Source organism: Rattus norvegicus, chromosome 1, assembly GCF_036323735.1.
Source record: "Rattus norvegicus strain BN/NHsdMcwi chromosome 1, GRCr8, whole genome shotgun sequence".
NCBI lineage: Eukaryota > Metazoa > Chordata > Mammalia > Rodentia > Muridae > Rattus > Rattus norvegicus.
The window spans coordinates 184,805,612-184,933,676 of record NC_086019.1 but is presented as its reverse complement, the minus strand read 5'-3'; the positions used below and the strand labels follow the sequence as shown (position 1 = coordinate 184,933,676).

The following is a 128,065-nucleotide window of genomic DNA, read 5'->3' as shown; positions in this document are numbered from 1 at the left end:
AAGACCTGAGCATTCCACAGCACTCATGTGAAAGATAGGAGCATGGTGGGCATGTACATGCAACCTCACCACTGTGGAGGCAAACACCAGCAGATCCCAAGGTCTCACTGGCCTTAGCCAATCCATAAACTCCAAGCTCAGGGAGAAACTGTTCTTAAGAGTAAAGACTGGAGCAATGTCTCAAGCAATGGTTTATTGGTTAAGAGGACCTGAGTTTGGTTCCCAGCACCCACATTAGGCAACACACCACTGCCTGTAACTCCAGCTACAGGGGTTTGCAATGTTTCTGACTTTGAGCATGCGCAAGCACAGTTCTTTTTTTTTTTTTTTTTAAGAATAATGGGTAAAGGAAGACACTCCATGGGCCCACACATACATCGACACAAAATAACAATAGTTAAGTGTTAAGATGAGTATTGATTCTAAATTAGATGTGCTTTTGAATTGTTTTTTTAAACATTCTTTGGTTTTTTTCCTTTTTTAAAAAGTTTTATTTTATGTGAGTACACTGTCAGACACACCAGAAGATGGCATCAGATCCCATTACAGATGGTTGTGAGTCACTATGTGACTAGTGGGATTTGAACTCAGGACCTCTGGAAGAGCAGTCAGTGCTCTTAACCGCTGAGCCATCTCTCCAGCTCCCCCACTAGATGGATGCTCGGTTTCTCATAGCTATGTCAATGGATTTTTCTGAGAAAGGGTCTCATGCTGTTGCTGAGCCTATCCAGTTTACTATTGTTAAACCAATAGCAGGAAAACCTGATAGCTGATAGCTTAGACTTAATTTGTTTCACTAATAAAGTTATATATTCTTTGGCTTTACTTTTGGAGATGTATTTGCGCTTTTTGTTGGTAGTGGTGGTTTGTTGGTTTTAAAAACGGGTCCTCTTGTAGCGTTAGCTGGCCTGGAGCTTGGTCTTACGTACCTAAGGTCCTTCTTATGTAGCCTCTGCCTCCTAAGTGTGTGCAACTGCTGGACGAGTTGGTGTCCCTGTTGTTAGCCATTTGTATTTTCCTTTGTCTGTTAGAGAGCATTAGTGCTTAGGAAGTATACTTACACAGTTAAGATTGCAATAGCTCATTTTACTTTGAACTTGCCAAACAAATGTATAACCTTGTTTCTTGATTGGTCTCTTGATTTGTCTCTGTCTCCTGCATGCTAGAATTAAAGGTATGCATGCCACTGTGCCCAAATAAAAATTTATTTTACATATATGAGTGTTTGCATGCACAGTGTCCAGAGGACAGAAGAGGGCACTGAATCTCCTAAAACTTCTGTGACCCATTGTAGTGTCCCATCATGTGGGTGTTGTAAACAGAACCTGGGTCCTCTGCAAGAGCAATAAATGCCCTGACCATCTCTCCAGACCCTTGGAGGTCAGTTTTGTTCATTTTTATATTTTAAACTTTGTGTATGAGTGTTTGCCTGTATATGTCTGTACCTCTGGTGCCTAAGATCACGAGATGGTATGTGTCATCCCTAGACTAGAACTAGAATAACATAGTTGTGAGCCATCATATGATTGCTATGAATTGAGCACCAGTTCTCTGAAGAGCAGATGGTGCTTGTAATGGCTGAGCTATCTCTTCAGTCTAAGGTCAGGTGTTTGTTTGGCTTTTTGAAACAGGGCAGGGTTTCTCTGTGTACCCCCCCACTCTCCCCACCCCACCCCTGCGAAGCTGTCCTGGAACTTAACTCTGTAGATCAGGTTGGCCTCCCAAATGCAAGGACTAAAGGCGCATGCGCGTGTCTGTGCATGTGTGTGCGTGTGTGCGTGTGTGCGTGCACATTTGGAAAGGTTTCTCTGTTGGGCTTTGTGGCTGGTGCACATCAAGAAGCCAGTGATTCTGGCTCTGTTGTTGAATAAGTAGGATTAGCTTTTACTTGACAGTTCTGAAAATTTAACCCCCTTTTTAACCCTCTTCTAATTCTTGTCTCACTGGTTCATTTAGAATACCATAATTATAATGAGAGTAAGCATACTCATCTAAAAGGTGTATCTACTGTTCAATTGTGATGCCGAGTTTTTAGTCAATTTATTTGAAGAAATTATATTTATATATCATTTTATACCAAGTAAACCAGTATGTTTAACCAGGTAAAGATTTTTATTTTTCCCCTTTGTGTACATGTATATATCCTCTCCTCCAACTTTAGTCACAAAAGTAATGTACTTGGTGTTGCATACTGTTAATAACACCTAAAATGTCTCCTACCAAATTCTCAGCATACTATTCTTAGCAGCCCTAATGCTGTAAGTTATCTCATCATACTTAACTGCAACTTTGAACTAATTTACATCTACATATCTCTCTTATCCCTGGTAACCACCATTTTTATTATTTCCATGCATTTTTTACTTACTGCACCTGCAAATACCATCACATACTTTTACGCGTGCCAGACTTTTGAAAAACAATAAATAATAATCCCACGTACATGTGTGTTTATATAGCACAATTACCCATGTTGATGAATGCTTTGACGGTTCCATATATTGATACTATGGTAGTGCTTTAATGACTGAAGAAATGCAGGCACCTTTCAAGGCTGGCTTCTTTCTGTGGTATATAGCCAGAAGAGGGACTATTGGATCCTGCAGTAAGTCCATCTTTATTTAACGACCATAGTTTTCCATGGTGGTAGCACCAGTCTATTCCCACCGACTATGTATAAGGGTATAAATAACCTCTTTCCCCACACCTTCAATACTTTTTGATAAATACCATTTTAACAAGTGAGAGGACATCTCTCATTCATTGGGACTTTTGATTTGCATCTTAGTGGTGTCAGACACCTTTCATGTACCTGCAAGGCGTCTGATACCATTAGAGAAGGGTCTGTCCGACTCCTTTGCTTTAAAATCAGGTTCTTTGTGGGAGGTTCTTGGTTGCTGGCTTGCTTGACTTTGAGTTCGTTATATTTGGTAATAATCCTCTGCCCAGGGTATGTGTTCTCCAAGTATCTTCTCCCAGCCCACAGGTTCCCTTCTTGTTCTGTTTCCCTTGCTGTGAAGCTTTTTAGTAAGCAGTCCCACGTACTGTTTTGTTGCCTGTGCTGTGACCAATAATCCATTATCAAGACCAAGACCAAGGAGTGGTTTTTCCAGTTTTGTGTTTTAGAGTTACACAAGTCTTATGCTTTTGAGTTTTTAAATATTTAATGTGCATGGATGGTTCACACATCTCTACACAAGCACATGCAATGCCCATGGAGGCCACAGGAGGGTGTTGGATCCCCTGGGTTTCATATGGTTATGAGCTGCCACAGTACTGGGAATGGAACCCAGGTCCTTTGGCATTTAGCAGCAATTAAGTCCTCTCTCTCCAGGCCCTTGAGTTGACATGCACACACATATTAGATGAAGGTTCAATTCCATTCTCCATGTAGATGTTGCTGTAGTTTAGATCTGGAATATCCAAACCCACAAGTTAACAGCTTGGTCCCAACTTGGTGCTATGGGGGAAAGAGATGGCTGTAGTCATTAGGCACATGCCCTTGAAGGGAAGAAGGAAGTACCCCCTCTCTCCCCTTTTTGGGAGGTGGCAAGGGGGAGGGGTTCTGGTTCTGAAGTACGTGGTTTCATTCCACCAGGCACTTTCATATAATATACATCACTGGCCAAAAGCAGGGGTGCCAACGGTTCTTGGATTGAAATCTACAAGAGCTGTAATGTTGATAACGCCAAGTTGTTCCAGGTGTTACAGAGATAGCTGGTTACCACTTATTGAACATATAACCTCTCTCCATGCCACATGTTTTTATGCCAGCACCAAGGTGTTTAATTATTATCACATTACAAATTGTAAAACCAAGTACTATCATGCCTCAAGCTTTGGTATTTTTGTTCAGTGTTGCTTTGGCCATTCAGGGTCTTCTGTGAAAACTGCCACTGGAATTTTGGTGGTGTTGCTTTATGCCATGGACAGCTTTGAATTGTATGGGCTTTGAATAGTATCCAGCCCATGAACGTGGGTTACCCTCCACTCGTTTGAGTTATCTTGAACTCTTGCCAGTGACATTCACTTTCTTGGCTAAGTTTATTCCTAGACATTTATATATTCTGGTGCTGCTCTAAATGGAGTCTGGAGAAATGCTAGCAAACAGATCTGTGAACATGGAACCTTTACTGAATATACTAGACCCGGGCTCCTCCTTTTGTTGTATTCTTCAGGGAACCATGTCATCTGCAACCAAGACAACTTTAACTTCTTTCCATCCTGAATGCTTTTTATTTTCTTGTCTAATTGCTCTTGTCAACACTTCCAGTGCTATGTTGAATAAAGTGGTAAGTGGGCATGCATCACCATTCCTGAACTCAGGAAGCTTTCAGTTTCCATCACTGCATGCTGTACCTTCTGCTGCACAGCCTTTGTTATGTGAGCTGTCCTCCATCTCATGTGCCGAGGGGGAAATTTTAGTATGAAAATACCCTTAATTCTGTCCACTGCTTTTTCTGCATCTATTGAGATGGTCATTTTTGTCTTTCATTCTGCTAATATGTTATCATATTTGCTGATTTATGTACACTTACACATTCTTAAATTCCATAAACAAATCTCACTTGATAATGGCGAAGGATCCTCTCCATGTGTTGAATGGAGATCTTGATTGGAGATGCAATTTTCCTCACTTGACCTATTCATATAACATAAGCTGGATTAAACAGACGCCCTAAAAAATATTTCACCCTCTCTTTCCCTACGTTGTTCCTGGAATATCCAAACCCACAAGTTCCTGTCCTCCCTCCCTCCCAGGGTCCTGCTACACTGATCAAGCTAGTTTTTATTTCCTGATCTTAATTTCCTGATTTCCACGTGGTCCTTGTTTCACAGAATCTGTGCTAAAGTAGTGTTTACTGGTGTTTATCTTGTATTTTCAGTCACGGCTTGACAAGAATTGGGATGCTTACATTTAACCCTAGTGCTGTGTTTTAAGCATGGGATATAATTCTAATATCTATGCATTTTATTCATTAATAGTTGATCTGGTATAACTTCCTTTGTAACCAACTCTAAAAAAATCTTTTTAAATAAATTTTATTTATTTCGGGGTGGGAAGGAAGAGGACAACTTGGGAGGAGTTTGTTTTCTACCCCCAACCTCCCATGTGGGTCTGGGAGACTGAACCACATGATGTCAGATCAAGTGCTGTGTGTATGCATGTGTGTACGTGTATGTACACATACAAGCATACACCTGTAAGTGAAGTGCTGAAGCCAAGTCATTGGATCCTCCTCGATCTGGAGTTACAGGCAATTGTGAACCATCCAAAATGCAGAGTGGAAACAATTTACGTCCTTGGCAAGAGCGTCGCACACTCTTAACTGCTGAGCCAACTCTTTAGCCTCAGTGGCCCCTGAATTTTGACAGTTGGTGATAGGCCTTGATGTAATCTTGTTTCGACTGGGAACTTTGTAGCTAGGTACTTTTTTAGTAAACCCCATAAACTTGTCAGGCGGTGATGTCACACACCTTTAATCCCAGCACTTGGAAGGCAGAGGCAGGCCTTGGTCTAGAGCAAGTTCCAGGACGGCCAGGGCTACACACAGAAATCCTGTCTTAAAAACAAAACAATTAAGAAAACACCCCAATATACCAAAAAGCCAAAAATCCCCTAGGCTTTCTTCATTATCTTCCCCTTGCATGTTTTCATAGCCTCCCTTCAGTCTGCTGCTGGCTCAGGCTTCATTACCCACCGTGCCTTTCTTCTTCAGAACTGGCTTTTTTTTTTTTTTTTTTTTTTTAAAAGACGGGTTTCTCTGTGTAGCCTTGGCTGTTTTGGAATTCACTTGTAGACCAGGCTAACCTCAAATTCTGGGCCTCTGCCTTGAGTGCAGGGATTACAGATGTGCACAGTGACACCCAACTCTTCTATTTCTTTTTAAATTTTTCAAATTGGCCATTTAGTTTCCCTGACTTAGCAGAACTTGGTTATCTTGTTTTGCTGACTTTGAATTGATGTTTGCAGTCTGTTTCTGGTGCTTAGTCTGTGTTCCCCAAACTGTACTTGATCCTTGTTGATAATGTGTTAATGTATGTTTGAAGTAGAAACTTGTTCCACGTTTTTTAAACCATCTGGCAAAGGTCACCCACTCACCTATCCAGTTCTAAGGAAGCCATCTGTTTTGCAAGCTTGTTGGAGTCCTCAAAATGACTTTGTTCCAGGTCAATAGGTAGAAGCCTGGCACCTAAGTTTACTTTTGAAACCTGAGGATCTGCTGAGGTATACCAGTTGACTATGTATGTAGAGTTGGGCTGGAAACTGGGTTCCTAAGAGTGGACCTCCAGTTAACTAGGTAGATACCCTGGGATAGGCAAAGATCAGAGAGCTACCTGGGACAATCTAGATACTGGGCTCATAGGGCTAGCCTGGATTAACTAAGGTCAGACCAGTGCTAGGATTTACTGGAAACCTTGCTTAGGTCTGGAGCTGCAGAGGAATGAAAGGGAAGGCCACAGGGTCATGCATGGCATTGGATAGGCTTGGAACATCTTCCTTGGTACCCATGGCTAGCCATGTATCAGTGGGAGCCAAGTGATGCTGGAGATGGGCCTGAATCATATAGGATCAGCCTGATTCTGGCGTGAAGTCCTAAATCAGCACTGAATGAACAGTACCGAATGAGTGTTGGCTTTGGGGTCCAAAGCAAAGGCCAGTGCTTACTTCCTGGTTCTTTCTGTGAGTTTATTTTTCACACAGACTGGGGCTAAGGAAGGTGTGTTGTAATACTGTGTTCCTCTTTATTAAGTGTTGTATGTTGGGTTCTAAGATCTGTAGTGTCCTTAGCTCTTATGAAGTATTTTTGCTTGTGGATAGTTAACTGAGTTGATGTTTCTGTGGAAGGAAGGAGCTGAGAGGTGGAAAGTGCTGTTGTCGCTGTTGTTACTGCTTTTCTTCAGCATCCCATTCTTCCTCTCTTAAGTTCACTCAGCTTTTGGAATTCAGTGTTGTTTTTGTTTTTATCTAATGCATGGCCTTAGATGCACAGAGACTGAACTGAGTCAAGTTCTTCCTATATGGTCTGTTTCAGCTGTGCCAGCCCACATGAGGGCTTCCCCTTTCAAAGGGCAAAGGACCCTAGAATATGGTAAGGACATGTTCCTCATTGGTTTGGTAACTTTTTTTTTTATTTATTCATTTATTATATATAAGTACACTGTAGCTGTCTTCAGACACACCAGAAGAGGGCATCAGATCTCTTTACAGATGGTTGTGAGCCACCATGTGGTTGCTGGGAATTGAACTCATGACCTCTGGAAGAGCAGTCGGGTGCTCTTAACCGCTGAGCCATCTCTCCAGCCCGGTTTGGTAACTTTTAACTGAGTTAACAGCTCATATGTGTTAACAGTTACCAAGAGCCACCCTAGTAATCGATGTAATTAACAAATGTTCATTGGAGAGTACATCCCTGATTGACGCCTTACTAAATTATACTAAAGGGTCTGATATTTCTTCGAGAGAGGAGAGCACAGAGCATTATTTCAACCCTTGGCAATTAGTGACTGCGCTGCACAAGATGTGCTAGAGCAAGAAGTCTTAACTAGGTGGCAGACGTCATCTCACCCAGCCTACCTCACCTTTTCCCTGTCTTCTAGGACTATATGATCTGGCATGTTCACCACAGCTGAAGTTTGGCAATCCGGCATGTAAATCATGGCTCTGAGGGGTTTAGAAGTGTAAAATACCACATTCTGAAGACTTAGGTAAAAAAAAACCTTTATTACATTTTGATTTAAAATATTTGGGCCTGAAGTACATTAATATCTACTTTTAAAACTATTTTAATGTAAGTACTAAAACCTTCAAGGTTAGTCAGCTCTCACATTCCCACAGGAGGAGTACTAGCTCCCTTCCCTACTTAAGAAGCTGGTGTTCACTTTCCATCCTCCTTCCCTTCCGCTTGCAAGTCTGCAGCGAGCTAAGGCCACTCTGTGACTGTCCCTGTGTGTGTGGCGGCCTCAGCAGTGTGAGCAGACCAGTCTTCAGACCAACCTTGCAAGGTCAAAGTGAGTATCACCTGGTGTGATGGCGTCATGGTCTCCCTTCTCTCTCTGTACTGAATGCTTAGACAGCACAGAGGACATTTTCTTCCTGCAACTATTTGAGGACAGCAGCACCATGATGCCAGTTTAGTGTTAGCATTTATTTTAAAAATACACAAAATATAATTTTTTTTACATCAAAGTGATAACCTCGCTTACACACTGTTCCACACTTACCTGGTTCCATTTGCACCTTTATGCAAACAGTAGGAGACGATGGAGTTAATAGAATGTTTGCTATGGTCTGTGTAAACAGTTGAGACCGCTACAGAAAGCAGGCTGCTGTATAAGGTAAAGTGGCCTTAGAAACCCAACAGTAAAATGTTCAATTTGGTTTAATAAAATTGGCAGAAGTCTTAGCAGAGAGAAACTCTAAGACTAATTATTAGCTTCTAGGCATTTTAAATATTAAAAACCTTAAGGTTCTCTTCATCTTGTAAACATAACTTTAACTATGTTGGCATTCATTTAAAAGAGGAAAATATTAAACCATGATTTTCATAATCCTGCCCATGTCAGTGTACACTCTCTTTATTATGAGAATGAAACCCAATAAGCAAAATACATCAGGAATTTCAAATTGTACTGCAAAGAAGGCCCGGCTGGTCTCTGTTGGGAGCGATCTCACTTACGCTGACCCTGCCACTGGCTGAGTGTGAGCCCCTCTGTCCTCTGGGCCAGGCAGTGCCACAGGCCACCAGGTGGGCAGATCCTCTTCCTGTGTCTTGAGGCAAGTCGAGACTACGTGTGGCTCTGCCGTCCTTCCCTGGGCTTGGGTTCGTTGAGTTAGTGGTTTGCTACTATTGTCAGGATTGTACTGTCCCCTTAAGGTACCACATGCCACCACAGCTTACACAACAGTCCTAGAAATTAAGAAAACTGGGTAAGGGCAGGTTCCGGCAGGAGAGAGCTATTGCTGTCACAGCCTGACTCACGATTAGCGGACAGAGTGCAAACAGGACATCAAAACCTGCCTAAGTGTGCTGTTGGGTAGCCGCTTTGACCCTATCGGGTTTCCAGCCACCATACCTCAGGGACATTTTAAGATGTGTTACAGATTTTGCTGTATCAACAGAAAAAAACTTTTCAAGTTGACTACGACAAGGGACATATTAATAAGGCCTATTGTCTACATGACTAAAGGTAACAGGGAATGGGGCAGTGGCTTTCTGTGCCCACCTCTACAATGCACACAGTTCATGAGAGCATTCAAAGTGTTTTCACATTAAGCAAACAGAAACTCCTCTTTGTCGTTGTTGTTTGGAGGCACGGTTTCTCTCTGTAGCCCTGGCTGTCCTGCAACTCACTCTGTAGATCAGCCTGGCCTCAAACTCAGATCTGCCTGCCTCTGCCTCCTGAGTGCTGGGATTAAAGGTGTGCGCCACCAGTGCCAGGCAGTATCCCTTTTTTTTTTTTTTTCTTTTTTTTCGGAGCTGGGGACCAAACCCAGCCTAGCAAGCGCTCTACCACTGAGCTAAATCCCCAACCCCCAGTATTCCTTTTTTAATTAAAATTAAAAAAAAGATTGTACTGTCAATTATACAAGTGGGTGCAAGATGATGTACACCTCCTCATACCCAGTCCAACTCTGCGGCATGAAAAGGCTCACTTTCCTGCCAGGGTACCAGTGCTAGTCACTGCCAGTTGATGGCCATCAGACTGGTGGGCACTAGGGCTAAGCTGTTCTGATTTACTATATACACAGCGGGAACAAAGATACCAGACACAACCTTTCCACGTATGTGTGTCCTTAAAACAACAGGTCAAAGTCACAGCCTAGATGCTCTGCGTGACATCTTGTGCACAATGGACATACCTTTAGCACTTTATCCACCTCCTGCTTGCTTAGCTCTTCTCCACATTCTTGAGTCAGCCGAGACTGGATCATATTCCGACGTACTCGGTAATTTTTGGAAAATATTTCAAGCAAAACCTGTCGATGCTTTATTTAATTTAAAAAAAAAAAGTGTTAGTTCGATAGTGATAGTATCCCAAATGTGAACTATCCCCAAACAAAAGATCCAAAATGATGGCGCTGGCCCCACCTTGCAGTGTCTAGTGGCTTAGCACTCCTGGTTAAAGATTAGCAAGACCGACCTATTGGTCACTGTTGCAGACTTCAGTGAAGGAACTCAGGATGAGCAGTTTGGACATACAAGGAAGTGAGCAGAAGCATCTAGTTTAGACTGGGTGGGGGAAAGGTATCTAAATTGGTTCAAAGTCTAGACACAAGCATAACACTGAATCCAGGAAACTGGAAAATGCACCAAACTCCTAAAGAGACATTAAATAGCAGAGGACAAATAAGGCCATCCTCAAAACAGAAGGGAAGAATGAAAACTGACTGCAGAGGGTGATGACTCACACACACCTCACAATCCCTGTTGGGAAAGGGGCATCAGCATGAGTTCAAGGCCAGTCAGGGCTACAGTGAAAAATTCTGGTCTCAAAAAATGGGCAAAGACGACATCTAGTAGGTTTAATAGCTCAAATGTCTATAAGGATTCAAAAAGGTAAAGAAATTTATCAGCCTACAGGATTCTCTAAGAGCCCAACTGTCTAGTAAATAAAGAATTCAGAATACATCAAGGTCCTACCAGTGTAGGGAACAATATACGCCATGCAGTTTGCAGTTAAGGGAAGATCTCACGAGAAGAGTATCACTGAATTTCAACTTTGAAATGATTACGATACCCTCTTCCTAACGGGGGGAAATTATTTGCCCTGTAAAATTTTAGTTCTATTAGTACCAGCAGTACTTGAGGGCAGAAAGAAAGAACGCTGTCGATATCCCATCAGAGGCTAAGACTCTAGACACAGGAAGAGCCACACATGGAGAAGCAGTGTCCTCACATTCCACAGGAGTCGTGCTGCTGGTCTGCTGGGGTCAGAACAGCAGACTAGTGCACAGAGGAAGTGAGCGGTGAGATGGCTCAGCAGAGAAGGTGCCTGAAGGCCTGAGCTGGCTCTCTAGCCCCACATGTTGGAGAGGAAGCAGTAACTGCAGCATGAACATGTTCTGTGCACTAGCATGTGGTAACCACTGATCGGCTCACAGTCACAAACAATCGGTCACCTCTGAGGGCAGAGTCAGCTTCCCCACAGTTCTTTAGGCCCTGTTCAGTTTTAAATGAACTTACTACTTTTTTTCCCTTAGTGATCTGAGAAGCTAAGTAGGAAAGCCTCAAGCTACCTTTCTTGGCCAAAAACAGGGTCACTTCAGGACTCCTGTTAGAAGCGAGGCCTCATACCCACTCTTGCTCTCAGCCTTCCTGTCCCCCTGGCAAGTAAAAGGGAAACAGGCTTCAACAGGATTCACTCCTGTCTCAACCTGACTGGCATGTCTGCTAAAACCAAAACACTTTAATCTTTGGAATTCAGGCAAGTTCATGATTTAAAGGCATCTGGACCTCAGCTCTTTCCCAGAGCTGAACTACCCAAACACTGGAGACAGGATCGCAGAACAAAATAACCAAACTCCAGGTTTAAGACAGCTAATAAAAAAGCCACTGAGAACTCTCCTCTGCACGTGGTTTCCAAGCCTGCCTGCATCACTATCATAGAGCTCTAAAGCTCAGAGTGAGGCCACCATACTGCTGGAAACAGTCATCTTTTCAAAGGTGATACTGTTCTAATTCGACAGACATCCACCCAAGTTCAGGGGCAAACCACTGGCACACATGGCCTATCTTGGAGTGACTGGAAAACCTGACATGTCCAACTATACTCTAGTGTCAAGATTCTAATAGCCTCAACCTTCTAGGACTCCCGCTCTTAAAAAAGAAAGACGACAAAAAAAAAAAAAAAAAAAAAAAAAAAAAAAGGCACCTCACCTGGTCACTCATGTCTCCAGACTCCCAGAGGGCAAATACCTTCTGCTCATCAGGGGAAGCAGCAGTCTGTGGGGGAAACTGGCCCAAGCATGAGCTGGTCATTTCTCTGCCTTGTGATCTGCTGCCCTGCCCACTTCAACCCACCTAGCCTGCAACCCAGCCCTAGGCAAGAGCGGTCGAAGCCTAGTTCTCCCACTCACTGGCTCTGAGATGACAGTGCGACAACAGGTATTGGGATGGCATTAGTGTGTGTGATGCTGCTTTGAGGCATCTACCTGGACTTCTACTCTAAAGTCTCCTCTTCCCTAGCATTCCTCAGGGCTTCCGGTCAGCTGTTTCCCACAAGGGCAGCATAAGAAGTGTGGCTAAAACAGGATGTTGGCAGACTCCCAAGCCTTTTATACCACTTGCTTCAGGGGCAACCAGAGGATGACAGTCCTGGCACTTAAAAAGATCAGGGAAAATGCCAGCATTGTGCCTATAGCCTCCTTTCTGTAGTTGGTACTAGTGCTCACTAACACATAAAGACTGGCACAGGACTTGAGCAGCACTGAGGCGTCGCTTGCCCTGCCCATTCGCCATATCAAGTTCAGAGCTGTTCACTGTCTACAGGTACTTAGCTCAGAGTAGTAAATCACAAGTTAAACTCGGGTCTTTAACTTGCCTTTTCTTCTTGGACATGCTATGAATATGGCCCTTGGGGTCAAACTGCTCCACACAAGCCTGGGATGTTCTCTAGATGCCAGCACTTCTGAGAGGAAGGAGCATGGCCAAGGAAATTCTGAGGTGGGCAGGAAAGAGCACCACTTTCATAGAAGGTTCCTCATCCTCCATCCATGTGGGTAGCCTAGGCAATCCCACTTCTACCAGGCTAGTATCCTTTTCTTGCCCAGTACACAGAAAAGTAGGCCTGTAGAATACTGGCTGCACTTAGGGTAGCCAGGAACCCAATGCCAGCATCTTACAAAAGCAAACCTTGGCAAGGAAATTCCACCAACAGGGGGCCACAGAGCCTCTTGTCTTGTTCCTTACACACAGAGGCAGGGCCTTGGCCTAAGCATCGTCCTAGGCTAGGCACAGGTGCGTGTGAGCTTGGTGCTGCACACGGTATACTCCCTATCTATAAGACAGCATAGTCACCTCCCTTCTGTCCTAGCTGATTTGCTTCCTGGGCTGGCTAGAGCCTAGGAATGAGCCACGCAGCTTCCTTCACACTGTACCCAAACACTCCTTTCCATCAAAGGCAACAGTCTCTGGCCCCACTGTGGAGCCCACTCCATGGGACGGAAGGACCTGAAGTAGAGGAGGCTCATTCACCACCTCGATGCCTACTGCAGAGGCTGGAGCTTATATGGTCAAAGAGCCTAAAGGCCAGGGAAGCCATGGTTTCCCTATGTGGGGAAGTGCTAAGCTACCTTCTGTGAAAGCAAGCTTAGAGCCTCCAGACTGAGGTTCAAATTCTAGCTGTGTCACTCATGCCCTAGAGACTAACTAAATACCAATCAGGTAAAGGCTTATGTTTAATGAGGCCCTGATAGTGCCTGCGGAATCTCATATTCTTACCTTCCTATGGTAGAAAAACTAACACACCCACTTCAGATGAGGTCAGGAAGCCATCTGACAAACACAACATGTACCCTATCCACATGCAGCCTCAGAGCCACTGTCCCTAAGACAGACACACAGGTTTCTCCCCATGCTTCTTGATTCCTAAGAAGGTGAAGATTGCCCAGCTGCCCTCCTGAAGGCTCTGACTGACCCTGGCCTGGCAGACACAGGCTTTACTTACAGGCACCAGTATCTGCTTGCAGCCAGCGGCCAGCACCGTATCCTGTAGCATTCGGTCTGAGACACCACTGAAGAGTGTGTGGCCCGGGGGCAGGCCTGCCAGGTGCAGGTTGAAGAGGCGCTTGAGTTCGCTCAACGTGAGCACAAACTGTCTCTGAAAGGTGGCTTCCACAAAAGCCTTCAGTTCCCGGGCAACCGGGTTGCTGGCACAGCCTGGAATTGGGTGCCCATTTAGGCTGTCCCCACCCACTGCCCGCCCAGCAGGCAGCCCATTGGCCAACTTGGTGCTGAGGCAACTACTGGGTGCAGTGTCCATGGGTTCTTCTTCCTCAGCCTCCAGCTCATCCCCATCGGCTTCCTCCTCACTCAGGGGTTCCTCCTTGATCTGCACGCTGGGCAGGACTGTGGTTCCCCGAATCTGCTCCTTCCGTCGCTGCAGCTCACGCTCCAAGAAAGCATGGTTCTGCTGGGCCTTGGTTTTGGCTGTTTGGACCCGCTGTTCCCCAGAGACAACAGGCGCTGTGTAGACAGACAATATGGCTCAGAAGGGCACAGATCTCAGACAGACAAAGCATGAAGACAGAGAGCAGGGGACACCAGAAGACAGCTCCTGAAGGAAGAAATCATGTGCTGTCTTCCACCTTTCCTTGCTCAGGAGAAATTTTGCTATCTAAACTGAGGGGAGAAATCTAACTGGGCACAAAATTACAGAGCCCTGCTGTAATTCTAGCAGCTCCTATAAGACCACCCGCTGATCCAACAGGTCTCAGAATCCACTCTGCCCTGAAAGACACAGTACCCTCCTGGGGTAGGAGTGAGTAGACCACTGAGGCTGTCCTGCTGGACAAGCAATAGGCTAACTTGGTGGTAGGGTGGAGACAGAAGAAAGGTCAGCACAGAGAGGATGAACTTTGAAAACAACATGGCCCCTTCTGGGCCAGGGCCCAAGATGGAAGCCCACCCAGCCTTGAAGCACACACCTGATGGTCCATCCGGCTTCTTTGGCATGGTTTCTTTTACGAGATTATAGACTTTTTCTAATCTGAAAAAAAGAACAAACCCTTTAAACTCTAACCTGTACGTTGTACTGCCTCGTCAGAGGAACAAGCCCCAACCCAGGGCACTGGGCCATCAAAACACTGTGCACACAGGGTTCAGCCAGGCCTTCTCCTGTACAAGCCCTTTGTGCATGCAAGCCCCTAGCCAGAGCCCAGGGCCAGTGTAAGAAAATGATCATCCTGCTTTTCTTGCTAGACTATGAGCTTTCCTCCTCTCCAGCCCCTCAGAACAAAGCAGATGACAGGCAAGGGGTGTGGCTGTGGTGAGAAGACTTGGCTCGTTTAGTAATGATCATTTTTGTGGAAAGCAGTGCACACAGCCCTACCCCAAGTGTGTTACTCCTAGGAGGCAGGGCCAGGGCTACCTACTACACCCCTTCATGCTACCCCACAAGCCTTACTTGGCCTGGATGCCCGACCACAGCATGTGTTGCCGCTGGACCACATCTGGATGCTTCTTGATAAACTCCAGGTCGTAAGGCAGTAAGAACTCCCAGCCTCTGTTGATCCTCACTACAGCCATGTGTTCCAGAAAGTCCTTCACATCCTCAGCGCAGAGCTGAAGGGGAGGAGGAGTGTGAGGCATCGCCAGCCCCAAGCTCCCTCCTATGGCGAGCCCTGAGGTCATGAAGAACACCACTTACTTTGGTCACTGCTGCCACCTCCTTTCTTACCACCCATCGGCTCTGTGTGAACTTCCACATCTGAGGAAGAAAGGCATCATGTCTAGGCGGCAGCGACAGGCCTGTAAAAGGCCTGGGTAAAGATGCAGGGGAGGCTCAGAGCCTGGGCATCAGCCAAAAATGGTGCTCCTGATCCACTCTTCCTAGTATGTGCCTTGGGCAGCCTCTACACCTAAGCCATCTTCCACCTTACAGAGTTCTTTCCTCCAAGATGGCTGGGCTACCTCATTCCATCAAAAACAAAGTGTTCAGCGGATGAGACTTTGCCCATCTGGCTATTCTTGCATCCCCAGGGCTCCTAAGAGCGTTGTGAGAATTCAGCACCAAGGTGCTGCCCCATGCGTGGTGAAATGAAAGCTCCTGGTAGCTGGCATGGCTTCCCAGAGGCTCAGGTGTCTACAGCTCTCTCACTGCCTCATTAGCTGTCATGTCCCTGACCTGTCTCATGGGTAGACTCTCAAGAGGGGAAAGTGAATGAGGGCCAAGAGGAAAGGATGATTAGTCGTCTATAGCAACCCATCTTATACACTTGCGGGCTCCAACCCAATGGTATGTGCCCACTAGAGAAGCAGCCAAAGCCAAGGGCACTTGGCATGAGTGAGTGAGGCCGGGTGAGAGACTGCTGAGGCCCCTCAACACCAACTTCCCAAAAGCTAAGAGTATCTAGTCAAAAGAGCAAACAATCTAAGGGCTGCTTCCCTTCAGGACAAGCCCGTACAGAGCACAAGGGTCCTCATGAACAGCTCTAAGCAGCCACATCTCAGCAAATTCAATGTGTAAATGCCAAGGCTTAGAGAACAGTGCAGACTCCAGAGACTTGAGCTTAAGACCCTGGGAAGGACTTAAGTTCTGGATATAATAGGGCAGGATGAGAGAAAGGAAGAGTTAACTCAGAAGTCACAAACTCCAGAAAAGTAGCAAGGAATAAGTGCCAGACTATGGTAAAAGGGAACTATTGGTGCCATCCAAAGTAGGTGCTAGGCAGGGCTATGGACCCAATGCTACCAGACTATCAATCATTTATGACAACTTAAGTCTGCAACCAAGGTGAGCTTTGTCCTACACCACTCATCCACATGAACCCCACACAGGTTGAGCCCAGAATGCCCGGAGGAGGAAAAAGCCCCAAGTGGAGCTCCGCAGTGAGGCCTGCACACAATGACCTGTTGCAGCTCACTGCCTACTTTGGATGCTCTCCCTCCACCCCTGGACCCTGCAGCCAGAACATTGATACTTACGACAAAGTCTCGGCCCCTGCAGAGCACCTCAGCAGGCATACCACTATGAGGGCTGGAAGAATCCTTAGGATACAGGATGTCACTGGCAAACAAGCAGAGGTAACTAGTCAGTCCCCATTTGTGGTCCCACCACCACCACATCCTACTTTAGAAGCCCAGGGTTCAGTATGAGCCAGTCCAGGTCATATCCTTTCACAGGCAACAGAACTGAGTCTGCAGGCCCCTTCCCAACTCACCATATCATATGCTGGCCTAACCCCAAGGAGGAGTTAGGGGCTCAAAGACATATAAGTTTGAGACCTCAAGGAGCCCGGGACTCTTGAGAAGACTGATCCCACAGGTCAAATATTTGTGCTTTAAGATAAACTGGTGCTGAAGCAAGCTGAAAGGCCTTTCCTGCCTAAGTGGATATGTGCGAGCTGTTAGAGGCTGGACCTGACTCCCCCGGAACATGGAAGAATAAAGACTGTGCCCAGGGCCCAGAGGACCTCAGGGTAGAGGTCCCAGAGGCACACGAACAGACAGTCCCTACTATGTGACTCCCACACTTCCTCCAGCCATAGCTCCAGAGCCAGCTTTTATGGCTCCTACACTGGAGGTCTTCCCTTCATACCTTCCAGTCCTGAGGAACTCATGCTCCAAGGTTAAACTCCATGGGTATAGACCTGGCAAAGTATTCTTGGCTGCCACACAGAGAAAGAATCCACTGTCAACTAAACCTAGTCAAGCACATGTTGTGGGGCCCCTATGCTTTGAGGACAGAGTACATTGAATGGTGGCACACACAGCACAGAACACGTTTTATTTGAATCAAGGTGAGTTTAGACACAAAGATAGATCTGGCTGGAAAGATGATGACTCACACACATAGCCTCAATACCCAAGAGAAGACTTACAGAGACCCTTGCAGTATGTAGGACACCCAAGCTGATGACAAGCCATACTTCAACAGCTGGGTCTCCCAAAAGACACCAACAGTACCGGCAGAGGCCAGGCTGAGCCACAGAGATCAAACGCAGCTCTGCAGGTGCCTTTGAGATGGACACAAGTCCTGGGCCTCTTTTGGTCAGTGTCTTCAGGTGTATGTGTGATGTAATAGCCCCTCCTGTCTTCACAGTATAAGTACAAATAGTATTCACCCTCACATATAACAAGCCATGTGCCATGATAAATTCTTCCATAAAGAAAACTGGGTAATTCACCAGCAAGATATATTTATCAGTAAAGGGCACCACCATGTAAGAGGAATACACTTTACCATCAGGTTGGCAATCAAGTGAAGGGCTTAATAAAATGAAATATTTTGAATTTTAGACCTATTCACATTTTATACTGTTCACTCCACACTACATTGTTCAAAGCGTGAGATTAATGCATTTACTATAATACTATTTCATTATAATTAAAGTATACATTTACTAGGATTGGTTTAGTGTTCCAGGCATTGTACTACAAGTTAGGAACTTAGGGGATAGCAGGGCAGACTATCTCCACTCCCTCAGAACTGATGATCTGATGGAAAAACCAGAGGAGAAAGGAGGGAGGCTACTGAAAACTAAGCCACAAAGTCATGACCTGAACCTCAACAGGCAACGTAAAAAGCCAACCACACTTAGACACTTCATAATGCAGCAGTGGAAAGCCAGAACAAAGAGAAAGGCTTCAAAGCAACCAGAGGAATACAAAGATTACCATCAAAGCACAAGAATCAGGCTGACAGTGGGTTTTCAGTAACAACTGACGTCATAACACAGAAGTCAGGCTGGGGAGACAGGCTGGGGAGACAGCTCATAAGATGAAGCACTTGCTGCCCAAGGATGAGGATCAGATAAGATCCTCAGATCCCACATAAAAAGCCAGGCAGGGAGCCAGAAAGACGGCTCAGCAGTTAAGAGCACATACTGTTCTAGCAGAGGACCTGAGTTTGTTTCCTAGCACCCACATCACATGGCTGTCACTCCCAACTCCAGAGGGATCTGACTCCTCTGGCCTCAAGGGCACGTGCACTCACCTACAACTACCCGCATACATAAACTTAAAACTAAGCGCAGCCACCTATATTCCCTGCACCTGGGAGACAGACAAGAGAGCCCCACGGCAAGCTGGCTAGCTAAACTAAAGATGGGGCAAACTCCAGGTTCAGCAAGAAATCCTGTGACAGTGAAGTAGAGAACAATGGAGAAAGACTCTTGACATAACACTGGGCATACATTTATGCACACACAGAAAATGCATCAATGCTTTAAGAGAGATTTATCACTAACTTAGAAACTGAGGGAAGCTATTACTAGCAGGTCTGTATTAGACACTATGCACTGTTTGGGCAGATTGAAATGACTCCTGATGGGAATTCAGATGTACACTGGGATAAAAATACAATACAAAAGGCAGACATGTGGGTAAGCCTAAGAACACTGGCTGGATAAATTGTTGTGGGCCTGAAAATGTAGACACAGTTAACATATACATGTGGGAGGTAAAGAGCTAAAATATTCTAAGACTTTGAGCTGTCTTGGAAGAGAGTAAAAACCAACTGGCATGCAGCTGAGCTGTCACAGATGCGTGCCAAAACTGTAGGGAACCAAGAGTCCAGAGACCAACTCCCAAGAGTCCTGGAAAAAGTCAAGTGCAATTAGGCAGAACACCAACACCACCATTCAATTCATAGACTCCCAAGCAGCTTACCTTTTCACCACCCAGTTTCCTTGGACCAACATCGCCACCTTCTGGATGCCACGCAGAACAGCCACAGAGTCCACAGAGGGGCCCAGGAGGCTCATGAGGTTAGCAAAAGGCATGACTTTCACTGAAGTGCAAAGAGAAAGGTCACAACTTACTGGGTGAAGAGAGGCCTGACCCTTCGTCTCTCTATCCCACACCAAGTGTTTCTAGAGCACTAAGATCCCAACCCCTCAATAACTCCTAGTGACATAACAGCAATGGCACCAGCAGTAATCACAGCCATGGCAGACTGTACGTCAGCTCTCCTGTCTCTCACAGGACAAATGTCAGGATCTATGTGGAAAACTAAGGAGTACAGAAGATTCTGTCATTATTAGGCCCAGAAAGCGTTGAAAACTCCCCGACACTCAGCTGGTTGGAAAAAGCAGAGTCAGGATTTGAACCCAGGATTTGAATGCCTCTGGAACCCAGGGCAAAGCCTGGGAAAGGCCCAGAGTCCAGAGTCCTCTATAAAAGCCTGGAGAGGCAGGAAGCCCCTAGCTGTATTCAGGCTGAAAGACTTCTCAGAGGAGTCCAGAGCTTGGAACTCAGCACCCATAAGTTCTGCATCTCTGCCTAGGAAAAAAAGGAGCTAGTCCTTATTGTGTAGAGGCCTATAAGGCACCAAGATAAGAGTCCTACCTGACATCCCTTGTAAAACTGTACTCAGCCCCATCAGTGACCAGGAACCCACTCTAGACTTTTCAAGATAGATCAAAGCTCAAATTGACCTGCCCAGGCTCCTGCAGCAGGGAGCTGGGCAGAGAAGCTCAAAAGCCCATCTCAAAGACCAGTGCCCACTGGCTGACTTGAACAGTGGTGCCAAGCTGGGCAGACTCTGGGGAGCAGGGGCTTTGGCCCTGGAGGCAGAGAGCAGGACTCACCGTTCTTCATCAGGACTTTAATCTGATCAGCCAGGGGCAATGTACGCAGCTGGGCCATGGACAGGACATTGCTGGGAGCTACGGGCTTGTCCCTGTTAGAAACAGGGTTGAGTTAGAGGAGGCCAGTGGGAGATAGTGGGAGACAGTGGAGGGGGTGGGGTGGGGGTGGGGATGGGAACACAAGAGCCCCTTACTCACTTCTCCTCCTCCGGGCTGGGTGGCATGAGCATCATGAGGTATTCGCTGTAAGGGGAGAAGAGGTGTCAGAGGCTCTGTGGACTCTGCTGACTCCGCCTCACCCCGAATGTGAGCTCAGACCACAGCCAGGTTGAACCCTGGGGTGGTGTAAGCAAACACCCAGCCTCCCCATCCCCAGTAGTCCTAGTGGGTTCTGGAAAACAGCCTCATAGAACATGAGGATCACCTATGCCAGGCCACCCTCCTGCAACTTCTCCAGGAGCAGTGTCCCTCCTTCACCCTGCCTACAAGGAAAAGGGGCCACGGTCCCAACAGAGATTTTCCCAGAACCTGTAGCCAGCACCAGCCAGTCCCACCTGGGCGACTTGACGAGCTCCGTGTTCTCTACCCCGCTGGATCCCTGACACAGCAGGTACTGGCGCTCATGCTCTGAGCGGCTATCCTGTGAGGAAAAGGCAGGGCAGGTCACCTCCCACTCGGCCACTATCCTGCTCCATGGCTCTCCACATGCCCACACACAGCATCCTAAGTACAACACCCACAAAGGCTCTGCAATGTGCTCTCAACCATCCGCCTACCCTGGCTTTATGATCCAAGCCCTAGTACCCCATCACAGTGCAGAGATACCAGCATTCACCACACACCTGCCATGTGGGCTCTGTACCACTGCTCATTAACACAATACAAGGGCTCTTACTATCCCTGTCTCACAGACAAGGAAACTGAGACTAAGAAAGGAAAGGCATTTTCCCAAGGTCACCCAGGAAGAAACTATAAGGTATCTGCAAGTCTGACCCTGAATCTAAGGCTCTCCTGATGCTAATCTTCTCTGGAAGGTTTTGGCTGGTCCTTCCCGCAAAGATCAGGGAGTTCTAGTCCAGACAACCTGGGAGCCAATGTCCAATTGCTTCCTTTACTGAGTGTAGCATCAGATAATAAGCTGCAAAGCCCTGTAAACCAAATATATTCAAAACTCCCCCTGGATAGGTAGGCAGTAACCTGAGTATGTGACAGACAGATTCTCCAGTGGGACCCAGATGAAATGTCTAGCCTGCAGCCACCATCACGGTGCATGAAAAACTCTAAACAAATACCACCCCTACTGCATGCACAGCTTACGGGGCTAACCCTCTAAACTGAAACAGGAGCTGTCTGTTTCCCGCTTTATATGACACCTGCTAAGTGAGATACGGCTCACACAACTTGATGCGCTCTACGGCATGGCAAAGTGGCCATACACAAGGTGAGCTAAAGGTGAGACAAGCAGCTGTTGGGCATCAGGGCTCTTCCCCCAGATGCTGCACTGGCTCACCCTCATGCCATAGTAGTGTAGGTGGACCCAGGGTTCCTCTGCATGCTTCTTCTGCAAGAACTCATAGGACTGCACGCGACGCTGGCGAGCCTGCTCTGACTCTGGCCTGGAGAACCGTACCTGTGAAGAAGGGAAGGTCACACTCCCTGGTCTGTGGCCCCTAAAGATCTTGCCAAACCATAGACTCCCCCCACCTCCCACTTTGCTTTTGGAATTCAGTCTGGGGTACCAATGCAAACTGGGAGTGGTATTTTCTTGTTTCTGTCTGCCCTGGCTAAGGCTTTCCAGCTGGGCCACAGGGGCACCAAAATATATCTTTTCAGACGAGGGCATTCACCCACGAGGGAACAGGAGGTTTTAATGGCTAGCCAACAAGCTGCAGAGAACAGGACGAACCTCTGATGCCTAGCTCTCTGCCACATCTCTTCAGGAGAGGGTAGTCTACTAGGATATGCAAAGTCTACAGTCATTTCTGCGCCAGTCATGACATTACTGCAGCACTTTCTTTCAATGCTTAAACTACATATAAACAGGAGGGAAGGCTATATTCTAAATCTTCCAAAATCAAACTTACTGACATGGTAACCATTTGTCTATACCCATCAGGAGTCAGGCTGGGCAGGGGTAGGTTACTCTCTCCAGGCAGCAGACTAGGGGGCTCAACAATACTCTACATCTTGACTCCCATGGATGGGCAAGTCCTTTCTGCTCCAACCCTGCAGCTCCTGCTGTCTTTTCCATCCATGCTGCTCCCTCCTGCCCGGGGCCAGAGCTCACCGTGATCTGCTTAACATCTTCTTCTGCCTCGTCCTGAGAAGAATCCCCTGCTGTAAAGCAAGCTGTCAGTACAGCCTCTGTTGGGACTGCAACTTTTGCCCCAACACAACCCTCCCTCAGGAAGGCCAAGCAAGGGGGCCCTGGTCTCAACTGGGGCAGTTTAATCCTCTGGCCATCTGTGGGGACAGTTTTTTGGTTGTCCCAGATGTGGAGTTAGAGGCTACTGGCATTTAGTAGGCAGGGGCCTGGCATGTCAGTAAGAATTCCACCATCTGATCTTTTTCATGTGCTCACATCAGCCCATCCAGACCACAGGCTGTCAGCAGGCTCACCCTCATTGGCCGCCTCCCTCTCTCGGTGCTTGGCATCTGCCTTATCAAGGTAGGAGAAGCTGGGCCGAAGCTGTAGGATGCCATGTAAAGGCGTCAGGTGGAGCTCGCCTGGCAAAGGAAGAAGGATTTGAACATGCCTCTACAACCCAAAGCCAGCATACCCAGCTTGCTCAAAGGAATCAGAGTCCCCAGAAGGCCTACACTCACTGTTAAACCACCAGTCCAACACCAATTCCAATTTAGCCTCTTCAGGAACACCAGGACAGGAGCTATTTCCAACTAGGCGCAGTAAGCACACCCCAGAGCAGGAGCCTGACTCTGCTCAAGGACACTTCCTTGAGACTTCCTCTCTTACTCCCTGCCCAAGTCACTGTCTCCAGTCCTCACGCCTACTGCTCCATTTATCCACAATGCACCCCTCTGGGTCTCTGCCACACTGCTGATTCCAGACCCTACCAGAGTCCATTCAAGGACAGCATAGCCTCTTAACTATCATGTCTCTGGCTGCAAGAATTATAGCTTCCAGGGTTGGAGAGATGGCTCAAAGGTTAAGCGCACCAACTGCTCTTCCAGAGGTCCTGAGTTCAATTCCCAGCAACCACATGGTGGCTCACAACCATCTGTAATGGGATCCGATGCCCTTTTCTGGTGTGTCTGAAGACAGATATAGTGTACTCATATACATAAAATAAATAAATCAATCAAAAAAAAAAAAAAAAAGCACTTATTGCTCTTGAAGAGGACCCATGTCTGATTCCCAGCACTGACATGGCAGCTCATAAGCACTCCTAACTCCAATTCCAGGGGGTCTGATGCTGTCTTCTGGCCTCCTCAGAGGCATGCACACACACACACACACACACACACACACGCAGACAAAACAGTCATACCTATAAATTAATAACAGAAAAGCAGGTGGTGGTGGTGCACACTTTTAATCCCAGCACTCGGGAGACAGAGGCAGGTGGATCTCTGTGATTTGAGGCCACTCTAGTCTACTGAGTGAATTCCAGGACAGTCAGGACTACATGAAACCCATCTCGAAAAAAATGGGTGTGTGTGTGAGAGGTGTGGGTAGTGGTGCAGCATTGAGCTGTGGTTCAGAACAAGACATAGTAGCTACGAGACAACATGATTCTTGAGACAGAATCTCCCTACATAGCTTTAGAAGTCCTGGACCTTACCATGTAGACCAGACCAGTCTCAAACTCACACAGAGATCCACCTGCCTTTGCCTCCCGAGTGCTGGGACTAAAGGTGAGCACTTGTGATGCAACTTTTGAATGTTTCCTCTATTCTCAGAGCCATGCCATTCACTGCTTTGCCAAGTTCAAGTGCTGAATGAAGTGCATGCCTTGAGCACCCAACAGACCCGTGAGGTACCCTGACACACTAGACAACCCCATCTGAAGCACACAGCTTGATACACATTAATAGTCTCAGAATTGTGGTAACTATGCCACTCTCATTTTGGTACATCTTCAGCACCCCAAAAAGAACCTGTCCATGATCACCCTCCCTCTGCCCTTGTGGGTGTAGTAGGATGGTTAGTTCTATCAACCTGACATCTGGAAAGGAAGTCTCAGTGAGAGAGAGGCTGGACTGTTGGCCCAGGAGCAAGTCTGTGTGGCACTATGGTGATTAGTGAAACAGCACACTCACTGAGTGCGAATGTTACAAGGGGCGGGGGTCCTGGACAGGAGTGGGGAAAGCCAAGAGAGCACTAGCAGGCACACAACCATTCATTGCTCATCTTGACTGTGGCTGGCAAGGAATTACCTCCTGCTGGTCTGACCCCCCATGATGGTCTGCAAACTACAGGGTGAACTTTTTCTTCCCTCAACTGCTTTTGTCAGGTGTTTTACCACAGGAATAGGAAAGAAAATTACACGTGTAATATGCTATCATTTTTGGTTGGTGTTGTTTGTTTTGAGACAAGGTCTCCTCTCTCCATATCCCTGACTGTCCTGAAATTTATTGTGTAGACCAAGATGGTCTAGAACTCAGAGATCCACCTGCATCTGCCTCCCAAGCACTAGGATGAAGGGTGGGATAAGATTGTAAGTGTGGACCACCATGCCTGGTGCTATCATCCATGTGGACGCACCCATCTATTATGAACTCGCTCTCTCACACAGCCAGGTAAGGCTATTATCCTTAAGGATGTCCTGTGGCTATGGCACACTGTTTATGCAGGCATCCTGAGACTGTGATGGGTTTGGGGTTGTTTCCTTTCTTTGGCTCTCATGAATAAAGTCCTATGAACATCTGTGTCCAAGGTTGATAGAGACATATTTCCATTTGTCCTCAGTACCTGCTGCCCATGTATGAATAAGATTGCTTGGTTCTAAGTAGCATGAACTTAAAAGGACAAAATCCTGCCATCTGTCTCCAATACTATGCTATGTTGCATACATGTTCTCAGGAGTAAACTGACGTGAAGCTCCAACTCTACCAAGTGGGAGTGACCAGCAAAGTCCTCTTCACAGTGCTTTGACTCCATAGTTTCTCATTCCCACATTTCCCTGTTCCTTAATAGTTTGGTGTTCTGTAGCCAACAGCACACATAAGACTAGGTGAGGTCTTCCAGCCCAGCCCCCCTGCTCTCTCCCCAGGGTACAGCCAACCCTAGGTACCTTGCCTGTAGAGTGCAGCCGCGTAACGAGCCGTGTTGCTGGTGGTCTGGGAGGAGCAGAAGGTCTGCTTGTCCATCAGCTTTCTGGGAGCAAACAGAGAACTAATGTCAAGGGCTAGGATGCACCAGAGAAGCCGGCCAAACCTATTCCATCCCAACAGAGATCGACCTGCCTCTGCCTCCCAAGTGCTGGGATTAAAGGTGAGCACTCATGATACAACTTTTGAATGTTTCCTCTATTCTCAGAGCCATGTCATTCCAATGTATACTAGCAAGGGCTAAGGGATGAGGGAACCCAGAGCTTTGCAGGTCAAGGGATAAATGATTGGGCAGGGGCTCTAGAAGCCAGTTTCCCTTGCAGTCCAGAAGCACCTGCTGGGAGCCAACTTAGGAGAGAAGGCCAACAACACTCTTGGTTAAAGGCAGAGACCTGACATGACTGGGACCCCAGAGAAAGGGCAGAAGGCAATGCCTCTGAGGCCACTGGAGACTTCTCTTTAACCTTTACCTTCGGTGGGACCCTGGGGGTGGGAACTCACGAGGAATATGTGCTAGTCTCGTCAGTACAGGCACCATCCACGTTCAATGCAATCTGCTCCCCTTTGCTGCGGCAGTAGTTGGGATTCAGGGTGTCGATGGCCATCTCAAGCTCAACCTGAAGGTACAAAGTACCATCCAACTCGGAAAGTGCCATGGCACAACTCCCCAGGAGCACTCCCAGCCGGGTCCCTACCCAAGCAAGAGTGACCAGTGTCCTTCCCAATGGGCCCCACAAAAAGTCACCAATGAACTTTCTAACAAATATGTCTCAGTGTTGGTCTGGAGAGATGGCTCAGTGATTAAGAGCACTGACTTCTCTTCCAGAGGTCCTGAGTTCAAATCCCAGCACCCACACGGTGGCTCACGACCATCTGCAATGTGACTCAATGCCCTCTTCTGGTGTCTTTGAAGAGAGCAACAGTGTACTCACATACATAAAAAAAATAAACAAATCTTTAACAAAACAACCAGTCTTTCAGGGGTACACATTCTTGTCTCATATTATTCCATACCCCCAAAAATCAGAAAGAAAATCTGAAACTAAGATATTATCTCCAATATCAGCAAACCTGGGACAGCTGCCTCTCTCCTCCCCCAATGACTAGAAATTGAGAGTCACAACTACTACAAATGAGAAATTTTGAAAATTTATCTCAGCTTCTTCTATACCCTTAACCCATCCTGTATGGATACTGGATCTTTGTCTATTTTGTCTGTTTCAAACACCCATACCTGATAGCCCAGGCTTCCCCAAGCCTGCCTTCCAACCACCCCTGACCTGAGCCTGATTCTGCTGGGGCTACCTTTCCTTTCTAGAAATGCTTTCCTTCCTCTGCTTTCAAGACCTGCACACTGCTGTTTCTCTAATCCATCCACTGCTCCTTCTCTGGTGTTACAGTCTCCAAAGTATCTGTCTTCTTGCTTCCCTCAACCCCCATTTACCCTCAGTACCCCATTTCCATCTTGGAGGATAGCCCCACCTTCTGCTGTTTGGGCTTGATCTTGGCTGAGAGATGTGGAATGTCATCATAGGTCATCGAAGCAGGACGAACAGGATACTAGAGAGAAAAAGGCCCCAATCAGTCTATCCTGCACAAAACAAACTGGAGCAGGGCACTGATGGTTCCAAGGAAGAACTAACAAAGAACCAATCCTATTCAGACTGCTCCCACACCTACACCACCCAACACCAGAGTACCTAGGACCCCAATCTACTTTACCAATGGGATACGGTACCCGATAGCTTACATCTATAGTCTGATTCATAACTGGCCTTCTGAGCCTCCTGCTGCTGGACCACCTTAGGATGTCTTTGTCTTTCAAGGGGCATGGCTGAGCCCCCTGGTACACTGAAGCTCAAAAGCAGGGCTGTGGGAATTGAGAGTAGTAGGTGCCCAAGGACATACTGACACTCTGAAGCCCACCAGGATGAGACATGAGACAGGAGGAGGCCAAGAAGGAAAAAACAGGGCTGGCGAAAGACTGCTAGAGGCTAATGTGGACACTGGATACAGGGATTTATGACCCCATTCTCTCTACTTATCAATCCATCTAGACTTTCCACAGGTATCCTCTTGAGAGGGCTCAGGAAGGTGGGTTCCTCCCCTGTACGGCTACTATTATGTAAATGGCTTGCCTTCAGGCCTCCTCGGAAAGCCTAGTCTTGGCTCTTGAACATACAGCACCTTTCCATAGAGGCCTCACAGAAATACTTTTTCTTTCTCCTCTCCCATGGAAACTGCTGATGAATAAACCCCTAATTGGTCCCCCAAATTCTTAGTCCAAGACATCTCATCCAACAGCCTCTGCAGTACACTTGAGGATGTACAGCAGCTTGGGCTGAAGCTCAACTTTTGGGATGACTTCGGGTCAGCTACATTTAGCATAGGAAGTAAGCAGTCACTTACAAAAACTGCTCAGTAGCCACACCAGGGCTACTCCTTCAGTTTTCAGCTGAAGCAGGGATAAGCTTTGATGAGGGGCAGAGCCTGGGGCACAAGTGCTCTAGGCAGAGCCCTTGGGAGAGCCAACACTGGGTGAGATAAGCCCTCCCACAATAGCTCTCAAAGCCATGGGTGTGCTTGTGCTGAGGCCCAGAGCTCTAAATTCACTCAACTCTGGGCTTAGAAGGCTGGTAATGAGCTGAAGGTCTGGGCTACAGTACTGACTCTGCCACTGACTCCGTGTTCTCCATGAATGTGGACATGGAGTGGGCTCAGGCAGAGCCCAGCACAGTGGACACAAATGGAGCCACTGTCACAGAGGCTCTGCACTCAAAGATGCAGGTAATGCTGGGAAATGGACAGCCACTCTTCTGCACAGCTGCTGCTGCTGCCCCTGCCACTTGCCCTAGGCCTTCTCAGGAGAGCTCAGGATCCTTGATCTCATTCCCTCCTGTGCAACACAGACTCAAAGTGCTGCTGACAGCCGCCTTATATGGAGGATGTAAATGGTACAAACAGTCCATAAGGTCCTCCAGGTACATGCGGTATGACCTAACCATTCTACTCCTAGATGTGCTTTGAGAAGTGAAAACACAGGTTCATGCATAAACACACGCACAGATGTCCAGTGAGCATTACTCAAGACAGCAACCCAAGTGTAGACAACCCAAATGCCCACCACTGACAGAGAACAACTGTACATCATCCGCAATGGATACTCATGTATGCTTGGCTGCAGTATGTGTACCTGGAGGCCAGAGGACAGCCTCGGGTATTCCTCAGGAACCATCCACTTGGCTTTTTGAAACAGGGTCTCTCATTGGTCTGGAGCTCACGAAGTAGGTTAGGCTTGCTGGCCAGTAAGCCCCAGGTATCCCCATGTCTCTGCCGCTCCAGTATAACCACACACTACTACACTCAGCTTTTGAGGTGGGTTCTGGGGACCAAATTCAGGTCTTTGTACACTTGCACAGCACACACTTTACCAACTGAGCCACCTCCCCAGCCCCACAGAGAAAATCTTTAGCCATAAAAATAAAACACTGATCCAGGCCCCAACATAGATGGGCTCTATAGAAAAGAGGCTGGTACTATAGTCTGCATTTCTACGTGAGACCCCAAAGAGGCAAATTCATACAAACACAAGTAATGTGCCTCAGGCTCAAGGTAAGAATGGAGTTAGTGGGGCTGGAGAGATGGCTCAGTGGTTAAGAGCACCCGACTGCTCTTCCAGAGGTCATGAGTTCAATTCCCAGCAACCACATGGTGGCTCACAACCATCTGTAAAGAGATCCGATTCCCTCTTCTGGTGTATCTGAAGACAGCTACAGTGTACTTATATATAATAAATGAATAAATCTTTAAAAAAAAAAAAGAATGGAGTTAGTGCTGAGGATTGACCAAATACATGGGATTTCTTTCAGAGGGACAAAAATGTATTAAAACAGAGTGTGGTACTGGCTGCACAGCCCCCAAATAGGTTAAAATCTCGAACATGGTTCACTTACTTAAATGTGGAACAGTATAGTGACTCAACTGTATTCCAGTAAGGCTGATGTAAAAGCAGTCACTACCACCAGTGTCACTATGGGACTGAGGTAACTTAGGAAAGCACTGCTGAAACAGGAGGTACTCAACAGATGCCAGCCACAGCAGGGAAGGCCATGGCAGGCTAACAACTTGGTACACGTGGCCACCAGGATACTCTGGAAGCATCCTTGAGCTCTACCCAGGTAGTGGCCTAAGCATTTCTAGGGGGCTGCATTTGACCCTCACTGGATCTCCATGAGATAGGCAGTGTGTCTACTGAAAACTGAGGCACACAGATGAGGTACTTGCTCAGGGGCTGGAAGCTGAGTCTTGATGGAGCTGGAACTGGCTGGTCTGGAACCCCAGCTGCTCAATCTGCATCCCACATGTAGTCCTGCTTGCCCATCTGAGCAGGTGCGCTCTGCTAAGTCTCCTGCCCAGCACCCCCTCCCCCCCAACACTGGCTTTCCCCATTTACCTGCATGAAGTTCCATCCTTACCTGAAAGAGATACAGCTTCTCTGCCAGACTTTTGGCCAAGTACACATCGATCTGGGAACAAGGGAAGAAAACATTTAAACCAGACCAAGACACTGAGATAGGACCTGTGGCTCAAAGAGACCATTTAGGGAAGTGGAAAAAACTTGACTTATACTAAGAACAGAAGTAACCAGGCCAGGCCTAACCCAGGGACATCCAGGATTCCCTCTCAACAGCTACCAGAGAACCAAGATAAGAGCTTGCCTGGCCTCCACCCAAGGTCATGCTAACCTGGAAAGAGTGCACATGCCTGGGGCTTCAAGACTGGGTGCCTCCTAAAGCAAGGCAAGTCCTTCCTGGGAGATGGGTGGGCTCTACCTGTGCTTCTTCTCTGTGCCTCTCCCACCTCGATGCTCTAGTGCCCGCATGCCACCCTATTTTATGAAGGTCTACAGGCCCTGTGAGACCTGGCTCCTCCTTTCTTCACCTCACACTCCTGAGGCCAGGCTCTGCATACAAACTGTGTTCCCTCCTGCCATGGACTTTGCCCACAGGTATCCCTCTCCCTGGAATGTCCTTCACACCGGTTTCTGAAAGCTCACTCATCCACAGGGACTCAGTGAGAAAGGGAGCTCCCTCTGCTCTCTCGAGTTCCCTCTGTGGTTGCTTCATTTCTTCAGTGCAGCTATAGTGTAAGTGCATTTAAATAATTCAAATCTAAAAACTTAGTAAGTTGTATCCAACAAGAGGAACCACTGCTCTCTAGGGATGGCCTCCTGACCCCTGCCCTTCAAACTCAGTGTGGGTTCCAGAGCAAACACAGGGCCTCGGCTGGAAGGATTCTCAGGGACAAGAATGACAACAAACAACTTTGTCTTTCTGTGAGGAGTCTGGACCTGCCTGCCCAGAGTTTGTGTTCTGAGGCTCCTTATGTGTCTCATACATAGGCCAGAGGCTCCTAGAGACAAGGACACAGCCTGGTTGCTATTATGTCACTGTCCCTGGTACACAGTGAATGGAGTAAAGAACTACTCAATGACACCACCAATCTCTTTCTTTTTTTTTTGGTTCTTTTTTTTGGAGCTGGGGACCAAACCCAGGGCCTTGCGCTTCCTAGGTAAGCGCTCTACCACTGAGCTAAATCCCCAGCCCCACCAATCTCTTTCAATCACTAGTACCACCTGTTCAATGCCCAGTTCTGCAGCTGGCTTTGTAGAAAGTGGGACAGACAGACAGCAAGCAAGCTGAAGTCTAGGCATATTAGATGAGCTCTCAAAATCAGGGACTGCTGGATCATGGCAGGGACAAGAGTGGTAAGAGCAAGGTCTAGGGTCCCTAGACCACCAACAAGCCCTAGACTGACCTATGGACATACAGAAGGGACTTGGTCCTATAGCCTGTGGTCCAACAGAAAGTCGACAGTGGCAGTTACCTCCTGTATGACTGGGTCATCTTCTTCATTGGCCATACTAGGGAGAGCCCGCCACACAGTCCTCAACTCAATCTGCAAAGACAGCAAGAGACCTGGGCAATCAGTAAGCCGTTCAATCAGCCTTTCTTTCTTTCTTTTTTTTTTTTTTTTTTTTTTTGGTTCTTTTTTTTTCGGAGCTGGGGACCGAACCCAGGGCCTTGCGCTTCCTAGGTAAGCGCTCTACCACTGAGCTAAATCCCCAGCCCCTCAATCAGCCTTTCTGATGCACCTTTCTTCATTGGTGCTGTGCAGAGAAGGGAAGCCCAAGACCAAAACATGATCTCCTTTCTGTGTTTGTGGTGGAGGCAATAGTGAGGAGGAACAAGCCCACAAAGGGTGCAGGCAGGGAGACCCAAGCCAATACAGGTCAACTGTACCTCTAGGGAAAAATTAATAACCAGTTTTACAGGTTTCTTGCCCACTCAAAAACACTCCCAGCTGGGCCTGGGGAAACTGGCAGTCCATGGCTTTAGTTGAAACACTGGAGTCTTGAGGGTCCTGTGCTAATATGACAGTCAGCTGTCACATGGCCCACAGACTTCCCATCGTTTTAGACTGTCAGGCTGTAACCCCAGTGAGCCAATTTTCTGTACTTTGGGGTCAAAATGACCTCTTTTAATATTTTCTCTTGGGCTCATGAGGCAGTAAGGCTCTGAGTGGTGTGACTGTCTCCATCTTACAAAACAGACTGAATTCAGGGACAGGTATCAGGACCTCACTCAACGTCACACCACGCCAAGACTGCAAGTCCAGGCCTTGGACTTGGGTGACAGTTATAAATGGGGAAGTGAAGTGAAGTGAAGAGTGGAACCCTCCAGTTAAGGAGGGACATGTAGGTGGGCTTAAAGGATAGCAACCTGACGATGCCTGCAGGCTTCCAGCTCTCCTGCGCCCTAGGGCACAGGTGCTACTGGCTAAGAAAAGAACTGAGCATCCAAAGACTTCAGCTGTTGCCCCCCCTCTGTGCCTGGGTAAGACCACCCCAGTCCTATCCACGTCACATCTGAATGATTTAGGACTTAAAAGGGTACTAGTCGGGGTTGGGGATTTAGCTCAGTGGTAGAGCGCTTGCCTAGGAAGCACAAGGCCCTGGGTTAGGTCCCCAGCTCCGAAAAAAAGAACCAAAAAAAAAAAAAAAAAAAGGGTACTAGTCGTACCAGTGAATGGCTGTGATCCCAGCACTTGGCAGGTAGAGACAGAAGAATCATTAGTTCAAGGTCAGTCTTAGTTACATGGGGAATTGATACAAGTCTGGGCTATAACATACCTTGTCTCAAAAAAACCCCAAAAACTTAGCTGGGCATGGTGGTACCTCTAATCCTAGCACTTAGGAAGCAGAAGCAGGAGGATCTCCATGAGTTCAAGGCCAGCCTGGTCTACAGTCTGGGACCCACAGTGAAACTGTTTCAAAAACAAATAATAAATTTAAACAAACAAATCACAAAGACTTAAAAGTACAGGGTTCAATTCCAGCTAAGGCCCCATGTAAACTCACTAGCTGCAGCACTTGAACTGCTCAGGCAGAAACATCTGCCCCATCCTTGGATCTCCCCTCCTCTCACTTCACACCAGCTCATCCTGTGACGTCTGCCTTCAAAGGAGGCCAGAAGCTGGCCACACCTCAATCTAGCCAGCTCAGCTTCCTGGCTGATTTCCTGGCTCCTTTCTGCCCCACAATCACTGCTCAACCCTCAGGTAGCAGCACTGAGTGATGCCTCCCAGGGTCCCCCATCTTCTTCAGAGAGAATCTTGACCCTTCCAGTGAACCTCAACAAACCCCAACCCCTTGGCTTAGGCCCCACCCACCACCTCTGACTTCCTGCCTCTTCCCAATCCATCTAAGGGCCATACTAACTGTTCTACCCCAGCTTCAGGTTCCCTCCTGTGCCATTTTCAGGGTTTTATTCAAATGTCTCCTTTCTCTGGCCCCCTAAGCACATCACCACCATGGGATAATTTCCCCTGTATCTGTTCTTCCTACCATTAAGCTGTAAGCAACAAACTAAGTCAGTCTACTTTTGCCTTGCTGTATACCTGGTCCCTAGAACTCAGCAGGTACAGCACAGCTCTACCCGGTACCTGAAAAATGTGAACCTAAAGGCTGCCTGGGCTCCAGAGGGATTCTGAGCAAAGGATGATCTGGGACAGGGAAAGAGACAGGCTGGTGGGAAATGGGCCATCACAGCAGATCAAGATGTGGCGGGCAGGTCTCAACCATCTGAGCATAGTCCTATGTGGTTGCCACCGTGCATCTGCACTGGCTACCAAGTGTCACAGATATGTGTCAAGCACGTACCTTACTCTGCAGGCAGCTGCACTTAGTGGCCAATTGAGACAGGATTTCAGGGGGAATTAAGGAAACACAGCACATACAAAAAGAGACTATGGGTGGTTACGAGAGTCTTAAGTCTCAATTATTCTTTCAGGGCTGAAGTTCTGCCCAGCCCTGCCATCGGGCAGAATCAGGTCCCTCTTAGCATCTCCTCCCTCTGAACACTGCACCTGCTTGGGTTACCTGCAGAGGCCATCAGCTCCCTTTAGCCTCCCAGTATCCAATTCAGTGGCTTTTAAAGGTGGAGCCTAAGACCAACAATAATATTTTCCCACCAGTGATGCAGAAATGCCTCAGCTGAAGCAGTACCTTGTGTAGCATGGCTGTTACATCCACACAGTGTGGCTTTCCATCCTTGCCCTTGCAAAATAACAGTGCTGGAGCAAGACCCCTACCCAATTTTACAACACTCACTAATAAATCTTGACCTGAAATCTTTATAGCCAACAATTTGAGCTTCCAGAGCAAGCTGTGGTGATCTATGCTTGTAATACCAGCACTTGGGAGGCGGAGGGGGGGGGAAGATAACAAGTCTGAGGCCATCCTGGGTGAGTATATATCAAAGCCTCATGGGGGGGGGGCCACGGGGACGACAGACGGGGGACCTACAGACACAAAACAAACAAAAAGGCTTCCCTAGCTCCACTCCTCTATCTCCAATTCTCAAGAGAATGCCAGTCTTTGTGACTGGCAGTAGCCTCGCTACTATGGTATCGCTACCATGGTATCGCTACCTTGCTCCCAACCCTTCAACTGTCCCATAAAACAAATCCTTCCAGGAGCCCCTAAGCTCTTACATGATCCTGTCCCTGTCTTCACATAAGCATCTCCCCATGGCCTGGTGATCAATTACCGACTTCTAACAGGCCAAGTCCCAAGCATCCTTGAGGACCTCTGCACAACCCCAGGTCATTTTCAGGATGCAGTGGTAACAACTGCCACTCCCTCCAGGATTAGAGACGTTCCCTGACAGACCAACTGGAACAGCCGCTTCCAGCCCCTTCCATTACAAGCATAGTTCCTTACTCCTGACTGGTCCTAACCTGGAACTTCCTGATCTGCTTGCTGGTCAGGTGTTGGCTGTCCTCTGCGCTAGACTTTAAACTCCACGAAGGCTTCTCTACACTTTATATTCCTGGACCATTAAGTGGAGATAATAATTATACTTTGTTGTTATGGGACCATTACTTTTAAAATTAAAAAAAAAATCACAGTTCTTTCTCGCAAATGTTAATGATAACAGGTACCAATATAGTACCAAATATTTAATCTTCTCATTAGCTGTGCAAATCAAAATTTATAGTGCCCAGCTTAGAATTGATTTACCCAAGGTCACAGCCCCAAGAAAACGGGTAATCAAGAAATCCAAATCTAGCTGATGTCAAAGAGCCTTGATTTTATTCTTAACCAATATGCTGCACACATCTTTGGTAAAAGGCCGTATGGTATAGTGGTTAAGAGGTTGGACTCCCATGCGAAACTTTACAGGTTCAAATCCCACCTCTACAACATAGCAGCTGATTAATGTCATGGATTGTGTAACCCCGGATCTTTCCTATTTTCATCCTAAACCAGCAATAAACCACACACCGGCTTCAAAGGGATAAGTAGAACCTATAAGAAGGGCTGTTGCTACGTGGCAACATGTTTTCTTCCAATGTAAGACCGAGCAAGATAGCCACAAATGAAAGAAGCAGCACAGGAATCATATTATCCCCATTTTACAGATAAATGTAAGATCTTATCGTTTCGCTCCCAAACCCAGTAACTCTAAGAACAGGATTCCAGGATAACCTGCAATGTGCACCACTATCCCCAGTTACTGGAGGGTCCCCGGGTCCGCGCAGTCGCCACTCTGTTTAAACACAGATCAATGAATGAGGCGTCCCGGGCCCGCTAGGGCTGAGTTAACCCAGTTCAGCTAAGGCAACGACCCCCGCCCATGCAGGCAGCCCCGCGATCCAATGGCTTTCTCCTTGTCGCCGGTGCTCAGGCGCCCTTCCCACTCCTCCAAAAGCCGCCACGCCACCGGGCACTAGTGCCCTCGCAGGTGCGGTTCGTGAGCCAGGCCCGGGCGAGGCAGCGCGGCCGAGGCCTGAGTCAGCGCGGGCCGTACCGCCGTCACCTCCCCACCGTCCAGCCGTGCGGAGCGACCCAGGCCCAGGGCGGCCTGGAAAGTTGGGTGGCCGCCCTGCGCCCTGCCCCGGGAGGCCGCGGCCCCTCGGCACGCAGCGGCGCGGGCCTCTCTGGCCTAGTCAGCAGCGCGGCCAGGAGCCCAGAGCGAGTGCGACGGCTGGGGCCAGAATCCCGAGGCTGCTGAGTCGGGTCTCACCTCTCCGCCGGGGCCGCACGCGGGCGGCGGAACGGCCCAGGGACCCGTGGGCTGCAGAGACGGCGGCGGCCGGGTCTTCTATCAGGGAGCGGCCATGTTGCTGCTGGAGAAACTCCGGCGGACACGTGGGGGGAGCGGGGCCGGCCCTCGCGCTTCCTCTTACCCACAATGCCCCGCCCCGGCGAGCGCGGGACCGCCCCTTCGCGAGCCACTCGTGGTGCAGAGAGCACACATTGACGGCAGGGGTCGCCGCTGTGGCTGCAGAAGAAACTCAGAGCGCAGGAGGCAGAGACAAAACAAAAAAACTACCCTGGCAGCGGTGGGATTCGAACCCACGCCCCCGAAGAGACTGGAGCCTTAATCCAGCGCCTTAGACCGCTCGGCCACGCTACCCAGCTGTTAAAGCTGTTTCCTAAGAAGCTACTTACTGGATTGACACGTATATTTTCCTTAAATTCTTGAAGTTGTGTTTGTTTTATCTCCTGCTGATAGAAATTGTCATAAACAATATTATTATAATGCCACTTATTAAAATAAAAGTATCTAGATGCAAGCTTGTTCCAAATAAGTTTTAAAGAAAAAAAAGTTTAATTGCGTTCTGAGGCAGATGGTTAAGGTGTCAAGTTAAGCCACTCTGTCACTCACATAGCCCTAATTAGACGTCTGGTTCTGGAAGTAACTTTCACCGAACTCTGAAAGCTGAACTGTGACCCCAGGTCTGCACATTTCTATCTGAAAAATTACGTGTTTAAAATTGTCATATTGTGAATGGGTTGGGATATAAATATTAACGCAGAAACGTATAGAGATATACAGCTGGTTGGTTTTTCACCATATTTGGGGGGATTTTTGTTGTTATTGTTGTTGTTTTTGCTTTTGTTTTTAACCAGACTTCATTTTTAAGTATCTATTCATTTCAATGTACCCATACAGACTTTTACGTTTATCTTATTTATTTGTTTGGAAGTGGGGGAGGGGCGGGGAGCAGGCAGGACATGCTGTGGAGGTCAGAGGACAAGTTGCCTGAGTATGTTCTTTCTTTCTACCATGTGGGGGCAGTTAGGTTGTCAGGTTTGAGGCAAGTATGTTTACCTACTGAGCTATTTCACCAGCCCTAGATATTTTAAAAGACTGAAAAAGACACAGTGGAAAAAAAATAGTCACCCGTATTTCCACCACCTAGAATTAAACTTATTGCTGCATACATTTGAACACACACACACACATTTGTTGAGTTAAGGCTCACAATGCCCCAGGCTGGCTTTGAACTATGTGTGTAGCTAAAGGTGAGTTTGAACTTCTGATCCTCCTGCCTGCACTTCCCAAGTACTGGGAACTCCACGTTGGCCTGGAACTCAGTGAGATCCCACTATCTCTGCCTCCCAAATGCTGGCATTAAAGGTGTGTGTCACCGAAATCTTCAGGTTATTAATTCCTACTGAGTCAATTTTGCTATTCTGGAGTTTGGGACAAAGCAAGGCCGTTCTCTTCGTTTTTCACATTTATTGCTATGAAAATCTGAACTCTCCCTCACATCCACTGTGCCTTTTTTATTGTCTGGCGTGAGTCTCTCTCTTCAGTTTGCACCTCTTCCCTTCCCAGGGGTAACTCAGCTCAGCACACTAACCCAGCCAGGTACTCGGTACTCAGCCCTACTCACTGGGGTAATCCTGCAACAACTCCACTCAGCTCTCTAGTCATGCCCCTACCAAGTCACACATGTCATGTGGAACTGGCGCAATCCTGAAGTTTGAGCATTTCATACATTTCTTCCCCTAAATCCTCTTTAGTCTCCTGAGGTTGAATGTTTGCTCCGTCCTTCCACCCTCAGTAGCTGCACAGGATTTTGTGGATCTGGGAGAGTTTGTTGCTTTTAAAGCAGCCATCTAGTGAGGAAATAGGTCAGGCTTGGCAAGAGTCCAGGGCTGAATGGCGACTACTCAGTCCTGAGGTGATGCCTCCGTCTGCTCAGGGTGGTTCAGCAAGGAGTGTTCCTGTGCCATACACCTGGCTTTCAGAATGGAAATGTATCCCCAGGGCGGGATACCTGTGGGACTCTGTTCAGGCCTGCTCTTCTAGGCATTAGGAAGACCTCCGAAAGTGTCCTTGGTGGCACCTTTGTTCTAGATATCCTACCGACCCCACTCTCCCCATGTCCTTGTCCCTCAACTGACCAATGTGGTCCATGGTAGGCATAGGATTCAGGTTGCATAGCTCATTCTCTCACTAGAATCTGAATTAAGACACCACGAGCGGTTGATTTGTTCAAATGAGTTGAGCTAGACTTAGTCTCTGGAATTAGAAAGATGATTTGGGAATAGCTATTTTCTGTGACAGGATTATAAGAGCAGAGAAAGCCAGCACATTTTATAAAAGGGGGAGTAAGGGGGAGTGCACCGGGCGCTGTACTACCTCAGGGATGATGGCACACACCTTTAATCCCAGCACTCAGGGGAATCTCTGAGCTCGAGGCCAGCCCCGTCTACAGAGTGAGTTCTAGAAGAGCCAGGGCTACACATAGAAACCCTGACTCTGAAAAAAAAATGTGTGTGGATTGGAGGGGAGGTTGGGGGGACCTGAGCACAGGGCAGTGCCGAAACCCTGATGATTTTCCAGTTCCTACCTCTAGTCCTCTTGGAGATACACCTCTATCATCTAACACTTCCCTCTTCCGTTACGTCAGTCCTACGCAGTAGTTATACCCAATAACCTGGCTCTTGGTTAGTAGGGGCTCAAAAGAAACTAGAAATATTCCTTCCAGGGCCGTGATTGAAGCAACTCAGGTCTGATTCCACCAGCGCAAACTGAGCAGCAACGAACAAGGGTGTGGAACGCAGACAGCGGCGTTTTCCTACACCCCCGCAGCCCATCACACAGACATGACAATCAGGGGCAAAGCCAACAGTCAAGACAGCCAGATTTCAGTCCAGATCCCTGGACTCACATGGCTTGGACAGTGTAAAATGGCCTCTAATGAAGCACTGTTACCAGCGCCTAAAGAAATGGCTCAGTGGTTAAGAGAACTGGCTGCTGCTCTTTCAGAGAGAGGTCCTGAGCTCAACTCCCAGCAGTCACACGGTGGCTCACTATCGTATATAATCATGAAGACAGAGAACTCTATATTGAATAAGCAAATATTTTAGGAAAATTCCTTCCAACTTCATCTAACGATGGCTAGTCATATTCTCATCCTACAGATTGTCTCTTCCAAGCCAGCGGTTAGAAGAATGTCTGCCCAGCTTGAGCAGGGTGTTTTGCCTCGGAAGGACCTGCATCGGTTTACTCTTCTATTTCTGTGGCAGAACACCTGATCATCAAGTTAAAGAGAGGTGATTTCAGCTCAGTTAGAGGGTATAGTCCCTCAGGGCTTGAAGGCCTGGTGGTAGGAGAGACACGGCCACGTGTAAGAGGCAGAGAGACGAATGCTAGGTTCAATTTACTTCCTCCTTGTTCATCGGCCCCAGAGCCCAGCCCATGGGATGGTGCTGCCCACAGTCAGGAAGGATCTTCCCACCTGGATTAACCAACCATTTACAAGAACAAACCAAAGAAGAATTCCACCAAAGCTCACCCTGGGAGTCTAAGGTCATTGGGTATGCTGGGCAAACGACTGCTTACAAGAGCTTTGGTGACTCGGAAACTGCCACAGCGAAAAGTCTTCACCCTGAAAGGATGATGGCTTTCCCACAGCTGCCTTCTCTCCTAAGCTTCCCCAGTCTAAATAAAAACCAACAGTACATGCCAGAGTGATATGCCCACATTGGGTATAAAAATATCTATTAAACTTATCCCGATCTAACTTTAAGTAAATGAGACTCAAACTATATATTTGTTTATTAGGATCTGCACAATTACTGGGGGATTAACCCCCAATCTAAATCTCTAAATGCCAGTCTGGCTATTGACTCATCTGTGCTCCCCAAATACTTGCTGTTTGAAATTTTCTGGGTGACTTCTGCTCCAGCAGTTTGTCCTGGGTAGGCAAATCACTCTGGCACGGTTGTTAGTCCATCACAGCTGCTGGAGACCTCCTGTTCTGTCTACTACATGCTCCTTCTCCTCCTGGGACTTCCAGTCCAGTAACTCAAACTCTACCTCCCAAACCCCCAGTAATTGGCTATTGCCAGTTTTACATAATCAATAGTTTAAGATTGGGGAACAAAGTTTACTTATCATCCCTCGGTGTATGTGAGGATCTGCTCGTGGGGAGTAACCAGATCATAGGGGCCAGTATGAATACATAGCAGCACCAGCCCAGCCCATTATATTCACCAGACTACGTGACCATGTATAATTAGGCCAGAATTGTGTTCAAATTGCTGGGATGAGAGGCCTTCCCCACCTGTTCCTTCTCTGAGGGAACGGACATCAGTCAGTAGGTGCTCAGAAGTAGGCACAGCTGATCTGGCTGCTGCTTCGATGGAGGACTGAGTTCTGTAACACCGATCTTGAAATTCCGTCATGGACAAGCCCCACAGGTTGGTCCTCTAGATGATTCCAGGTCGTGTCAAGTTGACAATCTGTATCAATCATCTCAGGGCCCAACAAGGTTTCGTGATTTGCAGAAGCTCTGTACCTTGGTCTGTGTCGATATTTACGTGTCCAAGCATGCAGCAAGATGTATATTATGTGTAATCGAAGATTTAATACATCATACTGCATCCCCCCTCCAAATGTCTGCACTAACTCTGAATCTTTGAACTGTTCTCCTGGGAGATCATTACTTGCATCAAAACTGTAACAAAAATTTGACATATGTAATACAACAGCCTGCAACGTTTAACATTTCTCTCTAATCTTCAAGGCCCTTCCTAGCATCCACTCCATTTTTTAGTTCATAGATTGAATAACCTTTAACCTTTATCCACTTGGAACTAAGTGTTTCAGGTTTTGGATTTATAAATGTTTTCATATACATAGTGAGATATCCGAACACGAGACTCAACATGGAATATGCTTATATATTATTTATTAATTGTTAATATTATTATCGTTAGTGTTCTCATGCAGCCCAGGCTGACCTTGAACTTCATATAAAATGACCTTGAGCCCACCCTCCTGCCTGCACTACACCAGTTTTCTTTTGCGATGGGTTTTCTTTTTTTCTTTTTTTCTTTTTTTCTTTTTTTTTTAGCCCTGGTTATCCTGGAACTCTCTACTTAGACCAGGCTGTCCTTGAACTCACAGAAGTCTCTCTCCCTCTGCCTCTGAGTTCTGGGATTAAAGGCATGCACCAGTCCTCCCTGCTGGTTCTATGTGATGCTGGGGGATCAAGTCAAGGGCTTCATGTATGCTAGGCAAACAACCAACTGAACGAAGCATCCAGCCCTTAAGTTTTAAATTCTCATTCTCTCTCTCTCTCTCTCTCTCTCTCTCTCTCTCTCTCTCTCTCTCTCTCTCTCTTTGAGACAGGGTCTCATTGAGTCCTGGCTGTCCTGGAATATTCACTATGTAGACCAGACTGGCTTCACAGAGATCCACCTGTTTCTGCCTCCTGAGCGCTGGGATTAAAGGCACGTATCAGTACGCCCGGTTTTTAGTTTTTAAGTCACAATGTTAGGGATCAAACCTAGGGTCCTCTGTGTGCTAAGCAAGTACCCAACCACCGAGCTACATCCCCAGCCACACGCACTATTTTAAAATAAGTTTGTCTGTGAAAGAGTTCTATGGTGTGGATTTTTCCACTGCAGCACTGCACTGGCACTTCAAAGATTTTGAGCCTGGTCTCCAAAATCAACAAACAGATTCCTGATTTTGGAGCACCAGAGGTCCAGATTAGAGATGTTCAGCCCAAATGTGGGAAGAAAAGCAAGTGGATCTGACCCCTCAAATACCTTACAAACTCTGCAGAGTCTTCTGTTGTAGGTTTGGAAATATTATGAAGAATGTTGAGTGTGTCAGGATGGGAGAAAATAACCCAAATCTTCTAGAAAGCCTCGCTGTGTTATAGTATAAAGAATTTAATGTGGGAGGGCTGGAGAGATGGCTCAGCACTTAAGAGCACTGACTACTTTTCCAGAGGACCAAGGTTCGATTTCCAAAACCCCCATCATACAAACACCTGTAACTCCAGGTCCAGTGGATTTAACGCCCTCTTCTGGCCTCTACAGGTAATGCACACACAGTACAGAAAAACATGCAGTCAAAACATGCATACACATGAAATAAAAATAATTTTTTCAGCAGGGTGTGGTGGTACATGCTTTTAATCCCAGTACTCAGGAGGCAAAGGAGATAGGTAGATCTCTGTGAGTTCGAGGTCAGCCTGGTCTACAAAGTGAGTTCTAGGACAGCCAGGGCTGTTAATACAGAGAAAAGAGAAACCAAGTCTCAAAAATCTTAATTAATTAATTAATTAAAAATAGATAATAACTATGAGCTGGGTGTGGTGATGCATGCTTTTAATTCCAGTACTCAGAAAACATAGGCAGGTGAATTTCTGTGAGTTCCATGCCAGCCTGATCTACACAGTGAGTTCTAAGATAGCCACAGCCAGGGAGATGCATATGTATATAATATGTATGTATATGTGTGTAAAACAAAAGGAAAATACTGTGAAAGTAACTAGTATATGGTGGACACACTGAGGAGATGGAGTTGTCTAAGGAATTGTGTTGGTAGAATATTTTTTGAGACAGTCTCAGTAGCCCAAGATGGCCTCAAATGCATAGTCTTCTTGCCTAAGTATTCAGAGTGCTGCAGCTACAGGCAAGAGCTCATATTTAACTGTGAATAAAGTTCCTGAAAGTACTCCATTTCCACCCACCCTTCTGTAAGGCTGAGCAGAGAGTTTGGGATGCTACAAGCCCAGAGCTATAGTGGGCCATCTTTAGCCCTGTTAGTGACCGTTTATCACCTTCTTGTCTGGGAAGCAAACCCTTTGGGATATATACAGACAGATGCCTAACCCCTACCAACCAAAAGGCTACAAATGCTGAGAGAGAGAGAGAGAGAGAGAGAGCACATTCTGGACCTAGAACATATTCCTTTGTTCTGTTGCTGCAAAAACTTCATCAAACTTATTATGCTAGATTGAATTTGGGATGACCTATTTAGCCTCAGACTAAACAGTCTCTTGTAATACCTTTTGGTGTGAGAGTTAAGTGTTTACCATGGACATAACCAATATCAAAGTTGGTCCTTTAAGATTACAATACATCATTATAATCACAAATAACAAACAAAAATAATTAAACTTGTATCCCCAAATATTTTTTTGTTTTTACTTTATTAAACCATACTAATATTCTTTCAAGGACAGACGTACAGCCAAGGATGCTACAGTGAGAGAATCTTATTTTCATGAAAGACGTCACAAGGTGCTCTCTTCAGTGATGGATGCTTCTTATCCTCATTCTGGGAAGCCAGGAAATATTCGACCCCTAAAGCTACCACAAACACAGCAAACCCCCACTTAAATCCTTTTAATATTACACTCGTGATGGTGATGTTGCTTGTAAAACTGCCCATGTATCTCCAAGCCTCACTGTGAGCCCATGGATCCCTCAGCCCTCGTGCAGCAGGCTTCTTCTGCAATGCTGCTAATGGTGTCTCTTCGATTTCCACTGTCTGTGATCTGGAAGTTCCACTTTACCATGACCGTGTCCATGTTGGTGACCATGTCCAGCAGCCATGTCTGACAGCAATCTGACCTCTCAGGACACTCAATATTCAACCTTCCAGCCTGTATCCCCAAATATTGATCATCTAGTCTATATTAAATGAGCAAACACCATACCTCATTCCTAATCGTTTCCTCTGAAATGCTTTCTTCTGCTGTCTGTTCTTTCACACTCAATGCTTCTTTTTTTTTTTAAATGTATTTACTTATTCTATATAAGTACACTGTAGCTGTCTTCAGACACACCAGAAGAGGGCATCAGATTGCAAGCTACCATGTGGTTGCTGGGAATTGAACTCAGGACCTCTGGAAGAGCAGTCAGTGCTCTTAATCACTGAGCCATCTCTCCACCCCAACACACACTCTCTCTATATATATATGTTATAATACTATATAATAAATGTGTATATTGGCTTATGTGAGGGTGTGAGTGTCTTGCATGTGTGTGCATCATGCATGCCTGGTGCCCCGGAGAAGACACTGGATTCCATGGAACCGGATTTATAGATGCCTGAGCCATCACTCAGGTGCTGGGTACTGAATCTGGGTCCTCTGCAAAGCAACAGGTAGCTGCAGAACTACCTGTTTAGCTCCTAAATGTGACTTTCCCACGCTGACCTTTAGCAATCTGCTCGGATTGAGAATGGAGCTCTAAATTGTTTGGGCAGTCTGTGAGAAGGAGGGTTGATGGCTGTGGTGTTCCCTGTGAGGTTTCACCAGGGACAGGACCTGTGTTAATTTCAGCTCATCCGATAGATACCCTTAGAGGTTCCTACTGCTGCTTTCTGCCGTCAGGTTGGATGGGAGTTAAATAGACAGTGCCTGGGCCACAGGACAAGGCAGCTAGAGCCTTTTTTATATGGACGCTGCAAATTTCTCTTTACTCCTCACAGCAAAGGACCTCTACTTTGTTGTGCCTGATGTCCCAGGTTGCAGGAAACAAGGACACTGACCACCCACACCCCTTGCAACACTAGGGCTGCAGGCAAACCGGTCTGATCAGTGGTTCGATGAGTCACCATTCCTTCCGATACCCCACCACTGTAGGTTTACAGTCATTTCTTTTTAAGGGGGTTTTTGAGACATCTTACTGTGTGGTTGAGGTTGGCCTTAAACTCAGAATCCCCCTGCTCCAGTTTCTCCAGTGCTGGAATCACACAATGAACTCCCAACCCCCCAGCCTGTGGGTTTTGGATTCTTGGGCCTGCTGACTGACATGTTGGCAGCCACGCATTTTCCTGTCTCCGGACTGTTGGTGTTGACTCCTTTGTCCTTGTCCCTATGAGCTTGTCTCAAAAACAGATTTTTAAAAAATCCCTCATATGCAGTCACTATGGAGTGTCATAAAAAAAAAAATCCCCTATCATTGGGGATATTGACTTAAATGTACATGATCTACCGTCATGCAGTTAAAACTCAAATTTCTTAAAACCAAAAAACAACAAAAAAAACAAACAAACAAAAAAAAAAAACAACAACAAAAACCTGTTATCTTGAATCCAAATGACCACACCAAACAGCTCTGAAGCTCACCATAGAAAGCACCAAGTGCACAGGATTTTCTCAGAAGCTCATGACAAACCTGCTGAGGTAATGACTGTTGTTTTATAGAGGGACAAATCAAAAGCATCCACATTATTTCATGTGTTTTGCTTACATGTATGTCTGGGTGAGGATGTTGGATCCCCTGGAACTGGAGTTAGTTATAAGCTGCCATGTGGGTACTAGGAATTGAACCCAAGTCCTCTGTCAGAGCAGCCGGTGTTCTTAACTGATGAGCCCTCTCTCCAGCCCCTGCTCCCACTTGATCTAAAGCTGCTGAGCCCTCTCTCCAGCCCCTGCTCCCACTTGATCTAAAGCAAACTGATAGCATAAGGGCCAGGCTTCCTTTATTAGAATTTATTACAGATGTTAGAAATCAAGAGGCACCACATTAAGACGTTTTCCTACTGTGAAAAGCCAGCACGGAACCGAGTTGGGCCTACACTCCAGGCGATGGAACTCATGTTGAAGGTGAGCAGACCTGCTCTTCGATCCGTGCCCCCGGTGGCTCACTTCAGCCTCTATGTAGATACAAACTTCCCTCATTTCTTGATTTGTTTTCAAAGCGAGGGAGATGTGTGGGTTTGAGACAGTTCAAAAAAACCAAACTGTTGGGGAAGCTAAGCCAGAATCTGATGTACACACAATTGCCCCTGCTCTTCGGCCAGTTGCCTTGAGGAGGTCAGAGACAAAATGTAAGGAAGAGGCACAAGTCCAAGCAAGGAATAGGCACATATGTCCCCCACTCACATCTCAAGCAGCATATACCTGTGTGTGTGAATCTGCAAACCACACCTGCTGACACGAAGATGCCGGGATGATGGACAGCAAGGACAGATGGGGAATCACTAAGCAGTCAAGGCAGCTCGCCTGTCAGGCTGGTCCGGCGTGCAGGGAGCAGGGTTATTCTGAAGCAGTGAGTCGAACAGTGTTTCTCTTTTTTATACCCATAAAGCTTGTATGTTGACTGTATGCTAAGCACATACTCACTCCAATTCTATCTCATTTAAATTTCTCTATCTATGTTGCAAAATGGAATACGCCATCACATTACAGTTAGATGTTTTTATTCCCAGAGTCCTCTGGAAACGGCAGCTCTCTGGCCCCCAGCACCTGCTTAGCCCCTAGTGAGCAGCACCACTGAAGCCTGGTTTCTGTCTCTGAGATGAAAGTACACATATCAGGTCCATGAATCGAGGCTGTTACCTGCTTCAAGCTCTGGAAAGCAGAATTGATCATAGATGCCGGGCACTGGTGTCTCCCTGCCTGGGAGCTGAATCCTGTTGGCTTGTTCTTGTCATGCCCAGCATATACAGAAAGAGAAAGTGCCCTGACCAGCTTTTGAAGGTGTAAGACTTAGGTTTGGAAGGAGAAATAGCCACTTCTGCATGAAAGTCTCAGTACCTCAGGCATAACTGCAAGTCATTATGTAGCCCAAACCAGCATAAAACTCAGTGACCCTCACACCTCAGCTTCCCAAGTACAGTGCTGACATGACAGGTTTGAACTATGTATTTTTTAAATTTTATTTTTCTTGGATATTTTATGTATTTACATTTCAAATGTTATCCCCTTTTCTCCCCTCTCCCATTCCCACCCCCCAAACTACAATTTTTTTAATGATTTTTTTTTCTTTTTTCTTTTTTTCAGAGCTGGGGACTGAACCCAGGGCCTTGAGCTTGCTAGGCAAGCGCTCTACCACTGAGCTAAATCCCCAATCCCTTATGATTTATTTTTACTTTTATGTTCCTTGGTGGTTTGCCTGCATGTTTGTGTGAGCATCGGATCCCTCAGAACTGGGGTTAGACAGGTGTGAGCTGCCATATGGGGGCTGCGAATTGAACCTGGGTCTTAGGGGAGAGCAGCAATGATCTTAACCACTGAGGCATCTCTCCAGCCCCCAGGGCTTTTTTTTCTTTTTTAGACAGTCAGTAAATAGTCCAGGGTGGCTTCAAACTCATAATCCAGCCTTGGCCTCCAAGTGCTAGCTAGCATCATACATACAGCAGGCTCTCAAAGCTCCCTTGTCATCTGCAAGGGTCCTTGAAGAAGCATTTGCTTAGCTGTGCACCAGGCCATCCCAGCCTCTTGGAGGAGCACGAGACCACTTCCTCGAATTAAGGCCATGTGGTGGGGGAATTTCAGGCCTGAGGCTTTAAGTGATCCAGACAAGGACTAATCAACGGGTAGAGAATGTGAGTTTGTAATTCCAGAATTAGGAAGGATAGACAGACATATCTCTGGAGTTCACTGGTAAGGCAGCACAGCTTATTTGGCAAGTTCTAGACCAGTGAGAGACTCAATGGAAGGAGATGGCCAGCTCCTGAGGAACAAAATTGAGGTTGTCTGCTGACCAGCACACACACACACACACACGCACACACACACAGACATACACCACAACTTACATGACAGTTACTCTGAGAGATTATGTCATAATAAATTGCTTCTTACGTTTAACACATGCAGGACAACGCAAGCCAGCTACTGTTCTGGTACTGATAAAGCCGGACAAGGGCCAACCCATCATAGAGAACCCGATGTTATGGCTTCAAATGTAAACCTGGCGATTTTATAACTTGCAGATAGATGAAAGTATTCAAGGGTAGTTTTTGCTATTTCATTTCTCTTACAGTTTTGTGTGTGTGTGTGTGTGTGTGTGTGTGTGTGTGTGTGTGTGTGAGAGAGAGAGAGAGAGAGAGAGAGAGAGAGAGAGAGAGAGTGCTCCCTTGTGACACACCACACAGGTGAAGATCAGAAGACACCTTGCAGGAGTTGGTCCCCTCTGTCCACACATGGGTCCCAGGAACAGAACTCAGATTGTCTGGCCACGGTTGGCAGGAGCTTCATGTACCGAGCCATCTCACCAGCTCCTTTTGTTGTTTGTTTTGGGGACAGGGTCTCATCATGTAGCCCAGGTTGGCCTTAATCTTTGCTCCTTCTGCCTCTACCACCTGTATGCTGGGACTACAAGTGTATACCATGGCTCCCAGTCCTCAAGATTAATGAATCTGATTTTTCCTCAAAGGATGTATACTCTAGACTTTACAATCTAATGCTTCTACATGTTTTTGACCGGGCAGACTCAGCAGTGAAACCCTTAAAAGGCCTGTTTTAAGCAACAGGTGAGAATGGCTGGCATGTCCCACTCTGCTGTTCTGTTTTTTAAAGGTATCAGTAGTGGATCAAAGCGGGCCATTTCCCTGTGGCTAAAATCACACTCTCATTAATCTGAACTCTTTTAAAAGAGAAAGCTCATTAAAATCCCAGCCTGACCCTGGGGAAATGCCCAGACTCAGTCAGTGTTTACACTCTCGCTCCTCATTCTCAAACATCTTAGACAAATCCCAAGGGGCTGCGGCTGGAAGCCACTTGCTGCAGATGACCTAGTGTCAAGTAAGTAAAACCTAGTTTCAAGCAGAAAATGCCAAGGAGAGCAGGTTGAGGAGAGTCCAGGAAACATCACACTAAGGAACGGCCACAGAATTCTGTACAAGGATGCTTCGGTCCCATAGTGGATGTGGCCATGGGGTGCAGAGAGTACTTCTGTCTGGAGAATAGTCACCCAGCTCCTAAGTCATGGCTTTTGAAAGCTTTGAGGTACATCTGCTTCCACATCCACAGATGCAGGACTCAGAGGTAGTAAATATGCATGTATAAGGCCAAACCTGTTCTGTAAAATCTGTAACAGATTGAAGGTCTAAAAAAAAAAAAAGGAATTTGAATGGATGCCAGGAAGTCATGAGCTCAGTGGAAGGACATTATGTGAAAGACTCTCACAACTGTCTCCCCCAGTGTGAAGGAGCCTGGGTATTGAACCATCTCACTTCCACTGGAGGAAAGAAAGAACCATGGTGGAAAGTTAACAGAAAGGTCTCTGTCCTCCATTTGGGTTCCCAGTATCCTGGAGACCCCAGGATGTGAGTCCTGTCTGCAAAGGTCGGCGAGAGAAGCCCTGATACTGTCTGTTCATTCGGACAGAAAGACACTTGCTTACATCTCAGGACAGAAAAAAAGAAAAACAGGGGGAAAAAGAATTCATTAGGCTGCATCTTCAACCCCCCACTCCCCCAAAATACCACCCCTAAAAGGGCAGTTATAATGTCTCTGCCAGCTGCAAAGACTGTCAAGAGTCAAAAAAAGGCAATACAAAAGTGAATTTATACCATAGTAAAACTACTTCTCCCCTCCCAAAAGAAATGGGTCCCATCCTCCCCTCCCCAGCCCTTCTCCTCGGCAGTGATCCTGTGGACAGTTATTCCTCCATTTGCGCCCAGGCCTCTTCCGCCTTCTCATAGTACTGGTTGGCTAGCCGGCCCTTCATGGCTTCCATTGCTGCCTCGGCTGCCTGGGTGTACAAGTCTCCTGAAAGAGAGCATAGTGGGGGACAAATTGGTGAGCCTCTTGTCTCCATCAAGCTAGCAAACCTCATCCCACCCAAAAACAGCAACTGATGTTACTATAACAACCCAAGCTGCATGGTCTAATCCAAGTCTCTGGGGGTAGCATATGAAGAGAGCTGGCTGGCCAGAGCACTCTTCTATTCTCCGGCGTTGCTGTGGAACTCAAGAGCTTGCCTGCCAGGCAAGAGCTCTACCACTGAGCCACACCCCCTCCCTGAAAAAGGAATTTGTTTGTTCAAGGCAACCAGTCTAAATGACAGCTCAAAACTGAGAAGTAAGACGACCCAGGCTCAGTTCCCAGTAACCTTATGGGGCAGCTCACAAGTGCCTGTAACTCCAGTTACAGCTGGGGGTCCAACACCCTCTTCTGGACCCCACCGGTCTGTATACATACTTGGCATACATTCACACATACATGTACATAAAAACAATAAAAAATCTAACATGTCCATCAGATTACAGTAGATACAACACGGTATATTCACCGAGTGGCAGATTATTTAGTAATAAAAGAATTACAGTACTAAAAGATGGAACCGTTATAAGATAATAGAGTAAAAGTAATTCAAGATTAACAACAGAAAAGAAATCCGTGTGCAAAGATGACTGCTGGCAGCTTGATGCCCTGAGTTCAGTCCCTAGGACCAACATGGTGGCAGGAGAGAGCTAATCCCACAGGCTGTCTCTGATCTCCACACGCACACACACATAGATGACAAAAATATTTTTATATAGAAGAAATGAGCCAGGAAAGGTAGCGCGTGCCTGTAATTACAGAATAAGCTGAGATACGTTTGTAACCAGCTGGATTATACAAAACCTCGTCTCAAAGCAGAGAGCGAGGAGGTGAGACCCTACGTAAAGGAAGCCAGACACGAAAGGCCACATATTGTGTGATTCCAGTTGTAAACTGAGTCCCAGAACAGGCCAATCCTTAAGGACAGAGAGTAGATTAGTGATTACTGAGTGGGGATACTGGATGTGACTGCCAACTAGTACAGGATTTCTTTTAGGGTGTGAGATTGTATAAAGTTTGATAATAGTGATGGGATATGAAATATTATGAAAATTTTAGCCTCATTTTTAAAACTGCAAAACCTGCCCAAAAATTCTAATACATAACTACCCATCACTGGGGGGAGGGTGTTTCCAGGATCCACCAAGCATAGCAACATCTGCTCAGGTCAGGGAGTGTGTCCTATTTACATGTAACCTATGCATCTCCTCTTTGCTTCAATCATCTCTAGATTACAGCCAAACGCAATGCGGGTGCCACGTATGGAGATGTGCTGTACTCTCTAGGTGTTGTGGCTTGAACGGAATGTCCCCCATAGGCTCACGGCTTGAATATCGGTCCTCAGCTGGTGATGCTCTCTGGGAAGGGTAGAGCGTTTAGGAGGAAAAGCCTTACAGGAGGAAGTATGTCAGCTTTGAGGTTTTATAGCCTGCCCCACTTCCTGTTTTCCCTCTCTGCTTGTGTGGGTAACATCGGAACATCTTGCTTCCCAACTCCTGGGACAGTCTCTGGCCCCTGATGCCAAGCTTCTGACCACGATGGACTGTAAGCCAAAATCCCCTCTGGATGCATAAACCAGAATAAATCCTTTCTTCTTTAAGTTGTTTTTGTCAGGGTAGCCTATCACAGCAACAGACAAGCAACAAACGTGGAGAAGAACAGAGGAAAAGTCTACGTATAATCAAACACAGATGCAAATAGTTTGCCTTTTTTGGGACAGGGTCTATGTAGCCTGAAACTTGGCATCTTCTCTCATCGGCCTCCTCAGGGCTGGGTTTACACGTGCGCACCATTGAAGATTTATTTTATTTATTTATTATATATAAGTACACTGTAGCTGTCTTCAGATACACCAGAAGAGGGCATCGGATCTCTTTACAGATGGTTGTGAGCCACCATGTGGTTGCTGGGAATTGAACTCATGACCTCTGAAAGAGCAGTCGGGTGCTCTTAACCGCTGAGCCATCTCTCCAGCCCAAGTGCGCACCATTGAAACAAGCTTTACAGGTGAAATGAGATTCCATCTCTAAATCATTGAATGAATGAATGAATGAATGAATGAATGAATGAGTACATGCATGAATGAATGAATACATAAACAAACAAACAAAGAATTAAAATAAAAAGGTTTGGGACTGGGGAAAAAATGGTTCAGGAGTTAAGAGCAAAGGACCAGGACTAGAGTGAGTTCCTGGCACTCACATTAGGTAGCTCTCCACCACCTGTAACTCCAGCTCCACAGGATGGGTTTCTTCTGGCCTCCTCCGGTATCTCTCTATCTGCCCCCTCCACCTCACTGCCACAAGCTCAAAACAATGAAGTAAATCTTGCTAGGCATAGTGTGCACACCTCAAGTCTGCACTCAGGAGGCAGGTGGATCTCTCGCCAGCCTGACTTATCCAGTGAACTCCAGGCCAGCTATGCTGTAAGTCACACTGACTAAAGGAAAACGTGTCATGGCTGGAGATGGCTCAGCAGTTAAAGCATCTGTTAGCTCTTGCAGAAAAACCAGGTTTGATTCCCAGCACCTGTGTGGCAGCTCTGACTGACTGTTAACTCCAGTTCCAGGGGATCCAACTCTCTTCTGGCCTCTGAGGGCACCAGGCACACACATGTCGGTAAACACTCAGACATATAAAATAAAATATGATACGGTAAAATTAAAATGTTCATCTACATACCAGGTCCATAGAGCCCCCTACTGTGGGAAAACGACCTATCTGGTAACTTGTCCTAATTCCAGGGGGATGAGGACTATAGACCTTCACCAGCCCTACCCTGTGAGCCTCACCTGATCTTTGGGGGTTCTTGTCCAGTCCAAATCCACCGGTGAGCAACATCTCTGCCTCCCTGGCCAGCAGTGCATACTGGGGCTCGTCCTGTATTCCGTCATACTCCCCGCCTTCATCGCAGTCCGTCGTCTCCAGGGCCGTGTTGTACCAGTGTAAGGCTTCCGACCAGTCTTGACACCTTGCCAGGAGACACGGAGGGGAGAAGGATGTTACCATGGCAATGGGGTGGGAAGGCAGAGGACCACTGAGCTGGAGGGGGGAAGCCTGGGATCCCAGTGGGACCACTACCTCTCATCTGCAAACTGTAATACCAAAGGCCACCCACCGCATCTAAGATTCACCTTCATATTGGAGGCTTTTTATGTTTATGTTTTTTTTTTTAAATTGGGTTTATGTGTCCCTGAGTGTGTCCATCAGTGTATACGGAGGCCAAAAGAAGGGAGGAGATCCCCTGGAGCTGGAGTTGCACGTGGTTGTGAATATCCTTGCGTGCTGGGAACCAAACTTGGATCCTCTGGAAGAACAGCAAGTGCTCTTGACTCCGAGTAAACTCTCCAACCCCAGATTCATTCATTCATTCATTCCTTCATTCCTCCCTCCCTCCCTTGCTTCCTTTGGGCTTTTTGAGGGTTTAGCTGTGTAGCCCTGGCAGTCTTGGAACTTGCACCATAGACCAGGCTGGCACTAAATTCAGAGATCTGCCTGCCTCTGCCTCCTAAGTGCCACCACCTCCAGCCTCAGTTTCTCTATTTTTTTTTTCTGGAGCTGAGGACAAAACCCAGGGCCTTGCGCTTGCTAGGCAAGTGCTCTACCACTGAGCTAAATCCCCAACCCCAGTTTCTCTATTTTTAAGGAATCTTCCTGTAACAAAGCTGGCATGGTATCACAGCTCTCTCACCAACGGAAGGAGAACACCATGGGGAAGGGTGACACTTATCTAGGACTGTACCTAAGTATCCAGTGGCCCGAGTCCTCGCTGTGCTGCCCTTTACCCCAGTGGCAGAAAGGGTGGTAGATGAGGGACAATGCAGAAGCCTCTGAAGCACTGGCTCTCAGTCTTCCTAACACTGCGACCCTTTAATACAGTTCCTCCTGTTGTGGTGACTCCAACCATAAAGTTACTTTTGCTGCTACTTTATAAGTGATTTTGCTACTATTATTCATTGTAATGTAAATATCTGTGTTTTCCAATGATCTTAGGTGACCCCTGTGAAAGAGTCATTCAATTCCAAAGGGGTTGTGACCTTCAGGCTGAGAACTGCTGCTCTAGAACCATTTGAACTAACAGAAATAAACCAGACCCCTATTTATTTGCTAACAAGGTCTATGTAGGCTGGCCTTGCTTATGAGAGCCCACGCTTCTGCCTCAGCCTCCCAAGGACTAGGACATTAATATCTACCACCACAGGGAGCCAGCCCGTGCTACGTCCCCCTAGGTTCTGCCTGTGCCGGCTGGCCCTGTTCTCCACTGCAGGAGACGGTCTTACTGGACCTCCAGCTCTGTAATCTACAGTAACACACATAAGCCAAACTACCAAGAGGACACCTAGGACCCAGCCAAAGCTTCATAACAGGTAAAGGGGACACGTGGCTGGGTCGTAGGCAGCATAGCAGGGTTAGAATAGATGTGAACCCTGCTCAGCTATAGTGCAAGAAGTTTATTAATAAATATACTATGTCTCCAGGTCACTATTTTAGAGCAAGGGTGGGTACAGAAAAGCCCCAAACTTTTACAAACAAGAGCAGAAAAAAGCAGTCAAAAATCACCCCAAACTCTATTCTCTATGGACAATCACACTGAACTGCATAATATTTCTGATTTTTTTCCCCTAAAGCAAATCTTTACAGATCTTGGCCAAACAGCTGCCATCTACTGCAAGCTTTCTGTGTGAGGCACTTCAGGGAAGGTATTTGGTCTTCATGGGTCATTTGCGATAGATGCCATCATCATTCTTATCTCACCAAAGGAAGAAACTGAGGCCGGGGAAGTAAAGTAACTTGTTGAAGGTCACTGGATGGGTAGCAGACAGAGCTAGAACCCATGTTTATCATGAATGAAAGGAAAAATATCTCGAGTGGCCCAGATTATCCCAACATCATCAGGAGACAGTCACAGTACCTGTCTGGGCTGAGGTTCAGGCCGGTGTCAAAAGCTCGAGCCACTAAAATCATGGACTGCCTGTCACCAGCTTCTGCGGCCTTCAGGAGGTAATCAAAGCCTTTTGTCTTGTTCTCTTCTGTCTCCTGTCAAAAAGGAAGGGTACAAACAGCAAATGAGTCTATCTTTCTCTCTCTCTCTCTCTCTCTCTCTCTCTCTCTCTCCCTCCCTCTCTCTCTCTCTCTGTGTCTGTGTGTGTGTGTGTGTGTGTGTGTGTGTGTGTGTGTGTGTGTGTGTGTAAAGGGCTCTCTTGTCAATCTCCAGTTTCTTCAGTTGTAAGAGTTCTGAGCTGGGACTGCCACAGAAAATGCCCATGGCTTTTAGTGTATTGATAGACTTGTCCAGCCATCCCCACCATGGATTTATGAAACTAAATTTCACCCAGGAGGTAGTGGTGCATGTCATTTAATTCCAGCACTAGGGGGGCAGAGGCAGGAGATCTCTTGAGTTTGAGATCAGTCTGGTCTACAAGAGAGTTCCAGGACAGTTGGGGCTAAACAGAGACACCCTGTCTTAAACAAATCAAAACAAAACAAAAGCCTGAATTTTTATTATGTTTACTTATTTACTGTGTGTGAGTTTGCATGTGTCAGTGTGTGAAGGTCAGAAGACAATTTTATGGGCGTTGGTTCTCTCCTTCCACTGTGTGGGACCCAGGGATTGAACTCAAGTTGTCAGGGTCTATGGCAAGTGCTTTTACCCACTGAGCCGTCCGTCTTGCTGGTCCAATTTCAGAATACCTTAACCAGTTCAAAAAGAAATACCATACTCCACCACTCACAAGCTTTCCCTATAGCCTTCTTTCCATTCTATACCAGACAGAGGCAATGGCTGGTCCATTTTCTGTCTCCATGGACTATGGCTATGCCACTCACATGGCTTCTGCCACACAGGTTGCAGCATGACTGTACTTCATTCCTTCTCCTGATCAAACACTATTCCACTCCACCGTCCTCATCCACTCATCCACTGAGGGGAGAAGGCAACATTGCTGTGGCGACATTCATGTGCTCTCATGCACACAAACGCAAATGGATAAGCTGGTTGTTTTAGACAGGGCCGAACCTGTTAGCTCGAGGCTGACTTGGAACTCACAATCCTTCTGTCACAGCCTCCCGAGTACTGGGATGACAGGGTACATCACCATGTCTGGCTTTGGATGTTTTTCTGGGGAGACTGTAAGAGACAAGGATTCTCCCCAGAGCCTCCAGCAGGAGCACAGCTGACACTGGAACCCGGAGTGTTTCTGCTGCTCTCACAGTGTGGTAATCTGTTGTGAGAGTCTCAGGAAACTGGCACATTTATAAAACTAGACTTGAGTAGCAGTTGAATGGTTAACTTGCTATTTCAGAAAGTGGGAAAATGGCCCTGGAGGTGTGGCTCAGTGGTGGAGAGAGCTTACCAGGCATTCTTACCAGGCAAAGCCCTGGATGTCATCCCCAGGAAAGGAGAGAGAGAGAGAGAGAGTAAGAGAACAGGAAAGGCAGGGGTAGAAGGAAGCAGGTAATGAATAAGGAAGAAAAAGGGAAATTATTAGAAGTCGGCAAGATGGCCTAGCAGGTATAGGCATCTGCCAATAATCCTGACAACATAAGTTGATCCCTGGGATCCACAGGGAGGTAGGGAATGCATTCCTACAAGTTCTCATCTGACCTCCATGTACATGGTTTGAGATATACACAAACACACACACATATACACACTTACATTAAAAATATGACAATAATGCATTACTTGCTCAAAAAGCGAAACAAAGGTCCCTGGCCCATTCTTCTCTACCTTCTGCTAGCCCGAGAGCCACAATCAGCTCTGAAAAGGGCTATGCCTGAGCCTGTGTTGAGTCTGGTTTTGTCCAGTCCTCTATCCAGTCACAGTCTCCACGACAACAGGTCAGACACACCCACCAGACTCTCAATTTCTCCAAAGCTTTTCCAGGCCCTGTGCACTCAACTCTTTCTTCCTGTACCCAAGGACCTGTACAGCATCTCTAGCATGTCACCATCCTGACACTTCAGCTTCCTCCTGGCCGGCGCTTCAGCCCCAGCTCCTACCCCATCTCACCCCACACTCCAGCGCTAACGGCCTCTGTCGCCATTTTGTTTCTCATCTCTGGGCATGAGTCTGAGTGTGCATGGTTTCTCTAAGAGAGCTGCTCACCTCCCACACTCTGCCTAGCTCATTCCCACCCCGCCTTTCTGTCTGTCTCACATGACCAGCCCTCTTCCATCCATCCCTGAATGAATGAGAAGCTACTGAGTGCCCGCCTTTGCCCTAGCTACAATGTGGCTGAACACGGTCAAGAGATAAACAGACCCATCAAAGACCCACACGGGGCTCTTCCTCATTTACTCCCAGGACGTCTGTTTCTCCTAACATATCCTGTCATTTATTGCATGGACCTGGGGCTTGTCATTTCCCACTTACTGGCCAAAGATAGAGATCAATTCTACCTCTGAAGTGATTGACCCCAAACTTAATATCAGAATTCGTTATTTCGAGAATCAGATAATAATGGGTATTGTGGAGCTGGCCTTTCCTGTACATGACAGGTGTCAACCATCCTGAGACACTTGTCATACACATAGCCCAGGCTGGCCTCAAACTCCTGATCTTCCTGCCTCAGCCTCCTCGATGCTGGGATTACAAGTGTGAGCCATTATGCCTGTCTGCCTATAAAGTCCTCCAGTTGGAGCTGGGCAGAGTGGCATATGCCTATAATCTCAGCACTCAGGAGGCTGAGGCAGGCAGACTTCTGTGAGTTCAAGGCCTGCCTGGTCTGCATGGTGAGTTCCAGGGCAGCTAGAGCTGCAAAGTCAGGCCCTGTCTCAAACAGACAAAACAAAACAAAACAAACCCTCCCGTAGCAACCTAAGTGACTGACTTGCTGAGTCCTTTACTTCGGGTTGGGTCCACACATCCTCTCACCTCCAGAGAGACATCAGCCAGGATGTGGTGGGGCAGCTGAGAGTACATGAGGCCTAGGCCCACGATGGCCTCCAGTTCTCCCAGGTCGGCTGCATGCTCCAGATGGAAGATGGCAGACTCTTGATCCCATTCCTCATCCTTCTCGCAGAAGCGCCCGCCCTCGTGGTACCGTACCATGGCCAGATGGACCTGTCACAAAGACTTGTGTTGGTCTGGCTGACCGAGAGGCCAAAGCCATGCCCAAGAGCAGCCCAGCCAGCCTGTGAGAAGTGATTAGTAGAGAAGAGTAAGCCCTGGGCTTGGGAATGGGCATCATCCATACCTTCCCCAAAACAGACTTCCCGATTTTCCTTCCAAGGTCCAGAGCATTTAACCTTTGCACTTCTAGGGCCACGGCCGAGGGCCTGGGCAGGTGCAGGCGGGAGGGATTGAGCAGGTTCCACGTCTCCACACAGACCTGATGGGAGAGAAGTGACAGGCAGGGACTGGACGTGCTGTCACAGAAGCAGCCAGGACATCAGGAGGCTGGCTGGCAAGGGAGGGGGCATAGGAACCCTGATGACATCAGATTTTATTGAACAAGTGTGGCTCCAACTCCTTCAGTTTGTTTTTGACAATTCCAACAAGAGTTTGCTATGTGGTTGGGGTGGACCTTGAACTCATGATGCATCCTTGGCTGGCCTCCTCCTAAGCTCTTCCTCACACCAGGCACCTGGAAAGTCTGACTCCCCCAAGGTCACTTGCTCTCTCTCTGCAAATTTAATCAAGATGAAATTTGCAACATCGATGAGGCACGTCACAGAGCACGGGCAGAACACCAGCAGCAGCTCTGTCCCACTCCAGGGTGAGAAGGCTTCCGGTGACCATGAGCAGAGGACAAAGATGCTGGGATGATCAGGCTTATAAGGTGCCTCTGGGAACCAGGTGTTAGGTGAGGAAGGACTCTAAGGGCGGGAGGGACCCAACTTAGTAAACATGGAGAGGCGTGAGGCTCACAACACGTTTGAAGATCAGAATAACAAGAGCAGTAGGGCTGGCCTTTCCGGGACGTGCTTGATACCCTTTCACACACACAGTGGCTCAAAGACAACTGCACTGGAAGTAGTAAAATTACCCTCAGCCTTCATGTGTTAAATATGTATGAAACATGCACAGTGAATCTCATGGTCTGACTTTGGGCCGAACCTCAAGTTGTCTAACTGTATATATACATGCAAGTATCCTCCCTCCACCCAAGCCCCCGTTATTTTTGTTTTTTTTTTTTAATCTAAAATCTGACGTTGGAAAGATTGTTCAGTGGCTAGAGTATTTGCTGTACAAGTGTAAGGAGCGATCTCCTACTCAGAAGCCTGGTAGGAGCGACAGCCTGCCAATAATTACAGCCCCTTGAAAAGCTAGAGGCTTGATCCCCAGAGCAGTATGACTAGTAAGACTAACCGGATCAGTGAGCTCTGGGTTTGATTGAGAGACCCTCCCTTGAAGAATACAGTGTAAGGGTAATAAAGAATGATTTCCAGTATCAACCTTGGGTTCCATATATATACCAACACACAAAACCTGCATAACACACACATACACACACATGCATTCACACACAAATGTACACACATGAAGCACTGAAAACTAATCAGAAATCCAAGACATTCCGCAGCTCAGGCATTTCGGATAAGGAGCACATCCTGGAGTGGCAGGGTAACCTGAGGAAAGTCGCCCAGGACTCCGGGTTTCTTATACGAACGATGTGATGAACAACTTGGCAAAGATCCCTGGGCCGTGGCGAGGAGAGAGCAGCAAAGCTGAGGCCTTCCTGTCAGGCGCTCTAACACCTGAGCTGTCCTGTTACTTTCTCCCAAGACCATCATCTTTCCCCTTCCCAGGAATCCCTTGGTACCCTGCTCAGGACACGGCCTCCAGCCTGCCCTTTGTAAAATGGACGTGCATGAGGTGAAGGGGCAGGCAGTGTGTCAGAAGGAAGGCAGGGCAGGAGAAGAGCCGGAAGAGGCGGGCCTGTTCCTACGTATGCATACCCGTCCAGAGCTGCCCAGGCTGTCCTCATCAGATTCAGGCCTTCGGTTGCCATTGGAGTGGCCCTGCAAGGGAGCAGAGACTGAGTGACATGGGGGAGCCAATTCCTGGGGAGTAGGACCTCTCCCAGAACCCTCCGCTAGTCCTGCTCCCCATGAAACTAGAACCTTCCTGCATGGAGCTGTTGAGTTCATAGTCTTCCGTCTCTGTGTGAAAAGACTGACTGACCCCAGGGTACCAGAGTCGGCGTGAAGCCACAGGGGAAATGGTGCTTAGTTTTTCCTCTGGCCAGGTCTCTGCACCTCACCTTCCTCCCTGCATCTGCCTCAATCTGGAATCCGGTTTGCTGTCTTACTTTTATATGTTCTCAAGGACAGCTCTTGTTGGTCTGTTAGCTTTTTATTCTTATGGACAACAAGTGAGGCAACAGAGGCCTTTGGTCTCAGGGTCTTGGGGTGCTTACGTGTTCTCGGGGCTCAGGATCATCCAGGTCACTTCGCTTCTCGCTTGGATACCCACTGTCCCCACTATTCTCAGAGTCCTGCAGAGAGAAGACGATCTTAGGGCTCTACTGGCATTCCAGTACCTGGTGGCAAGGACACAGGGACATCCTAGTCATCTGCTTCCCCTCCTTTGTTTTGTTACCTCATTTAGCAGTCTTCCTCCTGCTGGTCAGGAGTCCAGAGAGCAGTGGTGAAGACCTTAGGCCCTGGAACCTGACTCTTGGACACAAGCCCTAGATCCGCTGCACAGCGGCCAAGATCGGGGCAGCTGCTCCACTTCCCTGAGCTTCAGCCTCCTTGGCTGTGGGGATTCGTGCTAGTGCCTTCATTGAAGGTGTTATAGTTTGGTACAAAATGCACCTCCAAAGGTCCCTGGCTAGTTGAGAGGTAAATGGATCCTGAGAGCGCTAACCTCATCAATGAGTCCACAGCTGAATGGGGTGTTACTATGTGGGGCCTGGTTGGAGGAAGGACTACTGAAGCAGGTCTTCAAGAGCCTTTCATCCCCAGGTCCGGTGGCCTCTTTGCTGCCTGTCTCCCACCCCTGTTTCCTGACCACCATGAAGTGAGCAACTTCTGCCACTGGGTTCTGTCTCATCACACAGCATAAAAGAAGCCAAACAACACGGGGCTGAAACCTAGGAAACAGTGAGTGAAATACGCGGGGCTGAAACCTAGGAAACAGTCAGTGAAATACACGGGGCTGAAACCTAGGAAACAGTGAGTGAAATACACGGGGCTGAAACCTAGGAAACAGTGAGTGAAATCAGTCTTTCTTCATTTACTTAGTCTCTGTTCTCGTTTTGAGACAAGGGCTCATATAGCCCAGGCTGGCCTCAAACTTACTATGTCGACAAGGATGACCTTGAACTTGTGAGCCTCTGGCCTCCACAAGTGCTGGAACGGCAGGTGTTCACCAATATACCCAGTTTCTGTGGTACTGGGGATTGAACTCAGGGCTTCAAGCATGCTAGGACAGCACTCTCTCTACCAACTGAGACCATCCCCAGCACCCATCTAATTCTAGATTAAAATCTATTTGTAAAGGAAATAAGAAAAATCTATCTCATTCATTCTGGAGTTAAGTAACTAATCAAAGGCCGGAGAGATAGCTCAGAGGTTAAGAGCACTGAGTGCTCTTCCAGAGGTCATGAGTTCAATTCCCAGCACCCACATGGTGGCTCACAACTGTCTGTCACAGGATCTGATACCCTCTTCTGGTGTCTGGAGACAGCAACAGTGTACTTATATACATAAAATAAATAAATCTTAAAAAAGGAAGAGAAGAAATCAAAGCTCTTTAAAATACTATCTGATCAAGGTAATGATTCCAAACAGATGGCAGCCAGGCAGCCTCCCTCCTCCCCACTCACCCGGTGATTGTCCATGCGGTCATGGTCTCTAGGGCCCATGTTATCGAGGTCACCAAACACTGGCCAATCTGAGCAGGGACAAGCAAAGGTGATGTAGGGCGTGACACAGAGCTGCACAGGACCTGCCTTTAGCACCTGCACCAAACTTCAATATGTAGCCCAACTCTTGGTAATCCTCCTGTCTCAGCTGACCAAGTGCCGGGGTTACAAGGGTGCACCACTATGCCCATCATTTTACTTTTGCTTTTTTTTTTTTTTTTGGTTCTTTTTTTCGGAGCTGAGGACCGAACCCAGGGCCTTGCGCTTCCTAGGCAAGCGCTCTGCCACTGAGCTAAATCCCCAACCCCTTACTTTTGCTTTTTAAAGAGAAGCACAACATGGGAAAAGGATTGTGGCACCAGTGAAGAACTACAGTTCTTTCTCAAACCTTTCTACGTCTGCCCCTTGATAGTCACTGTGCCTCTGCGCGTGCACAGCTGTACATATAACATGCTGACCAGCACATCAACTCTGAAGACAGTGCAGAGGAGAAGCCACCTGTCTATGTGGGGCCCAATGTGTGGGTAGCACATGGCTGTCAAGCCAACTTTTTCCTGGTTGTCACCATTTTCTGTCTCCTGTCCTAAGCAAGCTGCAGCCTACATGTCTGGCTGACCTATTGTTATTGTTCTTGTTGTTACTGTTTGTTTTTTTTTGTCAGGATCTCACTATGCAGCTCTGGTTGTTGTGGAATTCACTATATAAACCAGGCTGGTCTTGAACTCACAGAGATCCACCTGCCTCAGTCTCCCAAGTGCTGGAATAAACCCATGGCCACCACACGCAGCAGGCTGACCAGTTTTATTAAGTCTGCAGGCTGGAGAGAAGTCAATGGTATAGAATAAGCCAAAACAAGAATGAGGCCTGTGTTCAACCCCCAGCATGCACTTGCACGCACACAATTCATAGAAATGGCTTTACATTTCTAAATAGTTTTTTAAAAACGTTTAGATGTTCAAAGAATGCCTCTCTCCAGTGGGCTATCTTGCCAGCCTCAGCGTTGCACTTTGAGCTTGTGGATATAATGTTAACAGATTTCCTAATGCAGAACAATTCTAAGTCAACCACAATGGGCTAGTAGTCTTTACTTGTTGGTGCTTTATTTTTTATATTTTTAAGCCATCTGGGCTCAACTGTTTCATTTCTTAGCATGTACTACCTTGTGCCTGCCCGCTATGATCATAATATCCCAGGGACTGAACTATGACTTACGGAGGTGGTCCAACTTCTGGCTGTGTGGTGTGGCTGAAGACGGGGAGGAAGGCAGAGAGTCAAAGGTCACATCACTCATGTTCTCATCCCCAGAGTTCTCTGACAGGCGAAGGAGCAAGGGGGGCCGGCTGCCAGAGAGTGTCCTTATGCGGGGACTCCCACACTTCTCCTCTGTCCCCCTCAAGATGGTCTTGGCTGATTGCTGGGGACATTAATGGAGAATTCTCGTCACGCAAGCATGCTATAGGGGACGGAGGGCCCTAGAAACCCTGAAGCCTTTTTATCCTTGGCCTTTATACATGCGTAATGGGGAATCTTAAAAATAAATCAGTTCGGCTGGGGATTTAGCTCAGTGGTAGAGCGCTTACCTAGGAAGCGCAAGGCCCTGGGTTCGGTCCCCAGCTCCGAAAAAAAAAAACAAAAAACAAAAAAAAAATAAATCAGTTCAGGATTAAGCCTATGGTACCCAAGAAGGGGCAAATGGATAGATCTCAAAGGGGCTACCACTCTGTGTTTCCTAAAGCACTGGCTGTGCTCTATAGACTTGAGCAGGAAGTATACCCCTAAGTATACCCAGAGGCCAAAACTGGTTTTTGCTAGTTGCCTCCTAAATTGGTTCTTGTAAGAAGAGTAAGCTAGGTGGTCCCACAGTACACACTGAGCAGGCCCAGAAGGCCAGGTCTAGTTACTCATTTGTTAACACACACACACACACACACACACACACACACACACACACACACACACACGTTCATAGGTACCGGAGTACATGTGTGCACAGGTGCACATGTGCAAGTGTACGCAAGTACACACACATGCATGCTCCCTGTAACTTCTGTTTCTGCCTCTTTTCCCCATTCTGGTCATAAACAGGCCACAACCAAGCTAATGCCATCCCACAGCAAGCAGGGTCTGCCTTCTTAGTGGCAGGACCGGCCAGTCGAGCAAATTGCCTCTGAGTACTCACCAACAGCTTGGTGCTCTGGTTCACGGCATCCTGCTCCCGTGGGGAGAGGTCAAAGGGCGCAAGGCCCATGCTCTGGCAAATACGGTTGCAGGCATGAGAGTAGAAGAAGAGAGCCATTCCCCGGACACCTGCAGGCAGAACAGGGCATCTTACTTTTGGGCAGTGACAAAGGACAGTGGGGACAGGACAGGCGGTGAAAAAGTGCTAAACAGAAGGGGTTGTGGATCAGACAAGCCAAGTTCCCACATGTGTAATCTTTTTTTTTTTTTTTTTTTTTGGTTCTTTTTTTCGGAGCTGGGGACCGAACCCAGGGCCTTGCACTTCCTAGGTAAGCGCTCTACCACTGAGCTAAATCCCCAGTCCCCCACATGTGTAATCTTACGGAAGGCCCAGTATGTCTCAGTATGTTCCCTTGGATGTAGAAAGAACTAACTGTTTAGGGGACACGGTCCCTGAGAAAGGACATGGCTGGCTCTCCCAACTTACCAAGGTTACCATCTCCAAAGTCAGTGCCTTTCTCAGTGTGGATCTGTGGGTCAGTATAAAGGTCGCCCACACCCTGGATGTCCACTACAATCAGCTGATGACCAGAACGTTCAAATGTGAAATGGCTGAAGGCCTATGTCCAGGCAGGAAGAGAAAACAGTTGTAAACAGACTAGATGGGGGGCTGGGAAGAAGCTGGCCAGCTGCTGTGCCAGAGGCTATAATACTGAGGTCAGCCCTGTTGAGGGTGCTCTCTGTAAGAAGAGTTTTATAGAGTAAAAGCCACAAGAAGGATGTCTGGGTTTGTCTAATCAAACCAACTCTGCAAATACCTCAGGGATTCAGCCTTGGAAGGTGGGGATCCAGTCATCAGAACAAGCTGGCTAGAAAGACTAGGCCTATCAGTGAGCTCTGGGTTTGACGGAGAGACCCTGACTCAAAGAATAAGGTAGAAGAATGATTAAGGATGATTCTCAGAATCACATAGGCCCAAACACATGGAAATGGAAAAGGGCAGGGGAGTCTTGTTTAGGAGCTGGGCGCACTATTCTGTGGTAGGACGGGTGCCTACCATGTTGCAGCCCTGAGAGCATCTATGTTCCAATACACATAAGGAGCCTTTGAGGATGTAACGCTCCACCCACAAGGCTCTCCCTCTCTATGGTTGAGCATTCCTAAAGGGTTGGAAGGTGAAAGTGCAGGTAGAGCAAGCCCAGAGCCTCACCTGTGGTGTTAGTCTGATGTTGTCATCACGGACAAAGCCTGAGTTGGAATTATACTTGATGTACTTGCCCTCAATGTAGTGCTCCAGGTGGAAGAGGGGCTGTCCTTGTCTGTCCTTTAGCTCAATGATGCACATCTGCATGATATCTACCTGGTGGAAGAACAGGGAGCAGGGTCAAGTGGAAGGACTGGGCTGGGAACACACACCTCACACAGATCTAGTCTCACCACTCACTAGCTAGCTCTCTTGCAAGAACTGCTAACTGTACCCAGAACCTACCCTTTCCCTTTCCTTTAAGTATGAAGATCACCATCTCCAGATTTTAGCAGGATGCACAGTCAGAATCACAAAGGGAATCACTGAGTAGCTTCTCTTGCAGCTAGGTATGACCATGTGACCACAACTAACCAATGGGAAATGAGCACCAGAAATAAAGGTCACTCAAAATGCATCCTGCCCTGCAAGGGGACTGTTTGGGAGCCATAAGTGGAATTGTGGTCAGTGTGGTCCCAAGAGGTGATAAAGTAGCAGGACAGAAGGTACCAGGTCTCTGGGTGACTTCAAGGACACAAGGTATTAGCCCACCCAGAGCCACTTTTACACAAATTATAAAGAAACCATTTTGTATCTGTGCAAATGCAAATTTATGGATTTGTTTGCCAGCAACTCAGACTGAGCCTAGCACTAATATTGCAAATTTGGGCAAGTAATTATGTGTCACTGTGTATCATTGTCCTTCTCTTCATGTCCTGTGTGCCCCCTCCCCTCCTGCTTCTCCTCCTCTTCTTCCTCCTCCAGTTTTCCAGACAGGGTTTCTCTGTGTAGCCCTGGCTGTCCTGTAACTCACTCTGTAGACCAGGCTGGCTTCAAACTCTGCCTACTTCTGCCTCCTGAGTGCTGGGACTAAAGGCGTGTGCCACCACCACCACCACCACCACCACCACCCAGCTGTGTTTTAGTTTTCTTGTGTGCAGATACAGGGAAGTCCGACTTGGCACAGAGACTAAATTTATGGTGTCCCAAACTGGTGGTGCTACGGCACCTTTAGGAAGTGACGTTTTACCAAGAGAAGTGGGTCACTGCAGCCCTTGGGGCTTTACAGTCCAGTCCTACTTCCTGTCTGCCTAACTGGCCTCATGTTCCTGATGACAGACCTTTTGTACCAATTCTGAGCAAAAATTAACCCTTCTTACATTGTTCCTTGTAAGACATTTGGTCCCAACAACGAGAAGTAGGGTTTTTTTCCTCTGCAATGGGGAATTATAAGAAACACCAACATTTTTTAATTTTTATTTTTTTTAATTGATTTATTTTGGTGGTGGGGGATTTCAAGATAGGGTCTCACTATGTATCTCTGGCTGCTTCGTAACTCACTACGTAGACCAGGCTGGCATCAAACGCACAGAGATCTACCTGCCTTTGCCTCCCAAGTGTGTGTTGAATGTTATACAGTTGCTAATGTGTATTATTATGTATGGGTTGTAAAGTGGAGTAAAAGAGACCCCTGGCTTCTAATTGATTTATTTTTATTTTATGTGCCTTGGTGTTTTGCCTATATATGTGTCTATTGGAAAGTGTTGGATCCCCTGGAACTGGAGTTACAGAAGTAGTGAGCTGTCATGTGAGTGATGAACCTGTGGTTTCTAACTTATTTATTTTTATTTCTTGTACATTGGTGTTTTGCCTATGTACGTGTCTTTGTGAGGGTGTTGGATCTCTGGAACTCAAGTTACAGACAGTTGTGAGCCACCATGTGGGTGCTGGGGATTGAACCTCTGGGTCCTTTGGAAGAACAGCCAGTACTCTTAACTCTTGAGCTGTCTCTCCACGCCCTGCCCTGTGGCCTCTAATTACTGAGGACTCTGCATGGCTCCTAGGGCTCTCAGTACCACCCATAACACAGAAAGAACCAAGTTTGGCTTCACAAGCAACAACCCTCTAGGGAGGAGGGTCACCAGACAGGCAAGCAACAGCTGCAGAAGCAACCTGAGCCCAGAGGCGACAGCTGAGACCTTTAGCAAAGACAGCTACAGTTCTGAGAACCCATCTGAGGAGAAGGGCAAACAGTTCCAGGAAGGGTCCTATCTCCAGTATGGCTCACTCCCTACAGGGATGGTGGGACAGGCTTTGGTAGGTGGCCAAGCACAGCCGAGCGGGCAAACGACACCTGGTCAGATAACCTCATTCATTTAATTCAGTTTTGTTACTACTCGCTTGATACCCAGGCACTAGGGGGGGCAGAAACAAATGAGATACGAAACCAGGGGGTGGGGGCACTAAAATATTAACTAAAGGAATAGGTCCCTTTTAGATCACAGTGCTTCAAAGAAAGGAAAAACAGAAGAACATGGCAAAGGTGGCTGGTTAGAAGGGATCTTATCTACAGTGGGCTGATGGCCTTACTCTGGGGGTGACAGGTGCTGTGTAAGCTGAGCCCTGGCCTGCGAGAAGAAGCTCACCATACCAAGATTAGAGAACCCGATGCAGGCACAACCAGAACAAAGGTCCTGGGGCAGGAAATAAGCAAAGAAGGAAGAGAAAGGAGGCAGGGCAGAGCAGAGCAAACGGTGAGGTCACAGCCCGAGTGGGGACGGAGGCTTCCTTTGTTATCGTTGTTTGTTTTTCAGGCAGGGACTCACAGGGTAGCACTGGCTTGGTCGAGAAGTTGCTCTATAAACCATATTGGCCTTGAACTCACAGAAATCCTCCTGCCTCTACCTCCCGAGTGCTGGTATTAAAGGCATGTGCCACTACATCTAGCAGACTGTGGTTTCTTCTTCTTCTTCTTCTTCTTCTTCTTCTTCTTCTTCTTCTTCTTCTTCTTCTTCTTCTTCTTCTCCTTCTTCTTCTACTACTACTACTACTACTACTACTACTACTACTACTACTACTACTATCTTATTCACTTTATATTATATATATCTATATAATGACTGTGGCCTCTTGCAGTCACCCCAGGTGTGCTTCCTCAGAGGTCTTATAAGCAGATGACTGATAGATCCTGCAGGCAGCATGAAAGTATGGCTTTCCTGAGACACCCAGGGTCTGTGTCCAATAGCTATGCAAACAATGGATGAAGAATGGAGGCAGAAAGCCATGTCTTCTTACGCCCACAGACAGACAGACAAGAAGTGTCCGTTAGTGCCATGTTATAGCAGAGGGGCAGTGCCGAGAGCTGGATCCAGTGTCAAACAAAACTCATGAAAGGGACCATGAAATGGCTCAGCAGGTGAAGGAGCTTGGCACCGAGCTGATGACTCAAGTTCAGTCCCTGGGCCCCTATGGGAAAAAGAGAACTCGACTCCAGAGGGTTGTCCTCTGACCTCCATATTTGCGCTGTGGCACGTGTGTGCCAGCCACACCACAGAGATAGAAAAAAAAATCAACTTATCTGATAAAGATCATAAGGAACACAGCTACCTATTTACAGAGATAAAAATGTTCCAACCACACGGCTCTGCTTTTAGGAATAACGATCTGCTGCATATGACGTGCAAGGCTTACGATGCCTGCTCCTCCCACAGTGGTGATTCTGACAACTGGTGGGAAGGGTAAAGGACTAGGCATGGTGGTTGGGGTTTGCATATGCTTGGCCCAGGGAGTGGTACTATTAGAAGGTGTGGCCCTGTTGGAGTGGGTGTGTCACTGTGGGTGTGGGCTTTAAGACCCTCATCCTAGCTGCCTGGAAGCCAGTATTCTGTTAGCAGCCTTCAGATGAAGATGGAGACCTCAGCTCCTCCTGCACCGTGCCTGCCTGGATGCTGCCATGCTCCTGCCTTGGTGATAATGGACTGAACCTCTAAGCCAGCCTTAATCAAATGTTGTCCTTTATAAGACTTGCCTCGGTCAGGTGTCTGTTCACAGCAGTGAAAACCTAACTAAGACAGTGGTGAATGCTTTTAATCCCAGAATTCCAGAGCCTGAGGGAGGAGGATCATAAGTTCAATGCCAGAACAAGACGGGTTTTGAGATGTGACTCCATGGTCCAGCCCTTGCCTGGCATATGCAAAGCTCAGATTTGAATCCCGGAACTGCAGAGGTGAAGAAAGGTCCCTGTGTTTCACCTGCGTGGCCAGCCACTGGGTAGGAGGGAGGCAGGTGGGGCTCACACACCTGCTTGGGGGGCTTGTGCCGGTTGTACTCCTCCCCCCAGAGCTTCGCTTCCATCTGGAGCTGCACATCCTCAAAGTACACGCTCCTGTCCACTGGCTCGAGGTAGCGTTTTGCCACGTAGTTGGAGGCCCCCTTCCAATGCTGGGCATGCAAGAAGTTGGAGAGTTTCTTCCTGAGAAGAAAGGCAAGGGGGAGCCCTTCTAGACCTCAGGGGCTCACGAAGGACACAACTCTGGGATTTCAGAACAACCAGACCTTGTGAGACACTGGGTGGGGGAAGGAAGAGAGTACAGGAGGTATAGGAAAGGCAACATCCCCACTCCTCCATTCAGAGCCTGAGGGGAAAGGACCAGTGTCTGTGGCCTCCTACCCGACTCCAAATACCCAAGCAGGTGAGTGACAATCCCTGTCCCTCCAGAGCCCTGCAGCTGGCCCAGGGTGGGGTCCAACAGACACGAGATGGAGAAGAACATGAGCTACAAGGAGGCTTAGGCCACTCGTCCCCAGCCTTTGATTGGGAATAGCCCAAAGTCCTAGGCTTTTAGAAGTCTTCGCAGAAGCCCCAGGCCAAGTCACTTACGTCCTGAAGCACTCCCTCATTGCTCCACGGCCGAAGGGCTGAAAAGACAGGACAGAGTCATCAGTGCCCACACCCGACGATCCCCTTGTCACTGACTGCCCAGAAGTTGTCTGTACTTTACCTCAATCCCAATAACCCTAGGCTGTCCCTCCTGGGCCTCAGTTCCAAAGCCAGATAGCCTTTCAGCCTGGAGACTGCTGGGATGAGGACTCCCGATAAATCATCTCAATCCAATGGAAGAATGGATAGTGTAAAGCCCCAGATGCTGGGGAGAGGCAGCGCACTACAAAGGCTATCTTCATAGCCTTTGTTTTCCTCTTTTCGTTTTCTGGCCACCATCAGGTGAACAGGCCTCCTCTGCCATGCGCCCCAGCCAGGATGTTCTGTGCCACTGAATTACATACTTTGCTTCTTCCTTCTTCCTTCCTTTCTTCTTCTTCCTCCCTCCTTCTCTCTTTCTTTTTTCCTTCCTTCCCCCCTCTCTCTTTCTCTCTCTCTCTCTCTCCCTGCAGTGCTGGGGATGGATACCAAGACCTAGTACATGTTAGACAAGAATGCTATCAATAGCCCACATCCCAAACCTGAACTATGTAAATTAGGTGGGTGAATTGTCTGGTATGTGAGACACATGTTAATAAACTAGTATATAAGGACACGAAATGTGGGCTGGTGACACGGCTCAGTGAGTAAACTGCTTGCAGTGAGCCTGACCAGAGCCACATGATGAAAAGAGAACCAAGAAGGAAAAAAAAGTCGGGTGTGGCAGCGCATGCCCTCCTCACTCCCGGCACTTGGGAGGCAAAAGCAGGCAGATGTCTCAGTTCAAGACCAGCCTGGTCTACAGATAGAGTTTCAGCCAGGGCTACACAGAAAACCATCTCGTCTCAACACACACACACACACACACACACACACACACACACACACACACACACAGAGAGAGAGAGAGAGAGAGAGAGAGAGAGAGAGAGAGAGAGAAAGAAAGAAAAGAGAACCAATGGTCACAACCAATGGTGCACTGTAGCATGCACGTATTCACACACAAATAAATGTAACAACAACAACAACAACAACAACAACAACATCACAATAGTTGGACAGCTCGGCAAGTATAAGTGCTTGCCACCAAATGTGACAACATGAATTTGATTCCTGGCATCCACAAGAAGAAAAGAAACAAGATGTCCTCTGACCTCCACAAACATTCTGTGGTACAAATACAAACACACAAACACCACAGATACACACACAAAATAAATAAGAATACAATTATATGTAATGTAAACAATAACACAGAAAAATCCCAAGATAAAAAAAAAATTGAAGTGGGTTCATAGCATGCAAGCCGGAGGTAGAAACAGGAGGATTGTTAATTTGAGGCCAGCCTATACTACATCACAGGAGGATTGTTAATTTGAGGCCAGCCTATACTACATCATGAGAGTGATGCTAGCTAGCCTGGCCTGCAAAAGACCTGTCCCTGTCCCTATCCCAGTCTGTCTGTCTGTCCGTCCAACCTTTCCTCCGTCCCTCTCTCCCTCCCCCTCCCACACATACACACAATAAATAAGTAAATAAAAATAAAGAAATGTAAAAAGTGAAAGGAGGGCACTAAGAATGGCTTGGGAAAGTCCCCATCGGGCCCTGCCCCTCACAGCTCAGGCTTCTGCTTACCTGAGATGCCATCTTGATCAGAACCTCGTCTTTCAGCCACTCCCCGGTGACAGCATTGTACCTGCAGAGATCAGAGCTCACCTAGAGAGCATCCTGGTCCTGCCCTTCCCTCTTTTGCTCAAACTCTCTTGGGCTTTCTACCGGCCTCAGGACCCAGCCTGTTCTGCACTTGGGCTATCAGGCTTGCTGACCCTTGGGGTGATCTGTGGACCCTCCCCTCCCTCAAGGGGACTTGCCTTTCCTCAGACACATTTATTCCTTCTGTGTGGTGTTGCTCTTTTACCAAGATCAGCACTCCCTGCTGGACCCCTGTCTGGCTTCTCTGCTCTTTCACGAGGGCACAAATCCACAAACCGGCCCATGTGTGTCTTGTTCAGCATGGGGCCTTGTGCTTGATAAACGCATGCAGGGTTCGACTAGAGATGTACCCTTTATAACTGCTCTATGTAACTGTTAGGTCTCTACATCCCGAAATGAGCTCAAGCTGGACTGTAGGAGCAACTCTGGACATAGGGACTGCCTGAGACCCAACGGCCACAAACCGCAGGTCCCAGGGAGGGAGGTAGACAGCAGTCTCTCAACCACGCTAGGCGCCTGAGCCAGGCACAGCCCACACAGGTATCTATCTCCCAAGAGGTAAGGACTGTTGCGGTGTATTAGGGGGCAGCGGGTGGGGAAGGACTTCCCTCTGAGGCAAGAAAGGAAAGAGACTGTAAACTGTGAGGGAAACACAGGATGTGATGGAGGAGGAGATGGGAAAGAGACTGGGAGAGGGAGGGACTGATCAAGAGATTGGAAGTGTTTGAGACAGGTGGAGCGAGGTGGAGAGACAGAGAGGAAACAGGGGGAGACAGGTGGCGAAAGAGAGGGAGATGAGAGAGAAATAGATGAGGATGGAACAACGGAGGAGGAGAGATGGGAGGAGGGAGAGGTGGCTCTAGAACATTCCCATCTCCCCATTCCCAGGAGTCCACTTTCCCACCCCACATCTGGCATCCCCAAGCCGGGTGGCCTTAAATGGCTTGCCTGGCAGGGTTCCTTATCTCAATGAGTCACCTCAGCAGGATCCAACCCTTATCTCTCCCCAGCAGCCTCTGGGCCAGAACACCCAGACCTGGGAGAACAGGTTTTCAGAGCACCTGTGCAGGGAGGAACAGAAGCCTGGCAAGTTACCCCAGGCTCAGAGAAGAGGGCTCTGCTAGGCTGTCAATCCGCTTGCAGACAGAGGGACACAGCGCTATCTTCTACACGGGGCTACATATACAGGCGGAGGCCATAGATGCACCACGTCCTCACCTCCACTGGGAGACGCACCCAGAGGCTGGGAAGGGGGTCAGTGAGCAACCTTGAAAGGGTCTTGCTTGGTGCTCATAACCACTAACGTCATAAAGGCAAGAGTCAGCCAGGAATGCTGAAACAGATCGGAAGCCCCAGTTGCTTTCAAAGGTGAGGCAAAAGAATAGCCATGTTTGAGGTCTGTCTGGGCTGTGTAGTAAGTTCAAAGTCAGCCTAGGCAACTTGGGAGGACCCTGTCTCAAAATAAAAATGAGACGAAGGCTGGGAGTGTAGCTCACAGGTAGTGAGAACACTTGTTTGGTATATAAGGAAGCCCCCAGTATGTATATGTACTTACGAATGTACATATGTGTGTGTGTGTGTGTGTGTGTGTGCGCGCGCCCGTGCTGTTTGATCCCCAGTAACACTGTAAGTGAATGAATGAATGAATGAATGCCTATTGTGCCTAAAGTTTGTGGAACATTCACTATATGCTGGGTTCTAAAGCAGATTGTTTCATTTAATCTCTGTAGAGACCCTGAAAGGTGACAATTTTTGTGCCTGTTTTATAGAAACTGGCTCAGAGGTGAGGTCTCCTGCCTGAGCGTCAGGATTCAAACCCAGGTATGTTTAAAGCAGGATCCAACTCTCACCCACCCTGGAAACAATTCAAAGAGACAGGAAAACCTGTCCTAAACAAAGGGCCAGCTTGTACCAAGACTTTTAATCTTAAAAAAGCTATAGCCAAAGAAGGAAGCTTCCGTTTTCAGAATGTCCCAGACAGCCATGCCTGGAATCAAGTGAACAGAATGTTCTAGAAAGCCAGCCACGTTGGCTTCCTCTCGCTGGCAGTCTGGGTGGTATAAACTCAGCCATTTATTTAGGAAGTAAACAGTTCAGCCTGGTCTCAGGTCCCTGCTGGAGTTCAAGACACAGAGTCAAGCCAGCGTAGGGACCCTCTTTCCTTGTTGATTCCCCAGAGCCTGGGCAGCTTGCTACCCCAGTGCTGTTGTAGGTAGAGTTAGAACCCACTTATCCTTCACATGCTGGAGTACCTACTGGGCTGACCCATCCTGCCCCACACTGGAAGGTGGGCTTCCTGAGTAGGAGGAGGCGGCACACAGGAGGCCCTGCAGCCATCTTCTTGAAGAATGGGAGAAGCAATGAAGGAGAGGACAGAGTGCCAGCCAAGGAAAGGTGATGTCACTACCAGGACCGGCATCAAAACCTGCCTGATGCTGTTCGTCTCTACTAGTGTTTGCAAGGACAAGTGTTGGGATGATGGTGTCACAGGTCAGAAGGAACCTGGATCCCTGAGCTGCCCTGAGGAGCTGCCCGACTCTCAACCAACTTCAAATGGAGCATAAACGCCCCTTTGCTGCCTAACCTCCTCCCCATCTAAAACATTTAGGATCAAAACGTTTTTGCGTTTCAGATTGCTTCCGATTTTGTGTGTTTACACAGACTTAACTGGTTGGATCTCTCTAACAATCCCACGTGATGTAAGTATCTGAAATTGGGGCACTGTATTAGTTCCTTCTCTTTAACCAGAAGCAGGACCCAAAATCCCTGCCCAGTCCCCTCGAGAAGTCCTCAAAGCCCTGGGGCAAACTGCTGACCTGTGCCGAGTAGCATGCTCTGTGGCGATGTCCTCCAGATGGAATTCAGCCCAGGGGTCGGGCATGTGCTTGGCCTTCTCGATCGCATGCTTCCAGGCCTCCTGCAGAAGGCAAAGGGAGCGTTAGGCCCAGGCCAAGGGCAGCCGGCTGCCTCTTCCCCAGTTACGTCCTCTGGGGAGGACCAGAGCATCTAAAAGAAAGGAGTCCCTTCCTCTGCCCTATCAAGAACAGTCCCAGAGGGGCCCAGTGTGTTCTCACAGGCTCAGCCTATGGACAGAAGCCGCTGACATGTTAATTACACAGTTCTTCCTCTGCTGCCAAAAAACTGAAAGAGAAAATATGATTTTTTGAGGGCTGGAGAGATGGCTCAATGGTTAAGAACATGCACTGTTCTTGCAGAGGACCTGGGTTTAGGTCCCAGCAGCCATCTCACACAGCTACAACTGCCTACCTAACTCTAGCTCCAGAGGATCTGTTGTCTTCTGCCTTCTTTAGGTATCTAAGTCCATGTGCGTGTGCGCGTGTGTGCGTACACACACACACACACACACACACACGGACACACACATACACACACACATTCACACACACTCACATACACACACTCACATACTCACACACATACACACACATACTCACACACACACGGACACACACACACACATTCACACACACACATACACACACTCGCATACTCACACACATACACACACTCACATTCACACACATTCACACACACTCACATACACACGGACGCACACATACACACATTCACACACACATACTGACATACACACACTCACACACTCATATACACACTCACACACACATTCACACACATTCACACACACTCACATACACACGGACGCACACATACACACATTCACACACACATACTGACATACACACACTCACACACTCATATACACACTCACACACACACATTCACACACATTCACACACACTCACATACACCCGGACGCACACATACACACACACATTCACACACACATACTCACATACACACACTCACACACTCATATACACACACACACATTCACACACATTCACACACACTCACATACACACGGACGCACACATACACACACACATTCACACACACATACTCACATACACACACTCACACACTCATATACACACATACACTCACTCACATACACACTCACATACACACACACTCACACACTTTTAATAATAAAAGATGAGTGCAGGGCAGGTGGGTTTCTGTAAGTTGAGGCCTGATCATCATAGTTCCAGGATAGCCAGACCTACACAGTGAGACCCTGACTCAAAAAAATTAAATAAGATGTGGTATGATATTGGGCCAGGAGTACAGTTCAGTGATAAACTGCTTGCCTAGTATACACGAGGCACTCCAAGAAAATGCTCCTTTCTTTTTTTTTTTCTTTTTTTTTTTTTTTTTGGTTCTTTTTTTCGGAGCTGGGGACCGAACCCAGGGCCTTGTGCTTCCTAGGTAAGCGCTCTACCACTGAGCTAAATCCCCAGCCCCGAAAATGCTCCTTTCTTAAGGTGGACAAGCTACACATCTGTAGTGAGAACCTGCCAGGGCACTGATTTCCTGATATAGCACCACGCAAACAGACTTTTTGCAAAAGACACCCTGCTAAAGAGCTATACTAGGGGAGAAACAACAACAGAACCCTTATGCCTTAACCTCACCCAGCAGCTCCTCCATGCAGGAATCTCCCACAGAAGCAGGACACAGGCTCACTCTCACGCTAATGCAAGATACATTCTGTGATCTGGCCAACCCAGACCTAAGTCCTATGGCAAGGACTGCTTCATTTAGAAGGCTAAGACAGCTAGGGATATTGGTGCACATCTGTAGTCCCAGCACTTGGGAAGCTGAGGCTGGTGGACTACCATGAGTCTGAGGTCGTCCTAGAAAGTACCAGGGTGGACAGTGCTACACAGACCTGTCTCAAAACAAGGAAGAAGCATGAAAAGGATAAGAGGAGGAGGAAGATCTGGAGGAGGAAGAGGAAGGCTGTTAAAAGGCATTGTGGCATGTGCTGGGGTCTGAGCATGTCCCCCAAACCTCATGTCCTGGAAACTCAATCCCTGAGCTCTCCCGTGCCGGTATTTAGAAATGGGAAACTTGGGAGTTGACTAGAGTAGAGGAGGCCAGCCCCATGGCAGCACCAGTGGCTTCATGACAAGAGGAAAAGATCAGGTTTAATACAGCCACCGCATCTCGTCACATGATGCCCTCTGCCATATTATGACTCAGCAGGACAAGGCTCTTGCCAGATACATGGAAGATGCCAGGATAGTGCTCTTGGACTCCCAGGGAACCAATCTTATAAACTAGTTAATTAATTAATTGTCTCCTCCTCCACTATATCCTTTTTGAGACAGGGTTTCATAGTGTAGCCCTGGCTATCCTGGAACTCTATATGTAGGCCAGGCTGGCCTCAGACTCATAAAGATCTGCCCATCTACTGCCTCCCAAGAGGTGGGGTTAAAGGTGTGTGCCAAGATCCCCAGCCAGCAGCTATTCTTTATAAACTGTCCCATCTCTGTTGCCTTGTTACAATAACAAGAAAACAGACAGACCCAGCACCATTTAACTTTCTTCACTCCATTTTATTGCTTTGGGGAAACCAAAGTAGACTCTTCCCTGCCCTTTCTGAGCCAACACCCTTAGTCCATGGTGTTCTCTTCCTAAGAAACTCAAATCTTTGCCCCAAAGAAACCCAAATCTTTGCTCAGTGGCCTCCCCAGAATCACCAAGGCCCAAACTCCCTCCCAGGTCAGTGGATCCTCCTTTGTGGGGAGGATAATGGGCAGAGGACTGGGCATCATCTACATGAGACAGGCCAGAAGGAACGCTCAGATATGGAAGGGGCAGTCAGGGGACAGCAATTTTAGACTGCTTTTGTCACCACCGGTGTCCCTCAGTATCCTGGCCATCCTTGGAAGAAGTCCAACTTCCCAGGCCTCAGCAGAGCACTGCCCACCCTCCTAGCATGGACCCCTCCTGGGGACCCTGTTAAAAATAGAGTAAGCCAGGGAAAGGAGCTGAGACTTCACACACACACACACACACACACACACACACACACACACACACACGCACACACACAGAGAGAGAGAGAGAGAGAGAGAGAGAGAGAGAGAGAGCCAGAGCTCCCTTACAGGAGGCTTTCCAATCTCTACAAAACCCTTATTTTTTTTTCCCCTTCCAGTCTGAAAGCTAATTTAGGATTAATGAAAACCACTTGGCAAATACCGAAAAGAACAGTCCAGTCCACCATAGTCCCTCCACCCCAGTAGCCACTGTCTGTACCTTCAGTGAGTTTTGTTCTATGCATTTTAAAAAAATAAGATTGGAATAACATAGCAAATATAAATTACATCCTTTTGCGGATGTAAGCAGATCCCCGGGCCTTCATATTTTATTAAGTGATCCTAACTGCCCCCACCCCAAGAGGATCATCTGCTTCGCATAAAAACCACAAGCACTACAGAACTCTGAGTTAGAAAGCGGAAGTCCTCCGATAGCCCTTTCTGGGCTGACACTTGCTGTGGACACTCAGCAAGTTTCCTCTCTGCCTTGTTAGGATGTGCATCAAGGACCGCATGCCTTGCTTTGTTAGGAATCCTACTCTCTGCACCTAACACTCAGTCTGAGATGGCTCTCCCTTGCTCAAGTACAGACGGCTGGTCGACCTAGCACCCTTCCCAGGACCGTGGGATACAGAACTGTGTAGGTGTGCCCTAAGCATATGCCTCCAGGAGATCAGACTTGGATGTCTTCCAGTATGTCCCAGTACAAACAGTGCTGACTCGAACATTTCTGTCTCTCCAACTCTGCATACTTGTGCAATCTCAGTAGGATTGGTTTTTTTTTTTTTTTTTTTTTTTTTATCTCAGTGTAATTGCTGGGCCAGATTTAAAGTCTGGGGGCCTGGGAAACAGGTCAGTGTAGTGGAGTACTTGGTCCTGGGCTCAGTCCTCAGCACCTGCCCCACGAAAATGTTTTTTGTAAGCTATATTCCAAGGAGCAGTAAATATGTCACTCAAATTTTAATGGGAGGTTATGTCAAGGAAGCGTAAAATGTGCACATTTGCAGCAGTGTAGATAATGCACAGTGTGCCTTTGTTGCTACAGAAATGGCTCCTCGCCCGTTCTCCAGGGTTAGACGTTAAGCTTGCATTCATTTTTTTCCCTTCTTATGAATGACTCCCAGCAGCTTTGTTGACATCCAAACCAGTTACTAAATTCCAATCCCTGTACTTTAAAATGCACAACCCCGATGTCTCTTTCAGTCGTGCTGCTGGGAATGGCTCATCTGTGTCTGGGGAGCTGGGGGCTGCCTGCCCTTCTGAGCATGCCTGTACAGAAAGACTTCACCACCAGCAACAAGGGCTGTCCCATGCTGGGGAGGATGGGCTATCAACAGAGGTCACCTGGCTACACTCTGTAACTCCGACCACAGCAACAGTGAAGGAGTTGAGGCTGTGGCTAATTAGCACAGTGCCTGCTTAGCACTCATGAGGTCTCAAGTCCCATCCCAAAAACTGCTAAAAACAAAACCAAACAACAAACAAGGAAGAAAGTACGTGACAGGTGGCACTTGGGGACAATTCACCTTTTCCCAAACCCAGGAATCACTCCAAACCTTACCAGCCACAGATGGCTTTGATGTAACTGATTTGTTTCTAAGACAGGGTCTCACTACAGAAAGCTGACCCCAAGTTCTCTATCCTCCTGCCTTAGCCTCCCAAATGCTGGGACTATTGGTGTTCACCACCATACCTGAAACTGACTTTTCTTTTAAAATACAATATAAAAAGTCTAGTTCAGTGATAACAGTGGGCAAAAACACCTAATGCCAACTCTGACACTTAAGTTCCATTCCTGGGACACACAGTAGAAAGAGAAAAACAGCTTCTCATGTGGATAAATTGTCTCACTGCTGCATATATGCTGGGTACTCACACACAACAGACACACACACACACACACACACACACACACTAAATAAATGAAAATTAATTTTGTAAAAAGTCTGCTGGGCTATTTACAAAAATATAAAAGGGCTACTCCCCTTTAATCTCAGCACTTAGGAGGAAGGGGCAGGTACATCTCTGAGTTCTAGATCAGCCTGGTCTGCAGAGTGAGTTCCAAGCCAGTCAGGGCTACACAGAGAAACTCTATGTCTCAGAACAAGACAAACAAAAACCAAAAACAACAAAAAGAAACCCTGTCTCAAAAAACCTAAATAAATAAACTAAATAAATAAATAAAAGGCAGAGCTAACATCCGAATCCCTTGATTCTGGTCCCATCATGGCTGGCTCAATGGAACCTCTGCACTTCCGTTGATAGTAAGGATGAAGATCTGGGGTACTGGTGTCAAATGTTTTTTGTGGCCCCTGCATCCAAGACAGATACTCCCATCAGAAAGTATCTCTCTGAGATGGCAATCATCAGGGGTGACTGAGCTCAGTGTCACTGGTGTGATATATTTACCATCACATAAGGTCAGGAAAACTTCCTGCATAATTTTTACAATGAGAACATAATCCAGAATTGCATGTGTAGCGTCTGTCTGTCTGGTCCATCTGTGTGAGAGTATGTATCTGTGAGAGTGAATGCGTGCATGTGTTCTTGTGTGAGAGTGAATGTGTGAGAGAGAGTGAGTGTGTGTATGCATGTGTGCTTGTAAGTTTTGATGGGGATTGAACCTATGGCCTCATGCATGCCAGGCAAGCATTCTACCATTGTAAGCCCTGCAAGGGTAAACCAAAGTCAACAAACAAAAATCACTACCATAAATGAGTCTCTGTTGATGCTGCTAGGAATGAACCCAAGGCTACCACATGCTACCACATGCTCTACCACTGAGTGACACTCCCAGCAATTAGATGACTGTTAAGTCTCCAATATTCTCTAGTTCAAGCGACTTTAAACCTCCCCTGCTGAGTAGGCGATTAACAGGTCATTAAAAAAAGAGGAGGAGCCGGGAAGAGCAGCATACAAACATAGCTGTAGCCACTCAGCCTGAGTTCAAAGTCAGCTAGTGGCCAGACTTTATATCAAAAAGGAAGACTGGCTCAGTGGTTAAAGCTTTAACTGTTCTTCCTGAGGTTCTGGGTTCAAGTCTCAGCATACATATGGTAGCTAGCTCATATGCATCTATAACTTGAATTCTAAGAAGATCCAATATTCTCCTTGGACCACATGGTGCACAGATATACAACAGACAAAACATGCATACATGTAAATAAAAATAAATTCTTTTTAAGGAGGGGAGAACAGAGGGCAGAGGTGAGAAAGCTCAATGGGTGAAGGTATTTGACACTGTAAGCTCGAACTCTGGGACCCATATTATAGAAGGAGGAACAGGTTCCCACATGTTAGCCTTTGACTTCTCTACATATGTCTGATGACAGAGTAACCCAATCCCCCCCATACAGAGCACATACAATCACCTCCACATACAGAACACACCCAAGCCCCCCATAGAGAACACACCCAAGCATTCCCCATAGAGAACACACCCAAGCCCCTACACATAGAGCACACCCAAGCCCCTCATACAGAGCACACCCAAGCCCCCACCCAAGGAAGTTTAAAAGGAAAATAAGAAAGGTTTGTTTCTTCTAAGAATACAAAAGTAATCTCAATAATACGAACACATTTCCTGGAAGATTTGGGGTGACGCTAGAACACATTAAGTGCCTTCTCAGCCCTTGGCACAAGTGACAACAGGACTGAGCTTTTTATTCTTGGTTTGGTTTGGGTTTCGAGACGTGGTCTTGTGTATTCCAGGCTAGACTCAAACTTGAGATATCCTAGGATGATTGAGCCCTCGTTCAACGACCAGGCTCCATAACAATGTGAAGACCCCAAGAAACAAAACGCTGAGTCAGCCCTCTCCTCCTGGAGAAAAAGGGAGGCCTTGCGTCTGACTCCACAGGAAAACGCAAAAAGCAGGGAGGAGCGAAGGAGCACAGCCAAGCTAGCATGGGAGGGGGGCCACAGTGCGGTGCGGCTGCCATGTGCATGTGACAGCTTTATACGCTCACCCATGGAACGGAGCACTTCATAGAGCTGTGAACATTGGAGACTGTCAACGTATCCCACAAATCCTAAGAAACCAACTGTCTGAGTTAAGGTTTGACTGCTGTGAGCAGACACCGTGACCAAGGCAACTCTTAAAACGACAGCATTTAATTGGGACTGGCTTAGAGGTTCAGAGGTTCAGTCCATTATCATCAAGGTGGGAGTGCAGCACCCAGGCAGGCATGGTGCAGGAGGACCTGAGAATTCTACATCTTCACCTGAAGGCTGCTAGCACAATAGTGACTCCAGGCAGCTAGGGTGAGGGTCTCAAAGCCCACGCCCACAGTGACACACTTCCTCCAACAAAGCCACACCTACTCCAACAGGGCTACAGCCTCTAATAGAGCCACTTCCCAGGCGAGCATTTACAAATCATCACACCAAAGAAACCACAATGTTAGAGCACCTCCATGCAACAGTACACCCCAGAGCAGAAAGGTGACATTCTTTTTCTTCCAGTTCTGGGGATGAACCTAGGACCTCCCATATGTCAGGGCCGCCACTGAGCTGTATCCCCAGCCTTCTTTGTGTTTGCGTGTGCTCAGCCCAAGCCTGCTACCGGGAGTGTGATTCCCAGGACCCATGTGGTAAAGGGAAAAGAACCGAATCCAAGTTATTCTTTGACCTCATACACATGCCATAGCAAGGGGTAACTAAAACTTTTGGGGTTCAGAGCCCCGGTCGAGAAGAGGCAAAGATGGAAATAATAAAATTCAAAGCAACAGCATTCACTAATCACTGGGGTGACGTAATGGCACGGCCTCTTGGGAACCGCCCCCCCCTCTGCAGCCCAGGAAGCATTCTACGGCTTCTTGTAAAGACAGAGAGCAAGGTGGGAGAATTTCAGATTCAGAGACAAGGGGAGTTTGGAAGTGTGAGACTCAGACAGAAGGAAGCTTTGCCCTGCCTGGCAAAACAAGTTGACTACAGTTACTAGGCAACCTTCTCATGCCACTCCTCGGAATGGGTCTATGTCTAAGGCCAACAAAATGAGTCAGTGGGGGTGAGGCCATTTGCCATGGACCTTGGTGACCTGAGTGTGATCTTAGGCTCTCCCTTCTGCCAATTCCTGCGAGTCATCCTCTGACTTCTATATGCACAGCATAGCACACAGATAATACAGAAGTAAATAGAGTTGTAATACCTTTTAGGTCCAGAAAGGCAAACTCATAGAGACAGAAAGCAGATTATTGGTCATGAGGGCTAGGGGCTGGCTAGCCTAGAGATGTAGGTGATGCCTGGGAGGAACGGCTTTCCACAGGGTTGGTTATAGAGATGGAGGCGTGACTTTATGAACATACTGAAAGCCAGGGATTGTACGTTTAAATGGGTAAGTTGGATGGCATGTGGGTTATATTTTCACAAAGTTTTTAGAAAAAAAATGAAAATAAGAGAATGGAACTTTCAATGAATAGCTGTGCACAGTGCAGCAGAACACTTCAGCACACCCCTTGATAAATATGAGCCCCTACAGCAGGGTCGCCACCTCCTTAAACTCCTCCTGTGGGCCAGACCCCAGCTCTCAGGATGTCGTCCCTCCCTATGCCAGCAGGACTCTTTTTCAACTGGCCAGCAGGCTTTCATCTCGCAGGAGAGCAAGGGCTTTTTGGCTTCTTTATTATTTTAAGACACAAGAGACTGAACCCAGGGCCTCAGGCTTACTGGGAAAGCACTCCAGCCATCCAGCCACACACCTATCCCTTAAGCTTTGTCTTCTGACCGCATTCCCGAAGCACAGAAACCTGGCTTACTTTCTATGGTCATGGTCTGAGGCCTGAGGCAGCCAGGGTGGAGCCTCCCAGGCTTTAGGCGAGGACACTTCTCTACCCAGTGAGTCAGCACACTCTGGCTCACCAGGCTCCTTCTGGAGTGACTCAAACCTTTTATTTTTTCTTTTTTCCCCAAGCTGCTAGAACCACCCTGTGCAGATGGGAAAGTATAGCAAGCAGGTGTGCCCACATGCCCGGCAGGAGCAGTTCGCCAGCGCCATCAGCCATCCCCACACAATTTCAAAGTTAAGATTCTGCCCAAACCACTCGAATGCTAGTAAGTACACTGTCTTACTGCGCAAAGCCATATGTACACGAAAACACTGTGCTCCAGTTAAATGAAACTCAGCCATTAAAGACAGCAAGCAAATGAATGAAGCCCTGGGCTGGATCACAAACACTGGAGGAAAAAAAAAAAGATACAACTAAAAACAAGCCACAAGACAGGGTGAGATACAAATTGCAGTTATTAACAGCAGGACTCTGAGGCAGGATCTCTAGGGAGGCATCACAGTCCCCCACCTCCCAGGCATGTGACTTCATTTCCATTTAACATCTGGCAAACCGCCAGCTGTCTGGGCTACAGGGATCGTCCTGTACATTGGACTGAGTAAGGCACGTACTGCAGAACCTGCCCAGACCACAGCCCAACTACGGAAGTTAGAGTTCTTGTCAGCTCCCAAGGGGACAAGGGAGGATGGCCCTCAGGGTGGAAACCCGCTTATAATCCTCCACAAGAACATAAGGAAGAAAAGCAGGGTGAGAACAGACACTCACAGACCTGGGCCGAGGCACATTTTCACTTGTTTAAATGACACCGTTTCGGTTGTTTTACTTTGTACGTGCATTATGTATACATTATATCTATCATAAAAGTTATTTTTAAGTTTGTCTATATAAGGGCTACAGAGACAGCTCAGCAGTTAAGAGCACTGGCTGCTCTTGCAATAAACTGAGGTTTGATTCCCAGCATGTACATGTCGGCTCAAAACTAACTCCAGTTCTCTGGGATCCCACACCCTCTTCTGGCCTCCAAGGCATGAAAGTGATGCCCACACATACATGCAGGTAATGCATACACAGGAAATAAAAATTTTTTTTAAAGTTTACATGTGTGAATTTGCAATACATATCATACATCTGCATACATGTATATACATACAAAGAGTTTGTGAATATATTTGCATATATTTAGAGTGTGTATTTATTATTATGCTATTTGCAATAAGGAGGACCGAATTCATTGATATTTTTCTCAAAGGGCTGGGGTTGCTGTTCGACACTAGTACACTGGCCTAGAATGTAACAGTCTCTGAGTTTCAATCCCTAGCACTTCAAGAAAAAAAGTCCTTTCAAAAGGACTGAATTGGTGCTGGCGAGGCAGCTAAAAGGGTGAGGTCACACTTGTGCAAGCATGGTGACCCCACTGGACTCCTGGGTCTTGAAGGTGGAAGAAGAGAACCCAGTGCAGAGAGTTGTCCTCTGATCTCCACACGAGTGCCAGGGCACACACACGTGCATAGACACAGTAACTGAATAAATAAGTAAATGTAAGAAAATAAAAATAACTATAACTTGTAATGGGGGAGGGGAGAGGAAAATGGTGCTCAGATCAGGAGCTCTAGGCCATTCAGGGAGAGTTTGAGGCCACCCAGAGCTGCATGAGACCCTCTCTTACAATGCCTAAGGCTCCTGCCTTTACTCCCAGCCCTCAAGAGGCAGAGGCATGGTTAGTTTCTGAGTTCAAGGCCAGATTGCTCTACAGAGCAAGTTTCAGGATAGCCTGGGACACACGGAGAAACCCTATCTAGACCCCCTCCTCAAAAAAAGCCTAAACCACTGTGGGGAGGTTGGAGGTGGATCTCGGAGATAGGAGGAGGAGCAGAAGTAAATAAAATCAAAATTCTTGATAGCATAAGATTCTCAAAGAATAAACGCTTCAAATTAAAAAATGACAGAACTTCAACCAACCAAACCAGAAAATGCAGAACTCTGTCCAAGGTGTAGACAAGAAGTCACCCATCTGATCCTGTCCTAAAGCAATCCCTGGTATTCTTCCTTAATCACTCAATCAAACAATCAATCAATCAACCAATCAACCAATCAATCTCAAACTCTCTCCCTCTCTGAACTTTACATAACTGAATCCTGGGGCTGGGCCTTGTCTCACATGGGATAAACCTCCTCTGAGGGAAGACTGGGGTCTCCTGAGAGGGTGATTCTGCCCTGCCCCATGGCTTGGGAACGGGGTTACTGACAGAATCTGACATTTCACAATACATACTCTGTACCTGCTAGGGCCTGTTTTTTGAAGGAAAGCCAGATGGCCATTTTGGTTAAACAGCTCAGGTTACCATGTCAACGGTAAATAAATGAAAAATAATACATATTAAGTGCCAAAGGAAATGAGGTTAGAAACTAAGCCATAGTCTTTCCCTGGACCCACTCCCATGGCCACATTCTGTGAGCAATGAAGACTTAAACTGCACTGTGCCTGGTTCAAAATGTTACCAAGGGCTTCTTATTTATCTACAAGTTAAAGGGATGGTGGGGCCATCAAATAGCCCCCGGCCTGCAATTAGGAGTTCACTCATGGAGTAACACTGAACACTGACAGATGCTTGAGGAGTCTGCCGAGAGCCCAAGGAACACATAAAGAACTTCACAGAGTTTGAGACTGGAGGTTTCACTGACCAAGGCCTCAATTAGAAGTTTTAGGCCACTGGTTCTCAACCTCCCCAATGCTGCAACCCTTCAGTACCTCATGTTGTAGTGATCCCCAACCATAACATTGGTTTTCGTTGCTACTTCCTAACTGTAATTTTGCTACTGTTAGGAATGGTAATGTAAATATCTGACAGGCAGGATATCTGATATAGCACTCCCATAGGAGGAGGACAGTGCTGAGAACAGTGGTTTTAGGCAGAGGCATGCAAAGCAAAGTCTGTTCTAGGAGCTTTTGAGGTATGTGGTGGAGTGAACTGAATCCAGATGTTGCTCCCAGATTCTGAACTCAACGTTGAAGGTCTGAGGAGTTGGAAGGATAGGCTATCTATCGGGATCTGTTTCTGAGGGAGGAATGTGAGCTGGGGTTACTGCAGTAGTTTTTCTTAAACTTTTTGGGAGCTGGGGACACAACTCAGTGGTAGTGGGGAAGGTAAGTAAAGCTCAAGGTTTTGTCCTGGAAGGAGAGAAGACCATTTAAAGAGAGATATTGTCCTATCATGTTATCAAAACAATGAACTCCAAAGAATGAAAATCTCCCCAGGAATCCCATGCTGGGAAAAGGGGAAGGCTAAATTCCAAGTGCCAGCCAGAGCAGGGGTCTACTTCCCAGGAAGAGATTTCACACAGTTCTGACAACAGACCAGCTTGCAGATACACCAGAGCCAAGACACAGTGAGTCGGTCACCTTTGACCTCCGGCAGGGGGCGATAAGTTACGCCTACCTCTATTTAAACCTTCTATTTAAACCTAAACCTCATGTGTCAGGGCCCCAGAGACAGACTTAGGGGTCACTGGACCTCTTATTTGTCCTCTGCAGTGGGGCTACACCGAATAACGCCCTCTCTTTAATTGTTGTATTAAGGGTGGGTAGCTTAGCTAGCTTGTTGAGCTTAGGGGGTGGGGTGTTGGGGATGAAAACCAGGGCCATGCCGTGCTAGGAAGGCATTCTTCCTGTGAGCCACATCCCTAGGGCTTGAAATGTTCATAGATACTGTTTTTTAAAGACAGTTACATAATAATGTCACTCACTTTAATGTCTCTCTGTTAGAACCATGATGTGTCATTTAAAGAGGCCCCTCTGCCTGGGCTTGCGAGCTGTTTGCACACTGAGCCCTTCTGGCTGTCTCTGGAGATGGACACTGGGACAAGGGAGAGCTTGAGGTGGAGGACATTGGGGGTATGTGGCAAAGCTGCCTTGGGATGGGAAGCAAGATAAACTGGAACCTGCCCTTCAGGGGCCCCACAAACTCAGAGGAGACTGAGTTATTTCTGGAGCTACGTGCTGAAGAGTGACTTAAGCCAGAACTATTGCCCCGAAAAGGGAAAACAAAAAAACCAACAACAACAACAAAAAAAACTACCCAACGTCTGTAAGAACTAAAATTACAAACTTTCTAAAAAAAAAAAAAAAAAAAAGGAAGAAAAAAAAGAAGAAAATGAAAACAAATTCTGAAGTCACAGAAGTTTTAATTGCAAATCTCAATGTAGTGATAGGTAATTTGCTTCTAAAGTTAATTCATTGGCTACAATGACCAAATTAAGGTTAACAGCACTGTGCTTTAATGTTTTTATTTATTATTATACAGATTTTGAGGTAGGATAGAAAGAGAAACTATGGGATGTGGGAAGGAAAAGGAGCGCTCACAGCCGTTAAAATAAAACTTCTCCTCAGCTGAGAGCCAGGAGCCTCCCCCAGCAATGAACACTTCCTGTACAGTTGCTCACACGGAGTTAATCTCCTTTCCTAGACAGGTATTTTATACTAAGTAACAGTGCCCCCGCCTTAGGCCCGAACGCACAGCATCCTGGGTAAAGCTTCCGTTCCCGTTCCTTCCCCAGTCACCTCCCTGAAGACCTCCACCAAAACTGTTCACAGTGGAGAGGACCCGCCTTCCGTACTCGTGAGAGGGACTTTCACATCACCAGCTGTAACCCTGCAGGCACCCCTCAGGAAACGTCTCATTTACATTTCTAAGCGACCCAGCAAACCTCACCTAAGCCCAACAGAGCTGGCAGCAGGTACCTGCAGCACGTGAGCGCCTCCCCAGTCACAGCGGGTGCCTAAGGCAGGGCCTGTGCCTCCAACTGTCCTTACCACACTGAGCTCTGAGCCCCTCTCTTTCACACCTAATCATACAACCACACACACACACACACACACACACACACACACACACACACACACACACACACGTGAACACATATGCTGCACACATATATGCAAAACAAAAAAATGAAAAACGTTTATTAAAGCTCCAACCCTGCTGGGCATGGTGGTGGTGCACACCTCTGATCCCAGCACTGGGAGGCAGGGGCAGACTGATCTCTGTGAGTTCGAGGCCAGCCTGGTCTATAGAGTAAATGTAGACCATCCAGAGCTACATGGTGAGACCCTTTCTAAAAGCAAAGACCAAAACCAATTCTGCTTCACAAACTGGCTAATCCTGAAATTCTTCTCTGTGTTGAAGCCATAAGTCAGGAGATAAGGTCCTTAAGGGTCTGGGATTCCTCAGACTTGGGGTGACTGGGAAGAGAGTTGCTTCCTGTTTCTCTTCCCTCAAACACTGACAACAATATCCAAGGCAGAGGACAAAGCGAGTTTGTATCGGTCAACAGATTCAGAAGAGGGCGGTTACTTAATGCAAAGGACTTTTGTGTGTGTTAGGAATGGGGAACCAGGACCTGTAAGGGTCAAACTAATACTCCGTTTCCAGCATTCAGTCAGTAATAAATAGTGCCATATACTGGAATATCAAATCAGAAAGGGAAGTGTTAAATATTAAACCCCTACAGTATGCACATATCTAAGGTGCCATTTCAAACACAATAGTTAACAAAAATTCAGCCTGCCTCTACTGAGGCTACCAGAGAATGGCAGAAAACTGTTTGCCTTGCTGCACTCAGTGTTCGGCTAATATCAAAAATGTTATAGGCCATAAAGAAGGGCGATTGAATTGAAGCATGTAAATCAGCGCCTGAGTGCATGTCCATTAAATGGTTTTCAATAAAAGCAGGAGGTCTAATACATATGTTTGTCTGTTTTGTCTTTAAAAAAATCTTTAAAGATTCACCTGTGCAATCTTTATGTACGTGCATATATGTGCATGTATATGCCAGGTGTGTACAAGGGTGCCCGGGTCAGAAGCAGGGATTAGATCCTTTAGAGCTGCAGTTAGGCAGCAATGAGCAGGCTGAAGAGGGTGCTAGGCTTCAAACTCGGGTTGTTTGCAAGAGCAGCCGCTTCCCCAGCCTATCCTGTCATTTTTAAAGGCAAGGTCTCATGCCTTAGGCTGGTCTCAAACCAGAGATAGAGCTGATAGCAACCTTGAACTTCTGATCCTCCTGCCTCCACCATCTCTCAAATGCTGGGATCCTAAGGTGATGTTAGGGATGGAACCCAGGGCTTAGCGTGCGCTGGGCAAACTCTACCAACGGAGCCGCATCTCCTGACCCAAATGCGTGCTTACTGAAAACCCAATGAGCACTTTATCGGAAGCCCATCAGCAAACCATTAGTCACTGTGTCATTGCATGCGTGAAGGGTGTGGACAGCGGTCCCCTTTATCTGTGGCTTCCCTGGTTTCAGTTACTTGTGGCCAGTGAGATAGCACAGAAGCGGCTACACGGACACAGTACCATCTGATGTCCTGAGAGAGAGACTGCACGTCCACAACTTTATAGCTTGTTTGTTCTGGTTTGGTTCTCTGCAGTGCTGGAGATCGTACCCAGGGCCTTGTACAAGGGCGGCAAGTGCTTACCAATGAGCTACACCCCAGCATGTAGCTTTTATTATACTATTTGTTATAATAGTTCTGTTTTATTATTAGTGACTGTCAATCTCCTAAGTGTTTAGTTTATGACTTAAACCTTTATCACAGGCATGAGTGGACACAGGGCAGAGGGTTAGGCGCTACTCATACCTCGTACATCCCCTACTGTCTTAGGATATCCAAGACTGGGGTCCAGACCTATAATCTCAGCACTTGGGAGGTAGAAGCAGGAGGTTCAAGAGTTCGAAGTCATCTTGGCAACACAGTGATTCTGAGACTTCATAAGACTCTGTCTCAAAAAACAAACAAGCAAAACTAAAACCAAAACCAACCAACCAAAACCCAAAAATAGGCAGTGGTGGTGCACACATTTAACCCCAGCACTGGGGACTGGGGGGGTTGGGGTGGGGTGGGGAGGAGGGAGGCAGAGGCAAGCAGATCTCTGTGAATTCAAGGCCTGCCCAGTCTACAGAGTTGAGGCTAGTTCTAGAACAGCCAAGGCTGCACAAAGAAACCCTGTCTCAAAAAAGTAATTAATTAATTAGTTAATTAATTAATTAATATTGAGCCCACAGTCAATCCCAGCCCTACCAAGGCTGAGGCAGGAGGATCATGAGCTCATGATCAGCTTGGCTACTTAATGAGACCCTGTCTCAATGATAACAAACCAAGAGAAGTAATTGTAGAAGCCAGAAAACAACCTTCAGAAACCTATGTGGGTTTTAGATTCAAACTTGAGTTTTCAGGTTTACCAATAAGTGCCTTTATCTGCAGAGTCATCTTGCAGCCCCAGAGGGCTTTCAATCTATTTAAAAAACACTGTTCCACAGACTTAAACCAACAGTCACCTCCCAGATTAATAGTAACACCCTCCCTTGCAGAATGCACAGCCAGGGTTTGGGGATAACTAAGACATCAATCAGAGAACCCCAGCTCCCCATCCCTTATAACAGGTGGCCACTCACCTTGAAGTGGAAGGAGCTGGCTGGTGACCCTGTGGAGCCACACTCCGTTTTCAGTAGGTTGTTGTAGTAGCCCTGGCCTTTGGAGTTGACATTCTGGTTGGACATGTGGTCATCAGTGATGGGGCAGATGAAGTAGCCCTCATCATCGTCACTGTCTGTGTCAGAGTCCCCATGGCGGCCAGCTCCGGAGGACCCGCCACCGTCAACACCTTCCAGGCGGAAGATGAGGTCTTCGTCTGCCATGTTGCGGGGGCGCCGGTGTTATCCCAGGGCTTCGCTGTGCAGCCAGAGTTAATGCGCACGTGCAGCCGAAGTTACTGCGCACGCGCAGCAAGGATGGTCCTGCAAAGGAAGTAGAGTTAGAGGGTGAGTGCCAGCCTCCAGGTATGAGGGTTGTCTAGGCACCTACATGACAGAGGTGATGACCGCATGCCAGAATGAAAACCCTATCTTTGGGGGAGGCTGCTGAAAACAAGCTTGTAATATATGGGACCATTTCAAATATCCTTGCCTATCTGCCCAGTCATTTCACTTCAGAGAACCCTTAACTGAGTGCTTGGAAACCAGAAGTACCTTGCAAACAACCACAGCTATTGTTTCAGGATATACACTGTATCGAATCACTTGGCTTGACGCCCTACAGAAACCCCCCCCCCCCATTTAAGGACTACAATGCATGCTTAGTATACTAAGGCAACACCAGCTAGGGCCCTGGACCCCTGCCGTAGACCTCAGGCCTTGGCTGTTCTTCCAGGGAACACTGGTTTTTTTCCATTCGGTGAACACATCAAGTGCATTCCCACGTCAAAGCCTTTATACCTCTGTGCCTTCTAAACTGTGTTATTTCTCACCATTGGGATGGGAGCCCAAAGGATGCTACTTCAGAGAAGTCTCTAAATTTCCAAATCAAGAATCCTTGTTTAGTGGGGTTGGGGATTTAGCTCAGCGGAAGAGCACTTGCCTAGCGAGCGCAAGGCCCTGGGTTCGGTCCCCAGCTCCGAAAAAAAAAAGAAAAAAGAAAAAAAAAAGAATCCTTGTTTAATTTTCTTCTCAGTGATCTTCCTGAGTTGAAATTGTCCTGTGTACTTTCTTTCCTTACATTTATTTTTTTTCCCCTTTTATTGAAAGTAGATTCTTGCCAGGTGATGGTGGAGAACACCTTTAATCCCAACAGTCAGAAGGGCAGAGGCTTTGAGTGATTTTGAGACCAGTATGGTCTACAGAGGGAATTTCAGGACTGCCAAGACTACACAGAGAAACCCTATCTCAGAAAAACAAATTAAAAACAACCAGGGACAAAGATGGAGCAGAGACCTAGAGAATGGCCAACCAATGACTAAGGCCCATCCCATGGGCAAGAACCAATCCCTGACACTGGCATGAGATTCGCTATGCTTGCAGACAGGAACCTAGCATGACTGTCCCCTGAGAGGCTCCACCCAGCAGCCAGTGGAAAGAGTTGCAGACTCGCAACCAAACAAGACGGAGCTTGAGGAGTCTTATGGAAGTGTTGGGATAAAGATTGAGGGGCCCGAAGAGGACAGGAGGAACTCCACAGGAAGACCAACCGAGTCAACTAACCTGGACCCTCAGGGGCTCCCAGAGACTGAACCACCAACCAAAGAGCAAGCTCAGGCCGGACCTGGGCCCCTGCACTTGTGCAGCAGAGCAGTATCTTGTTCTTCATGCAGCCCCCAAACAACTGGAACAACGGTTGTCCCTGCACTTGCTGCCTGCCCACCGGCCTGCCTGCTTGTAGTTTCCGAGCCTCTAACTGGACCATCTCAGTGGGAGAGGCTACGTCTAGACCCTCAGTGACTTGATACGCCAGGTGTTGGGGGGAAGGGGGTGGGGTTGACACCAGAGGGGGGCTGCCTGTCCTCAAAAGAGAAGGGAAATAGGGGGAGGACCTGTGTGAGGGGGTTCTGGGAAGAGAGGAAGCACTGATGCTGGGTTGTAAAGAGAAAAAAATAATTTAATTTTAAAAAGACATTTGAGAGAACAACAACAAAAAGAAGATAGATTCTTTTCTCAATAATATATCCTGACAATTATATGTCTTCCCTCCCTCTACTCCTCCCATTCCCTTCCCACTTCCTCTCCCCTGGATTTACTTCCTTTCTGTCTCTCATTAGAAAAAGTAGGCTTCTAAGGAGTAATAATAAAATATAACAAAATATAAGAAAAAACAAAACTATCGTGTTGGAGTTAGACAAGCCAAACAGAAGGAAAAGAGTCAAGAATTAGAAACCCATTCATTCCAACACTCAGGAATCCCATAAAAACACTACTCTGGGGCCATGATGTATACACAGAGGGCCTGGTGCAGGCCCGTGCAGTCCCTGTGCACACTGCTTCTGTCTCATATGAGTTCACATGAGCTTTGATGGTGTGGAGTTAGAGGGCCTGGTTTCTCCGTGTTCTCCATCCTCTGTGGCTCTTACACTCCAGGGGCTCCCCGAGCATTGAGAGCAGGGATTCAACAGAGATATCCCAGGTAGAACTGAGTCCTGAGTCCCCAGGTCTCTTCTCTGCATGATTATGAGTGAGCTTTATACTTATTTATTACGCGTGTACATGTACCGGTGTGTGATGGCCACAGACAGGAATAGAGATCAGAGAACACTGTGCAGGAATCGATTGGCTCCTCTCCTACCAGGTGGCCCAGGATGGAACCGGCCATCATGCTGAGTGGCAGGTGACTTTATCTGTTGAGCGATCTCGGAGGCCATTTTCCTTCTATTATCCACAAGCCCACTGGCTGGCTTAGAAAGTACCTGACACAGACGAAATGTTTGATACGCTAACCCTGAGAAAACGAACAAATGCCCTCACAGCTGTCCTCTGAAAGTTTCATCAGTAACAGTGAGAAATCACTAATGTCCCTAAGTGTCCATCAGTGAAGGCTTGTCATATAAATTACACCACTTCTTTCTACACAGTGAGGTACTGTGTGGTAGCTAGAAAGAGGGAAGTCTAGAACCCAGGCACACATCAAGGTGCTCAGAAGACAATGAAGCAAGATGGTAAGACAGAAGTCTCACACTCACAGGATCAACGGACTTTCAGCCACATGCCAAGATGACTGAATTTGCCAAGAATCGTCTTTAACGAATAGGGCTGAGAGGCCCTGCATCCTATCCTAAGCCCAGGACATAGAGGACAGCCTCATAATCTTGGGCTAAGGAAAGACGGGAGCAGCAAGAGGGATGGGGCCAGGGATGAAACCCAGAACCGTGCACATGCTCCAAAGTGCTCCAGCACTGAGCTACAGCCTAGCCTTGGTTATCTTTGACCTAAGTTTTACTATATATAGCACAGATTGCCCTTTAACTTGCTGTCTACCAGAGCTGGCCTTGAACTCACAATCTCCTTCCTATTACTGCCTCCCAGGTGCTTAGATTATAGGCAATTTGACACCACAAACAAGATTTCTTCAACATGACAGCCAAAGAGCAAAAACAAAAGAATAAATAATTAAAATAAAAAGCTCGTGCATATTAAGGGACACTAATCATGTAAGAGGAGGAATTGGAGAGATAGCTCAATGGTTAAGAGCATCCTGCAGAGAACTGGGGTTCAGTTCTTAGCACCCACATGGTAGCTCACAACTATCCATAATTACAGTTCCAGGGGACCTGATATCCTCTTCTGACCAGACACACATCAGGGTGCACATACACACAAGCAGGCGAAATATACACATAAAAGGTAAATCTAAAAGAGCCAGAGCCAGAGAAAGAACTGCAAGTACAGGTACAGAACAGCTGATTTTCTTCTCTGGCTTCTGTTGGGTACACATGGCAGGCACAAACACAGAAGGACATATGCATGCATGCACACACACACACACACACACACACACACACACACACACACACACACACACACAGAGCGAAAAGACAATCCAAGAGATGGGAAAGAAGTTTTCAAATCGCAAACTCAATGAGGGACTCTACAAAGGACTCTTACAACTCCATAATAAACACAATAAAAATGGCCAAAGGATTTGAACAGTCATTTGTCCAAAGCCAGGCCTGGTAGTGCATTCCTCTAGAAATTTCTGTCTTCTAGAAATGGACGCAATAAGACACAGGCTTACGACTAGCTGAACTAGAGAGTGAGACGCTGTCTTAAAAAAATCAAGGGGCTGGAGAGATGGCTCAGCGGTTAAGAGCACCGACTGCTCTTCCAGAGGTCCTGAGTTCAATTCCCAGCAACCACATGGTGGCTCACAACCATCTGTAATGGGGTTGGGTGTGTCTGAAGACAGCTACAGTGTGCTTATATACATTAAGTAAATAAATAAATCTTTAAAAAAAATCAAAATAACAAAACAAAGCAAGCATCAACATCTCTTGGACCAAAGTTCAGTTTCAGCCAGCACCCATTTTTGGCTCACAATCATCTGTAACTTCAGCTTCAGAGATCTGACACCCTTATCTGGCCTCCACAGGCATATGTATACATTTGCACTCAGTGTGCGCAGGTGCACACACACACACACACATACACACACACACACACACAGAGAGAGAGAGAGAGAGAGAGAGAGAGAGAGAGAATTTAAAAAATTGCCTCCCTCACACAACTAGCTGTTGTACCCACGAGATGTCTTCAGGGAGACAGAATTGAAAGTCACACCCCACCAGAATGGTGGAAGTTTAAAGCTGGGCAGTAATAAAAACCAGCAAGGATGACCAGGAATTGGAACCCACACTTGCTAGTGGGACTGTAAAATGGTGCGCCTGCTACAGGAACAATCTGACAATCCTGAAAAATTTAAACATGGGTTCCATGTGGTCCAGCAATTCTGCTCCTGGGATGCACTCAAAGGAAATGAAATGTCCTTACACCCGCTCATAAACAAGCTGGCATGGTGGATCACACCGGAAATCCCAGCACTCTAAAGGCTGAGCAAGAGAACTCCAGGGTGGAGTCCAGACAGGCCCACCGAGGCTACACACACACACACACACACACACACACACACACACACACACACACAGACATCCACACACACACCGGCAGGGGAGGGGGCAGGTAGAGTAGGTTAGCAAGATGGTTCAGTAGGTAAATACACTTCCTGCACAAGTCTGGCAATGAGAATTCAATCATTAGAACTGACTCCTCCAGGGGTTGGGGATTTAGCTCAGTGGTAGAGCACTTGCCTAGCAAGCACAAGGCCCTGGGTTCGGTCCCCAGCTCCGGAAAAAAAAGAAAAGAAAAAAAAAAAGAACTGACTCCTCCAATTGTCCTTTGACCTCCACAAACTCACCACAGCATGTGTGTTCCCACATACACATCAGGTATGCACACACACAATTTAAAAAATCAAATTTACCACTTTTATACAAATGTCCATAACCCCATTCTTGTCTGTTCTTTCCAGACAGGGTCTCTCTGTGTGGCATTGCCTGTCCTGGAATTCTCTGTAGACCAGGCTGGTCTTGAACTAAGAGATTCACCTGCCTCTGCCTCCCAAACGCTGGGATTAACAGTGTGTGCCACCACTGCCTGAACAGTACCGTTCTTGTTCTGCCCGCCCACCCGCCCTCCCTCCCTCCCTCCCTCCCTCCCTCCTTCCTTCCTTCCTTCCCTCCTTTCATTTTCACTCTGGCTGCTTAGAACTTGCTATGTAGACCAGGTTGGCTTTGAACTCACACTGATCTGCCTGCCTCTGCCTCTGAGTGCCAGGATTAAAGGCATGCCCAGCAGTATATTCTTAATGAGTATCCATCAAGTGATGAGGAGATTAAAAACAAAAAGGCATAGCCACACCAGGCAGTAGTGTGCAGAATGAGTTACAGGACAGCCAGGGCTAAAACACACAGAAACCACACACACACACACACACACACACACTCATTTATTCATTCATAGTCATATAAAGGAAAGTGACTCAGCATAAAAATAAATACTGAATGAAGCTATATGTGAAGTGAAGGCTTCTATGGCCTGACCTGATGCCATGAAAGGGGAAGTAGACCAGAGCTTGCCTGAGGCTGCTGAGGGGAGAAGTGTTGGCAGGAGAAGTGAGGAATGGTGTACTGAAGGAAGGTCCTAGGCTGACTGTGGTATGTTTGTATTCTGTCAGTACAGTGGGAACTGCCCACTAGAAATGGGAGATGTGCAAGTTATACATTTCAGAAAAACCATTATCTGGAAGAAACAGATAGCCAAGAAAAACTGCTTAAATCCGAAAGGTGCAGGTGGCCAGGATAATCCTATTTCTGTTTTCTGTCAAATGACAAAGGGAAGAATGTTTCTGTGTGCATTAAAAGTTTCCACTCAGGTGAGGTGGCATAAGCCTGTAATCCCAGCAGCTAAGAGGCTGAGCCAGAAGTCAGACCAGCCAAGGGAATAGAGGTGTGTTCTCTCTCTCTCTCTCTCTCTCTCTCTCTCTCTCTCTCTCTCTCTCTCCTTCCCCCCCCTCCCTCTCTGTCTCTCTCTCTCTGTCTCTCTGTCTCTGTCTCTGTCTCTGTCTCTCTCTCTCTCTGGAAGGAGGGACATGGAGGGACATACTTGTCACAGTTTGTGTGTAGAGGTCACAATGATTCTCTTTTTCCACTATATGGAGTCCCACGATCGAACTCAAGTTGCCGAGCGTGTGCAGTTAAATGCCTTGCCCCATCACCGTCTCTACAGCTTGCTTGGAGACAGTGTCTCTCTATGTATGCAGTCCTGGCTGTCCTGGAACTCACTGTGTTGACCAGGCTGGCCTCAAACTCAAGAGACCCACCTGCCTCTGCCTGGCCTCGTGTTAGGTTTTGACTCAGCCATCTCTTTCCTCTGAGCCTTTGGCACTTTCTTAACAGCTACTAAAACAGGGCATACTTTTTACATTCTAACTCAGAACACGCTCCTAAAATAGAAATTAAAATCTCAGAACCTTTGCCTTCCTTGACCAAAATGTACCCTTGCTATTTTTTTTTTATTTAACTTGGGCCTGTTGGTTCTGTTTCTCTTTAGCCTTTTCCTTAATGTGTTAGCCACACATTGATTTCTCCAACTCCCAGGTTGAAACCCCATGTCAGCTGCCAAGTTTGTTTTTACCCTCAGTCACCAGCTTGGGACAGATGCCAGAGCCACCTGATCCTTTTTATGGCTTGCTTGCAGCTCCTAGCCCCAGTGCCTGCTCTGTCCTAGTCAGCCTTACAGATCAGAGCAGTGTGGTGGTGTCTATAACTGCCAGCAGACTCAGCCAGTGGATGGCTTCAGGGGACAGGATGGTGACATGCCCCCAGCTTCAGCTGTGGCACCAGGAAGTGTGGCTCCCGGCTGAGAGGCAGAACTTGGGTTTCTGACAAATCAAGGCTCTGCTGCTGTGATCTGGTCACACTCATCTCCCAACCCGACCTGACCACCCCTCCCCCACTGCTCCGCGCGCTGAGTAGGGAAGTGGCCTCACTGTGGTTCCACAGCTATCTCACAGAAGCCTTGAGGCGGAACCATGAGACGGAACCACAGATAAACACCCTCCTGACCCTGGAAACCGGGAGCTGCTGCTAACACCAGTTGCGACTGCCTGGCACTATGCCTCGTACCCAGAAGGCACTTGGTACACAGCCAGAACTGAGTGAACCCAGTCTTGTGGGTTTCCTATCATCTCGAATCTGCTCTTAAGGAAGCCTGAGGCCATGCCTGTCAACTGTCAAAACTGTTGGCTACTACAGAGCTAAGTACACAGTCTCTCAAGTAAGGGCTCCAAGTCCCAAACAGGTCGTGACAGCTAGGCAAGGCCATGAGCTGTGTGACTCCCTGGGGAGACGTGAACTGACTATCACGAAGTAGGCTGGTGATGATGGACCAAAGAAATGACCCCACCCCCACCCCAAGTTCAGCTTGGGGAACCGATGGGGTTACTTACAGGAGCAGCAGCTGCATCAGCTAAAGCCAGCCCCAGCACTCTTGAGGACTCAGGAAAGCTGCAACCCCGAGCTCCTTGTGGGCTATCTTGCTACCTTGCTGGCTGCAGTGTCTGTCCCCAGTAACTGCTCACTGTCTATAAGCTCAGGAGCCCAGTTAATCTTGTAGCTTTCTGAGCTTCTCTCTTCAGAGGGGAGGTTTATCAGCTCTGTGGAAATGGTTTCCCAACGTCACACACCCAAGCTTGATGAAACAGAAGCAGAAAGGCTGTGTACAACTTTGAGGAAGGGTTAGTTTGTTGGTGGTGTTTTAACATTCAGTTTGTTTAATTTGGGTCAGGGGGCTCTCTGCAAAGAACACGTGGAGGTCCGGGGACACAAGTGGGAGTCTCCTCCTACCATGTGGGTTCCAGGGACTGAACACGTCAGTAGGCTTGGCGGCAGGTGCCTCTACCGTTTAGGCAACTGTGATAGGCCATGAAGTACAAGCCAGATCCAGAGGCTGGCAGAGGCACAGCACATAGGTCTCATATCATGGGGCAGCATCCTAGTCACGGACTCACAAACACCGTACTTTGATATCAAACCTGTAAGGTGATTTATTGTCCTTTTCTTTCCTCCCCTTACTTCAAGTTGCTAATTATATTGGCTCCAGCAATGCTCTCTCTCTCTCATAGCATAAAAGGTCATATTCCTTATGACAAGGTCCCCTGCTAGGGAGGGACACTTTAGGAAAACCAGCTCAATGCAGAGTTGCAGCTTGGTGGCCGACCTCACTCTGCACACCAGACAGTACCTGGGACCTTACCTCAGACCCCAGCCTCCTAGCAAACTCAACCTATTATGGATTCCCAAACCCAAGGAAGGAGAGAGACCCCAGTTCACAGGAAATGAGAAATTTCCAGAAGTTACTCACTTAGGTACCCACTTCTAGCCAGACACACCTGAGGAGAAGTTTCTCCGGAGAGTTCTAGACACACCTGAGGAGAAGTTTCTCCGAAGAGTTCTACGTCCTTCCTCTCTCCCTGCCATACCATGAACCTGGGATGTGGAAGCATAGCCGTCAGTTAGCTCTCTAGTACGGCACAAGACTCATCTTCAGCTTTGTAAATTGTGAGGCTGAGCCTTGAATATTAGCCAAAGGGGACCTGGATGTCCGAGTAGCAGCAAAGCCAAGATTCTTCAGGGGTCCTCAGGGAGCAGCTATTCTCTAGAAGCCAGGATCTCTCCAGAAGGGGACCTAGATGTCCCAGTAGCAGCAAAGTCAAGATTTTTAGGGGTCCTCAGGGAACAGCTATTCTCTGGAAGCCAGCATCGATCGATCTCTCTCTCTCTCTCTCTCTCTCTCTCTCTCTCTCTCTCTCTGTCTCTCTCTCTGTCTCTCTCTCTCTCTCTTTCTCTCTCTCTGTGTGTGTGTGTGTGTGTGTGTGTGTGTGTGTGTGTGTGTGTGTGTGTGTGTGTGTGTATACACGAGCATGCCTATCGTGCTAGTCTGGAATCTTGTGGCAGCCATGGACATAAGAGACTATGCTTGGAATGCCCAAAGAAAGGCCTTAGGGTCGAGAGAAGCCACAATGACTGCTGGTCTTCCCTAGGCTCATCCTCAGTGCCTGGAGCTGTCTTTCTGTGGCAGCAAAAGCTGCAGCATCCCAGAGCCAATGCTACCGCCCTACACTGATGAGAACACACAGTGTTAGCCCACAGCCTAGGAGACACAGGCACTTAGAGACACCTTAAAGAGCGTCCGTGCCTCTCAGGATCGACTTTAGCCGGTGGTTAGAGGAGTTAGGATGGATGGAAGCTGTTCACTACACCAGAGCTTTACCGTCCTATGATTCACCACCATTGGTTAGCATCATTATAGGTCAGACGCCTGCTCCCAGTGATTGGTTCAGAGGTGCTCATGTGACGGAAGACATCACATGCCTGGTAAACCAGGGACTTCTACTAGAAGTGACTAGAAGAAGGGCAGGATCAAACATTTCTGGCAGGGTAGGAATTTAGGGCTGGGGCCAGGGCACCACTGAAGAAAGATGATGTGGGGTGGACCACAGAGCAAGAGGTAAAGAGGAAAATGAAGAGCTATGACCTCACCTCAGAGCTAGAAGTCAACTTACCCATCCCCTTCTGGATGTTCTGCAAATTACAGGCTGGCTCTGATAATCAATCTATCAATCAATCAATCAATCAATCAATCTCTGTCTCTGTCTATCTGTCTGTCTCTCTCTCTCTTTGTGTGTGTGTGTGTGTGTGTGTGTGTGTGTGTGTGTGTGTGTGTGTGTGAATGGTGAGAGACTAGACAGACTCCTTGGCAAGCAGATAGCTAGTAAGAGCTCTAGCCCATAGCTAATGAAAGTGGTGAACTCCCAAGATGGCACACTTCTGCCTTACCTTCCTGACTTGAGACAAATCTGTCTTTCAGCAGCAGGACCCCTGCAGATGCACTAGCTCAGCAAGTTCAAGGCCAGCCCGGGATGTGTAGTATAACCATTGCAGGCCATCTTATCTGTCCTCAAACTAACCAACCTAAACTCAGGAGGCTTTAAACCCACTACTCAAGAGACTGGATTGTTCGGGTTTCCAAGTACCCACTGTGCTGCTGCTTCTCTGTGCCTGCCCTCTCCGTGAATCTCCTCACCCCAACAAATACCATTCTTCAACTGCTGATTCTGTCTGTGGTGTTTGAGGCTTCTTCTAGCTTTTAATTCTTTAACAGGCAGAGAAAATTAACCCAATCAAGACCCCTAAACTGTATAATTGAGACATGATGATGACACAGGATGGGGACATGGGCATGCTATGCACCTAGAGGCTTTCTGCCTGCTGCACTCCAAAACTGTTCCAGAACTCAATGATACAGATATTATTTTTATATTTGTGTGCCCATGTGTAGACGGAGACCTAAAGACACCAGTCAGTGTCTTTCTCAGTTGCTCTCTGCCCTTTTTTGGGACAGGGTTCTCAGTGAGCCTAGAGCTCCCTGACTGGCTAGGCTGGTGGGGCAGTGAACTCCAGGGATCCTCTCTGAATTTTCCCAGCATCCTCGGTGCTCCCACTATAGGCCAAGATGGCTACATTCAGGTTTTTTTTTTTAATTAAAATCTTATGCACATAAGTATTTGCCTGCATGAATATTTGTACACCACGTGTGTGATTTGTGCTCATAAAAAGCCAGAAGAGGGTGTTGAATCCTCTGGAACTGGAGTTCGAGATGGTTGTGAGCTGCCGTGTGGGTGCTGAGAACCAAACCCAGGTCCTCTGTAGGAGTAGCAAGTGCTCTTATTGGTGGTCAAACCCCTACACCCAGCTTTTGCGTGGGTGGTGAGGATTTAAACCCCGGACCTCATGCTTGCACAGCAAGCACCTCCTCAACTGAGCCATCTCCCCCAGCCCCTATTTGCATATTAAAAGTACTAGAGAGCTTGGAGTACAGTTAGGTGGTAGATTAGCATTGTCTAGCCTTTACGTGGTCCCGGGTTCCATCTTCAGAATTACACAATACATCAAATAAAAACAAAACTGGGCCGGAGAATTGTCTTAGGGATTAAGAACACTGGTGGCTCTTGCAGAGGACCCAGGCTCAATTCCCAACACCCACATGGTGGCTCATAACCATCTCTAATTCCAGTTCCAGGGGATCTGACCTTCAAGGGTACCAGGCACTCACATGCAGGCAAAGCACTCATACACATAAAATACTAAAAACAAACAAAAAACAAACAACCCCCCCAACCCTAAATAAACAAGGCAGCTGGAGATACGGAATCACCTATTGTACACAAACTAACCCAATAAGCTCAGCTGCCCTTCCCTTCCCAATAAAATTTTCCTTGTAGCTGGGTTTGAGACCAATGAAGGGGAGAGGAGAAAGGAAAAAACAAACTTTTCTGAGTGCTGGGGTTGTGGCTCAGAAACAGAGCCCTTGCCCAATATATGCAAGGTTCTGAGCTCCATGCCCAGCACTGGACAAAAAGAATGGCTTTTCCTAAAGCACATGGTTAAAAACAGCAGCCTTGGGCTAGAGAGATGGCTCAGTGGTTAAGAGCACTGACTGCTCTTCCAAAGGTCCTGAGTTCAATTCTCAGCACCCACATGGTGGCTCACGACCATCTGTAATGGGATCCGATGCCCTCTTCTGGTGTGTCTGAAGACAGCTACAGTGTACTCACATACAATAAATAAATCTTTCAAAACAAAACAAAACAGCAGCCCTTTCCTGTCAGGGTCACTTGTCACGCCACTCAGATCACATAACGCCCAACTCTTGTGAACAGCCTTTGCAACTGTGAACAGGCAGCAAGGCCTCCCATTTCTAGATGCAACTGTAATGTTCCCAACTATTCCCAGGGGTACTCTCGGTGGGTATCACCATCACGATAGCATACGTTCCCTTCCCGCTGTTCCCTACCTATCCATTTCTGGAATTCTGGTTCTTCCTGCCTCACAGGGTCCTCAGAGCTGGGCTCACAGGCTGGGCTCACCATCACACCCTCCTTCTGTGATCTATGATCTTTCACCGTGGATTTCCTGCTGTGATAACAAGGCTTGGCCCCTCCCTACCCCCCCCCCTTTCTCTCTGCTTCCTCCACTCCCACAGGAGGCTCTGGATGATTCTTTAGGTGCCAGGCAGGAGCTTTCTGGCCAGCAGAGTTGGCAGAACACTCCTCAGAGGGTAGCATGAGGTCCTGCCACGTATTGACAGTGGGGAAAAATGGGCTTTTGATGCTGCAGAGGGATGAGAAAGAAGCAAAGACCTGGACTCCGATGTCCTCAACCTGACAGGATTTTCACAGAAGTAAGAGTAGCCATTCGTTCAAAGGTCTGGCTGCATGCCAGGTGCTGAACTAAGCAGTTCGGCACATGTGTGACAATGACAGGAGCCTCTGAGCCACAGGGGCTTTTCCTAGTCATCTTCCTCTGTCACTCCTTCCTACCCTGCTCTGCTTCCCTCTCTGAGGTGAATAATTTGACAGACTGACTACGGGTTAAGTGACTGCTCAGCTGGCTATGGCAAAGTTAGGACTTGAACTGAGATCTGTGTGTTTCCAAGTTCGAACAGATTACAGTTTACAGTCCTTTTTAATTTTTTCACGATTTGGTTTTCCCTCTTGAGGTCTCAACCGTGCCACTGGGCCACCAAATCCCCAGTGTCCATACGGGACACCTCAGTGTCCCATATGCTAGCTGGAGATGGCCAGCCTTTCTGTAGTTCGTTCCTGTGACTTGCACAGTTAGTTTGTGCCAGGCCTGGCACTCTGGGCTGCAGCTAGAGAAGTGAGACACCATTCCTCTTTGCGAATATTCACATGGCCTGGCCACAGAGAAGACTGTGTAAACACAGAGTGCATCCTGAAAAAGCGAGGCACACTGTATCCCTGGTGCGACCAGCCAGGAGTACACTATGTCCTGGGGACAGAAAAGCCTATAAGATGATTAAACATTAAAATCCAAAGCCCCCTTGTGCATGTGGCTCATTGAAGCTAGAACGACAATCTTTTCTGCTTTATGCTCTAAAATGTCAGCTGCAGATTTTAAAACAAAGAACGCTTGCATAATGGTGTGTTTGTATGGACAGAGTCCAGGTTGTAGCACGTGCATTTTCAGTAGAAATGAATGTTGACTTAGCTCCTGTCCTTCCAAACAGGTTGCTACTCCTGTTAGCCAGGAAGTTGGTATCTTTGCTCCTGTGGAATATATGGAGACTGTTTCCACAGAGAGGAGGGTCAGGAAAGGCTTGTGTGTGTGTGTGTGTGTGTGTGTGTGTGTGTGTGTGTGTGTGTATAGAAGCCAGAGGTCACTGAGTAACCTACTCTATCATACACCACCTCATTCCTTTGAGATGTGGTCTCTCACTGAAGCTGAAGCAAGGCTGGTAGCCAGCAAGCCCCAGGAATCCCTTTGTAGCACCCACCATGCCCAGGTTTTTGTGTACGTGCTGGGATCTAAACCAGGGTCCGCATGCTCACTTGGCAGCTCTCTTCCCCTCTGAGAACGGTTTCTCTGCCTCTGTGCTATTGACAATGAGCTGGTCCAATTCTTTTTCTTTCCCCACCTCCCCTTTTTTTTTGAGACCAGGTTTCTTCATGTAGCCCTGGCCGGCCTGGAATCCATCTGTAGACCAGGCTGTCCTTGAAGTCACAGAGATCCACAGACCTTTGCCTTCAGAGTGCTAGGACTAAAGGTATATCCCACCACTGCCCGGCCGAGCTGGTACAATTCTTTCTTATAGGGCAACATGTCCTATGGGATGTCAAACATTTAGCAGCATTAGTGATCTCCACTTACTGCCAGAGGCACTAGAAGCAGAACAATTAAAACTGACTCCAGATGTTGCTGTGAGGCAGGATGGAGCGGCCCCGGCTGGAGCCTGTTTGGTCATGTGAGCTGATGCAAAATGACTCAAGGTCTTTCTTGACTTAAAATTCTAGAGACAGAAGTCCGATGGGCTCCTCTTTCAGAGCCAGCAGCCTGAATCCTCAAACTGCTTTCCTTCTTGTCTTCCCATCCTCCTCCCATCCCTTCCCTTCCCCTCCTCAGTCTTCCTCCCTCCTTCATTTCCAGTGCTGAGGGCAGAATCCAGAGCCTGGCACACGCTAGGCAAGCGCTCTCATGATTAGCTAAACCCTAACTCTAAATACCTCTGTCCAGAGTTCCTGCTTCCTTGGTCACAGCTCTTTTTTTCTCTACCCTTCTACCTCTTATTGATTGATGGATGGATGAATGGATGGATGGATGGATGGAATTTTCAAGACAGGGTTTCTCTGTTTAGCCCTGGCTTTCCTGGAACTTGCTGTGTAGACCAGGCAGGCCTCACACTTAGGGATCTGTTTGTCTTTGCCTGTGGAATGCTGGGACTAAGGGTATGACAGTGCCACCATGCCTGACTTCTACCTCTTCTCTATAAGGACCCTGTAGTGTAGTTAAGGTAATCCAGGACAATGCCCCCATTGCTCCTCTCTAAGAAGTGTGATTTGCTGTATAAGGCCACACACTCCCAGGGGTGGGATATGGCCATCTTTAGCGGGGTTATTACTGTTGTCCTTGGTGTGTAACAGGAATTGTTATGCAGAGCCTAGGAAGAGGTGCCAGGGTGGAGGTGGGGGATGATAGAGGAGAGTAGGGTGGTCAGGATGGAATAGCAGCTGGTATTTTCCAGCACCAATTCTATGCCGGGCATGGTGGGACTGAGGCATGGCGGGACTGAGGCATGGCGGGACTGAGGAGCTGGTCTCCCTGAGTATCTACTGTTTGCTGTCTGCTGATTCGCAGGCAAGGAAATGACCCACGGAAGGCCTTCTAGGGGAGGGAAGTGCTGAGCTTGATCCTGCAGCAGAAAGACAGGTATGGCCCCTCTGAGTACTCTGAGGCACTCTAAGCAGCCAGATCTGGATGTGAGGGTAGGAAGATCTGGCAAGCTCATGTAAATGGTGACTGACTCTGGGCTTAGAAAACAGGAGTCTGATGGAGGAAGCTGGCGTGGATATCTTGGTTCTTTTACTTTGACATAAAGTGCTGTTTCTCTTCATTGTTGGCAATTTATCTGTGAGCCCTTGGTGCTGATACCATAGATATTAATGAAATCCTCACTTGATGCTTCATTTCCTGATTCCTGATGCTGCCCCTCCCCCACTCAGGAATTCATAGAACAAAGCGGAAAAGTGTTTGAGTCCCATCAACCAGGTACTGCACTGTATTGGTACCATAGGGCTCCATCCCATCCTGCTCCATTAAGTCTCATGTTTAGGACAGGGTCCACTCCTAACCGCAGAACCTGCTTCAGAGCCCTGGCCAGGGGACACAGAGCTCAGCCTAATTTGAGCTTTCCTTTCTTTGCTTTTCCAAGACAGGGTTTCTCCGTGTAGGCCTGGCTGTCCTGGAACTAGCTCTGTAGACCAGGCTGGCCCCAAATCATGGATCTGCCTGCCTCTGTGCCCCAATTAGAGGCATGTGCCACCACTGCTGAATTCTTAAGCTTTCAATTATGGGTTTGTCTGTGGCTTTTGTTTTTCTTTTGAGACAGGGTCTTTCATAGCCAGGTTGGCCAGTGACCTCAAACTTCTGACTGTCTTGCTTCTTTCCTCCCTAGTTCTGGGATAATGGGCATGATTTATGAGGTGCTGAGGTGAAACCCAGGGCCTTGTGCTTGTTTGGAAGCGCGCTATCAGGCCACATCCCCAGTCCTGTTTTTTTCATTCCAAAGAAACCAAGAAATGAGTCCAGTGCTCAAGACGCCAGTGCTGGGTGCTGCCTAGAGCAGCCTCAATTGGCTCAGCCAGAGACCGTGTGCCTCAGCATCTCCCACACCTTAGTGAAGCCCTGTGGTTGCATTTAGGCATACGAAATGTGGCCCAAATAACTTTGCACCACTTCCAGGCCCACTCAGCTGCTCACTTTCCACACCTTGGCCAGATTGGGCTGACGACATTTCCACATCATCACAGAACACCTGCCTGTACCTTCTCTGAGCTCCAGGGAGGACACAGGCTCCAACACCTGACACAGGAGTCCAGCACTGTGCCTTCCTTCAGTCACCTGCCTCGAGCTATTCTCCTTATTCAACCTACTGCCAACTTGTCCCCTGCCGAGTGATCCACTCTTCCATCACACCTGTTGACACAGCCCCTCCTTCAGACCTGCCTCGAGTCCCAAGAGGCAGATGCTATCTGCTTCATTCTCGGGGGTGGGAGGGTGGGGGGGTGGGGGGGGGGTGGGGGGGTGGCGGCTGAGGAACAGAGAAGTGTAGTGACTTACCTATAATCACACAGCCAGAAAGCTGGGCCTTTTAAATATAGTCTTTACTTCCTCAACTCACCCGGAGCAGCTAGGAACCTCCCCTGGGAATTACTTGGAAATGCAAATTGGGAGCCTCGCTCCAAGCCTCCTCAAGGAGACTCTAGTGTGGTCTAGCAATCAGATGCAAACAAGCCAGGCAGAGGCCGCTGATGTGCCCAGAAGTTAGAACCACAGCCTACACTCCCTCTGACTCTTCAGCCTGTGAAAAGTTTCTCTCAGCTTTACTACCGTACTGTAGTGACTCAACCCTTTTCTTCCTCGAAGCCTAGTTGCAAGAGTTTAGTGAGATATTCTTTATTTAATTTGTGGTGTGTGTGTGTGTGTGTGTGTGTGTGTGTGTACACGAAGGTGACTGAGGAAGTCAGAAGAAGACGCTGGATCCCCAGGAGATGGTGTGGCATGGTTGTGTCCACCAGATACAAGGCCAGGGCAACTGAGTCCCCAGGAGCTCTTTTCCCTTTCACCTCAGGGGAGAGTGCTCTCCACCTAGCCGGCCATGCTCCCCTCCCCCACACAGTCCCTCATCCAACAAGCTTAAGGCTCAAAGCCAGGATCATCCCAGGTGTGCACACTGTGGCACCCTGGGATCCTGAGTAACTGATTCCTGCAGCTGCCTCATAAGATACCTCCTCTCCTTCCACCTAAAGCCTCCCCAAAGCTGTTACTACTTGGTTGCTATGCTGGTCCTGAAGTTCTTCTTCACAATAGAAATTAAGGTAGAGAAGGAGCCCCGAACAACAGCTCGGTTCTCTGGGCACCCTACGTTCCTACACGAGGTTCCCAGGCGTAAATTAACAGCTGCTAGCGCTGTAGGTGACAAGACCTCTTGAGTCTGACCAGTGCAGGGTAAAAGGTTTGAAAATATGTTTGTGAAACAGCGTGGCAAGAGTCATTCAGGAAAGTGACAGCTAACGCGCTCTGACCCTGGTATTTCAAAAGAACCTAGGTATTTGGAACAAAGAGCCGACCCCCACCCCAGCCCCTTTCTAGCTCCCGCCTGCCTTTCCTTTCCCGGGAACTGTTGCCGCCGCAGAGAAGGATGAAGAGCTGTCTAAGGTCGAGGTTTGAACACGGCCTGGGCCCTCTCCTTCCATTGGTTTCATCCTCCTCACCGCGCAAACAGCACCTTCTCCGGGAAGTCTTCCCAAAATTTCACTCTTAACCCCCACACTCAGAGTCCTAGTTTACTTACTCTACATTCCCTACCTAGCCTCCGTGGGTCTGGGGGCCTCTTTGGACCTCGGCGTTCTCCTCCGTAAAATCTGTTCAGTGGTCCCAGCGCCCCCAAGGAGAATCCCCAAGTCAGATCTCACTCCTCCGAAATACACGCGATCAGTCACACACAGGGCGCAGCTGGGCAGGTTCCCCGCAATTCCCTTAACAGACACAAGCTAGATTTGGCCCGAGGCTTACCCGGGAGGTCCCCGCCCCCGCGCCACCAACTGCATATGAATGCTCAGCCCCTTGGCGCACAAGTCTCCAACGCCTGCCAACACCCCAACTCCCTCAACAACAATGCTGCAAGGGCGTATGCTGCACAGATCTCGAGATTCCTCGACTGAGGCTCGCACAGGCCTCTAGTGTGGGGGAACCTCGTGAGGGGAATGCTGCTTGAGCGCTTCAGAGGGACAGGCGGGTTCTCCGAGACACGAAGGAGAGACCCTGGCGGAAGCCCGCGTGCGCTGCCTGGTGCAACCCGAACGGCGCCCGCCCATCGCTTGCCAGCGTCTTTCATTCTTTTCTTTATAGGCGCAAATACTGAGCCCCGCGGAAGCTCTGCAACCAAAGAAGCTCCTTTCGGGGGGCCACTGCAGCTGGAGGCGCGGGCTCCCCATCCAGCCCGGTCACCTACCTCCCAAAGTGGGACAGGCGCGACAGCCGCTGCCCACGGCCGCAAGGATCCCGAGGAGCTGGCAGAGGCTGGCGGCCGGACGCTCCAGGGTGCAGGGCGGGAGGAGAATCCTGGGGTACGAGCGCACGCGACAGAGAGCCAGGCCCGCAGCCGCAGTGGGGTGCCTGGAGACGTCCGAGCGCTGGAGCGGAGCGCCGGCTGGAGCTGGGGCTGTTGTGGCTGGGGTTGGAGCCGGAGGCTGGGACCAGAGCTGGGGCGGGACCGACGTACGGGGCGCACGCCCGGGCTCACGTGGCTGCCCCGGGTGGCCATCACCTCCCTGCAGCCCTGCAGCCGCCGCGTTCTTTTGGCTCCCCCGCCTGTTGAACGCTTCCTGAGCGTTTGGGTCTAAAGCCGGTTACTGTGCCGCGTGAGTCTCTTTTCCGAGCAATAGCCTAAAAGGCTTTTATCAGAAAATCTTTAGAATTTCTCGACTTCTGTTTTGAAGAAACTTAAGACACTTTCCAAGAGAGGGAGGGGGAATGCAGGAGAGGGTGAAACAACAAAAATTGTGTTGAAAACTCAAAGAATCCAAATTCATGGTAAGCATATATGTATTTAATATTTACATAGAATATACAAATTTATAAATATAAGTGTAAAATTATAAATATGTGAACAATATATATAACCTATAATTTTGTTTAAATTTAATGTTTATATAAATATATATTTGGTTTAAATTTAATGTTTAATGTTTGACAATTCCAAATATTTCTGTCATTTTTACTTAATATCTTCATCAGGGCCGGGCAGTGGTGGCACATCCTAGGACTCAGGAGGCAGAAGCAGAAGAAACTTCGTGAGTTTGAGGCCAGCCTGGTCTACAGAGGGAGTTCATCTAGTCTGTGCCATTTATATTTGACAATTTGACACAAACCCAGGTCATCTGGAAAGAGAAAACGTCAACTGAGAAAATGCCTCCAAGAGATTGGCCTGTGGGCCATTTTCTTAATTGATGATTGATTTGGAAGGGTCCAGCTCACTGTGGGCGGTGCCACCCCTGGGCAGGTACTTCTGGGTATACTCTAAGCAAGCAGGCAAAGCAAGCCAATAAGCAGGGGTCCCCAGTGTTCTCTGCTTCAGTTCCTGCCTCAGGTGCCTGCCCTGACTTCCCTTCAGGACAGACTGACTGTATGCTATAAGCCGAAATAAACCCTTTCCTCCCCAGGTTGCTTTTGCCATGGTGTTTTATCACAGCACCTGACGGTCTGTAATATTGTGTTACTGGTAACAAAAGGAGTACAATTGCTCCTCCTAACTCTCATCATGACCTTCTCAGCTGTCCTCCACTTAGTGCACAGAACTCAGGCTAGGAAAATGACTTTTCCAAGCTTACACAGTAAGTGGGTAAGTGGCAGAGGCAAGGTTTAGTCCAGATCTTTATAGGTCTGTGCCCTATAAACTCTTTGGTGATTGAGAGCAGTAAACCTGTTCTCCTGGGGAAGTCAGGGCTTCAGACCTGATAGCATGAACATTCCCTGCAAAAAATTGACTCCTCCCACTTCTTTCCTGAGCCAGGGCCTTTCTACACAGCTCTGACTGTTGTGGAAACTCACTGTGTAGACCAGTGTCTCTGCTCTTGAGCTCTAGGACTAAAGGCATGCACTACAACACCAGACAAGTTTCATTTTCTTGATTAAGATCCCATGTTGCTACATGAACTCAGAAAGGCAAATGCTTCTTCCTGGAGCTTCCTAACATGACAGGCCAAAGGACTTGTGCCCCATCTAGCCTGCCCTTCTGGAAGATCAGCCCCACAGCATGGAGAGCTGCACCACCACTCCCGGCTAGATCCAGTTTTCTTTCTACTTTCCAAATAGATAATGACACTGAGTATGTTTCCCTGGACCCCTCAGATACTCATATGTTACTAAAGAACCTAGCAGTCCCACTCCCAGTTATATGCCTAAGGGTAACTTAGAATATGCACCATACGAAAGAAATTGGGGGTGGTGATAAGATGGCTTAGGAGGTAAAGGCATTCGCCAAACCTGACAGATAAGCCGGAGTCCATCTCTGGGACTGATGTGGTAGAAGATAACTAATTCCTGCCGGATAATCCTCTGGCCTCAATATACACACCGTAGTGTGAATGTACCTACATACATGCACATACACAAAATAAATTACCGTAATTAAAAAAAATTATAATAGATGCCCACATTTAAAATACAACAACAAACTCAACTACGTGTGGAGCTGCATGGGGTGGCGTGTGCCTGTAAGTTTAGAACTCAGGAAGCTGAGGCAGAGGGCTGAAGAGATAGCTCAGCCTTTGAGAACACTGGCTGCCCCTCCACAAGGTCAGTTTCCCAGCACCCACATGGTGGTTGACAACCGTTACTTCAGTTCCAATGGTTCTGATGTCCTCTTCTAGCCTCTGCTGACACCAAGCATACATGCAGACAAAATACGCAAATAAGTTTAAAAAAATGCTTAAAACCAAAAGTTTAAAAGTGGCTGGTTCATTATGTATGTAGGAAAAATATATTTAAAAAAAGTTAAAAAAAAAAAGGCTGAAGCAGGATTGCTAATTCAAGACCAGCCTGGGCTTTGAGGCTAGAGCAGTTTTTGTTGTTTGTTTTAAGGATAATTTACCTCATGAGTATTTTGTCTGCATGTACCACACACATACATGTTGCCTGTGGAGGTCAGAAGAGGTTGTCCGGTCTCCTGGAGTTGCAGTTTTCCAGTTATGAACCACCACATGGGTCCTGTGTAGAACTGAACCTGGATCCTCTCCAAGAGCTACAAATGTTCCAAACAGCTGAGCCACTTCTCTATCCCCAGGATGGTTTTTATAAAGACTTGCAGAGTTCATGAAATTACTCCTCTCCTGTCTTAGGGTGTTCTAAGAGAGAGGCTTCTGGCTTTATTTGACTATGTATTTGAATAAGAAAAGATCTGGAAGAATCCAGACCAGTTTTTGTTTTGTTTTGTTTTTGTTGTTCTTGTTTGTTTTGTTGTTTTAGATGTGGTGGACCTCCCTGGTAAAGGAAGACTTTTACTTTTAACTTTACGCAGAGGATTAGGCATTTAAAAATGTATGAGCATGCTTTTGGTACAATTCAAACTTAGCACCCAGCTTCCTTTGTGTGGGAAGGGGAGGTAGATTCGTGAGGTAGGAACATGAATAGTGGTTTGTCTTTGTGCTTTTCTCTCTTTGCTCCTGTTTCTCTAGGGAACACTGATTACTTTTATGACAGTTACAGTTAAATGCCACTTAGAAACAGAAAACCCAAAAAACTAAACAGTCTGGTGGCTCTGGCTTCTGTGGCCTCCCCACCCTTCCCCGGCATTGGCTGGGTCTGCATTTGATCTGCCCTTGTTGTGTTACATAGGCATAAATCACCAGAGAAGCATGGTCAGCAGGCATGGGTGAGGCCAGCCAACACACAGGCTGCTAGAGAGAGGCTGGACAGGAGCAAATGGTAAATCTTCACCTCTCTGGGGTTGGAGTTGGAGGCAAGCAGATCCTGAACACCTTGAGAACAGTTGTGCACCTCTCCAAGGCCTATTTTTGTATGATAGGCCTAGTAAGTATGGAATAAACTCTGATTTGTACAAAATTACATGTGTGTGTGTGTGTGTGTAAGTATACTTAGAGTTATTTTGGGGAGATAGCCTACATAAAGAGAACTCTGTTGTTCTTGTGGCTGCAGAAAAGGGTGTTCTTCCAGGAGGGCAGGCCAGGGCCTGCCCATGTCCAGACAATAATTCTGTTAACTCTTAGGATGGGCAGGTCTGGGCAGAAGTGCTTGCCTCTGTCTTTGAGTTCAAATGGCAAAGGAGTTCAGATCGAGTGGCCTTCACCAAGAATGAAAAGCAGGGCAGGGATATTATAGCTTATCCTGAGGGCAAATTGTGAGCTTAATCTGTAGGAGACCCTGGGTTGGTCCCCAGCACTCAAGCATGCGTACACACATCCTCACTTAAAAGAAGCAAAACCATTTTTCATTCAACCAATATTCTTTCAGCCAATATTGTCCTCAGTCCTAAAGATATGGCATTGGGTAACTAAGAAACTATCATTTGTTTTCTTGGAGTTTACGTTCTACCATGGTCCAGTTTCCTTCTGGTCGAGGCCTGTCAAGTCCCTTCAAGGGTAAGTGTAGAGAAGGCACTCACAGAATCCCATAGAGCTATGGTGAGGATCTTGAGGTATAGGCGGTAAAGGGATTGCCACACTTGACCTTTAAAAACTTCTTCAGGGAGGCTGAAAAAAAAATGACTCAGTGGTTAAGAGCAGAGGCTGTTCTTGTAGAAAACCATAGTTCTGGACAGATGGCTCTGAAGTTAAGAGCACTGACAGCTCTTCCAGAGGTCCTGAGTTCCAGCAACCACGAGGCCCAGCAACCACGTGGTGGCTCACGACCATTTGTAATGAGATCCCGTGCCCTCTTCTGACCTGCAGGGATACATGCAGGCAGAACGCTGTATACGTAATAAATAAATAAATCTTTAAGAAAGAAAACCATGGGGACGGGGATTTAGCTCAGTGGTAGAGCGCTTAAGGCCCTGGGTTCGGTCCCCAGCTCTGAAAAAAAGAAAAGGAAAAAAAAAAAAAGAAGGAAAGAAAACCATAGTTCAATTCCACATCAGATAGCTCACAGCTGCCTATGACTCCAGCTATAGGGGAATCCAATGCCTACTTCTGCACCCTGCAGGTACTGAGAGTACCTACCTTTAATGCCAGCATTTAGGAGGCAGATCTTGGAGTTTAAGGCCAGCCTACTCTACAGAGCAAGTTCCAAGAATACTAGGGCCACACAGGGTAAACAAACACAACAAAAAACTTCTTCCAGGTCTGGGGAGATGGCTCAGTCAGTAAAGTACTTGTCTTACAAAGTTAGGGCCCCAAGTTCTGCTCCCCTGCACTCTTGTAAAAAGCCAGACATCAGGGCAGGTGAGTGTAATCCCAGCCCTGGAGGTGTGGGGAAGGAAACCTGGAGCTCACTGGCTGGACTTGTTTCAGCGGGGAGACTATGCTCCTCAACAGGAGAGTGAGATTGACTCTCTCTCTCTCTCTCTCTCTCTCTCTCTCTCTCTCTCTCTCTCTCTCTCTCTCTCTCTCCTCTCTCCTCTCTCCTCTCTCCTCTCTCCTCTCTCCTCTCTCTCCTCTCTCTCCTCTCTCTCCGATAGGACAAGACCAATGTCTGATCCTTATGGGTCAATGAGATTGTGGGTAGAATGAAAAAAAGAAAATTCTCTCAGCAAATGCTGTAGGGTGGCTACGACTGTTGCTGCTCCATTGCAGCAAATTTCCTAGGTCACAAAGCTAGTGAGCCCGCGGCTCCCAAGCCCATGGGGTCCCTACACTGTACTGGTTTAACAAAGTATTACAAATTGAGCAGCTCGAATCATTCTGGAGGACAGACTTCCTAAACTCAAGGAGTCAGACACCTCCTATTTCTCTTTGGAATTTCCAGGGCAAAATCCAGGGCTGGGGAGAGGGCTCAGTGAGTAAGGGGACTTGGTGCTAAGCCTAGGAACCTGAGGTTGATCTCAAAGGGAACCCACAAGGCAGAAGAAAGCAGCATCTCCTCCAAGTTGTCTGATCTCCACATGAATACTGGTGTGCACCCCCACCCCCGTAAATAAATATACAAAGCTTAGAAGAGCCTACTTGCACTCCTTGATTTGCACCTTCATCTCTTAGCTTCCTCAAATCTCCATCTTCCTATCTCCTGAGGTTTCTTACCTCTTCTCGGGGCCATTTTGGAAAATCTAGGCTAGTCTCCCCATCCTAGAGTTTTTGAGACAGCTCCTCTAACAGGTCATGTAGCCTCTAATTAGGGATACAACCAAGGTTGTCCTTAAACTCCTGATCCTCCTGCCTCCATCCAAGACACGTGTGTGTGTGTGTGTGTGTGTGTGTGTGTGTGTATAGGGGCGGGGAGAAGTGGGGGGGAGGGGACTCTAGGTTTGTATGACCACACCTGAATCTACTCTCTGCTCTTGAAACTGTCATCCATTCATCCATTCATAGCTGACAGCTGCCCCCCCCCCCCAAAAGGTTTCCTTTTGCCACATAAGACAATATGAACTGTTTGGGGATTTGGGTGTGAACACCCCTCTTGGGTTGGTGGTGTGAGAGGCATTCGTTAGCATATTCACTCATCTTTATTATTATAGTTTTGTTTGCTATCTTCCCTAAACGTTGCAAGAAAATGGATGGCCCTATTTAAGAATAAAATCTGCAAAATGGAAACTGGGAGGATTTAAAACTGATTTTGAAAAGTATCAAACTTGGAGATATCAGAAAAGAGGAAAAACTTAACCTACATTTTGTTTTAAGAATTTCAAGTCGATCTTCCAAATTCTGAATGGCAGAAATGCAAGGTCTGCTAGGCGGTACTGAATGGCAGAAACGCAAGGTCTGCTAGACGGTACTCTAATTGTATTGTCCTGAAAACAACTTAAATAGTGCATCGGAGCAGGGTTTCAGAGGAGGGAGAAAGCTAGCCTGGCGAGGTACCTGACACACACTGGCAGGTCTTTTTCTCACTCTGTAAAATGTGATAAATAAAGCGAAAGGGCCCACACAAACAAAAGATCCGTGACAACACTCCAGGACACCATGGAAACCACGCAGCCATGGGCCAAGAGGTTACAAATAGAAGTGGAAGTGCGAGAGCCCAGGGTGAGTTCAGCGCAAACCCGGCTCCCGGGTGACTCCCCCGCCCAGCCGAGCCCGACTGGAGGACGCGGCGGCGCAGCACTGCCCTCAGGTGGCTGAAGGCAACATCACGGTCACGGAAAGTGCAAGACTAAAATTCTCCCACTTTACAATACAGAGTTCATGGTTGACGCTCAGACACTGTCTTGAGAGGAAAAGAGTGTCCTGAAAGACACTTTCCTTTTTAGTGGTGCGTTCCTGATTGATGGCCTTGGCGGAAACCAGGGCGCTGGGAAACCAGAGGCGGACGTCACTACAGACCGAAAGGCTGGGTTCGTATTGAGCATGCGGAAAGATCCAGGGGCGGAGCTTGCAAAATACAGCGCACTGCGTCATCACACTAATATACTCTGAATGGTTAACCATAGAAATGGGAGGTAGCGTGGCCGAGTGGTCTAAGGCGCTGGATTTAGGCTCCAGTCATTTCGATGGCGTGGGTTCGAATCCCACCGCTGCCACATCCCTAGGTTTCCTTTTTATTTTCTCCATTTTTTAAATGTCTTTGGCTGTCCTCTCTTCAGTCCTTCTGAAGCTCATTTAAAACAAAAACAAAAGGAAATAAAAAAAAGAAACGAACGAAACTGGTTTCTTTCTCTAGCCTGGTACACAAACCTGTGTCACGACCACTAGTTTTCTTCCCTAAAAAACAAAACAAAACCCTATCCCCTTTCAGGTCAATGGATCCCGGACACCATGCAAATTCCCAACAGGCGGTGTGGGTCTGAGTTCACACTTCCAGGGTCTCTGCCAAGGGCAAAGATTATGAGTTAGAGAGGGTCCCTTCCTGGTTCTGGCTGACACCTATCAATCTGTTGGCAAAAAGGACGTCGGAGGGCTGGGGTTGCTGGGTGGAGTCTCACGTAGGAGCCAATTTTGAGGTCTCAGCTTCATTCTTTCACATGGTCTGTAGGCTTGGTTTAGTGTCCCCTCAATGCTTATTTAACCACAGCTATTTGGGAAAGCTTTACTTTGTACCAGAGAAACTCAGTTTACAGAGAGGTTTCAGGAGTGAGCAAGACAGATATACTGAGTTTGTTGAATTTAGAGACATTACTATTTCATCAGTTACACTTGACTCCCGGGCAGCCAGATCTACACAGGAAAATCTTGCCTTGGTTTAAAAAAAAGAAAAAAGAAAATCCATGTTGAAATAGGCTGGAAAGAAGGGCGAACAGCTCAGTACACATTTTTATTCTGAAGAGGGGAATGATAGTGGAAGACTTTATATAGGTCTCTCTCCCTCCCCTTCTCCCTCCCCCCTCCCTCCCTATCCCCCCCACACCTCCCCCTCTTCCTCTCCCTCCCCTCTCCCTATCCCTCCCTGTCCCCTCTCTCAGAAGTGCTGAAGTTAGAACCCAGGGCTTTACACATCCTAGGATAGCACTCCTCTTACCCTTCTTACCCTTAGAGAAGGTACACCCCACTTCCGACCTGTGTATGTGCGGAAGTCAGAGAACAATTTGTAGGAGTCTGTTCTCTCCTACAATGTGGGATTGTAGAACCCAGGAATCGAATACAGGACATCCATCAGGCTTGGTGGCAAGCACCTTTACCCACTGAGCCATGTCCTTAGCTTGGGAAAACATATAAAGGTGAGCTTAAGGTTCTCTTAGCTGGCTAGCATTGGTCCATAATTGGGGACAGCTTTTTTTTTTTTTTCCTGGAGCTGGGGACCGAACCCAGGGGACAGCTTTTAATAGAAGGCTTATAAACCAGTCTCACTGGCTGTCCCATTCTGATCAACTGTGTCACTTAGTCTATAGTGGTCTTTCTTCTGCATCAATGCTTCCTCCTTTAGTGCCTTTAAATAAGCCAGCCCTTCCTGTCATAGCCTCATAGGGGCTGGTTAATTGGGGTAGCATTGAAATCCTTCAGGGATTTGTGTGTTGGGTGGGGGTGCCATAGCCATTCCCACACGATAAAGAGAGGATGGAAGAATTCTTGAGATAAACATCTATGTTGCTCTATGTCCAGGTCTTTGTCTTGTTGCTTTGAGGGGGAAGAGAAGGAGAAACCCAGAAAACAAGTAAATTGATTCTTGGCTAGACAATACTGTGAACATGTGAGTCTGCTTCTCCTGCCCTAAACACATTTCTCAGGAAGGGAAGGCAGAAAGAGGGAGTGTAGAGAAAGGGAGGGGCATTTAGATGATACAAATTTATCAGAGAAGGAAGTCCAGCTGCCAGTTGGCATGGTTAGTGTGGATGGTCAATTAGACAGGTTCTAGAAGCACTGGGTGGCACACCTGTCAAGGATGAGGTTAGGTTAGGTTAGTCTCTAGGCATACCTGAGATTGGATTATGGGATGGAGCCTCTCACTGAGACCGAGGTGGTCAAATAGTGGGCGGTACCATCCCAGGGCTTGGGTGAACACAACAGTCTCTCTTTTCTCTGACTACAGACACAATGTGACCAGCTGCTTCACGTTCCTGACACTAACTTTGCTCATACAATGGACACACGAACTAGGAGGCAAAATAAACCCTTTCTTAAGTTGCCATTATCAGGGGTTTGTTTGTTTGTTTTCCCAAAACAGGGTTTCTCTGCAAAGCCTTGGCTGTCCTTCAACTCATGCTCTAGATCAGGCTGGTCTCAAACTCAGGGATCTGCCTACTTTTGCCTCCAAGTGCTAGATTTAAAGGCATGAGCCACCACTACCCCAGCTTGCCCAAGCATTTTGTCATAGGAACAGGAAAAGTATAATGGCCAAGCTCAGACAGCCTGAGATTTGTAGGTCTGGGAGAAAGAGGGAGACCCAGAGTTCAACCCCAAACCCTGAAACAGTTAGGCTGCAATGGGCATAAACCATGAATTACATTTTCCACTGGGCCTTGGGAAGGTCTTTCAAATGATTTCAGCTACAAAGCAGTAGCCCTCACCCCTGATATTTCAAGTTAGTGATAGCCTTAGATTCCTTACCTTTAAATTGACGGTAACAACCCCTACTGTAAGAGTAGCTCTAGTAATGAGATAAGGCCATACAAATGCAAGTTCCTGCTGGCGTTGGGCACTCTAAACAGATAGAAATGATTACTATTGATCTTTAAAACAAAAACAAAGTAGACACTGGAGAGATGGCTCAGTGGTCAAGAGCACTGACTGCTCTTCCAGAGGTGCTGAGTTCAATTCCCAGCAATCACATGGTGGCTCACAATCATCTGGGATTCAATGCCCTCCTCTGGTGTGTCTGAAGACAGATACAGTGTACTCACACATAAAATAAATCAGTAAGTCTTTTTAAATGAAGACACACAGTTTTCCTTATTTGCCAGGCAGGGACACGGGCTATGAGGAACACCACCTATGAAGGTTGACTAGTACCTTCTCTTTCCTCCACTGCAGCCAGTGGTTACTTTACTCTCTGCTAGGGTCTACGGTGTTTATTCAGTTAATGCCACATGTGCACCAGATGATGGAGATCTGTGGATCTGCTTACACACTGTTATTTTGAGATCCATACCATGATGGCAGGGAGGTGCGGGCTCTGTAGAGGGCAGGTCTGTGGGCTTAAACTCTTAAAGATGATGGCGAGGACCACTACTCATCAAGAGATACAAATGACACTGAAATACGGAGGCTGGGGAAATGGCTCAGTGGGTAAAGTGCTTGCCACACAAGGATGGGGACCCGAATTCCATTTCCAGCACCTACATAAAATGCCGGGTGAGGTTACATATGCTTGCAATCCCAGCTCTGGGAAGCCAGAGACAGGTGGATCCCTAAGACTTCTTGCCTAGCCGACCCATTCCAAATTCCAAACTCTAAACCAGTCTGGAAAAATAAAGTAAGACAGCTCCAAGAACGACATCCTCTGATAGCACATACAAGCACGCACAAACTACATCATAAAATATGATCAGCCAAATTCTTATTTCGGCTGTTATATTGGTACTTTTTATGAGACATTCCATTTCTTTTACAAACTTTCTTCCCCCATTGCCTCCTTTAGTACTGAGACCGTTTACTGTGCTGAGTCATTTCCACTCCATTAACTGGGAACCAAAAGCTATCAAGTTGGGCTTGGCTATCCTTCCCCAGCTAGTCAACACAAAGGTCGGTGGTCAGCATCAGGATAAACTCAAAGAAGCCATGGCAGGGAGGAGGTCCCAGAAGGAGGCAGAAAACAGGTTCAATTCCAAAGACTCCACCAACCAGAACTCAAGCATTTAGACCAACCGCGAAGGCGGGGCCAAGGTTTGTCCTTACAGAAGCGACCTCGCTGGGGTTTCTGTGTACAGATGGAGGCAGAAAGGAAGGATCGGGAAGAGTAGGAAAGAGAGGGCTAGACTGGGTAGGACTGGAAATAGCTGGGAAGGAGAAGTAAGATAAGAGGCTGGGACTTCATCAACCGCCTCGCCTAACCTCACAGAAGAGAACCACACTGAATCAGGGAGCGAAAAGCAGGGAAAGTCGGCCCAAACTCCAGAAAGACAAGCTTAGAGAGAGGAGCAGGGGCATGGCCAGGAATCGGGGTGTGGCCAAAAAGCAGGGGCGGGCCTAAACCGGGAGGTCAAAGCCAGGAAGAAGCGCAGAGAGCCTACGTGGGCTTGATCCGGCTTTGGGGTCCGGATCAGAGCCTCTCCACCACCGCCTGCAAAGGCTGCAGCCCTAGAAAGTACAGGGCTAGGCCGAGCAAGCCGAGCAGGAGCAGCAGCAGGAGCAGCAGCCGCAGGAGCGTCAGCACGGTGCAACAGCAGGGCTGCGGGGTCGTGGCCTGCACATATCGCTCCACTGCGTCTGCGAAGCTGAACTTGTCCGGCGCGTAGCCAAGCTGAGCGCGGGCCTTGGCAATCTGGAAGGTGTGCGTCACGGTCATGCTGAGCACCTATGGGAGAGGCGGAGCAGCAGAGGGCTGGGTTAGTGGGAAAGCATCCTGTGCCTTGTTGATGGAAAGGGGAAGGGCAGTCTGCCTTTCGGTCACACGGGTTTAAAGACTAGTTGCGTCTGATTCCTGCGATGCCTTCCTGAGGAGGGAGGGGAGGCTTCCTTTCTGAGATCTTTTTCTTGGAGGGCGCCGCCTCCTCGATTCCCTTTCTGTATCTCACCCTCAGGCTCTGCTAAATTTTCACCCTGTTTCATTCCTCTTCTCTACTTCTCTTCCTAGCTTAGCCTCGTTCTGGACCCCTGGGGGCCCTTAAATGCATTCTTGAATGCCAAGACAGGCTGAAGGCTTCCTGCCTGTAGTGGAATGCGGTTCTCCAGAAAAACATCCCCAAAGAAGGATGTTGGCTTCCTGTTGCCAGCTCAAGGCCAATGGTGGACAGGACCTCCAGAACAGCCTCCCTATGCTCTCAGCTGGTTAACTAAGTGACCCTAAGAGAGGAATTCAATTACGAACAAGTGATTCCTCCTCTTTAAGTCTGAGCTGCATTTCCCCTGCTGCCAGTTGGCCTGAGGCCCACTTTCTTCCAGGGCAATAAATGACAACTATCGATGGTAGAACTCCCAATGAGCACGGGTGTGGGCCGTTATACTCTTTTGTCCTCTGCGATGGCACTATTTCCTCTTAGCATAATTGGACATTGAATTTCAGAGGTTAAGTGACTTGCCTACGGTCACATAGGAGATCCACTTTAGAAAGTGGCCATATTCTTGGTCGTGTTGGGGTCTGGTGATGCTCTCCCACCTGGCTTGTTATTCTCTAGCTGGACTTTGGCTTCATGATTCTCCCATGGGGGCCAAGCCCTGGTCTGGGGACCCCAGAGAGGGAAATAGACTAATCCTTGCCTGTTTTGCCCCTGATAGTGAGTTCAGGGCTTGGAGGTATGCAGGTTAGTAAATATCCTAAAGCCAGCCAAGCAGGGAGACATAGCTGTGAGCTAGGCAAGCACAGAGTGGGTCCTAGCACAGTGTTCTCAGAGGTCAGGTTTAACCGTGACCTCAGGGCGTAGGTGCCTCTCCTGCTTGCTGGAAAATTCTTCCTCACATCTCTGGGTAATGCTTATCACCACGTTGAGTTGCCTGGTTTCTAGAACATTTTCCTCTTTGGACTGTGAACTTCCTGGGTGTAAGGATCAAGTCTTTCTTACCTCCAGTGCTCAGTGAAGTGCCTGGCACACAGTAGGTGCTCAAGGAATGAAAGGTTTTTAAATGCTAAAAAGCTGATTGGTGTCTCACAGACGGGCCAGCAGATGGCAACTGACCATAGCTCCCAAACGGCCCCAGACCCTTTGCCCTGGAGCCAAGAAGTTAACCCGCAAACCCACACTTCAGACAAGAGGAAGGGTAACCAAGCTCTTGCCTGACTACAGTTCCTGCCAGCTGTTTGGCCTTGTTGGTTCCTGGTATTTTACAAGCTAGTGGTAAAGCTTTAGGTCTGGATTCAAATCCCACCAGTACCTTGTAAGTGAATGATCTTGTGTAGGCAGCTTCACTGTGTTCACTATGTCTCTAATTTCCCCCTCTGAACATGGACAGGGTAATAGTTTCCAGCAGCGGTGAATATCAAGTGACATTAAAGGACCGTCATTATCCCCCATCGACCTGGAAAGGGTGTAGGCTGTAGCTTCTCTGAAACATTCTCCATGCTCCCACTTCCTTTCATCTTAAGGAGCAGTGAACTTGCCATCCTGAAACTAATTCCAGTGTGGTGTGATCTTGCATAAGCCACCAGTTTCTCCAGCGCTCGGTTTCTCATCATAAACTAAAAAGCACAATCTTTTTGCCCTTGCTAATTTAGCACTAGGAGGAATCAAAGGAGAGAGGCCCCAAATACCACCTGCTGCCTTACTGTTTATTTTATATGCCCTGCCTGAGTGCATGCATGTGCATTGTGTGCATGCCGGAAGAGGGCGTCAGATCCCTTGGGACTGGAGTTATGGATGGTTGTGAGCCACCATGTGGGTGCTGGGAATCAAACTTGGGTCGTCGGAAGAGCAGTGAGGGCTCTAACCTGATATGTCCTTTCTCTAGCGCCAAGATGTCCTCTTTTTGGATGGTACATGCTAAGCAAATATAAAACCACACACACGTCTGCTAGTGCGATGGTGCACACATTCCAACCTAGCACTCAGGAGGAAGGGGCAGGTGGATCTCTGTGAGCCGGAGGCCAGCTCACTCTACATAGTGAGTTCCAGGATATACAGAGCTGCATAGTGAGACCTGTCTCAAAAAACAAGACAACTCCCCCAAACTATGCACCATAAGTATGCGAATGGTATTGATATTCTATACATAGAAGGCATTTAATACACACTTAACAATAAGTAAATAAACTTAAATGATGAGCCTAGGGCCACTGGGGATTTGTGTGTGTGTGTGTGTGTGTGTGTGTGTTTGTGCATGCATATATATGCACATAAAAATTGTTGCTGTAAAATTATAAAAAGTAAAATGCTTTTATTCCGCACTAGATCTGGCACCCCAGTGCCCCAAGATATCTGGTAGATATTTTCATCTCAGTCAGCAAAGCGTCTCACCCACTTTGCTCCATCCCATATCACACTGCCAATGGCTTCTCTCTGAGCCTGGCAGCAATCTCCCTACCCATCTAGTTCCCAAGACAGGTTGCCACCATGCCAGACATGCACATCCCAACTCTGTGGTGGTCCAGCGTCTCTAGCCACCGCACTCTCTTCAACTTAAATCGCCACATGAAAGAACACACAACACTATATATAACCTCTGATCCAATTGATAAGATATAATTGCCTACCTAAACATACAAAGTCCCGTACACATCCATCCCTTAAGAATAATCATAACAACCTGTAAATGTGCAGAGAGGAATCTTTACATCCGCTTCCATGTTCTCTCGGTGGCTTCTCTCTCGCGCCTAGATTGGGCAGATCTACCACTACACTACCCTGTTCCCCAGCTGTGAAATCCCTTATTACTTGCGGCTTCTCCATGCCAGGCACTCCAGCTCCCTCTTCCTCCTTCTCCTTCAGCCCCTCAAACTTTTCATTTTACAGCAACATATACATTCAGAGTTTGGTTCAAAAGAGCGCCTGCTATGGGACCTATCTTTGGGAGCTCTGGCTAGAAGATAAGCCACTTACAGCTGGAATGACAGCTATGAGGTAGGATTTTGGAGTGGTCCAATTTTCAGTTTGTAATACAGTCTGAGCAAAGACTTAGTTGGTAGGGAGCGTTAGAAAGGAATGGGCTGTAGTTTCGGGTCTATATGGAAGGTTCTGGGACCACAGAGAAGAATCGTGTGACCGAGGTGTTCAGCAATGGTGGAGATGAGGAGGGGAGGAGGACAGCGCAGAGCTGGGATTCCCCCACCCCTCAGCACCCCACTTACCTCACTGCGGGTGAGTAGTGGGGAGATGGTGCAGATAGGTCTCAGTGCTAGGTGCAGAAACTCCATCACTGCAGCTGTGGGGGAGGGCGGGTGAGAAGGGCTCCGGACAAAGCCACTGGGGCATCGTTTGCTTTGCTAGGAGTCCCTTACAGAGGTCACTGGATTCTTTAAGTCGGCAGCATTTGCTAGGGGCCTGTTAGCTAGGAGATATGTCACAGATGGCACCAAGTAACAGTGATGGTCTGAAGAGTGCAAGCAAATCTGAGAAGGCTCAGGAATTTCTGTTTTCTCAGCCTCTCTTTAATGACATTTCATGCACTTGTTTCACGTATGTGTTTATGCCTGTGGGTGCATATGTGCCATGGCACGTGTGTGAATCGTGCAGGACCACCTTGGGGAATCAATTCTTCCCTTCTACCATATGGGTCTCAGGGACTGAACTCAGGGGATCGGGCTGGGTGGTAGCACCTGGTCTTCAAGTTCTCTCTTTTGAGGCAGGATTTTACTGTGGAAGACCAGACTGGCTTCAAACTCTCTAGGTAGCTTGAGCTGGTCTTGAACTCATGATCCTCCTGTCTCAGCCTCCCAGGTGCTGGAGGCACCACACTTGGCCCTCTCTCCTATTTTGAGATGCTGACTTTGGAAGGAGAGGGAGGGGTTGGAAGTGCTTCTCTGCCACTCCCTCTGTCCTGACATCATTGCCTCAAGCAATGTGAAGGTGCACCAAGACGCAAGTTTACAGAGAACTGTATTTATATACAATTCTCCCAAGTTGTCATCACGTGGGCTACAGGTCAGTCACTGTGGCAGTGTTATACAGAAGTCGCCCACCTGGGTAAAAAGTTTACAAGTCTTTGATTTCAATAATATCCCCAATGCCTTTAAAAAGAATAGGTCCAGACTCTGATGCACCAGGAACACAGCCCTTTGTGACTTGAAGACCAGCTAGCTGTTCCCTTGGGCAGCTCACCCGAGGCCAGACGCCTGCTTGCCTTCTTACTAGGCGGCCAGCAGAGGGCGGCAGCAGAACACACTTTCTTGGTGGGGTGTGACCAGGGAGTGGGAGCAGGTACTGACATGCAGGGGGGAGGGGGAGAATCCAAGGTCAAAGTCTCCACACACCCCCCAAAGAAGCCCTAGTATCAGATGACCTTGGAAGAGGGGAAGCCTCTGGCTTCCTCTGCCTTCCAGCTAAGTCTAAGAGTCAAAGCTGCCTCTCTCGGTCACTTCCCCACGTCTGGCAGGTCTGAGCCCCAGACTCTTCTTTTACAACAGTCACTCCAGCCTTTTTAGAGGCTCAAGTTTAAGCGGGTGGGCCTAAGATCAATGTAGCTGTAGCGATATTGAGACATTTGCCTCTCTGAGTGCTGGGTCTGGCTGGGCGTTCCTGAACAACCTATTTAAATTCCATCATCTTCACCCATGGCAGGGCCTCGATGGCCTCATCCTAGTCCAGACCCTGGCACATGGGTTTTCATAGTCATGCTTCCTTACCTGTCAGATACACACAGGAGGTCGGTACCTGGATCCAGGGCTGGCTGTACCCCAGCTTCTCAAACTGCAAGGGAACATGGTCTGACATGAGAATGGGTTGTTTAGGCTGGTGAGGGAAGATTGCCTGTATTCCATATCCTGCTGGCAGGGGACCCACAAGCCCAGAGCCCAGAGAGCCCAGAGAGACAGACATCCCCCCTCCGCCTCCCCCAAGCCTATACCAGGCCTTTGTTCTTGTTTTTGTTTTGTTTTTTGTTTTTTGTTTTTTTGTGTGTTTTTTTTTTTGCTTTTATTTTTGTTTGGAGACAGGGTCTCTCTATGTAGACCAGCTTGACCTCAAATTACAAAAATCTGCCTGCCTCTAACTCTTGAGTGCTGTAATTAAGGGCATTTACACTATGCCTGACATCATCATCACCAGTACCATCACCACCATCATCATTACCATCACCACCATCATCATCACTTTGCACACCAATCTTGAAATGAGATCTACTCTTTGGTCAAGATAACTCAAGTTAAAAACATAGAACAAATCTTTTTCTTTCTACTGTGTGTGTGTGTGTGTGTGTGTGTGTGTGTGTGTGTGTGTGTGAGAGAGAGAGAGAGAGAGAGAGAGAGAGAGAGAGAGAGAGATATCAAAGACAATTTGTTGGAATCAGTTCTCTTTTTCACCATGTAGGTCCTGGGGACCAGGCTAGGCAACTCTGGGACTCTTCATCTGCTAAGCCATCTCTTATCTTATTTATTTTGTGTGTTTAAAAAAAAGATTTATTTATGTAAGTGACTACACTGTAGCTGTCTTCAGACACACCAGAAGAGGGCATCAGATCCCATTACAGATGGTCATGAGCCACCATGTGCTTGCTGGGAATTGAACTCAGGACCTCTGGAAGAACAGCCAGTGCCCTTAACCACTGAGCCATCTCTCCAGTCCTATTTTGTTTTTTTCAAGACATGTTTTTTTCTTTCTTTCTTTTTTTTCCAGAGCTGAGGACCAAACCCAGGGCCTTGTGCTTGCTAGGCAAGCGCTCTACCACTGAGCTAAATCCCCAACCCCCAAGACATGTTTTTTCTGCATAGCCCTGGCTGTTCTGGAACTCTGTAGACCAGGCTGGCCTTGAACTCAAGAGAGCCACACCTGTCTCTGCCTCCTGAGCTCTGTCTGAGATAAGGTGTGAGCCACCACTACCAGGCATGGGGCAGGGTTTTAAACTTAGAATCTTTCACATCATTTAGGTTTTTTTTACTATATCCACCGACACACGAACCTGTATCCAGGTTCTTAAATAGAATCTGATTTTTTTTCCCTTCTAGAATTGACTGTACTATTAAAGAAAAATAGATAAAACTCAGCAAGTGTGTGGAAGGCGGCGGTGGAAGAAACAGACAGGCAGGGAGTAGGTGGAGCTGTCCACCTGGATAAAACCTCTTAGTTTTAGTCAAAGCTAAGCTAATAAAGGCTGGCAGGCGGGAAAGAAAGGGGGCGCTCCCCACTGCTGGGAGACAGGAGTCCTGCAGTCTCCGGAAAACACTCTGGCAGTTCTTCAATGGGAAGTTAAGCCTGGAGTAACTGGTTAGCCTAGAAATTCCACGAAAGCACACAATAATGTAATCCCAGCACGGTGTGTGTGCATGTGTGTGTGTGTGTGTGTGTGTGTGTGTGTGTGTGTGTGTGTGTGTGTTTGTGTGTGCACTCGCATGTCCTAAGGAAGTTGTCCTCTGACCCTCACAGGCATGTGTATTTACATACATGTACACTTGTTTACACAGGTGCAGCCATACACACATTAATGTAAAAGGAAAGGAAGTCTCTACCTGATACAGGTAACAGCATGGATCGACCTTGAAAACTAAAGGGGGGGGGTTGGGGATTTAGCTCAGTGGTAGAGCACTTGCCTAGCAAGCGCAAGGCCCTGGGTTCGGTACCCAGCAAGCGCAAGGCCCTGGGTTCGGTACCCAGCAAGTGCAAGGCCCTGGGTTCGGTACCCAGCTTGAAAAAAGAAAAAGAAAGAAAACTAAAGGGGAAGAAGCCAGACAAAAGGCCACTCCTCTCAGGAAACAGCCAGCATGGGCAGAATACAGAGCAAGACTCACACTGTCTGTGGTGGGTTGGGCTTGAGTGTAAATCGAAGTAGGGCCTGAGCCAACAGGTACAGGCCTGTTTTGCTTCTCTGAAGATGAAGACCTACTTTAAGGTCAATTATGGTGATGGTTATAAACTCAGAATATGATGTTAAAAAGAAAACTATATTGAATTGTATCCTTTCTGTAGATGAATTACATAGCTTATGTCTGAATAAAAGTGCTTTTGAACTTAAAAAAATTACAAAAAAGACCTCTACATGTAAGAGTGTTTATTTTTAAATTTTTTGTTTTTGTTTTATGTTCATTGGTGTTTTAACTGCTTGTACATCCGTGTGAGGGTGTTGGGTCCCTTGGGTCAGGAGTTACAGATTGCTGTGTGTACCGTGTGAGTGCTGGTAACTGAACCCACTCGCCAGCCCTCATGCAGGGCTGTGTTTTGCTTGTGTGTATGATTGGTGCTTGTGGGGGCTGGGA

The 128,065-nt window shown here is 47.5% G+C and overlaps 4 protein-coding genes and 2 non-coding genes across 12 annotated transcripts in view; 2 read left to right on the top strand and 4 right to left on the bottom strand.

Moving 5' to 3' along the window:
* Positions 1-8,129: 8,129 nt before the first annotated feature.
* Polr3e (RNA polymerase III subunit E) lies at positions 8,130-36,294 on the bottom strand. Of its 3 annotated transcripts, none has more exons than XM_006230168.5 (21): positions 36,136-36,294; positions 31,433-31,504; positions 30,022-30,072; positions 27,029-27,106; positions 26,048-26,163; positions 25,510-25,592; positions 22,874-22,981; positions 22,542-22,588; positions 21,765-21,884; positions 20,809-20,894; positions 20,453-20,497; positions 20,255-20,346; positions 19,335-19,455; positions 16,650-16,731; positions 15,373-15,432; positions 15,130-15,287; positions 14,651-14,712; positions 13,672-14,189; positions 11,883-11,960; positions 9,866-9,991; positions 8,130-8,912 (listed from the first exon to the last, which is right to left on the bottom strand). In XM_006230168.5, the coding sequence occupies exons 2-21, from the start codon at positions 31,466-31,468 to the stop codon at positions 8,856-8,858; spliced, it is 2,124 nt and encodes a 707-aa protein (XP_006230230.1). In that variant the 5' UTR covers positions 31,469-31,504; positions 36,136-36,294; the 3' UTR covers positions 8,130-8,855. The 3 variants fall into 3 exon arrangements, with proteins under 3 accessions (XP_006230230.1, NP_001101973.1, XP_038938793.1); NM_001108503.1 differs by having other exon boundaries at positions 8,139-8,912; positions 22,542-22,591; positions 36,136-36,262; XM_039082865.2 differs by lacking the exons at positions 8,130-8,912; positions 9,866-9,991; positions 11,883-11,960; ... (1 more) ...; positions 14,651-14,712; positions 15,373-15,432 and having other exon boundaries at positions 15,125-15,346; positions 22,542-22,591.
* A 152-nt stretch (positions 36,295-36,446) lies between these two features.
* On the bottom strand, positions 36,447-36,528 carry Trnal-aag1 (transfer RNA leucine (anticodon AAG) 1). The gene has a single exon. It is a non-coding gene; the product is annotated as a tRNA-Leu (tRNA).
* A 9,100-nt stretch (positions 36,529-45,628) lies between these two features.
* On the bottom strand, positions 45,629-109,257 carry Eef2k (eukaryotic elongation factor-2 kinase). Of its 5 annotated transcripts, none has more exons than NM_012947.3 (18): positions 109,041-109,257; positions 90,528-90,869; positions 74,182-74,282; positions 71,288-71,348; positions 69,614-69,651; positions 69,034-69,205; positions 64,921-65,070; positions 64,198-64,330; positions 63,712-63,839; positions 62,745-62,946; positions 61,494-61,561; positions 60,081-60,158; positions 59,620-59,682; positions 57,915-58,049; positions 57,593-57,781; positions 54,629-54,753; positions 52,509-52,687; positions 45,629-49,663 (listed from the first exon to the last, which is right to left on the bottom strand). In NM_012947.3, the coding sequence occupies exons 2-18, from the start codon at positions 90,768-90,770 to the stop codon at positions 49,554-49,556; spliced, it is 2,175 nt and encodes a 724-aa protein (NP_037079.1). In that variant the 5' UTR covers positions 90,771-90,869; positions 109,041-109,257; the 3' UTR covers positions 45,629-49,553. The 5 variants fall into 5 exon arrangements, with proteins under 5 accessions (NP_037079.1, XP_006230219.1, XP_006230220.1 ...); XM_006230157.5 differs by lacking the exon at positions 109,041-109,257 and adding an exon at positions 108,395-108,587 and having other exon boundaries at positions 47,934-49,663; XM_006230158.5 differs by lacking the exon at positions 109,041-109,257 and adding an exon at positions 98,398-98,555 and having other exon boundaries at positions 47,934-49,663.
* LOC102556194 (uncharacterized) lies at positions 108,654-110,249 on the top strand. The gene is made up of 2 exons (XM_063279604.1): positions 108,654-109,621; positions 109,826-110,249. Exon 1 carries the CDS (start codon positions 108,793-108,795, stop codon positions 109,429-109,431), a length of 639 nt encoding a protein of 212 aa, XP_063135674.1. The 5' UTR covers positions 108,654-108,792; the 3' UTR covers positions 109,432-109,621; positions 109,826-110,249.
* A 5,888-nt stretch (positions 110,250-116,137) lies between these two features.
* On the top strand, positions 116,138-116,219 carry Trnal-uag1 (transfer RNA leucine (anticodon UAG) 1). The gene has a single exon. It is a non-coding gene; the product is annotated as a tRNA-Leu (tRNA).
* A 3,393-nt stretch (positions 116,220-119,612) lies between these two features.
* The window catches only part of Sdr42e2 (short chain dehydrogenase/reductase family 42E, member 2), a 25,292-nt gene continuing 16,839 nt past the window's right edge, over positions 119,613-128,065 (bottom strand). Inside the window, exons 10-12 of the mRNA XM_039101193.2 lie at positions 125,504-125,567; positions 124,010-124,083; positions 119,613-120,586 (exon numbers count right to left, since the gene is read on the bottom strand). Of these exons, the coding sequence (XP_038957121.1) occupies positions 120,332-120,586; positions 124,010-124,083; positions 125,504-125,567 (393 nt within the window). The 3' untranslated portion in view covers positions 119,613-120,331. The remainder of the gene's footprint in view (positions 120,587-124,009; positions 124,084-125,503; positions 125,568-128,065) is intronic.

Excerpts from the sequence above, each read along its gene's own strand:
- LOC102556194 (XM_063279604.1), top strand. The coding sequence starts at position 108,793 with ATGCTGCTTGAGCGCTTCAGAGGGACAGGCGGGTTCTCCGAGACACGA.
- Polr3e (NM_001108503.1), bottom strand. The coding sequence starts at position 31,468 with ATGGCCAATGAAGAAGATGACCCAGTCATACAGGAG. Across the intron at positions 25,593-26,047 it reads GAGACTAGCACATATTCCTC|AAAGCTGATGGACAAGCAGA; the intron begins GTGAGTTCCCAC and ends GTTTGCTCCCAG. Across the intron at positions 8,913-9,865 it reads AGGTGGATAAAGTGCTAAAG|GACTGTTGTGTAAGCTGTGG; the intron begins GTATGTCCATTG and ends CTTAATTTCTAG.
- Eef2k (NM_012947.3), bottom strand. The coding sequence starts at position 90,770 with ATGGCAGACGAAGACCTCATCTTCCGCCTGGAAGGTGTTGACGGTGGC. Across the intron at positions 61,562-62,744 it reads CCAGAAGTTGGACCACCTCC|ATTGGCCAGTGTTTGGTGAC; the intron begins GTAAGTCATAGT and ends GTCCCTGCTCAG. Across the intron at positions 60,159-61,493 it reads ACCGCATGGACAATCACCGG|GACTCTGAGAATAGTGGGGA; the intron begins GTGAGTGGGGAG and ends TTCTCTCTGCAG.